The sequence below is a fragment of the Ananas comosus genome, linkage group 24, assembly GCF_001540865.1.
Source record: "Ananas comosus cultivar F153 linkage group 24, ASM154086v1, whole genome shotgun sequence".
NCBI lineage: Eukaryota > Viridiplantae > Streptophyta > Magnoliopsida > Poales > Bromeliaceae > Ananas > Ananas comosus.
In genome coordinates this window covers 6,055,230-6,199,408 of record NC_033644.1, presented here as the reverse complement: position 1 = coordinate 6,199,408, position 144,179 = coordinate 6,055,230, and the positions used below count along the sequence as shown (strand labels likewise).

Sequence of the window (144,179 nt, the reverse complement as noted above, 5' to 3'; positions counted from 1 at the left end):
TTTGTGCTATTAATAATATTCTAGCCTAGTTCCAGCTTTAAATATAATTTTTAATAATTAATATTCTCATTATATATACTTTTATTAGGTTCTTTTACAGTTTGCTTTGAATGCGGATAATATGGGTTATTGATGCTTTTCATATGCACACACATATGTACAAAAAGTTTTAAATGATATATTAGAGGTTATGCAAAACATTGCGATTAATTTACATACATACATGCGTATATAGTCTACCACATCATTTATTTGTGTGTGTGTGACAAAAAATAAAAATAAAATTATGAATCTTTAACGAAGAATCTTTGATTAACACAAAAAGTTAATCTAGTCATCTATATCATTGATATAATTATTCACCAATATACTGTGTTTGCAAGCAAGAGATTTTGGCTGCATCTGTGAGGCTACCCAATAATGACAAAAAAATAATAATAAATAAAGCAGAAATAATAGGATTCATATGTATTTCACATCTGTATAGAACCTAAATTATGATCTATATATTTTGATATAGCTATTTAAACTTTGAAATTTTTAATTTGATTTGAACCCTTTAATGACCATTTTATTTCAAAATTTGAATGCACCATAATATTATATTTATGTGACTAAAAATTAATAAACTAATTGACATATACGCCTAAATTTTGTACATGATGAATTGTCAAATAGTTCGAATAAATTAAAAAATTAGGTAACAAAATAAAAATTTTGAAAAATTAGATTGTCGAATTAATACGGGCAGTAGCTCAGATAAGTTCTATACATTTTCACTAACAAAAAATTTTCAAAACATGTACAAGGCCCCAGAATGAGCAGAATTTAGATGGGACTCCATCTTACTTTAAAGGGTAAACGCCAAATACCAATCCCTGTGGTTTCGCATTTTCTCACTTTCGTACCCTGTAGATTACAGTATATCATTTTAATATAGAGAATAACAGAAAAGAAAATAAAACCGCTGAGTACGCACTATAATGATACAGTTTAAATTATAGGGTACTAAAATGAAAATCATGAAACCATATGGTATTTGAAGTTTTTTTTTATTCTAAATCTCTCTTATTTATTAATTACAATGTTTGTAGATAATGCCCTACCCTAATCATTAAGATAGGACAAAAAGAAAGCGAACTTTAATCAATTTAATAAATGTACATGATTGGTTTTGTATGGTAGTGGAATTAATAAACCACGAAGGTAAGTTTGGGAATAAATATATTAATAAATGGAATCATTGAAGCTAAAGCACGTTTCCTCCACACCTATTAGTGCCAAAAACACTGGTGCTTCCTAATTTGGCTATCTTTTTGATGAAAATAAAAAATATAAAATCATATGTACTTGGATGGTTCTCTTTAATTAACCTCCAAAGTTGATGCAGATCTGTATGATCACTTCCGCACGTTAGAGAAGTACAAATAACTTGTGTCATATATAATAGCTTAGGAAAACCTCTAATAGCCCACCACTAGTTTGGATGGTAATTAATTTAATAAGCCGAAGATTCGATTTTTATTTTTAGCTGGTGTTTCGATTCTTTGTCGATACTCCTACAAAATAGGAGCGTTCGAGCCTCTTTACAGAAAAGTATTTGGAAAGGAAAAAAGGACTTATTCAAATTGTAAAAAGAAAAAGAAAAGAAATAAATAAAACTCTAGTAGCTTTTTTATATCAAAACTCTTTTACTAATCTTATTTGAAGGGATAAATTATGGGTTAGTATTGGGGCCTTTCGTTTATACGGTTTTCTTCCGAATACCTCTCAATTTAGGCATATTAGAGTAAATTTGTTTCATATGATGGGATGCATTAATTATCAATTACAAAATTATTAACGGACAACTCCAATAGTAAAATCAATAACTGCTAGGTTCGCTTACTAATGTAGTGCAGATCAAATGATCTCCACGATCAATCACTACGATTTTCTAGCAAATCCATTTTCATGAAATAATATTTCTACTCTACATTCTTTTGAAAAATGTTTGGAGCATTGGCCTTTGCTCATATGTGACACTTTAGAATTTGCCAATCGGCATGTCACGCCCCAGATTACCACATTTTTTCTGGCACGCCAACAGACCCGCCATACACAAAGAAAATTTTCTTGTATACAAAACGATAGATGTACCTGTAAATCAAAAATAAGCTACAACCATAAGGTAAGAGCTGCTAAACTGAAAAGTAATAGATAAAACCTCGAGGGATTCCAATACATACAAAATGTCTACAACATAACTCGCTCCAGCGAGTATCCCGCGACAACATCACAGTATGTACAAGGAAAGCCCAAAACTACCTCTGGAAGGTATTCCTCTAGCACTGCAGCAAGGCTGAAAGGGATCGAGCTCGCGACTCCCTTTCCACGATCAGAATCAGCAACAGCAGCAACCGCGAATAAAGGCTCTGCAAAAATGGGTAAACAACTGGGTGTGAGAACTACTGCAAAAAGGAGTACTTCTCAGTGGGTACCGCTACCGACCTCAACGGCTCTCCCACTAAGTCTACAGAAATTATGCACAAGAATAGTAAAAGAAGCTGGTAAAACTCTACAGCCACATGCCACTGTACTATCGCTAATCACTATTTTGTAGATATAAAAATATAATCTCTGACCTAATATCACTAGGGAGTGTGAATACACCCGTCCTGTCACGCCCCGAGCCCGCCTATTTGGTCGGTTTCGGACACTCCGACAGACCGCCGAACGGACAGGGTTTTTCCTGTACCGCGGACAGAGTCTCCCCTATACATTCAAGGCGTCGCAATCAATACAATGTACAAAGTTCCAACCAGGAACACATTTCAATCAAGGATTGCATAAGGAAGTATCAAAAACATAATCTACTTGCTATTACAAGGATTCACATTCACTAGATACATTTTACATCACAATTACTTATTACATTTAACTTCCAAATACAATCTAGCTTTTATTACAAATTATTACAACTTGATTCTTTTCATTTTCTTACATCTCTAAGTAAAGGCCGACTCAGGGTACCGCTATCTCTGGTCTCGGTGGTAGGGCGCTAACTATGGAGATACGCCCTCGCCTCGCGCCGCCGGGCCGCTCACGTGTGAACCTGTAATACCCCAAAACCATGTGGGGCGAGAACCAATTCCATGGTTCTCAGTGGGTACGGCCACCCAAGGGAAAAGCTCGACCAATAGGTCCAAGGGAGGCAACTGCAAGTTAGTTCAATAAACAGATGATTATATCTTGGATTTGCAATCAAATGAAACCATGCATTGCCCTCACGGCAGTGCAGATATGAAGATCATCGCAATGATGCGAGCTAATACAATCACTAGTAATTCAATCGATTACTACTTTATTGACCAACTCTCGCCATTAACGGTTTTCTCTGTCATTTACCCATTTGTAATCATAAAGTCTTCAATCTATCTTTACAAAGTCTACTGCCCGACTCCGTCTGAGTCAATCGTCTGCGGATACACACAAAGTCAAGGCCCGACGGGCAAGGACGTCTCACTTGCACCTCGCTTAATCCTCTCAAACTTAGGACATCCTATAGCTCATGCAAAGTTATTACCTCAATCACTCTGGCTAACCCAAAAAGGTTTCGACCTCAACAAACTCAACACCCAAAATCCCATTAAACCGGGGGATCTCCTAAAACACCGGTGGGACCGTCGCTCTGGGGAGATAACGCTACGAACCCAGATATACTACTCGGAGCACACGCCGAGGGGATCTACCACGACAACATCCAGCAAGGACTAAGTAGTGAGTATGATCAATTGATCAATCCAAAACTCTGAGGATGTTCAAGTTCAACCATTCCTTAACTTTAGGAAGACTATGTCAAGATGATCCCTAACTCTAGGTTAAATGTCATAATATTTCCATCATTCTTTTCTTTTGCATTCTTTACTTTCACTTGTGTCATATACACCTAACTATTATTTCTTGGACTCATGCCACAACTTATTTTCTAAGTGTTCACATACCATAAGTGCTTCCACTATATACATCATCATGTCCACTCGATTAATATATATAGATTTGTTTTTCATACATATCATAGTTCATATCCATTGTTTTCAATGTCGAGTTCTCTAATTACCTAGAGTTTATCGAACCATGTTCAACATCATGTTCATTTAACATAATCCACAATAGCAATATACATTCATCTAGTATATTCTACAATGAATCAATCGTGCACTCATTCATCATATTCCACAATATGTCTACATATATATGCCAACCATTCATATGACATCCAACATGTTCCATAATTTATCAACATGCATATTATCTCTAACATATTACTATAACATTATTTTCATGCATTCATGTAACAATTAACTCATGCATTCATCTAGCATTATGTAACTTGCATCATATCATTACGCATTTCTACTTGGTATTTACATTAACATGCATCATTTTCATGCTTCATTTACATCTATATGCATCAACATGGATTCTTAATTTGCTTAGACATATAGGCGACCTAATCGCTTCGATATGCACAACCCACCTTAACTCGCGTTCCGATTGCTTGCAGTCACTTGCAATCAGCCTCCCGCGGCACCCGTGACCCGGTTTGGCCCAAACTCTTGTGCGACCACCCGAACAGCCACCAATCCGCGATCCGTCTGTTCGGGAGTTTATTCCCCGTTACCACGATGCTCCAGATCCATTTTCATGATTTTTGGGCGTCTATCCCGCGTGCTGCGGCTATCTGTACCAAAACAGATCGTTTCGTCAATAACTTCACGTACACTCGTCGGATTGTCGAACCGAGCGCACCAACGCGTTCGTTATACCCCCAATTAGGTTTCTGCAAGGTTAATTTACCTCGAAAACACCCGCAGGCAAAAGCCCCAAATTTGGTGTCCTAACAATGCCATAATGAGATTTCTTGGGATTGATCTTGTTGCTAAGCATAATCAAGTTTAGAACCACCCAAGAAGCTCTCTAATATCATCTCCAACCTAATTGGACCAACCCTAAGGCATCTAACACAAACCCTAGGTGATCACCATGAGAGCACTCTAAGCTTCCATAGATTTTCATGGAGCTCAAGCCTCTAGAGAGGTTCTAATCTTACAAGAAGTCCAAAACACTAAATCTTAGGATATAAATCTAAACCCTAAAAGTATTCTTGCGAAATAACTCACCTTAACCTAAGCTCTTCCAAGTCCACCATGAAGGAGAGCTTCTTGATCCTCCAAAACCCTCAAAATCCACCTTCAAGACCTTCTTCTTCTTCTCTTTAAGCTTTGGTGGAGAGCTTTTAGAGAGAGAAAGGGAGAAGAAATAAGAGAGAGACGTGTTTGCTGCTGTGAAGGGGTGTTTGGGAACATATGGAGTGTGCCACAATTACAAATAAGCCCCCCAACTATTTTTATTTGCAGTAGACTTCATTGTGCTGTCGGGTCCCGCGCGTACCGGTACACTGACTGGTGTCACCAGTACACGACTCGCGCAACAGCCAAACCCGAGGGCCATCTTCTCGGATTTTACACTGCGTACCGGTACACGAAATGCTGTCACCAATACACAGCCCTTTTTTCAGGACTTAGCCAATTTTTCAACATTTTCACCGTTTTTGCTCCGTTTTCGTTCGTTTGACATCCGATTCGTTTCAAATCGAACCGAAACTCTCCAAATATATTTTCAAGCATGTTTTCATCATCTTTTCATCCACGCTAATGCTGGATTTAGTCCATGGTCCAACATAGCCTTTCGGGTTCCGTTTTCGCACCTACGCGCACCGAAACGCCCGATTGCTCCAGAACTTTACCGAACTCCTCCGGGACGATTAAAATTGCTTTTCAACCAAATGTACACCGTAACTTAAAAGTTTTAGAAGTTCGGTATGTTACACATCCTGCCTGTTGAATCTACACCGAACACCACCCCAAGGGCTGCCGGTGCAGAGCAAGTCAAAACCGAACAACAACGACATCAACACAAAACAAAAAGCCAGACTCCAGAGCGGCACTCGTGGGCGCGACCCAACCGAGTATGCAAGCGTGTCTCTGCCGAACTGAATCAGACTCTCACAGACTGTAGTCAATGCAAAAAGGGTCTAACTGGTCTATCAACCAAAGCTCACGTGCTCTTGGCACAATCTGAGGCAAAATACAGAAATCTGGGTCTACTGTCAACCGCGACGGCACCCGATAGTTCAAAACAGTCTACATACTACTGTAAAGTAATCTCGGTATCCCAGCACGAGCGTAAACTCATCCTACAATAATCTGGATATCCACCACATACGAACAACGGCGATACAAACAAACCACAGGTTCTAAAGCTAAATCTAGTAATTTTCAGAAAAGTAACAATGTAGGGTTCAATAGTTTTCTGCTAAGTCAATTCCCAAGTCTAACATAAATATAATTACTAGCTTAACTCCAAATTCAGATTTTATACTCTAATCCATGAATTCGAGTACTAGCAAGAAAACAAAACCAATAAAACATGTCGACGATACTAGAACTTAAGAGGAATTCTGACGATTTCGGTAAATATTAACCCACCTCTACAAGCTCGTCCAACCATGGCGAGAAGTCGAAAGAAGAGAATCCACGCGCTCGCCCAGCCTCAAACGGCGCAACCGCGACGCCCACCCGCTCTAACGGCTCTTCGACACAACATCCAAGACTAAAGAGAGAGAGGAAGCAGCAACCAAAACTCCTTCTCTATCTCTCTACACATATATAAAGAGGTGGGGTAAGGTTGGGATTAACGATGCCTCAAATGACCAAAACGCCCCTCACCAACTCAGAAATCCAGCTGGAGTACCGGTACCCCACTTGGTTATAGGTACTCGGCCTCTTAACCCGCAAGCTCGCGCACGGGGTACCGGTACTAAGCATTAGATAGGGGCAACCCAAGAGCATTCTATTCTGGAATTACACTGGGGTACCGGTACTCAACACTGAAATCCTGTACTTTACGGATTTCAGCGTCAGAACTCCACTCTCACCTCGCGTCGAGTCCGTTTTGCATCCATTTCGCGCCAAAAAGACTCCAACTTGTCCCGACACTCTCCAGATGTGTCGACAACCCTCAGATGTTGAAATCTCACTGGCAACTAAACACCAGGGATACTACATCCTCCCCCACTATAAAAGTTTCGTCCTCGAAACTTAGAAGCATACCTCAATCCTGAGCCTCAAACAAGTAAGGGTGGGACTCCCGCATCACCGTCTTCGACTCCCAAGTTGCCTCATGCTCCTCGTGATTGCTCCACTGCACTTTTACATAAGGGATGACCCGATTGCGTAATTCTTTCATCTTCCGAGCAAGAGTCCGCACCGGTCGCTCCTCATATCGCAAGTCTTCGCCAAGCTCCAGTGGAGTGAAGTCAATCACGTGCAAGGGGTCAAACACATATCTCCTCAATGACGAGACATGAAATACATCATGAATACCGGACAGTCATAGAGGTAGAGCAATCCTGTAGGCTACTGGTCCGACTCGCTCTAATACCTCGAAAGGGTCTACAAATCGTGGACTGAGCTTTCCACGAACTCCGAATCTCCGTATCCCTCAGGACGGCGAGACTTTCAAAAATGCATAATCTCCAACCTGAAATTCTAAGTCTCGTCTCCTGGTATTGACATAGCTCCTCTGTCGACTCTACACTGTCGTAAGATGTCGTCGTATAACCTTGACCTTCTCCTCTGTCTCAATCAGAATTTCAGGCTCCATAGTCTTCCTTTCACCCACATCACTCCAATACAAAGGTGATCAACACCTGTGTCCATACAATGCTTCAAACGGAGCCATCCGAATGCTCGCTTGATAGCTGTTGTTGTACACAAACTAAACCAGTCTCAAATGTTGATGCCACCCTCATCCAAAGTCCAAGATACATGCTCTCAACATGTCCTCCAGAGTCTAAATGGTCTGCTCTGACTGACCATCTGTCTGTGAGTGAAATGTTGTGCTGAAATGTAACTGTGTACCCAAGGCCGTCTAAAGGCTCCAACAAAAATGTGAGATGAATCTCGGGTCTCTATCCGATACTATCGAGGTAGGCACACCATGCAATCTAACAATCTCATCCAAGTACAACTGAGCGAGTCTCTCTATAGACGAGGTGGTCTGTACTGGTAGGAAATGAGCAGACTTGGTCAGTCTGTCCACTATCACCCAAATAGCATCAAAACCACCCTGTGCTCTCGATGAACCCACGACAAAGTCCATCGTAGTCTCCTCCTATTTCCACTCGGGCACTGGTAGATTCTGAAGCTTGCCAGCAGGTAGCTGATGCTCTGCTTTCACCTGTTGGCAAGTCAGACATTGAGCCATATATCTGCCGATGTCTTGCTTCATTCCATTCCACCAGAAGTGTGCCTTCAAATCCTTATACATCTTGGTTCCACCGGGGTAAACCGTACAAGGTGAGTAATGAGCCTCTCTCAAAATCTCCTCACGGATCTCTGAATTCATAAGCACACACAGTCGGTCCCTGTACCGCAGTACTCTCGAACTGTCCACAGAAAAGGCCTCCGCCTGTCCCCTCTTTAACTGCTCTCGAATTCTCAATAAATGAGTCTCCACTCTATTTCTCCCTGATCCTGTCCAACATAGTAGGCTGCAAGACCATAGAAATCAGTCTCACAGTAGACACAGGGGACACTATCTCAAGTCTCAACCGCTGCAACTCCTCGAGTAACGGTCTCTGCTGAGTAATCAATATGCTCAAACTCTACACTGACTTCCTGCTCAACGCATCTGCCACCACATTCGCCTTGCCGGGGTAATACTGAATGCTGATATCATAATTCATCAATAACTCCAACCACTAGCGTTGCCTCAAGTTCAACTCCTTTTGGGTTAACAGATACTTGAGACTTTTATGATCTGTAAAAATCTCGCAGTGCTCACCATACAAGTAATGCTGCCACAACTTTAAGGCAAAAATCAACGCAGCAAGATCCAAGTCATGTGTAGGGTAATTCTTCTCGTAATCTTTCAATTGCCAGAAAGCATAAACAATTACCCTACCATGCTGCATCAGAACACAACCCAACCCGCTGTGCGATGCATCACTATAGATCACAAATCCTTCCCTCATAACTAGATGGACAAGGATAGGAGCTGACATCAACCTCTGTCTCAACTCATCAAAGCTCCTCTGACAATCCTCACTCCAGATGAACGTAATTTCTTTCCAAGTCAATCGAGTGAGAAGTGTGGAAAGCTTCGCAAATCCTTTCCACAAAACGACGGTAATACCTAGCCAATCCAAGGAAGCTCCTCACCTCGGTAACCGTCGTCGGTCTGGGGCAATCCCAAATAGCATCAATCTTCTTCGGGTCAACTGCCATTCCTGCTGCAGAAATCACATGGTCCAAAAAAGAAACCTCCCGAAATCAAAACTCGCAGTTCTTCAACTTAGCATACAACTTCTTCTCCTTCAAAAGCTGTAACACTATCCTCAAGTACTCCTCATGCTCAACATTACTCCGGTAGTATATCAGAATATCATCAATAAATACAACCACGAATCTATCTAAGTACGGCTTAAACACTCGATTCATTAAATCCACAAATACGGCAGGGGCATTCGTCAATCCAAAAGGCATCACTGTGAACTCATAATGCCCGTACCGAGTCCGAAAAGCCGTCTTGGGAACATTCTCGGCCCTCACCCTCAACTGGTGGTAACCTCACTGGAGATCAATTTTCAAAAAGACACAATATCCTTATAGCTCATCAAACAGATCATCGAAGCGCGGCAAAAGATACTTGTTCTTCATGGTCACTTTATTCAGTTTTCGGTAATCCACACACAGTCTAAGTGAACCATCCTTCTTCTTCACGAACAACATCGGCGCTCTCCAAGGCGATACACTGGGTCTCAATACCCCTTATCCATCAGGCTCTAAAGCTACGCCTTCAGCTCTCTCAGCTCTGTCGGTGCCATCTGGTAGGGTGCCTTCGAGATTGGCGCAGTTGCAGGAACTGCGTCAATCGCAAACTCAATCTCTCTATCTGGTGGCATAGTCGTCAACTCCGGGGGAAAAACATCCGAAAACTCACGAACTATAGGGATATTCTCGAGTCCCAGCGCCGCCGTAGGCACCTTTACTACAGTCGCCAAGGAAACGATGCATCCTCTACTCATCAGCTGCCTAGCCCTCGCTGAAGAGATCCAAGTGGCCAACAGCATACTCCTGCAACCTCTGAAAGTAAACTCCTCCTGACCTGGCTCGCGGAATGTCATTCTCATCGCTCCACAGTCAATCGTCATATAGTACTGCGCTAGCCAATCCATGTCAAGTACAACATCGAAGTCCTGCAGCTGCCCTATGACCAACAGATCTGCAGGCATAATCCAAGGGCCCAACTGCACTGAACAAGCCCAACAACAATCCACCAAATGCAACACATGATCAGGAATCTGCAACTCTCGTGCATATAACAGCGGCCCTAGCTCTAGACCATGCAATGATGCAAAAGCTCGGCTAACAAAAGAATGTGTTGCACCGGTATCAAATAAGGTACTAGCTCTAATACCAGAAATCAAAATGATACCTGCTACCACCCGGTCCGCTGTTGTAGAGTCCTCCACCTGGTCTGCATACACCCTGTCACTCGAGGCCTGTTGTCGCCGCTCACTCCATCGCGGCACAGACGCTCTGTCATCCTGGCGGTAACTCGGTGATGCTCCATAAAACTGCTGGGGTGCCGGTAGAGCTGACGCCGTCGAAGATGCTGGTGATGCAGCATGGGGAGGGACACGCTGCTCTCATATGTCCGGGCTGTCCACAACTGAAACCTCGACCCTCTCGCTGGTCACACATGTTAGTTGTATGCCCTAGAAGCCTATCAGGATGACGCATTTTATTTTCTATGGGATATATCTTTGTACTTAATCTTTATTATTGGGCCTTTTATTCCATTCATATTAAATGTGTCCGTGAATCGTCCTTTGAATTAATAAGATGATAATATGTATTCTCAAGAGTTGAGAATTTGAGATACATATTATTGGTGATTAATTCATAAATGCTCTCAATCGGAGGATCATCGTGGGGACGATGATTGATCCGATAAGATTGATGTGTGTGCCGCTTCTCTTTTGGGATAACGAATCTCGAGTCATCAGTGTGGGGACACTGGAACGAACATGCAGGTGGTTGTTGGAGAACAAGGGTACTGAGCGTGACCAACTACGAACAGTTACATGGATGTCTACTCATTCGTCAGTAACTGGTTCGATGTTACAGTGGTACAACTGATCCTTAGACCTGCGACACCACGGTCATTCAATATGAGGCTACTGTAGTTTGACTATGCAACAAACTCTGATTCTAGCCATTGGTCTTAGTAATATATGTTGGCTGCAGTCGGTTCATATCAGGAATGGGTGTGTGTTTATAGGGGATCTATCGCTCTCGATAGAGAGATAATTAGTTCTATGCTATTTGTAAGGTAAAGCTCAGAAATCCTCGGCCGGGGTAATATGGTGTATGAAAAGAGTTTTCCAAGAATAACCATAAGAGCTTCTGACCTATCAAATCTGTCATATGACGGGTGAAGGGGTTTGACGAATATTTAATGACCTCCACTCAGTTGGAACTATGCGATAGAAGGATTGTATTGTACGGTAACTGCACCTAGAGGTTCAGTCCGATATTCACTTCTGACTGAATTGCCACTACATACTGCTAGGTGTCACTGGTGGATTGTGAGAACCAATAGAAATAATTATAGATAATTAATTATTCTATAAGGGTGGAATCAAAAGAGTTTGAGCCATCAAAAAAAGTTTCGATGATGATGTGAATGGAGATCACATCATATCCCACTACCAGACAGAATTGAACCTATTAGGTCACACACATAAGAAATCGCGCATGATCGATATTTAAGATACGATAAAAGAAGTTTATCGGATGGATTAATTACAATTATAATATAGTTAAATACTAAAGTTTACTAATTTATTAGTAAAAGGACTAATTTGCAATTGTTGTAAATTAGAGGTATTTATGTGTAAAAGTTGCATGGTGTATTTACTAATCGTTAGTAAATAATATGAGGACTTATGTGTAAATGTTACACACGAATCGAATTAGAAATAGGATTCAGAATTAGGTTAATATCATAACCAACTTCTGGGTTAATGGATAATCTAATCGGAATAGGATTTCGATTAGGATTAGGATTACGTTAGGGTTTTCTCATTATAAATATATGTCATATGACATATTAAAATTAATGGAAATTAATACAAGAGAAATATAAAACCCTAGCCGTCAATCCTCTTTCTTCCTCAAGTTCTCCATAATTAATCCATCGGTTTCGATCTTCAAAAGTTGCTAGCACATCTAGAAGATTGATTCATCTTCCTCACGTCGACGCAAAGGTTAATCCGTGATCGGATCACGGATCGAAGCGGTCGTCAAATTCGATCAAGAGTGTGATTTCGTGTGGACGCGAGTAGAGGTCGGGCGTGTGCACTGCTAACCGAGGACGAACAATTTTAACGATTGTCGACTTCGCGGTGATCTCGACCCGCGCGAGGTAAAATATAATAAAATATAGATCCTATTTGATTAGATCAATTAGATCTATTATTAATGATCTAAAACGAAACACGATGTGATCTTTGGTTTTCAAGAAAATTTTAATTGTGTTATTTTCTTCCGCTGCGTACACATGATTTTCTTACAACACGTCCGAGGCTAATGCGGTCCCCCACAAATCACACACTGCGGAGTCTCCTGTGACTGTCTCTGCTGACGTGGTCCCCCAGAATGCTGTCGCCCCGAAGACCCACGACCCTAAGAGCGTGATCGTGGAGGCCTCGGTGGACGCCTGCTACTGAACTATTCTCCGTCATCTGGAATCGGGCGCTTTCTATTCTGACTCTGCCCCGGCACCTGAGCTCGCTCACTGACCGATACATCTCCTCTCTCAACGCGCAATGCCTGCTCAATCGACGCGTCCAAGGTTCTCAACCTCTGCGCCTGTACCAACCGAAAGATCTCTGGCCTCAAGCCCCCCTCATACAGATACACCTTGTGGGCTTCATCCCTGGCTACAAACCGCACACAATTCAGAAGCCGAGTAAACTTACGAGTGTACTCCTGAACAGATCGCTCCCCTTGCTGTAGCTTCTTCAAGTCCTCCTCGAGTTTTTGCTTCACGCTGTTTTGGGAAATAGCCCCCATACAGCAATCCACAAAACTCGTCTCACTTCATCTGTACCGCCACCAACCCTCGAGTCTGCCTCATCCTCCTCCACTAGGAGTGCACATCACCTGCCAAACAGTGCACTCCCAGATGTACCTGCTCCTGCTCTGGTATAAACAAGTTCTCGAATAACTTCTCCATCGCGCTCACCCAGCCCTCTACAACCCAGTGCTCCCTACAACTACCATCAAAGCGCGGCGAATCAAACCGAAGAAAACGAGCGAGCCTCTCTGTCATCCGCTACTGCTCAGCCTCGGACATCTGCGACGCCTCTCTAGAGAATGTAACTTGTGCCGTAGGAACTGTCACTAGTGGGGGTACATCTGTGGCTGGTGCAGCCATAGGAGTAGTCGATGGTGGTGCTGGCTGCTCTGGTGCTCTGGGTGCTGTGCTCGGTGGCTGAGTAAATGTCTCGCACATCCTCTATAACAATGCCCCCTACTGCATGGTCGCCTCCGTCAGGGCAGCCAACTGCTATCTCAGATCGGGGGATGCACTCGGTCCTGCCTGCTCCGACATCTTCGCTGGTGCGGAACAGTCCCGCGTCGACGGTCGACCTCGAAATCGATACATGGCTACCTGAAACCAAAACAAGGGTCAAATACAAAACACAATCACTCACAACCCAATCAAGCGAAAGTCTAGAAGACCGCCCCTGTTTCTCCTCAAAACTATGCTGTCTGCAGCCGACATAATTTTCTTGGTCGAAATAGACACTTCTTCAGTCACTCACTCCACTCTAGGCTGAGTTAAAATAATTCAATCACTGACTTTCGCTATAAATTACGCCTCTCGCGTCCAGACTTCCTAAGGTTTACCAAACTTAGGGTTTCTAGGTCCTAACGACCTAATGCTAATCTCTGATACCAACTTAATCTGTCACGCCCTGAATTACCACGTTTTTTTGGGGCACGCCAACAGACAAACTAAGATGTTATACTTGTGATAGCCCTGATCATTTTGCTAATACCTGCCCAAAACGTCAAAATAGGAAAGACCGAAATGCATTATTAGTTGAAGATACACAGGAAAACCTATTAGCAATAGACTAGTGCGTATCAGATACTGAAACTATTTACTCCATCCTAAGTTTTGATGCCTCTAACTTGTACACAAAGGAATTTCTCTTGTAGACGAAGCGATAGCTGTACCTATAAACCAAAAATAAGCTACAACCACAAGATAAGAGCTGCTAAACTGAAAAGTAATATATAAAATATCAAGGGGTTCCAGTACATACAAATGTCTACAACACAACTCGCTCCAACGAGTATCTCGACAACATCACAGTATGTACAAGGAAAGACCAAAACTATCTCCGAAAGGTACTTCTCTAGCACTACAGCAAGGCAGGAATGGATCTAACTCGTGACTCCCTTTCCACTATCAGAATCAGCAACAACAGCAGCCACAGACGAAGGCTCTGCAAAAAAGGGTCAACAACTGGGTGTGAGAACTACTGCAAAAAGGAGTAGTCCTCAGTGGGAATTGTTACCGACCTCAACGGCTCACCCACTAAGTCTACAGAAATTATGCACAAGGATAGTAAAGAAAGCAGGTAAAACTCTACAGCCACATGCTACTATACTATCGCTAACCACTATTCTGTAGATATAGAAATGTAATCTCTAACCCAATCTCACTAGGGACTATGAATACACTCGTCCCGCCTGTCGAAGCTACACCGAACACCACCCCAAGGGCTGCCGATGGAGAGCAAGTCAAAACCGGACAATAACGACATCAACGCAAAGCAAAAGGCCAGACTCCGGAGCGGCACTCGTGGGCGCGACCCAACCGAGTATGTAAGTATGTCTCTGCCGAACTCAATCAGGCTCTCACAGGCTATAATCAATGCAAAAAGGGTCTAACTGGTTTATCAACCAAAACTCACGTGCCCTTAGCACAATCTGAGGCAAAATACAGAAATTTGTGTCCATCGTCAACCGCGACCGTATCCGACGGTCCGAAACAGTCTACACACTACTGTAAAGTAAGCTCGACATCCCAGCACGAGCGTAAACTCATCCTACAATAATCTGGATATCCACCGCATACGAACAGCGGTGATACAAACAAACCACAGCTCCTAAAGCTAAATTTGGTAATTTTCAAAAAAGTAACAGTGTAGGGTTCAATAGTTTTCTCCTAAGTCAATTCCCAAGTCCAACATGAATATAATTACTAGCTTAACTCCAAATTCAGATTTTATACTCTAATCCATGAATTCGAGTACTAGCAAGAAAATAAAACCAATGAAACATGTCGACGATACTAGAACTTAGAAGGAATTTCAACGATTTCGGTAAACATTAACCCACCTCTACAAGCTCGTCCAACCACGGCGAGAAGTCGAAAGAAGGGAATCCACGCGCTCGCCCGGCCTCCAACGGTGCAACCGCAACACCCATGCGCTCTAACGGCTCTCCGACGCAACGTCAAAGTCTACCCGAGCTCAAGCCGCGACTCCACCACGAGCGACGTCCAAGACTAGAGAAAGAGAGGAAGCAACAACCAAAACTCCTTCTCTGTCTCTCTACACATATATAAAGAGGTGGGATAAGGTTGGGATTAACGATGCCTCAAATGACCGAAAGGCCCCTCACCAATTCAGAAATCCAGCTGGAGTACCGGTACCCAACTTGGTTACCGGTACTTGGCTTCTCAACCCGCAAGCTCGCGCACAGGGTACCGGTACCAGCCCGATGCCGTACCGATACTCAGCATCAGATAGGTGCAACCCGAGAGCATTCTGTTCTGGAATTACACTGGGGTACCGGTACTCCCCTGCCTGGTATCGATACTCAACACTGAAATCCTGCACTTTGAGGATTTCAGCGTCAGAACTCCACTCTTGCCTCGCGTCGAGTCCGTTCTGCATTCTATTCACGCCAAAACGACTCCGACTTGTCCCGACACTTTCCAGATGTGTCGATAAGCCTCAAATGCTAAAATCTCACTGGCAACTAAATACCAGGGACGATACTACACCGCATAGGCCATGGATCTTAAACTTTGTGATTGCCACATATCCAACCGGATCAATATTTTTATTCAGAACTTCTACAGAAATAATCGAATCAATATCTACAGCTTTTGGTAGCTTGTTTACCACATGAAGCCAAACCAATATATTTGCACATGCAGAAAGCCTCTTTTTTAAAATTCAATTGTGTATAAATCTACAGAGAAAAAAATAAAAAAGGTAAGGATTCAAGTGCAGTAAGAGAGCAGAACAAAAAAAAAAGAGGAGAAAATAAATAAAAAAAAAAAAAACTATTTCTGAATAAAAATTCACATACCGGCAACAGATTTTTCAAAGAATATTCTTTTTTAATATCCAACATTTCTTCTATTTGTTTTTCCACTGTTGTTAAATATATTCATAATTTCCATGATGGTGTTTAGTATATTTGTCCTCAGTTTTCTGTAGTTTATTCCGCTCTCTATCACTCCTTCCTTCGTCCTCTTATTTACAACTTTTGTTTTCTTATTACCCTTTTCGGGTAGTGGTGATAATAGGAACAAAATTGCAGAGTTGGATAGCCTATTCCTATATAGGGAACCATCTGCTTAAGTTTGTTTTGGACAGCTAAGGCTACATTCGGTGTGCCTAACTCTTCTACTATTTTGTTTTCCATATAAGATTAGATTATAATAGACCGTGCAATTTAATTTGCAGTTTTGATGAAGCTGCTCCCTCAAATGAAGACGACAATTGAAGAGTTCCGGTTGATGCAGCACGCTGAAGTTAAATTTATAATTTATGTTACATTACTTCATGCTTAATTTTAAAGACAAGCTTATTTAAATTTAATGCAATCTGTGAAGGATTAAATTAATTAAATTTATCACAATCTTCTTCTATAAAGATTATAATTAATGCAATATGCCCGGTTATTATTACTAAGGTAGTCCTTTTATATACCCAATGACAACCCCATTTCGACCCATTTTCAAACTCCATACCTATCTAATGTGGAACTATTGAGGTGTCACATACTCCCCCGTTTAGACCCGACGTCCTCGTCAGCCCTAAAGACACACAGTCCAAGAAAAAATTGCATACGGTAAAAACGCAGCGGAAAAAGAAATCAAACAAATTTGATTTTGAAAACTATCGAGATTCAATCTCAAAAACCACATAATTAGGATCCCTCGTGTTCTTTAAGATTAAAGGAGAAAAGCAAGATCGAATCTTTATCTTTTTCGCAGATAAATCTTCGCCTCAATTTGATGATCGTGGAATCAGGTTCTCTTGAAGCCACACACGCATCCGGCCTCTATAGGTATCCACAGGAGGTTCTTGATTTGATCGATGTCCTCACCGGGGTGCTAGCTCCCTTGCAAAAGGACGTCTTTCTTGCTAGAATATAGAAGAAAGAGGAGAAGAGAGATGAAGGCTAGGATTTTCTAAAAACTCCCGTATTATTATATAGAGGAATATAATCTTTTTTTAATAATATAATAACCATTAAGGATAAGTACAAATCTTGATTTAAATTTATCCTTTTCTTAATTAGTTAGATCGATCAAATCCTAATTTGATTCGATTTGAACTTCATATTAATTTGATTATTAAAGACTCATCTCACACTTCCGACTGGTCAACTCACCCAGCCTACTAGCAATAATAACTCGTTGGACCAAAACCACCGACCCAAAATACTTAAACCCAATTATTATTACTAAGATGACATTCTTTTATATACCCAATGACAATCCTATTCTCATCATATGTAAGAATATTAAAATGTCACATTAAATTTATTTTTATTATATTTATTTAATCATTATTAAATTAGTTTTATTTAAATTTATTTAATTAATACTTGACTGATAAAATAATATAAAAATATAGAAATATTAATTAAAATTTATTATTAAAATACTTTATACCCGCAACATTGCACGGGTGCTTCTAGGGGTGGAAACGAGCCGAGCTCGAGCGAGCTTATGTCAGCTCAAATTCGGCTTGAAATTAATTTCGAGCCTAAATCTAGGCTCAAGCTCGGCTTGAAATTAATTCGAGCCGAGCTCGAGCGAGCCTAATTTCGAGTCGAGCCGAGCTCGAGCTCTAAACGAGCCGATTGAAATTCTCGACATTATATAATCAATAGTTTAATTTTTATAGAACATTACCTATAATTTGATGCAACATGTTCAATAGTTCAAAATACAAAATAATTGTAAGAAATGTGAGCTAGGGTGACTGCTTGACTGGGTGAGGGTCAGAGAGAGAGAGAGAGAGGGAAAAAAATTAGGGATTTGGGAATTTGAATATTATCATGTTTTAGGGTTATGTGCAACAGTGAAAGTCTGAAAGAGAGAGTGTGTTATGTAAATTTAGAGTTGGGCTCAATTGCACGGTTGTACTTGTTGGGTTTATTTTATGGGCCAACAATAATGGCCCAAATTAAATTAAAACCTATATATATAATTAAAATACATTATATATATATATATATATATATATATATTCGAGCTTTTCGAACTTTTCGAGCCTAATTCGAACGAGCGGAGTAATACTCAAGCTCGGCTTGAAATGAATTTCGAGCCTTTTATTTTGTTCAAGCTCGGCTCATTTAATTTCGAGTCGAGCTCGAGCGAGCCGAATATCGAGCCGAACACGAGTCGAACGCGAGCTGGCTCGCTCGTTTGCCAGCCCTAGGTGCTTCTCGGCTATATAACCAAGGGATACAAGATGATGCGAGGTAATTTAAAGCTTTCCTGGTCTATACATTCGAACCATCTATACAGTTAGATCTTCATAGTCTAAATAAGAAGAAAAATTGAAAACAATTAACTATGTACATTGTCTCTGGGGTTCCAAGAAGAGATCTGCACTTTTCTCAAATATTCACTAGTACATTAACATTGCCTAATCTATTCTTGAATTACAGATACATATTGATAAATAACTTGTCAGATCCTATGTAGTCCCATATATAAAATATAATATCGCTAAAACTTTTAACCCGGCTATAACATTTTGTGCAGTAGTTATGCTCAAAAGATTAAGGAAGTTAAGCATATTAGGGCTAGAGTAGTCCTTGAATGGACAACCCCCTGGAAAGTGCGGGCATCACATAACCATTGCTTGTTCATCGTATTGTTTTCCGAGAAGATAATGTTATTTGGTCATAGCACTTTCCTTTCCCTCCTCTGCAGCAGCTCATGGAATTGAAGCTCACAAAATTCACAACTCTGATATATAGCTATTTCAAAGTCAAGAGTTTTCTGCAACTCTCAAGGTCGTAAAAGAAGATAATTGATACCGGCAACGGCTTTTATCAAGCAAGTAAGCTTCACTTTGCACCAGTTTCATTTCTACTTGCAGGGTATCTCTGCAAACAGAAGAGGATGCACCAATGAGGAAAGAATATTGATAATATATTAATAAGAATGCAAGCGAATTCAATCCTAAATACCTTTTGTTCGTTATCGAAGTTAACTGCATCTACAATGTGGATATCTGTGAACTCCATTTTGACATGGTGATGATTTGACGGCGACGAGGATCAGTGTCACTATTTTCGTCATTTGGAGCTTTATTGCAAAAACCCCTTTTAGAATGTAAGAAATCCTACACTTTTACAAGGAGATTATGCAGCCTCACAAAGTCGTCCAAGGAAAGGTCTCCTGGTCTGGACTGAATGCAGAACAGAAAATATAAGAGGTAAATTTACTGGTCAAAGTTTTAAAGAGAATGGCAGTGAATATTATCATATAACTAAGGGATACAAGACTATGCAAAATAAAGTCCACCCTAGTCATTTTTCACAATTCCCATCTTTTTCAGAGTTTTTCCCAACTTGGGTGAAAGTATCTTTTCATGGACTAGAATGCACCTGGCCAACATTGTGATGAATATTCGCACTACATATCCCAGCCAGTGAAATTTTGGTCCATGAAAATATATTTTAGCTGAAAGCATTCAAAAATGAAAATTTGGACTAAAATCACACAATCAACCAAAAACCTTGGCCTATAACTTACAGTAACTGGAAGACCAATGTTCGTTAGAGCTGCCTCAATCTCAATAGATGGGCATATATGCTGAAGTGATTTTCGAAGCATTTTACGCTTCCCATTGAAGGCAGAATTTATCTGAAATAAAGGAACAGTTGCCAAATTATGCTGTAGCACTGGATTTTCAATCCAAATAAGCAAAGGAAAAAAAAGGAACAATATCAGAACGAAGAAACCCTTTATGTTCCTAATTTGATGATTAAGCAAATGTTTTTTTTCCTTATAACAAAGACATCACTTGGCTAACTCTCAAGTATTGCTCGTTCAACAATACTCGCCCTATGCGAGACACGGGAGATGCTACGACTCGAACTGAGCGACTCGGCAGCATCAAAAAAATGAAAACACAGACACAACAGGAACATGGCAATAAAATATAACATTTTTAATAAAATTAATTTCAAGAAAGCAATTAAAAAATTTTGAGATTTCATATTTGATTAAAATTAACAATCTAAAAAAAATATAACCATCATTCAAAGAAATTATCCATGAAAGAGAGAGAGTACCTTTGAAAACAAGAGGTCGGGTAAGAGAGAGAGAGGCTCCATTGGGGACAACCGGACAAGAAAGAACTATGATGAGAGAATAGATATCTTTTTTATTTTTATTAATTTTCATATAAGCTTTTTCTTTTTCCTCATCTTAAATGGGCCTCGGCCTAGGCCCGATGCATCGCGATTCTCACAAGGCGTTAGGTTCCTTTTTTTTCCCTAGTGGATGCGCATCAGTGTCTGATTTTTTTTTTAATTGGACGCGGCATGGACGCATGTCAATTGCACGCCCGTCGCACATCCGTGTTAGATACGAGTCCGACGCAGATGCATGGGGTTTTCTCCCTCATCCATGACTCAATAGTACTCACTAGTTTCTCTCTTACACTTATTTACAAGTTCCAAGAAACAGTTAAATATTGATGTCCTCAATTTTTTTAATAAAGTAACCGCCTATTATTTATCAATATCCTAAAAGAAAGGAGCATGTGTCAACATCTTCGACCAAATATTTTTGGACCATAGGTCAGGTTGGACACATACTCAGGGTTGGTCCTGAAAGAAATTAGCTTCTGGGTGAGTGGAACACTAAACCCGCCCAATGACCCTGACCTAGCCAAATAAAATACACTTTGCAGAACAAAATATCAAAAGAAAGATTGATTCTGAGAAATCTAGCCTGTAAAAGTAGTGATTCTGGCTATATATTAACTACGCTATTGGTTTCAGTCAGGACAATGTCAATTCAAAGAAGACCTGGAGAGATTTGCCCAATTGATATTATGAATGAGCGTCTTCAAAGTAAAAGGCAAGACAAATGTCCCATAGAAGATCATTTTCGTCATAAATTATCATATGCTTTGGACAGGTCAAGAAAGTCATAGGGTGCATCACTAGAATATTTCATTCAAGTAGGAGGCGCCTTGAGAGAGAGGAAAACTAATGCTATTAGTTCGGGTTGAAGGCTTAGACGTTGTTGGAATATATGTAAAAGAATTAAAGCACGCGATAATCTGGATAATTTACTAAATAGACACCCCAAGAAATATACAATAAAGCTTATTCATGATTGTTCTATTTTTCACTAGAATCAGTAAAACATGTGATGGACAATAGCTCCAAGAAAATGATATAATAAAGAACAGTCATCCAAAAGAACAACTTGAACTGTAGCTGATCATTTTTGGCTGACCTCTAACCTAGTAAGCAATTTCTACTTTATCCATCTTATCTATTGAGGCTATTGGGCCTCTTTGGCCAGGCTATTGAATATAGTGCTATTGAAAAAGTGCAGTGAAAAGTAGTGTTGTACTACAGAGAAAAGTTGTAGAACGTTTGACTGATTCTGTTAAAAAGTGCTATTTTTGGAAAAAAAATGTTTGACAAAGTTTTTATTAAAATGTTGTTAACTGTTGTAAATTGCATGAAAAAACCTAAAATTTGAATTGACACCCCCTTTAACTTTAAATTTTTAGAATCAAGTGATTTTAGTCAAAAACATGAAGATATTCTCAAACTGATTGATAATTTTATCAAAGTCAATAACTTTAATTATTTTTTAATTATAAGAACAATAATTACTAAACTGGCTAAGTATAAAAATTCAAATAAAAAATATTTAGAATGTTGGAATTCAAATAAATATTCAAATAAAAAATTCAAATAAATATTCACCTACATTGAATTAATTTTTAACCTAATAATGTTTAACTTTTGCAGGATGTTGAAATTAAAAAATACCAATCATCCTGATTTCGCAAAAGAAAAATTTTAAAAATAGATATATAATAAGAAAACCAATTTACAAATAAATAGTATGTAATTTCCTGTTTTACTTTTATTTCTTAAAAGTTTAATACATTTGGTAGTAGGGTGCACCAAACAAAAAGAAAAATAATTACCAACACCAAGTGTATTCTTGCATTTTATTCTCCACAGTAAATAATTGATAATTAATCTTAAAATTTTAATTTTAATTCAATGTATGTGATCTACGGCATGTAAAAGTCTACATAGAAAAAATAGTAAGTTTTGAAAATTTATTAAATAGTCGAGTCTGGCTAAAGTGTTTCTAATAGAACCAAGTATTTGGTGCTACCAATTTTTCCACCGTTAGATTTACCCTTTTGACTTTTTCCATCCGTTAGATCATACTATTTAACCAACCACCCGCTCAACCCTAGGGACCACTATCATCTTAACCACACATCCTTTCATCCAAAGACTGAAAACATAATAGCACCAGTGACTTGGTGCTATTAGAACCATTCTAGCTTAATTCTTAAATAGTCTTCAAAATCAATAGTACNATATATATATATATATATATATATATATATATATATATATATATATATATATATATATGAGTTTATTGGTGGAACACAGAGAGGGTTGGTTTCGTCGCAAATCGGCGACCAAATCGGACGAAACAAAATGGTAGATTCGATGCCCCAGCCGTGCTGAACGCACTGGCGCAATCCGATCGGAAATCCGACAGACGGATATTCAGAAATCGCGAAAAGTCCGCTGAGAGGTCGAATTTGGCAAAATGAAAAAATTGGGAAAAACCTAATATTTTATGCGCCGTTTTGCGTGAATTCGAACGTCGAGGGGCTTATGTGCATAATACACGTACTGACAGGGACTGAGCTGAAATTAATCAGCTTGGGAGGATTAATTTGCACTTTTGCCAACTAATATAAAAGCTGAAGCTAGGGTTTCCACGCAAACCCTAACCCTTTGCTACCCAAGTCCACCCAACTAACCCTAGCCGTCCGAGCTGAGCCTTGCCCTACCCATGCACACGCCCCGGCGGCCGGCGGGCACCCCCGGCCGCCGGAAAAGCCACCCCGACCTCCCTCTCAACTCCTCCCTCCGCCATGTCTCCACCACTTCGGCCGTGAATCTCAGGAAAACACCCTCTTGGGTCGAGCCTGCGTTCTCTGGCCGAGACTCCCCCACCGGCGTCATCCCCGCCGGCACGCGCTGCCTGAGCTTGCTGCGGCCAACCCGGTTCCTGTTGGGCCGAGCTCGGGCCGAGCCTAGCTTGGTTCGTGGCCGCGAGCTTCTGCCGCCCTCCGACGACCTCCGGCAACCCTCCTTTCGCCGTCCCGTCGTCCCGGAGCGCCGTCGGCCGCCGCCCGTGCTCCCTGCGACCGCCCAGACTCAAAACGGGCCGAGGCCGAGTCACCTTGGCCACCGCGCGTCGCCGCCGTCCACTGCCGGTCGCACCGCCCTCCCTCAGCCTCCGGCGATCGACCGCCTTCGCCCCGAGGCTCATCCGGCCGCCGCCTCGCTGCCGCTGTTTCCTTGAACCGAGCCTGGTTGTGCGGGCTTGATCTCCTCCGCCGCGCCACCGGCTGCCTCCCGCCGCCGGCCAGCATGTGCCCCGGCCCCCACTGATCGACCGCACCCGTCCCCTACCGGAGCGCCCGCCGCCCGGCCGCCGTCGACCAGCTGTGGACCCCATAGGTCCCGTAAGCTGCATTTACTATTTTCTGCACACTGTTTAGGGTTCCGGTCACTGTTCCGGCGACCCGGAGACACCCCGACATCCCCGGAAGTGAGCACGATGATCTCTGCTCTGTGCCGAACATCGTGCTCACCTCCACTTAGATCAGCGAAGCCCCAGTGTGCGTATTAAATGCGGTTTAGACACCACGCTGTTTCACTGAATTTCGCGTCGCTCGTGCGCTTGCCAGTGGCCGGCAGTGCTCTGAAGTGTGAGCATGGCCTCCGGCACATCGAGACCTGTAAGCGAGTGTCTCAGCTTAGCTTGAATACTCTCGATTTGTGCGATCGAGCCGTAAAAACCCCAAAAATCACATAAAATAATGTGATTTTATGTAGTCGCAGGGGTTTTTATGCAATTGTACGTTTTGTGGTTGCTGTTGGCAGCGTGTGCGGGCAGCAGGTAACCTCTGGACTGGTTGTCCAAGGCCCCAAGCCTTTCCGGAAATCAAATGTTGATTTCCGGTGCGTTTTTCGGCGAAATCCGCCGACGGAACGCGTTCGGTTCGGAATTCTTCCGACGGTGCCTCGTGAGATATTGTTATGTCGCTGAGCTTTGTTGGCTGGTCACCCGCGTTGTTTCGAGGGTTCTAAAACAACGGGTGAGCTACGGTGGGTTCCAGTGTCGAAATTGACACTTCCGAAAACTCGGATCGAAATGATTATCCGACGACAATCGTTTCGATGTGAGGCGGTGTATTTGCTACCAAGTCACCCGAATATATGTGTTTAGTGGCAACGGGTGACTCGTAGCACAAGTCGGTGAGTTCCGGGATAGTTCATGGGTCCCGGCGGAGTCCCGATGGGATTTTCTAGACTTCCGGCGAGTTCGGCAATCGATTTTGGGAAACCGATTCCCGTAGGGTTATTGGTGGGGTTTGTGAGTTAGTGACTCGTGTTGTGGGTTGGACGCTAACCCAGTGGACCCTTCGTAGGTCCGGTCGTTACTTCCTCCGCAGTTGGAAGGCCAATACCATATTTGTACAGGTAGGTACTTCGATCCGAAGTCGGCACAGTGGTGCACGCTCGGTGATATCTTCTTACCCTTGTTCTCCCGTTATTACTCGACATGCATATATTGAGCCTAACACCTATACCATGTTTCCTTGTTGTTCTACTTAGTTGTTTTACATATCTTGTATCATATTTAGAGTAGAGCGGTTTCGTGATTATTTGTGATATCTGTGACCTGGTTGGACGGTTCTTGTATCTCGTATCTGTGACCTATTGGGTCGGCTTATTGCATTGCTATCGTAACCTACTTGGTCTGTTGGACTATTTGGTGACCTATACGGTCGGTACGCCCTGAGGGGCAGGATTGTCGGCTAGTTGCCGACGATTGGCTATTGAGCATATCAGCATTGATCGCCCGAGACTCGTACGCATTTCACGAACACCAACGGTCTGATCCACCGCAAGAGAATGTTCTTTTCCGGAAAAGTGGCCGGGTGTGCCAACCCGTGAGCCCAGCGGCCTAGACTGGGTCATATGCAGGTAGAGTGGCAGTGGCATAGGCCTGAGGTCTAGGGACCGATAGGGCAGGTTTAGATTGGGTATTTTTGGACTGTCGTCCGGTTGATGCATACATACAGTAGCGGTAGTTGTACATTTATACATCCTGTTCATTTATTATCGTTGCTACTGTATTACACTTATCCATACCTTTGTTTATCCTCCTTGACTGGTGAGTACCCCTCGCCCTAGTCGGCTTGCGATACCCAATGGGAGGGAAGACATGTTTACATATTCTCACCCCCCACCCCCATTACAGATGACGTCGCTGGTCCTAATGGGACAGTTCGTGAGAAGCGCAGTTAGCGATCGATAGAGCCACTATCCCGCCATTTTAGTTTATTTCCTTAACTCTGTTTACTTCAATAATTAGCTTAGACAACAAATTATGGTTCAGTATTTTATTACATTTGAATATTTGGAATTTCATGAATGTAATAAAGGATTCGCGATTCTTGTAAACTAAAAATGGTTTTCTACCCCTCGTGGTAGCGCATTTAAAAAAAAAAAAAGGTTTCCGTATGGGAAACAGTTTTTCTAAAACGGTTTTCTCGGTTTTCGTGATTTAGTGTTTTAAAACGAGTTTCCGGATAGGCAACGTTTTTAACTAATAGTTCTGGATTAATGAATAACTCTAATTGTGAATGTGATTGTGAATGGTGTATGATTATGTGTAGGCACATACGTGTGGTTGTATCCTGTATAATGAATCTTGTATCTTGTACTTGTGTGACGCCGTGTAAATACAGGGGAGACTCTGTCCGTGTGAACAGTGAACTCTGTGTTTGTGGTGAATCCGGCATATCCTGGGGGTCAGGATTTTCAAAAAAAAAAAAAATTGGCACTTCCGCTTTACTTCTAAATAAAAAATGGGACCCCGGGGCGTGACAGATTATCATCCTGATTTCACAAAAGAAAAATTTTAAAAATAGATATATAATAAGAAAACCTATTTACAAAGAAATAGTATGTAATTTCCTGTTTTACTTTTATTTCTTAAAAGTTTAATACTCGCAATGTCATTTGGTAGTAGGGTGCACCAAACAAAAAGAAAAATAATTACCAGCACCAAGTGTATTCTTGCATTTTATTCTCCACAGTAAATAATTGATAATTAATCTTAAAATTTTAATTTTAATTCAATGTATGTGATCTACGGCATGTAAAGTCCACATAGAAAAAATAGTAAGTTTTGAAAATAGTCGAGTCTAGCTGGAGTGTTTCTAATAGCACCAAGCATTTGGTGCTACCAAGTTTTCCACCGTTAGATTTACCCTTTTGACTTTTTCCATCTGTTAGATCATACTATTTAACCAACCACCTGCTCAACCCTAGGGACCACCATCATCTTAACCGCACATCCCTTCATCCAAAGACTGAAAACATAATAGCACCAGTGACTTGGTGCTATTAGAAGCATTCTAGCTTAATTCTTAAAGAGTCTTCAAAATCAACAGTACATAAAAAAGATATTGTTTGCTTATGTGAAATAGTTGTTTAAAATCAATATTTTTTAGCATATAAATCTTTCGAATGTTATAAAATACATCTAAAAAATACATTTTTATTTTAAGGATAATAATAGGATACTAGAGGGGTGGTGCACCATGAACCGGGTGCACACAATAATTTCTAAGAAAAAATGGATTGGTGACGAATCAGGGGCAAAGATGGTATATGTCTACTGTTGTGGCATTGGGGAGGGAAATTCCAACACAAAGCTTCGATTATCCAGCTTCTGCGTTTTTCTCCTAAACCACAATTATTTTGTCAGCAGAAAGTAATGTGGCCAAATGGTTGTGTGCCAAACAGTTTGAAGGAGACCAAAAGTGCAGCTCGCTTCAGCTGAAGACGGGCCGAATACCGAAATTGTTGCACACCAAAATGGCCTAAATCTGATATTTTCTATCTATACGCATTAATGTAATTAAAAGATAAAAATGATTAATTAAAACTCCATAAAAGTAAAATATGTCAAAAGAATTTATCCTAACCATTGAAAAGAAGCTTTTGGGGGAAGTGACTGGTGGATATTCTGCAACTTGCTTCAGTTTAAATCTAATGATAGCTGCATCAACCTGCCAATGAACAAACATCACAGTGGACCAGCAACATTAAAGACCGTGATGTTCTCAAAGTAACAATCCATAAACAGTCACAATATTTAGCAGTTGAGCCAAGTCAAGGGCGTAACATCATATTAGCAGCATATTGACAATTACATACGACTTACAAAAGTATCATTCCTACAAAGATTAATTTAAAGGACATTCTCTCAACGTGGTAACTCTTATCTTACAAATCTCTTTTTTAAACGGTCACATCTTACCATTCTCAAAGTAAGAATCCAAAAAAAAAGCCACAATAATTAGTAGCTCAGCTAAATTATAAATAAATGCTTTTGTTGGCAACAACACATTACTTGTATTTTGACAATTACATGCAGCTTCCAATTGCACAAAGGATCATTCTTAAAAATTTTAGTTTCTTTTGTAAATATGTAGATAATTATACGAAGGACTTTCTCTCAAAATAGTAACTCTCATATTATCAGAAATAATAGTCAAATAAAAGGTCAATTTTAACATAATAATGATCATTTTTCCACCTTCATAGTTCTAATCTACAGGCTTTTGAAACTTGAGTTATGTATGCATACTTGTTCAGAACAAGTAGTAGAATAGCATGCTGTGAAAGCATAAGAAAGAACTTACATTTGGTTGAGGGAAAAAGTTTGTTCTTTCAACTTTGAACTTGTATTGGGGATCTACAGAAGAATAAAACAAAGCAAATACAATAGATTATTCAGGTACCATGAGATGCACTGCAACATCTTAACTGAAACACTATTACTGCATCACTGTGATTTTTCTCTGGCAGAAACAATTACAGCATCCATTTGCTGTCAAAGAGTTTAGCCTATGTCAATGCAACTCAATATGTAGCTCAACAAACTATTTTGCAATAACTTTTGCTCTGAAACAGATTATTGAAACTTACAATTCAGATGTTTGTAGGCATACCGTCTACAGAAATACCCATGTTAATGAAAGAACATGTTCAGTCGCATTATTGGAAAAATATTTAGGACTCATGTTGTTCTCTTTGAATAAAAAAGTCATTTGTTATTGCAGAATGCTATAATAAAATCGTGTTGGACTCTTGCAATATTACCAAGCATTCAAAACAAAAGAATCAGGAAAGCGTTAGCTTTGTGAATATAAAATTTAATCACTCACCACAATTATCTCCCTACGTATGCTAGCTCTCTATTTGATGAATAAGTTCTAATATTAGGGGGTCTGGACAAATCAATCAGGATGATTCCATGAATAAACTAAACCAAAATCCAAAAAGCTAATTCAAAATCCCGAATTTATGAATATGGGTTGATGCAGACTCAGATTTGGATAGGGTTTGGTCAAGTCATCTTTTATTTATTTAAGTCAATATTTGTACTAGGTTTGATTGAGTCAATTAGATTTTCTTTTTCTAATTTCAGAATTATTATTTTTATTAATTTATTTTAGAGGTTTTTTAAAAAAAATTTTAGAATTCATCATGTGGAATAGATTTCAAAACAATTAGGGATATTGTTTAGGATTTTTTTAGATATGTTTGAACTAGAAAAAGATCCCTAAAATTGTGGAATTTGATTTACATTATATTTTAACCGCTATAAATATAACCTATGCCTTGTATTTTAGAGATGAGTGATGATGAAATAATATTTGGTTTTTTATGTTTTAACTACGGTCATGGTGTTATCTTCTTCTTCTTTTCGCCATGTGCGCCGGCATTTATCTATTGTTCTTAGGATTTTTTCTTCATCCGTTCCTTCTTTTCTATTTGTTTCTTATTATTCTTCTAACCTTTATTCCCTAATCTTTTAAAATTACTCTAAAATTTTCTTAAAAAATTTCTAAAATTCAGTTTTTTATAAATCTAGGCTCATCACTAGCAAGATAAATTAGTGTTTTCTTGATTTGTCCAGCATCAATTTTGATATCAGAGCAAAATTCGATCTTAAATCATTTCAGAATCATTTTTTGAATTTTTTGATCATGAATAATATTCCTATTACTTCTTATTTTCGAACTTCTAAGCAAGGATTTAAGTACCGTGGCACGGGGTCGTGCCGGAAACTTGCTGGCACGGTGCGTACCGAGCCGTACCGATGCGTGCCGGTCAAAAAAATTATTGTGTGCCGACCATAGTTAGTTAATTCGGATTCGGCAAAAATTCGGTACGAGTATAATTCGGATAAAATTCGTCTTTTAATTTTTAAATTCGTTAAAAATACGGCTAAAAAACGGATTCGATAATTATTCGGATACGTGATTTATACGGATATTATACGTTCACCAATTAAAAATTCAGAATAAAAAATTCGGCTATATAATAAATATATAATAATCAATATACTATATATATTATTATTATAATTTTTATATATAGATTAAATATATTCATATATTAATAATAAACCTTATTAATAATACATAAAATTTATATATTTAAAAATATTAATAAATAATTACAAATTTATAAATAAAATATTATATAAATATTTCTATATAAAAATAAAATAATATATATAATAAATGAATATATATTTATAAATAAAATTTTTTATATACACATTACACACACATACACGAGAGGGAGGTCCACTGTGGACCTCCCCCTCATGCGGTCCACGAGGCTGAAATAGCCTCGTGGACCGTGTGCATCTATTTCTCCCAAAAGCCCCGATGCTATTACTGTTCATCTTCTTCTTTTCTGCGGACGACCTCGGGTGAGGAGATGGGATCCGCCGCAGCGGCCCTTGCTCTCGGCGCTGGCGAGGGCTGCGGAGGACGATGACGACGCGAGCGGCGACGACGCGAGCGGCGGTGACGAGAGCGGCGACGGTGCGAGTGGCGACGAGATCGGCGACGAATCGACCCTCGGCCGCGAGTCACTGTCGCCGATTTTTTGGGCGAATTATTCGCGAATCGCGAATAATTCGCGAATAACCATTTTTACTGAAAAAATCGCGATTTTTCCCGTATTTTTTGGAAAAATACGAAAATCGGTGTTTAATTCGTATGTTAAAAAATACGCGAATAATTCGCGTATTAAACGCGAATTAGCTAACTAAGGTGCCGACACATAATAGTATGAAATATTTATTTTCTTTAGCAACAAAATATTCTAACTATTTATTGTCTTTTTATCACATCTTTTGAACTTTATTGAGGAAATTATTTACTAATTTAAAGAATAGAGGGTTTTGAGCTGTGTCATCGGCACGGGAGTCTATATCATGCCGATATTTTGTTGGCACGGTACGGCACGGTGGATACGGCCCGTGCCGACGGGCACTTAAAACCTTGCTTATAAGGGTATCGTTTGGTTCAGGGACAAGCAAAAAGTAAGTATTCCAGGAATAGATATAAATTGAGGTATAAGCAAAAAGTAGGTATTCCAAGGATAAGCAAAAAGATAAATTAGTGTTTTCTTGATTTGTCCTGCATCAATTTTGATATCAGAGCAAATTCGATCTTAAATCATTTCAAAATCATTCTTTGAATTTTTTGATCATGAATTCTATTCCTATTACTTCTTATTTTCGAACTTCTAAGGTATCATTTGGTTCAGGGATAAGCAAAAAGTAGGTATTCCAGGGATAGGTATAAATTGAGGTATAAACAGGGATTCGATCAATTTTGCGTTTGGATGAAAATTGGGTTATTCCTGAGAATAAGAAAAATAACATTTGGCTAGGTAAGATGGAATAAGAATTAAAGTGGGTAGTAATAAATAAAAAATAATGATATCATCCCTTTCTTTACATTAGAATTTGAATTTTTATATTTTATATTTATATTTTAAAATTTAAAATATAAACTTTTAAATTTTAAAAATCAAAATTTAATTTTAAAATTTAAAAATCTCAAATTTACAATTTAAAAAATTTAAATTTTAAATTTTAAACTTTAAATTTAAGATGAAATTTTAATTTAAAAATACAAAATATCAAATTCTAAATAAAAAAAATTTTAAAATATCAAAATTTAATATTTAAAATTAAAAATTCAAAATTTAAATTTTTAATTTTGTAATTTTAAAAATTATAAATTTTAATTTTTGAACTTACGAAATTTAAATTTTTTAATAAATTAAAAATTCTCTCTCTCTCTCTCTCTTTCTCTTCACGGGTGGAATAAGCTGAGTTATCCCAGCTTGTTCCACCTTGGGGTGGGAACATTAAAACCCACCCCTTAACGGACTATTCTAGAATAGCCCGTTAAGGTGAGAATTAGTGTCCCACCAATTTTTTTTGATGTTTGGGGGATAAAGGTGGAATAAACTCTTTATTTCACCCTTAACCCCCCAACCAAACAGGGCCTAAGAGATTTGATGGAGTTCCTTGTCGAGTATAAATTGATCATCAGTTTTCTCATGATCTCATTCCAAAAAATTCGTGAAAAAAATAGTTACTATTCTGTACAATTGTTTTTGTCCTTTTCTTGTGTATTATGATGACATTATTATCGAATCCAAGTACATCAAATCTGGCATGCTCACAATGCAAGATGAATGCAAAGACGAAATTGTATTTGTCAGAGTTGATATGGAGATATGTGACATAATACTTGCATGCCCATGGCATAATGTAAAAAATATTTTTCTAGTCATAGAGAAATAGATATATCTTTGATGACAATAGCATCCGATATGCTATTTTTTCAAGGGTCAGGAAACCGAAGTTAACGCAACCAACTCCACTTGTTTCTGATTCTTCTCCACCTCCATCATGTCCATCGATTCAAGAGCTATCTCACCAGATTATTGAGATGCATGTTATCTCACCTTCATTACCACCACCGAAGGAGCCTCTTCTATCACAAATTGAGCTTCAAACAACAATGGGTTATTTTCTTCTACCAGCACCCGATCTTTTGATTTAACGTCACAAATTCATCAATGTTTCAATCAAAGAAGTTCATATGCTGAAATCTCAAGATGCTGATCGTCCTTTCTACGTGGTGTCGTGGTCGTAATTGAGATGTTGCTAATGAAGATTATTCGACATTCAGGCGTCGAACTCTATCATCATATCTGTATAATGGTTCGGTACTACTAGTTTCTTCTCCTGATCATGTTGATCTCAAGGATGAGATCCTGGGCAGCGTAAGTGAATGATGCAAAGTAGGATTCAGATAGGGTTTGATCGAGCCATCTTATTTGAGTCCATTTTTGTATTAGTTTTTTTTTTTGAGTCGTTTAAGATTTTATTTTATTTTTTTAGTTAAAAAGTGCAAACTTCGAACTATGGACAATTTTGAGCTGGCTATCCAACCTTTCAAAATTTTGATTTTACTACCCAATCTTTCAATTTGTTTGATTTGAGACAGTCAAAACACTTTGACCTCAAAATTTGAATGCATTGTTTATCTTTACTGGTTTAGTATATTTCATACAGTTCCAGCTATTATGAATTTATTAAAATAAGTAATTAGCTTAACTTTTGATGTCAAAGTACCGTTGACTAACTCAAATCAAACAAATTTTTGCGTGAGCCGTCAGCAAATATCTATTGTTGTTAAGTTTTTTTTCTTCTCTTTTCTTCATATGTTCCTTCTTTTTTATTTATTTCTTATTCTTCTTCTAACCCTTACTCTCTAGTCTTTTAAAATTATTCTGAAATTTTCTAAAAATTCTAGAATTCAGTTTTTTCTAAATCTGGGCTAAATCACTAGCAAAGTAGTAAAGGTTTTCCTGATTTGTCCTACATGGGTTTTCCTGATTTGTTGTACATCATGGGTCCTTCTATATATTATATGTATATATGTTATCTCTGGATCAAATTCAATGGACAAAAGCAATTTGATAAATGATACAGTACCATTCTTTGCAACCAAAGCCCAATATATGACTTGGTCAAGAGAGGTCTTCAAGATCCATTGCTGCCATTACTTATAAAGCCATAAAGTGTTATAAGACAAATTATATATTTATGATTATAGATACAACAATGGCAAAACCATACTAAATATTCAGGGTTGGTTACATCAATAATTTCTCTCTTACTCGATGCTTGGTAATGTGGTCGGATTGTCAAATCTTTTTCTCTCTGTTCCCAACTACTTCTAATCTTCCTCTCTATCTTATGAGCTTTCCATCTGAATTTAATTATTTTCATCATTGGCATACTATATGGCCTCCTTTGGACATGTAGGAACAATTTAATGACGGTTCCACATCTTATCTCCAACATCCAGAGCTCAAACTTTTGGTTACTATATTACTAAACAAAATGCTTAGTTGTTGTTTGAAAAAACAAACAAAGATTACTCTGTTACTCTTAAATGTGTAGATGATTTGCAACTAGAAGCAAGTGCGAGCATAATCTTACTATATGGGAGGAATAAGAGCTTTTTTTTTTTCCGAAAACTTGCCAGGTTAGTCATAATCCTCAATATCAAGCTGAACCCAGTATAACTGATTTGAGCAAGCAATTCACACTTACCAAAGCTGTTCATTATTCTGTATGAATGGTCTATCCTTAACAAACAGTTATTAATAACCTTATCCAGCTCTATGAATGAGTAAATAAACAAGTTTAGCTAAGTCTCCAGAAATTTAACTGCATGATATAGCAAAGTGCTAACCTGAGTAGAAGTTCACGAATATGTTGATAGGTCGGCATTCTGACGATCGTAAGGAAACATCAGACAAGCGTATTGCTGTTTCATCCTGGAAATATACAACTAATTTAGAAATCAATCAATCATTAGATGTTAGGACCTCTAACTAATTGTAGATAGAGGACTTAGCAGTACAGTCAGTAGTAATTGAGGTTTGATACTTTGATTCAACATTTACACACACACACACACACAGAGCGAAAATGGAATAAAGTAAAATAATTTCAATGAAAGAAAACAGTCAAAGAAGATAAAATATAACGATTGAAAGGTTAAATGATTAAACCGTTATAATAACAAATGGGGAAAATGAAAAGAGGTGTAAGAGTTATTTTAAGAGCTTCTCTCAATACTAACATCAGCTACTTAATAGAAGAACTAAATTATAGGGTTGAGAAATGTTTGTAAATTTAATTTCTAGAAAAATTACTTTCAAACAGATGAAAAATAGTGAAGCATTAGAAGAAAGCAATTGAAAATTAGCAAATAAACAGATAAGATGAACCAATTAGCTCTGAAACGAACCAACAATTTTTGTGGAAATTGCGCTACGAGTCCTTGAACATCTAGTCAGGTTTCATTTTGGTCCTTGGACTAAGTTCAACATTCAAGACCATAAACTTTTAGAATTGCTTCAATTTAATACTCACCTTTATATATATAGATATAACCCACTAGAGTGCTTTTAGAAGCACATGAATAGTGCTACAAAGTTTTAACCATTGGATGCTTTAGGTAGTGTTTGGTTCGGGAACAAGGGGGGGAATAAGCCCTTGTTCCCCCCTTTGTTCCCAAACGCAATATTTGGTTTCCGGGAACAGTAGTTCCCGGGAATTTGGAACTAGCTGGTATAAGGCTGGAACTGCTGTTCCACCCGTTTTCTGAAACAAGCTTGTTCCTTGATGAGAACAAGATTAATTAAAATCTAAATTTAATTTTAATAGCAATAAATTATTAATTAATCTAATTAATATATTTAAATCATTATTTACTACTTTAATAATTTAATAATTGAAATAATTTATTATTTATAATTAAATATTAATAATTAGATAATTATTATTATTAATTTATTATTTATAATTAATTATAAATAATTAATAATATTCATTATTTTTTTATTAATAATTATTAATAATTATTATTCTTAATGACAATCGATATTATTATTAATTTATTATTTATAATTAATTATTAATAATTAATAATTATTATTATTTATTAATAATTATTAATAATTTTTATTCTTAATAATTAGATAATCGATATTATTATTAATTTATTATTTATAATTAATAATTAATAATTAATAATAATTATTATTTATTAATAATTAATTAATAATTCTTATTCTTAATAATTAGATAATGGATATTATTATTAATTTATTATTTATAATTAAATAATAATAATTATTATTATTTATTAATAAATATTAATATTAATTATTATTAATAATTAGATAATCAATATTATTATTAATTTATTATTTATAATTAATTAATAAGAATAATTAATAATTATTATTATTTATTAATAATTAATAATAATTATTATTATTATTAATTAGATCATCCATATTATTAATTTATTATTTATAATTAATTATTAATAATTAATTTCTTATTTATTTTTAAGTAATATTTTTATTACTATTAATTATATAATATAATTTTAATTTCAAATTATTATAACTCTTATTCCTCTTGTTCCAATCTAACCATCCAAACACTATTTACTTTATTCCTAGGAACAACCCAATTTTCATCCAAACGCAAAATTGGTCTAGTTCCTGCTTATACCTGAATTTGTACCTATTCCTAGAACTAGCAGTTCTTACTTATACCCAAACCAAACGCAGCCTTAGGGTTTAGTAGGGATAGGTGGAATAGTATTTGATCAAATGGCTAAAAAGTTGGAAGCATGCACTATCCATGTTCTTCCAAAAGCACACGCAAGCTAGACTCTCTCTCTCTCTCTATATATAATATATGTATATATACATACTCAGTCCACAAATCCAACAACCCACTGTTCATCTCATTTTCTTCAATCTCCGCAGTCTAATTTTTAAATAGATAAAGGCCGCAACTTAATGGATGGTAGGATGAAATATGATGGGTTCAAGGACTGATAGAAGCATGGCACATGAATGTACACACAACAATGTAGGCTATAATTTTTCCTCTGGTGGTAAATGAGGGCAGACCAAAATAGAACAATTTCAAGAGTATAGGATATTAAATGTCAAACTTGAAAGTTTGAGGATTAAAATGAAACATGGCCAAAAGTTCAAGGACTAGTGTTGTTACTACAAATATTTTTCACAAAAGCATTGTAAATATTGCGCATCACTAGGAAGAACTAAACAATTTGTCTTTAGCAAATTGTCCTGGGTATATATATATATATATATATATAGTTGTGCTTCTATACTATCAATAGTATAGATGCTCCTATACTATAGTGTTTTAAACCGTTGGATCCTCTTTGAGATCCGTGCACAGGTTTGGGAGATTACAGTGGGATGCAGCCAGTAACACCGTTAACAGAAAAATAATTGAGGAGAGAGAATCCCACTTCAAACTCCTCTCTCTCTCTCTCTCTCCGTTAACAGAGAAATTAAAGAGGAGAGAGAATCCCACTTCAAACCCCTCTCTCTCTCTGTCTTTCTCTCTCTCCCCCCNCCCCCCCCCCCACATCTCTCTCTCTTTTTACAATTATAGAAAATAATTATTTTATTTTATTTTTTCTAATAATTTTTTATTGAATTAAAATTTTATATTTTAATATAATTTTTTGAAAATTATAAAAAAAAGGAGTCATGAGCTATGGATCTTTTAAGAAAATACAAGATACTTGTATTTTCTTTTTTTTCCCTATGTATTTTTTTTTATTTTTTTATTAAAAAATTCTACAATATTGGTACTAAAAAAATTTTTATTTTTACTGCAAAAAAATATTTAAATACACGATTCTTGGTACAATTTTATATTCTTTAACTGATTTTTATAAAAAATTAAAAATTATGTAAAAAAAAAAAAAAACAAGATTTGTGGTAAAATTTTTAATTTTTTCTGATTTTTAAAGAAAAATTTATCAATGTTTGTATGTATCCTTAAAAATAAATTTATTATAACTAAAGAGAGAAAGAGAGAGGTTTGAAGTGGGATTCTCTCTTCTCTTTAATTTCTCTGTTAACGGAGAGAGAGAGAGAGAGGGGTTTGAAGTGGGATTCTCTCTCCTCAATTATTTCTCTGTTAACGGTGTTACTAGCTGCATCCCACTTTAATCCCCCAAACCTGTGCTCGGATCTCAAAGAGGATCCAACGGTTTAAAACACTATAGTATAAGAGCATCTATACTATTGATAGTATAGAAGCACAACTCTATATATATATATATATATATATATATAGAGAGAGAGAGAGAGAGAGAGAGAGAGAGTATAGTTGAGTATGGTAGCTGCTGTACTCATAAGTTTTTAGCCATCAGATCTGCTTCAAGGTTTGTGCAGATCTGAGGGGCTAATCAATCTATATTAACGCCTTTTAACTATTTTTATCCTCTTCTTTTTTCCCACACCCCCACCTACCCTTCTCCTCCTCTTATCCCGACGGATGCCATTGGCACCCCAACCACCCACCCTCCCATGCCGTCGCCGCTTCAGATCCGCACCACCCGCTCCCTTGACAACACCACACACCACAACCCCCTTGTCCTCCTTTTTATAGGTTCAGGAATCCAGGGAATCTAAGATGGCTAGAGCATCATTACACACACGAGAGAAGGAGGGTCGCCACAGGTCGGTGGAGGCGTTGGGGGGTACAGGAAGGGAGGAGATCTAAGGCGGCATCAGTGGGGGCAGCCGGGGATGAGGAAGTCTGAGGCGCCGACGACCTCGGGTGAGGGTGCGGCCATGCCGTAGGTGGAGGACAAGAGTGGTGCGGCTGGAGGAGGTTGGGCTGTTGGATAAGTTAATTAGAGGGTTAATTTAGGGTGGAGTTAATTGGCGGTAGATTGATTAGCCATCAGATTTGCATAGATCCTGAAGTAGATCTGATGGCTAAAAACATTATGAGTACAACAGCTACTGTACTCTTGTACTCATAAGAGTATAGTAGCTGCACTCTCTCTCTCTCTCTCTCTCTCTCTCTCTCTCTCTATATATATATATATATATATATATTCCAATTTGCTAAATTCTTGTCATAAGAATCACATTCATTCTGATCCCATGAGCTCTCAAAACTTCCCTAGCCATCTCGATTGAATGCCACATACCATTCACTTTAAAAGTTCCCTATGCTTCTTGTCAAAATGAAATATGCTTTTATTCATCATTCTAGGGTTGAAATTTAGGCTATTGTATACGAAATGAATATGCTGATGATATGTAGACAAATCATATCGAAATATGCTTGTTGTCAAAATGAAAGCTACAACCATGAAATGTTCAATATTCTGGCTTTAGACAAATTGTATCGAACTACTTTGCATGATGATACATAGACATGCTCTTGTACTTCACTACTTCCATTTGATATAGATAAGAATATACAAAATCTAGATTTTCAAAATAAAAAAAAAGCATAAGAATTCAAGATTTAATTAATCACTACAACTCGAGAGAATCTGAATAATATTTACATCTAGAGATTTCATCAACAAAATATGACGGAGGGAAGAAGCGCTTATTGCTAGATCTGAGTGAGCATTCTCAAGATAGCAACAGTCATGGCGATAGAAATATAGCTAATCCAAGAGATAGGTTTACCCAGTCAATTTAAAGCCAACTGTTCAAACCTGAAGCAAAAGAGCCACATCGGAGAAGACGTCACCCAATGGAAGAAGTTTCTTTACAACCTCAGTACTGATATTAAAAGGAATATTTGACACTACCTGCAAAATAGAAATCAAAAGTGCATCACTCGGGAAGCATGCTTACCATGCATAATTCTTCTTATGGGAATGATCAAGGTCCAAACATTTTAAATGCATTTATTGAGAGAATTATGCAGTCTTCATTTTTACAAGTATCCATCATCACATTTATATACTCTATTTATGTTAATAAATGCATAAGAGAATATTCTAAAGACTTGATTTCTCTTACGAAATTGATTGTTCTTCTAGTTTCTGGATGATCAGTCATGTTAAGCAATAAGAATAGGAAATCGGGAAGGCTTGCTTAATTTCGTAGAAGCTAATAGCCTAATACAAATCCCACTCATGTTTATAAGTTTATAGCTCAATATTTTACTCATAATGGCAAAAGGTAAGTTCAAACCAGTTCATGGGTGTTGTTTTTCTCCCCTATTTTGGATTACTAATGCCATGAAAAGTAATGTGGGCATATTGTGTTCAATACCCAACCATTGTCAAGAGTAATATTTGCAGACACTTAAGAAAGAAAGCAAAATCATTAAAGATGACTCTTCTCATTATGCGGGCATATCTAACAGTTATGCAGTTCTATTAAAGTTGACTCACCTGCACATGCTTCATAACAACCAAAAAAAAAAAAAAATCAAACTGTACAGACCTTTGCATATTTTGGTTCTGCTCCACTAGAATTCTTTTTTTCCAGCAAAGAAATAATATGGGAACGAATGTGGCATTTTGTGAAGTCTTCTTTCAAAACCTGCTAGTTTTGTGGAAACCATTAGGCATGGCATCAATAGCTAAGCTAAATAAGGCTAAAACTTCCTCAATTCTCCTCATCAAATCAATTATTGAAGAGATGGTACGCAACTAAATATATAGCAAATTATAATATAATCCTATTGGCTCACATTTTAATTTTTATGTTTAGGGGCAATTAACTACAAACAAACAATCCAACCAAGATGATCAACTAACAGGTTTTAAGTTTTGTCACCTAATTGATATTGTTTATGATCTTATTTGACCTTTATCATTGTTCGAGTTCTCTAAACTAGCAAATTATATCAAAAGGTTAGCATAATAGACAAAGAAATGGCATATGTTACTAGCAAAATAATATGAGTTGACTTCGGCTCAAGGTCTAGGATCATGCCATAGCTTGAATTTGGCTCAAGGTCAAGAACTAAGGTCCTAGCCAACCACAGCCCGAAACACATTCACATACCATGATAAGCACCGAGGAACTTCTATATACATTAAAACTGAAACGAAAGGGGAGAAAGATGCTTAAACAGATGAATTACGTATATAATATACCAATAATCAGGAGATCCAATTGGACATGGTTGCTTTTCAAACAGAATAGAACTATATTGTGGTCTGCACAATCAACTGTTAGGGAACCACCAAATTAATGTAAATGCTCATAAATTTAATCACAACAGCAATTAAAATGATAGATAATCATAAAACAAGCCAGATAACGGGGTTTCCCAGCAGTAAGGCATAAGAAGAAGACAGGTAAGCGGTGCAGGTCCAAGCTGAAGTTGGGTGGACTTAGGATACGGACTATTGAGGTCCAAATATATTGACTCTCGACAAAATTATGCAAAAAACATAATAAAATAAGAATCTAAATATCTAACAAGATATTAAAGAATCTTACCGTTAATCGATCTGTACTCGCAAATCTATCTTTGACAAGCATTGCCATCTGTGGATCCTGAAAAAGAGAAGAAACATAGGTTGATATATGCAAAGAAATGAAAACTCAAAAGTTATTAACAGCTATTCAAAACATCAGAGATCCAACAAATCTGCGGCGTAAACCCTAGAACTACCAAGGAGTTATCCTAAGAGGCTTTTGGTCTGCCTAAAATGATCTGGTCGCAGGCGCACACACGGCATATGAGGATGTTTAGTATTATCAGTAATAAAAACTGACTTCTTTACAGCTTGATGGCGAAATCAACTTGGACGCACATCAAGACGCAGCAGCCTGCATTAGAGGCGTTCCACATTATCACCTCAATATTGCACACCAAGTTCCGCTTTATTCGAACATGCACAATTGCACATGGATTATTTGTTGCAATGCCCCAAATGAAATGAGAAAAAGATAAAAAGGATCGTAGCAGATATATAAACAAGTACTAGGTATCATTCCTGAATCCTGAATCACATTCCAAATATCAAAATATACCGAACAAGTAAAGACGCTAATAATAGCTAGTACCCCTCATCTGATCTTTCGACACCAAAATTGTCTAACAACTTAACAAGTAGTCCGAGAGCAAGAAAAAAAGTTGTGTCTTTCATACAAAAGGAAAGCTAACCCATTAGAATATAACGTGAGAATGTTACTGATCAATATAAATGCTGACCTTTCGCAATGTGATACCATGCTACCTAAAAGAACAATCTAATAAGAAACGCCCCAGAAATATATATATATATATATATATATATATATATATATATATATAACATAATGAATTTAAAAGAAAGGGACTGCCACATTTTGCGAAATCAACAGCATCAAAGCAGGAAATTCCGAACCTTCTCGACCGCAATCACGGTGGCGCCGGCGTTAATCAGGGCGTTGGTCAACGAGCCCGTGCCGGGGCCGATCTCCAGCACCACATCGCCCTCCTCGACTCCGGCGACGCCGGCGAGGGCGTCGTTGATGCCCGAATTCAACATATAATGCTGGAAAAACAGAGCAGGAAAGAAAAAAAAAAAAAGAAGAAGAAGGTTGGATTCAAGATTGGAGGAGACAGAGAAATCTCTACGGAGGAGGAGGAGGAGGAGGAGGAGGGGGTGGATGGGGAAACCTGGCCGAGGGATTTCCTTGGGGCGTGGCGGCGGCCATTGGCGTTGAGGGTTCGGATGGTGGCGTGGTAGTCGTCTTCCGCTCCTCTTTTGGCGGCGAGGAGGAGAAGCCGCCGTGGAGGCGGGGATTGGAGGAGAAAGGGAGGAGGGAGAGGTCGTGGGGTGAGAGACAGCATTTCGTATCCTTCCGGGGCGTGTTTTTGATCGGCTGCGAGCCCGCGATTAAGGATAGCGGATTTGGCTCACAGCTACACCCTTCAGCTTTTGTACTTCATAAACCGCGATGAAACATCAAAAATGTCATCATCGGCAGTATTTTTTTTTTTCCAAATAAATGTTATTAGTGTAGAGACCCGCGCGATGCAGCGGGTAGATAATAAAAATAAATTTTTAATATTTTAATAAAATTTATATTTACAGCTTATAGGAAGCTATATCATGTTAATTACAGTCAATTTGCATGACTAAATTCAGTTGTTAAAAAAATAAAATAATAGCTAGAAGCATATGAAATACATAAATAATAACTTAACGTATCTGGCTTAAGAAAATTTTGGTTGGCATCTCAGGCTCCAATCTCCGCATCATACTTTTTAATCTACTAAAGAAATTTTGCCCACAACAGTGTCTGCTCAAAAAAATGATCATAATATGAAAATAAAACAAAAAACATCAATCTTAAAAAAATTAATATTTTTTGGAGCACTTCTCTTACTCATCCAAATCTCATACATCTTCTTAATCTTCAGCTGGTAGTTGCTCCGCGCGCCGAGTCATTTCTGGATTTCTATTGTAACCTATGAACAAACACCTCATCTGCATCACCAAACTGCGATATCTAAACCGATACAACCTTGTCATCACATCAACCACAGAAATTCTTATTCTTAAACAATTTGATTTACCAAGAAGTTCCTGCGATTCTTAAGAAGCGAGCTCCCGCGCAACGTTGCCGCGAAGAGGAGGCTAGGACGGCGCTCCCCTCGGCCTAGTTGCGGGCGCGTGCGAGCCGTGTGAGGAGGCAACCGAGGCGGCGACGGTTCACGGCGAGCGACGGCTCCGGTGCAGACCAGCCCAGAAAGCACTTATATGGGCCGCGGCTGGACTTTACAGGACGATATTTTTTGAAGGAGACAACGTTCTTCGCATGTTCTTCTTCTTTATCATCCTCATAATCTTTGGTAACACAATGAGATAGAGAGAAGGAGATGAGTGTGGGGTGAGAGATTAGATGATAATGTTTCTTTTTGCATGAAAAATAACATGTCATGCAAGAAAGAAAGGGTGAGGGGATTAATGGTGGAGGGGAGTAGATTGGTGTTACAAAGCTTACTAATTGATGAAATATAATGCATGTAATTAAATGTGGAGAGGTGAAGGGTTGAGCATTTAGAAGTGGAGATTAATGGTGGAGGGGAGTGGATTAGAATTACAAAGCTCACTAATTGATAGAATATGATCCATGCAATTAAATGTGGAGAGATGAAGGGTTTAGCATAGCATTTAGAAGTGAGGATTAATAGTGGAGGGGAGTGGATTGGAGTTACAAAGCTCACTAATTGGTGAAATATAATGCATGTAAGTAAATATGGAGAGGTGAAGGGTTACGCATTTAGAAGTTGAGAAGAAACGTAAATTTTATATTGAGGATTCATATAAGAGATAGATATTATCTATTAACCTAAGAATGAAGGGTTTCTTGCCATGCGGCAAGAAACATTGTGAATTCATTATGTTTAATAGATAATATAATAATAATAAATTAAGTACCGCAACACGAATAAGTTAAAATTTATTTATAGTACTACCAAACTTCTAATTAATGCATCTAAATGGTCCCACTGTCATCTACAATTCTCATATCTCTATCTCCGATTAATTCATCATGACCCTTTCCCGTTCCTTCACCAGACTTCCAGTTAATGTATCCAAACAATCCGTTGCTATCTACAATCCTCATTTCTCTATCTCCAATTAATTCATCAATTCTCTCTCCCTCATTTTTTTCCTATGCATCATTGCCTCCCTCTCTCTTACTAATGCACGCCCACCTCCCCTCTCTGCCGTGGCCGAATGGATCATCATCGTTGTCGCTATCACCATTGCCGGAGAAGGCGTCGTCGAGCCCATCCCTGCCGCCAACAGTGAGGGACCTTTGGTGGATATGGTAAGTAAGGTACACAAAAATATACTTGATATTCTTTTATTATTATGGGGCAATTGTCTATATACCCCTGAAAAGTTCTCGGTTTTCTTATTTACCCCTCTTAGATGGCTAATATTGAAAATACCCTTCTTATGTTCCAACTTCTTTCTAATATACCCCTGGAGTTAAATTCTGTTAGTGAGCGTTGCCGTTATCTATGAAAAATTACCATTTTGCCCATCCAATATACCCTTGTACCGTAACTAATTTTTCTTATATACCCTTCATATAGCAAATACTTTTCTTATTTACCCTTCAAATATCAATTAATTAATTAATTAAGCACGTCGAGAGCGAGCAGATGAACTAATGAGATCGATCACAGCTAAACCAACCTTGGTGGCTAGAGGCATAGTTAGTTAATTCGGATTCGGCAAAAATTCGGTACGGATATAATTCGGATAAAATTTATCTTTTAATTTTTAAATTCGTTGAAAAATACAGCTAAAAAATGGATTCGGCAATTATTCGAATACGTGATTTATACGGGTATTATACGTTCACCAATTAAAAATTCGGGATCAAAAATTCGGCTATATAATAAATATATAATAATTAATATATTATACATATTATTATTATAATTTATATATATAGATTAAATATATTTAAAATTATAATAATATATATTAATAATATATAAGAGTTATATATTTAAAAATATTAATAAATAATTACAAATTTATAAATAAAATATTATATAATAATATTTCTATATATAAATAAAATACTATATAAATATATATTTATAAATAAAATTATATTTATTTATTCATTTATTTATTTAATCCCTCTCATCCGGTCCGGTGGGGTTGCCGCACTCCGGCGTTCACAAGGGCGAGAGCGCGCCGCGATCGGGCNAGCAGCAGCAGGAGGAGGAGACTGGAGAGGGATGAGTTGAGGGTACGGGTACGGGTGGGGCTGCCGCGGGCGTGCGAGGCGGACGCGGACCGGTTCCGGCTCCAGCGGACGGAGTACGTGCTCTCGTGGCTGCGGCGGCTGCGGTGGGCGTTCTAGTACCTGGAGACGCAGCGGGCGTTGGTCGTGGGGAGGGGGTGGTGCGGGCTGGCGCGGTGCGGGTGCGGGAACGCCTGCGGCCTCACGCCGGGCGAGAGCGGGAGCGCCTGCGGGCTAACGCCGCGCGAGAGCGGGAACACTTGCGGCCTCGCGCCGTTGGCCTGGCCTACCGATTCAACAAATCCATAGGTTCCCGGTGCCGGCCAGGGCGGCAGAGGAGGAGGACGACGACGACGACGACGATTCAACAAATCCATAGGTTCCCAGTGCTGGCCAAGGCGGCAGAGGAGGACGACGGCGACGGGAGCGGCGGAGGAGGAGGACGATGAGAACGGTCAGAGGGGTGATGGGATAATTTAAGATATTAGTATAATAAGGTAGGGGCAAAATAGGTATTTTATTTAGGTTTTAACTCTAGTATACACTTAACCAATGTTTAACCCGAGTTAAGCTAACAGGGGATAACTGCGGGGGCATTTTGGAATAACGGTAGAACATATGAGGGACATTTTAGAAAGAAAAAAAAAGTAGGGGTAGATCGGATATTTCCAGACGCATGAGGGGTATATAGGCAATTATCCCTATTATTAATTACTCCTACAATTTCTATCCATTGCGAAACGCAAGCACCTTCACTAGTTTCTATATTAAAGGAGAGTTAGGATAACCTAGGGTCCGCCAGGTATTTTTTTTTCCTGTTCAACATATTAGATTTCATACTGAATTTTGGGCATATTCGATTTTATTCAAGATTTGGAGTGTATTAAAGGGCATTAATTTTGATAAGATATATGATATTAAATAGATGTGTCATAAAGCAAAACTCTTCCGAAACACTTGATTTTGCTCAACATGATAGGAGATGGCAGTCAACACCTAGTCCATCATATTTATTATGAAAATTTTGAAAAAGAGTCTTATTATATCTATTTGTTCACAAACAAAATGATGAACTCCATTCATAGAAAAATTGTCTCTATTCATTCCCTCTTTCTACTATTATCCTCCACCGCATTGTCTTCTTCATCCCAAAAAATTTTGCCCTCTCTCTCCAGATTGCCGGCAAAATTCTCTTTCGTTTTCCCCCTCTCCCCCATCCCCTCTGCATGTCATGATGTCTTATAGTTCTCAATACTCTCCACCTCTTTCGCACACACAATGATGCACCTTTTGGATGAAAGTTGCCCCATTTGCTCTTTCCTTCTTTGTTTCACATTTGCTGAAAATCTTTTGGAGGCTAACCTTATTGGAAGCCACGGTAATGATAATTTATTTTGGTTTAGTTTCTTTGTCACTATTCTACTACTATATTGATCTCTCTCTATTAGGTTGGATGGTGTTTCAAAATTGTTCAAGTTTGTATAAAAGGAAAATTGGTAATTAGCTTTATTTCTTAGAAATTTATATTTCCGTCACTTTTTTGCATTGCAAATATGCTATTTTTATTAGGTAAAAATGCATGGAGATCCCCCTATACTTTATGTAATTCTAAAACATACCCAATAACTATTTTTTTTTTTATTTAGACCTCTCGAATAATTCATCGCTAGCACTCAACCCCTTTCGTCAAAATATTGGGGATTACATTAGGATTTAAGCGCCCACATGTGCACCACGTGCCAGAAAGAGCCATCTTCGGCCATTGCCTAGTGTCCATCCTCCTATGACACATCCAGCATCCGTCGATGGGGTCCAAAACTCCAACTCCTCAGTTCACCACTTCCGGGAACCCTAAACAAGACCCGGGGGCGCCCTAAACAAGATTTCGGTGTCCAAAAAGGCACCAAAAATATAGATTTAGCTGAGTTTCCATTTTCGAGCTCGTTTTCACGTTCATTTTACTCTAAAAAGGTTCCAATTCAGTCCAGCCCTTTGCGGACGTGCTGACCAACAACTCACATTACAACCTTGTCTATTTACCAAGGTCCAATACACTACATCAAATCTCAGCCAAGAACCGCCTCTACATAACCACATTAAGAAAACCTACTCCAACACTATCAATACTAAAAAAACCATCCTTAATAAATATTCCAAGAACATCAAATCTCACATTTACTATGCTCTAGATGGATAGAGCACACGAGGGATTCCTCCAAAAGCTCTCCTTATTCCACAACTCAAACCCCAACCTTAGAGAGATTTAAAAGCTATTAGAATGAAGTAGAACCCAAAATAGAGTAAAGATAATATAGAGTGACCCGGTGAGAGAGATGAAGGAGAAGGAGAAAGAAAAGAGAAACCTAGAGTTCTCAGCTGGAAATAGGTAGAAGAGGTAGTCGAAGGTGAGAGTTATCCTATAGAGTTAAAATAATTGCATTTAACTCCTCAAACCTGAAGAAATAGCAATATAACATCCCTCAGCTCACAGTAGGTTTTGGGTGCTCGAAATATATTTCAAGTGTCCAAAACCTCATAATCGGCTTAGTTGCTCACCACTTTCAGATGCATGTATGCTTATTCATACAGTTCCGAGCGCCCACAACGGATTCCAAGCGCATGAATATTTAAGATGAACAGTGACCTGAGCTCTTGGGTTAAGAGTCTAAATCCACTTTCGGGCGTCAAAATCTGTGTCAAAAAATTTTCGAGCGTCCATAGGGTAATTCGGATCATCTGGAAGAGCGACTGCATGTGACACCCCTGCAATTTGGAATAGTCATATATATATATATATATATATATATATATAGAGAGAGAGAGAGAGAGAGAGAGAGAGAGTAGGGCTACTATACTCTTATGAGTATAGACCCTTTTATACTCATAAATTTTCAGCCGTTTGATGAAGGGATGTGCGGTTAGGATGATAGTAGTCCCCGATTAGGATAATAGTGGTCCTCTAGGTTTGAGTGGGTGGTTGGTTGAATAGTATGATCTAACGGATGGAAATGGTCAAAGAGGTAGATCTAACGGCCGAAAACTTATGAGTACGAAGGGATCTATACTCATAAAAACATAGTAGCCGGACTCTACACACCCACACCCACACACACACACACACACACACACACACACACATATATATATATATATATATATATGGCTATAACATTTTAGGAGGTGGCTAGGCCCAAAAGATTAAGAAGGTTAAGCATACTAGGGCTACAGTAGTCTTAGGATGGGTAACCCATTGGGAAGTAGGATATCACAAATGGTTTTAGAGCCAAACACCAGCCGAAAATATAAGATAAGTCTCGGCTAAACCAAGATTATACTGTCACGCCCCGGGCCCCAGCGGAAGCCCACCGGGCGCGTGCACAAACCCACCGTACACACCAAACACCCTCGGTGCATACAAGGCATCTACAACAAATCATAGAGAGAAGTACGAATCATTCCTAAACTTGGTAATCAGAGCAAGAAGTAAATCTACTACAAGTCTACAACATCAACATCTACAAAATATACAATAAGTATATACAACTGAATTCATAAGAAAACTAGTAGATCTCTAAACAAATACATAATACATCTTTCCACTAAAGACAAAAGAAAGATAATAATAGGTCCGTCTACGATAACTCCGCAGAGGCTCTAGCTAGACGCTAACCCCTTGCCACGATCCCTAGCCTCTCCCGCTGCGGAAGGCTCTGAAACAAAAACAAATAACCAATGGGTGTGAGAACTATTAAACAATAGTTTTCAGTGGGTAAGCTGCCGAAAGTGGCGAAATACACCACTAGGTCAACTGAGGCATGATAAATTACATTAGGTAAGCAACAAGGATAACAAGTAAATTTAACAAATTCATTTCTAAATCATGCCTCTACTTAGAAAAGTTAACCAACAAGTATGTGATGTTCTAATGCCACATGTTCAGCTATATGCTTATGTAGATTTACATGCATGTTCAACTTTACTATAATACCGCGAAGAGAAAATTTTACATTTCATTTTCGTCATAGCTATGCATCAATACACTCTACCTGGTTGTAGGTTTACTTTTTTTTTTTTTGGAAATGGACTTTTATTAAAAGTTAAGCAAGCACAGGATGCGTAACAATACAGTTTGGTGCATCTAGTAACAAAAGCTTTTGCAGTTCTAGAGGATGACTATCCTCCCAAAAGGTACAGCAGTTAGCATATCTACCAAAATGCGCAAACCAATCAACTGCCTGATTAGCTTCGCGAGGGATGTGACTAATACGAAATGAACGAAATGAGTGCAAAAGTGAGAAACAATCAGTAAAGATAGATCTTTGCTTCCAAGGGATCTCCGTTTTTCTCGTTAAGATGTTTGCCAGAAGCATCGAGTCAGTCTCCAAAATTACATTGTCCAACTGCCGCTCAACAGCCTTAGGAAGAGCATGCCAAGTGGCTTTGGCTTCGACTTCAAGAACTGAATTACAGCAAAGTCTCCTAGCACCTGCAAGATAAATTGACCATTAGAATTACGAAAAATAAAGGCAGCTCCTCCAATACCATCTGTAGGATTATAAGAACCATCAGAATTAATCTTAGTCCAACTGCTGGGAGGCGGATGCCATTCAATGGTTCGGATAATCTTAGATTGCCTTGGAGGAGTAGACTTAAAATATTCGACAGTTCTAGACAAAGTACGATGAGCCAAGACTTGATTGGAGTCTCTTATTCTCTCAAAGAGAAAGCCGTTTCTATGCTTCCAGAGGGTCCAGAAGCCATTTAAAATAATAGAGTGAAGGAATCTTCTTCCATCACTATCGAGCAAAAGGCCTTCATTTAACCAGGAACCCTCGCACCAAAGGTTGAAGTGCTGTGGATGAAAGCTCACCAAATTGCATAGGCAATTCCATAAATTTTGGGCTATAGGACAATGAGCGAGGATGTGGGAAATAGTTTCATTCTCTTGATTGCATAGGGGGCAAGTAGGATCACTATCTGGATAGAGTATGTGCAACCAGGATTTAGTTGGGAGCTTAACCCACATAGCTTTCCAAGTGAAGATTTTAACTTTGGAGGGAATAGGTAGCTCCCAAATAGTCCTCCAACCAGGCCAATAATGAAGGTCGTTAGAAGGGCCAGGTGAGAGATATCTATAAACGGAACTTGAGGAAATTTTACCATTGGGTCTAGGGGTCCAGATCCAAGAGTCAGGGGATATAGATGTAGAGAGGGGAATAGTAATAATCCATTGGATAAGGAGCTCCCCAAAGCAGGCATTTAGACGATTGAGATTCCAGGAATGACGATGAATGAGCCATTTGACTTTCTTGTTACCAAAAGGAAAGTCCATATTAATATAGGTAGCCTTCCAAGCAAGAGGAATATGATCAATCCAAGGATCAAGCAAAATCAGAGTAGAAGAGCCATTGCCAATGGACTTGATGATGCCACCCCTGAGATCATGGATAGAGTTGGATATAGCAGCATAATAAGGAGAATGTTTAGTCCGAGGTTTAGCAATAGTCCAAGGGTGGATAGAACCATACTTTCTGTTAATAAACTGAGACAGGGCAGTATCTCTGTTAGCAAAAAGGTGAAAGGCTTTAACTCCAAGAAAGGTAGTTCTAGATCTCCTAAGATCTCTCATGCCAAGGCCACCATTGATTTTTTTGGAAGTGACAGTGTGCCAAGTGATAAGATGAAGACCCTGACTAGCATTGTTCCTTTCCCACAAAAAGGAGCGAGAAATTTTAGAAATTTGGTCAACAACACCAAGAGGAAGGATAGTGTTGGTCAATGCATAGGAAGGCATAGCAGAGATAGAAGAGTTAATTAAGGTGCTTCATCCAGCTTGTGAGAGAGAGTTGCGCTTCCAACCAGCAAGTTTGGAGCTAGTCTTGTCAATGATGTCTTTAAAGTGACTAATACGGAGTTTAAAGGGGGAAAGCGGAATGCCGAGGTAGCGAAAAGGGAAGGATCCATGCCTAAAGCCAAGAGTTTGACGGATCGAATTGATAATAGCTTGGGGGGGCCAAGTAGGTAGGAAAAATTCAGATTTGGTAGCATTAATCTTCTGATTAGTGAGGGAATGATAGGTACCAAAGATGTTAAGGACTTTTTGACAATTAGCAACAGTGGCTCTGGTAATAATGATAATGTCATCGGCAAACATTAGGTGGCAGATAGGATCACTGCCGCACACCAAGAAGCCATCCAAAGCATTATCACGCATAGCAATGTTTAGAAGGGCCGAAAGAATATTGGCACACATGATGAAATGGTAAGGGGATAAAGGGTCACCTTGGCGAATGCCACAGTAGGGATTGAACCAATCTGTACTCGACCTATTAAGTAAGAAAGAAAATGAAGGGCTGGTGATGCAAGCCTTAATCCAATTAATCCATAACAGAGGAAAATTTATAAGAGAAAGAACTTTAAGGATAGCCGCCCAACTCAAGCGGTCGAAGGCCTTTTCCATGTCAATTTTGATAAGCATGTAAGGAGTATCGGTTTTCTTAGTCTGAAACGTGTGGATGATTTCCTGAGCCATCCAAGTATTAGTAGAAATAGACCTGCCAGAAACGAAAGCCGACTGCTCAGGGCTAATGAGATTGGGAGTAAGGGTTTCATGCGGTTGACTAAAAGCTTGGCAAGAAGGCGGTAGCAAACATTACAAAGAGATATGGGCCTAAAATCTGAAACACGGGAAGGGTTAGGCTTCTTAGGTATAAGCGTGATGAATGATTGGCCCCATGGTTGCGGCAAGCTACTCTCAGATTGAAAATATCTCAAAGCCAAGCATAGGTCATGACATAGAATATCCCAATACTTGATATAAAATTCGGTGTGAAAACCATCAAGCCCATAGAAGAAGGGTGGAATGAATCTCCTCATCAGTGAAAGTTTTAAGAAGCTCATCATGGTGCCCGAAAGAGAGACTGGGAAGAGCAGGCCAACAAAACTGGGCAGTATTGATAGATGAAGGACGCGACCACAAGTCAGAATAAAAATTAATAAAGGCGTTAGAGATCTGATCATAGGAATCCACCTTGATGCCATTTTCATTAATCACAGAGTCAATACTATTTCTTCGACACCTAAGCAGGGCAGTAAGATGAAAAAAGCGGGTGTTTCTATCTCCGTCATTCACCCAATTAATGCGACTTTTAGAACACCATTTAGTATCGAGTTGGCAAAGAAGGGCCTGATGTTCCTTATAGGCAATAGAGAGGTTGACAGAATCCTCAGGACTTAAAGAACGCTCGCAATCCTTAGCCTCAAGGATGTGAATACGGTCACGAACACAATCAATACGGTTCTCTAGTTTGCCAAGGCTATGTCTATTCCACAAGGAAACATTACATCTAATCACAGTAAGATTGCGATGGAAATTGGATAAAGAGTTAGGGTAACTATATGGGGTCCAGGAGTTAGCAACAATAGAGGTGACTTCGTCATAATCAAACCAGAAATGTTCAAATCTAAAAAGCTTCTTCCCTATATAGTGCGGGCGAGTTAAAGAGGTAAGTAGGGGTGAGTGGTCGGAGCCCGTGCGCGGCAAATGTCTAACGAGACAATCAGGGTAGAGAAGCACCCAAGGGTGGTTTCCCAGAGCACGGTCAATGCGAGCCCAAACGCGCCCGAGCCCCTGTCTATTATTGCACCAAGAAAAGGGAGGCCCGGAGAAGCCCAAATCTGCATAGGAAAGTTGGTCCACAAAATTTCAAAAATCACGAATACCAGGATTAATAGCAAATGGCTTGCCCCCAAGCTTATCTTCTTTACTGAGAGTGACATTGAGATCACCCACAATAAAATGAGGCGCATTAATACTAGCAAGAGAAGCAAGCTCGGTCCAAAGAGATTTACGAATAAGGTAAGAAGTACTAGCATACACACCAGATAAGATCCAGGGAAAAAACCCATCAATGGAAATAACTGCATGTATTACCTGTCTCGAGTGGATAAAAGTAGTAACTTGCACCTTGTTAGAGTTCCAAAGCAGTAGAATCCCACCTGAGAAGCCCAAGCTCGGAATTTCGGAGGATCGCCAATGATAGCCCAATCTGCGAGCAAAATTAGGACCAGAGATAATGCTTGATCTAGTCTCAAAAAGAAGGATAAGAAAAGAGTTATGATTACGAATAAACTCCCTGCATCTATCCATGGTGGAGTTCTTGGATAGTCCACGGCAATTCCAAGCGATCAAATACATTAAGAAGTTGTAGAGCATGAGGGAGGCTCGGCATCAGCCGCAGCAGTAGTTGGCTCAATTAAATCCCTAGCATCATTGGCCTTTCTAGAAGCCGAGACTTTGGGTCGAAGATTAGATTTAGCAGCAAGTGAAGAGCGTGAAAGCTCGTCGGCAAGCTTAACCCGCCTTCCAGAGTTGCACCTTCGCAACAGTGAAGGAGTAGGAAGGTCTGGATCATCTTGTAAGATTTCCTGGCTTCGCAAGTCTTGCGTTCCTTCCGTAGAGCTAGCAGGCGAAGAGAGAACTTGCTCAATTTGGGCTGCTAGGTTAGTATGGGTGGTTTGAGGGGAGGGAAGAGGAAAAAAGAAAGGTTTAGGAAGATTTGTAGTTGGGTTATCTGATGGGTTTGAAGGATTGGGTATATGTAACATATCAATGTCATTGTTCGGGGCATTTAAACTAAGTGGAGAGCTAGTAACACCAGCAACAGGGTTGGTAAGGGTTTCATCCATCATCATATCATGATCTGATGGTAAAAGAGTGTCTTGTGGGGCAAGCAAAAGATGGGTAGAACAGGGAAGGCTTTTCTTAGAGGTTGAGCCATCACATGGGCTGGGATTGCAACTTTGCACAGTGTTTGAAGCCATAATGGCCTGAGAAGGGATTGTCCCAGACAGATTAGACAGAAGGGCCTCACTCTTGCTTCTGGACCGTTGGTTGGCTAGTCGAGGAGCAACGGCTTGATGTCGAAGGTCGACTGGGTTGGCGTCGGGCCCGGCGGAAGGCGTCGTCGGCGATCTATCAAGTGAGCCACTAACCCTGTGGGTTGGAATTGCACGCCGGCGACTGCGGCGGCGTTCAACGCGAATCCATGGTCCAAATAATGGAGTATCAGCATCCGAAGGGTGCACTTGTGCATAAGGGGGTTGACTGGTTTTAGAATTGGAGTGAGTAGTGAAATTGCCTTCATCAGTAATGGTTGTTGGCGGAAGAGGGCAATCACCAAGGCGGTGCCCGATTTTCCCACAGCGGAAACACACTGCCGGAAGGTTTTTATAGGCAACGAATTGATAGTAGCGCCCTTCGGTAGTTTTCACCCAGGTGCCCTGTTTCAGCAGTTGGTTAAGATCAAGCTCAACGTAGGCACGCACCTAGCGCCCTCTTTCCCTATTTAAGATGCATTCATCAATCTTGAGAGGTTTACCAAAATGGGAAGCAATCTGAATCAAGATATCTCTATCCCAGTACTCGTTCGAGACTCCTAAGAGGTGGATCCAGACAGGGGCAAAGCTAATCTCCTCTTTGAGAGGTTGAAAGTTGGGGCGCCAATGAATGAGATTAAGGGGAAGGGCTCTAATTGACCACGGACCGCCAGTGATCACCTTCATCATGTCCTCCTCCTCTGAGAACTTGAAGACAAAAAATCCAGCAGCTATATCAACCACCTGAAGGGCACCTTTTGGGTTCCATTTAAGGGCGACGTCTCGCCGAAGGCTCATGAGTGGAGGTGGTTTGCCGAGAAACTTGCCAATTAGGCTGAAGCTCCATTCCGAGCGGCTTTTCGATAGTAGTTCAGGGGAAATGAAAACTTCATCGGACGTAGAGGATTGGATACGTTGCAACTGATGTAAGGAGCAGGGTGAAGTTGAAGTATTTTGTCTGCTGAATAGTTGAGCGCAGGAGGTTGGGTTTGATCGCTGAGATTCACTTGAATCTGGTGGCTTAGCAGGTGGGATGGGAGGATGGGAGGGGAAAGGAGGTGGATCGTTAGAGGATGAAGCCATTTTCTTTCTCTAGAATTAAGAATTTTTTAGATTGTTGAAGCACTACTCTTAGGAGCTGCTTTTTGCTTCAGGGAGGAGCCAGCTTTTTACCCTCACGAGGACTCACGTACATTACCGCACTTTTTTTTGTGTCCTCAAAAGTCTACGTAGGTTTACTACTACTACAAGGGTTGTTGATGCTGATAAAGACTAGCATGAAAGTCCATTTTCTATAATGCCACTACTAGTGCAATGAGCTAGTAACACACTAACATAACCATCTACTATATATGCATCAAATGCTGGTGATGTACTATGTCAAGTTTGATTACATCTACCCAATTAACGAGGGATTTACACGTAATAACGTCCCGGCTCGTACCGTGCCTAATGGTCCCGTGGTAGTCAACACTCCCCACAGCAATCCACTGCGACGCCCAATCCCGCACGGGCGATTTGTTGTCGCAAGGCTACTCCGGAGTGCCGGCTTGTAGGGACTGACCCTCATAAGCTTGTACGAATGAGCACAATGGCAAGCGAGTGTGATCAATAGCATAGGGTCCACAAATCGAATACTCAATCATTATGTCTAAAACATGGAATCACGACATCGACTCAAAGGTCGGATACTGTTTTATTGGTGTCATGTCTCGTTCTCAAATACTTTGGTGGTACGACCCTACCAACACATAATATGCCTCAAGCAAGTATGAATACACATCTCATTATCCTATCTAGGATAGTTTACTATTTTAACCAAGACGCAAAAGAGGTTTCATAACCATACCATTCCCGCTATAGGCAAGGGAATCATTTACTAATGCCATATGCAAATGAGGTACAAAGATGTCCCCAAGAATCATAATGCATGTAATGCATATGCTTTACTACCAAAGCCTTCACTACATGGAGTAAAAGGGTTGTCATGCAATCAACTTCATTCAACTAGTATTATATGCAATTGTCCCTTTTATAGATCGCCCAAAGGCGTCGTAATCTCATTCATCATGTCTAAAACATGAAATTTTCACTAACGATCTCTAGATCAAATACTATGTCATAATGTCAAGTTCTAGTTGTTCAACTAGGTTAAATACACCATGCTTAGTTTCATATTTGCCCCTATCATGCACTATGTCACCATTACCTTATCTAAAACAAGTATATTGTTCATTATGCAAGTTAACCACTTTTTCTATATCATTCACTATGTTTATTCCATAGGATAAACCATTATTCATCTCTGACATGCTTTCTAATGTTGCGTAAGAGGAAATACAAATATATACCTTTAGGATGCAAGTCCACATTATATACCTCTACTACATAGAGTATAAATTTTCTACATGTAACTCATATGTATCATGTATTCTAAAATTCTATCATGTTATATTTAGCATGAATATGCACCAAATCATGTCTTATAATAATAAAGAAAATATAGAGAAAGTTCATCCATTTCGGTGAGGTCAAACCCATCGGATACCCGTCGAACTCTTTCGTTTCATCGAACGAAGTTGGCCACCAAGCTTCTAGTACCCTAAGAGAATTTCTAAAAGGGTTACAAGCTTCTAACAAACTTCATACAAAAATACCTAAAAATCAAGTCTAAAATAGGTGGAAAATACTTTTATCCAAGGAGAACTTGTCTAAGGTCCAAATCGAAGCTACAAAGCTTCAAATCCTACCTAAAAGAGAATTCTACACTCATCAATTAGGTTCCAAAAGCCTCACAACAAGAAACCCTAATTAAACCCTAGTTTTCCAAAAACTAGGTTAAACTCCAAAAATCCTCCCAAAAGCACAATCCAAGAGAGCAATAATGTTACTAACCTTCTTTAGAGCTCCAAACCAAGCTAAGATGAAGCTAGGGTTGGAGATAATTCCTCAACAAAGCTCTATTCTTCCGTTTCAAGCCTCTTTCAAGGTCCAAGAAGCTAGCCACCATGAAGAGGAAGAAGAAAAGATATCAAAACCCAAATCAAAAAGTGTTTGGGAAAGAAATCTAGAGAGAGAAAGGGAGAAAAAAACCTACCTTCATCTCTCTCTAAGCTCAGCACAAAAAGGGGCATGTGGGAGAAAGGGGGTGTTATAAATATGTTGTAACAATTTTCTCAAAATCCCTAAAACCCGCAAAAATTACAAACTGCACGAATTGCAATTTTTTGCACTGCGTACCGGTACTCGAAAAGTAGTACCGGTACCAGGCACCAAAACCCGCAAAACCCAAGCCTCTGCCAATCGGGTTAGCTACGATGTACCGGTACCAACTCGATGCAGTACCGGTACCCGGCCCTAGTACCGGTACCCGACCAAGTCTATACTGATACTCAAAACCCCTCAGCTCAAACCCGAGAGCAACCCTCTCGGTCACGCGTCGGGGTATCGATACCCCACTGTGGTACCGGTATTCAGCACTCCAAAACCTGAATTTCTAAATTTTGGCGCTAAGTACTCCCTCTCACGTTCTCAAAACACAAGTAATAGGTCGGTACATAGTCAACGATCCTCAAAACATCCAGAATAGTTTAAAATACTATTCTTATGCTAGAACCTTGCAATTTGCTAAAGTTCAATGTGCTACATATACAGCGGGAAGAGCGCGACTCCCCTGCTGATAACTGTTGTGGGTGGTTACGGCTACCCACAAGGTCGGCCAAGGCTAGCGAGACGAGTCTCATATCGCCTGATGGTTATGAATGTGCTTGAGTCTGACAAGGACGCTAGACTTACAGGGGCGGGAGGAATGTGACACCTCTATGATTTGGAATAGTCATATATGATATAATAAGGCTAAATTTCTTAACCCAATTATAACATTTTGGGCGGTGATTAGGCTCGAGAGGTTAAGAAGGTTAAGCATGCTAGGCCTAGAGTAGTCCTAGGATGGGTGATCCTCTGGAAAGTGGGGCATCACACTGCATGCACTTTTGATGATCTAGAAATGCACAAAAACTCTAGTTTCTACCGAAAGTGATTTTGGACTACGTTTCAAGCCACTTTTGTGCCACAACTAACCGATCTCACCAGAAAACCTTAGAAGCCTCTAAATAGTATCAAATACTATTTCACACTGCAACCTTGCTAATTTGCAAAGGTTTTAGGACTCTACAATCAGGAGCTGATTGATAATGTTCTGTTATCTTTCCACTCACCTCTCGATGTGTGGAGCATGAAAGGGGCCCAATTCTCATCCGGAAGCTCATAAGACGTCACATGGCTGATGCTCTCCACATTAACTAATATATGCTGGACAAGGCCGAACTGTCGTAGAACTCGATCTAGTATGTGTAACTCTATAATATAGAAATAGATCAACATAGTCCTAAATCGCCAAACTTACCTCTACGTAAAATGGTGGTAATCCAGCTATAATGGCGTTTAGTGTACTACCTCTATACAATCTGTAAATCAGCTGAAAATAAAATTAGCTAAATATAAGGCTTATTGCACATATATGTTAATAAAATATTAAAGAAAATATACACGTATCTAAAACTCCCTCTACTGATCTAACGCATCTATATAGAACTCTATGTTAGTCGCCCTCACGTTATACTTGGAACGGCAATCCACCATTCATCTAAAATTAAAAATACATGTACCGGTTGTAAATAATTTTGAAATATAATAATTATCTCATTAACTAAGACAAGTAGAGGGTGGGAGCCCTTGGATGAGCAGAATATAAGATGTATTCCAAGTCTAGGGATGTGCCGCTAGCATAGCTTATTTATTTTTAGCAGGCAGGCCATTCCAGGGCGAGCAAATTTAATCCAGCTTGAAACCTCACCCATCCGGGCCTTTGCTCAGTTCAAACTTGGCTAGCTTGCCGATGGTGCAGTGGAATCTAATTTTCGATGCCAATTCAGAGCTGGTAATTTTTTAGATGATTTACACCAACTCAAAGATGGCACCGAAACAAGATCAATTTAACAAAGAAGAACAATTTTCAAGTTACAAAGCTAAAAGACCAAGTCTAAAACAGAAGAAACAAACATATTTTACTCGAGTGTTAGTGCTTTTAGATGTTACAAAATAGTCTTCAGCTGTTCATACAACACCCAAATAACAAGGCCAATTACTGTATCCCTAACTAAACCCTTTATCGCACCACTGATCCAACCGTCGGAGCTCTCGCCTGATGCCCTGCCAACAAGATCACGAAATCGCAGGTCTCCTTGATCAGATATCAGTGCATGGACCACACCATTCATGTGGCCCTTTCCGATCACGCCGACGACTATCTTACCGTTGTTCACAGCTTTGCTCCTCTTTAGAGACCATGCGAGATACTGAAATGTGCACAATCAAAAATTAAAAAAGTAAAAAAATAGAAACATCAAGTTGGTTGCAAAAAAGTGATATTGGAGAAAGTATTCATATAGTAGAAAAAGTATCTCTATTGCACCAGGAACTTCAAAACATCTAGCACCATAATATACATGGCTTTTACATTTTTATTCTTACAAAGACTTAATTACATTCTACAATATCAAACTTCAGGTTTTTTTTTTTTTTGTTTACAACACTGTACTATTTTATTTTATTTTTAAAAGACTATTGGACTTTCTCTCAGAAAAGAGAATCGATTGAACTATCATTTTCTTATCAATCTCTTTTCTTTTTTTCCAAAGACTATTGAACTTTCTCTAGAAAAAAGACTTGAACTATCATTTTCTTATCAATCTCTATATTGTGCCTTAAGATTTATTTTCATTTGTTACCTTATACTATTTATATTTCTCAACGACATCACTAAACTATCGTTTTTCTCACTGATCTCTACATTATTTTCAGCAAATTTATTATTTAGGCAGAAATAAACAACTCTATTATAAGTACAGGACTTGTTTGGTTCACCTATTTTAAACTCTAGAATCAATTTCGATAGTTGTTTTTTGTTTAACAAGAATTGGATTCCAATTCCTCTTCCACTTGGGAATGAGAGTGACTTAATCCATTTATAACTCAATCCGGCTTTGAATCCTGGATTGACCCCATTCCGGAGTAAACCACTCAAAACCTCTCTTACAAACACCTTCCCTTCTCTCTCTTCATTGCTTTCCTCTCCTGTAACCAAAACCATCTCTTAAAATTCTAAGGGTCCTATTTGTTCATTCCAATTTCTATGCCAATAATGAATCAAATATTTTTGGATGGTTCATCATGCCATTTCCGATTCCAATACAATCCAATTTCATTTTCCATTCCCATTCCAACCATGAACAAAACATGCCCTAAGTTTCTGAAGAAAATTCAGATTTTGCATGTAATACGCACAGTGGATGTTCTAGCAAGAAAATTCAGATTTTCCGGTTCCAACATCATATCCCTGCATTTAAATATAGGTTAACAAACAATTTATAACAAGTTTGTCCATAATCGTAGATTTAGCTAGCAGAAGCTTTCAGTTGGATTAAAAAGGGGTACCGTATCACGCTCATGTATAAGAGGCTCAAGAAGCGATGGATAAGATATGCTCAGCTGCTCGTACAGCTTAAATGGGCTGCCCTCCATTTTCTCATCCTACATTAGGAAAAGATTATATAGCAAACTTAAGTACTTTATTCACATGGGACATAATGTATGCTCCGGGATAGCATTACACATATATTGCATCAAATGAGTGCTTTAACAAATATCATGTTTTTTCTGTAACAAGTGAAGTGATGTAGTACCCCTTTTCACATAATATTCATCCATAAAAATGTATCATGGAGTATTATATAAAAAATCAGAAAAGTTACATGTGAAATCCACCTGAAGAAAAAGAAAGATCAACAAGACAAAATTTGTTCTATAAGAATCAATTATTTTTCCACAAAAAAAATTGTTGAAGAACTAGTAGCTCCACACAATTTGAATCTACTAGCTGTCCCTGTAAAGAATGGAGAAGGTAATTCAGCCCAGCCATGGAAAGTTACAATAACAAATCCCTATTGTAACTTACTTCCAATCCATCATAGCTAGCATTTCTTTTTTCACATACAAGCAGAGGCAATAATATGAAACATGTAAGAACTAATGTATTATGAGGCAATCTTTGAGATATGCTATAGAAAGTAATGTATAGCAAGGCCAACAAACAAAACCATTCCGTAGCTCCAGAGGAGGAAAAGTTTAAACATTTGATCTTTAAATGTGCTTTATAGATTGATAGTAAACCCCTCGCCAGTGTTTGAAAAGGCGCGAGGTGCAGAGAGGCGCAAGACTCTCTTGGAGCCTAGGTGCGAGGCACACTGCGAGGCGCGCACCTCAAGAAGGCGAGGTGCACATTTACTAAGCCTAGTTTAATTTGATGTTCTACATTAAAAAACCCAAAAATAACCATCAAAAAGTAAAGAAAACACATGCATATAGTTTAATTTGATGTTCTTTCTGACGCTGCTGCTGCTTCTTGTTTTCCTGCTGCCGATGCTGTTAGTTGTTTGTTCTGGCCACCTTTGGTTTGCTGTCGCTGCTTCCTGCTGCTAGCACAACTGCTGCTGGATGCTCGACAGGGAGAGAATGTGGGAGAATAAGAGAATGAGATGAGGGGGCGAGCGGCTGATTTTTTTAGAGTTTTTGGGTTTCTTTCAAGATTTTTTAAGTATCTTATCGGGTTTAAAGTATAAGATGCAAATTCAAAACCCAACAATCTGAAAACTTCAATTTTTTTGGATTTTTTTTAAGATTTTTTAAGTATCTTATCGGGTTAAAGTATAAGATACAAATTCAAAACCTGACAATTGGAAAACTTGAACAAAAAATCTTTGTAAATTTAAATATTGCGAGCCGCGCGCCTCAAGCGCGCCTCACGCCTCGCCCGAGGTGCGCGCCTCAAGCCCGAGGCGCGTGCCTCGGCAATAGCACTGCGACTCGCTATTGCTAAGGTGCTGAGGCCGGCGCATCGCGCCTAGGCGCCGAGGCGCATGCCTCTTTTCAAACTGTGCTTCTCGCTATGCAATTTAGTTAGTTTATGAAGCTTCCCTATCTTATAAATCATATCAGGTATTTTCACTTTGTTATATTGGGTAGTTTAACCAAACGAAAGCATTGGAACATGCAGAAAAATATATAGCTGGTGGGGTCAAAACTTTTTAGCCATTTCCAGTTACATGGCATACGAGCAGTTCATAGGAGTTCACACTCCCGAAAATCTGATTAGTCAATCGAACTTACACAGGGCGATCGCTGCTCAATTTGCGTTCGGCCTAGTTTAACTTTTGTACTGGTAATAAATATGCCAATGATTTATGGGATTAAGCTAGGTAGCAAATTGGCTTCTGATATGGATGGCCTGATGTCATTATCATGCAAACTGATATGGATGGCCTGATGTCATTATCATAGGAATATGCCTGAATTAATACCCTTACCCTTCCATAGGAAGGATGATGGAATTCAAAGTTAGGGCTAGGCCAATTATCAATGAAGAAGGAAGCAATAGTGGCATCGATTTTTATTGAAAAAAAAGTTTTGGTTGAGAAAAGGAAAAGGGCTTGGAGATTTTTATGCGGAGCTTGTTGACTGGAGCAAAGTAGAAAGGCTTTTTGACTTCTTTTTTTAACATGGTCGTTGAATACACTTCCACGACAGTGCCTCTTTTCAAAGCTAGAGCCTTTGTTGTGCAACAAATCCGTTTGTTCCACAATGTTCTCAATCGGAGAAGCCTCGCACCCAAGATTCTATGGGGTACCAGTTTACAAATACGGGAAGGAAGGATGGGTGCTATGCTGTCCCACTCGCTTTGGGAAATGATGTGTGCTACACTGCTAGCCTTCTTCCATACGGCCATCGGAATATCAGCTTACCAAGCCCACCCCTAAGAGCAAAGTTGGAAGAATCTCTGTTGACATATCCGATGATGCTAGCGCAGCCAGAAGATTCCTACATGAAAAGATTTTATGCCAGTCTTACTCCTAGGCCTGAAGAAGGACAGGCCTTTTGACATACCTCTTTAATAGCATCATCGGCTTCCTCTCGTCTCAAGAATCTAAGCCACACCTAACCATAAGATCTTTTATACAATGGACCTTTTTAAGAGACGAGCTTTCACCCAAGAAAGATAGAAAATCGTTCGGTAGACTAAAAGGGTGAATTGCCTTATTTTAGAACTGAAAAGTGAGGGAATTTTGCTTCATTAAGGAAAGCATAGTTGCTAACTTCAACCACACAGTATCAAAAAAGGTCTCATTCGTGCTAGCTCAATCAGACCTTGCACTCCAATCAGAAGAAGCATTTTTGGAAGCTAGACAAAATAGACTACTTAAAAAGATAAGAAGATGGGGATTTGGACGATCGGGAGCGCAGCTTAAATTACTTTTTTCTGTGCATGTTCTCGTCTTTTTGCCTTTTCTGATAATCTCGTAAATATCAATTTGTAACCTTGTATCTTTTCATCAAAAAATGACATATTATTTCTTATGTGTAGCTCCATTTCAACTTTGTTTTTGTATTTGTCTATGCCAGGATTTGCCTATTTCTTTCTGCTCTGCCCGTTTTAAGCGGATTATTACACTGTGTTGAACACACACAGAGTTCAGTGCTTTGGTCCGTATCTACGGATTGACTATGAAGGGGATGGGATCCCATGAAAATCATGGCATTCATAAAGGTGACTCATTTATTCAATGAGAGTTGGTTCGAATTTTCCCAATCAGGTTAATCATTTTGGCAATTCATGCTTATGTTATACTGAAGATCAATTAACGCTATCATATAACCAACCAAAACACTGGGTATGCCATTGCCGATCAGAAAGTGATCCCGGTGTATGAGGCAGCTCTGAGGAGTTAGGAGTTAGGAGTTAGGAGTTAGGAGTTAGGAGTGAGGATTTCGTATCAGAAATCTCTTAGATGAAACCTAATTGAAAGTCTACGATCTTGGTTTTCGTTGAAGAGAAGGTTTCTTTCTAGTTTGAGAGTAGAGAAGACCTACCACAGTTCAATCAAGAGCAACAGAGCAAGAAGTCGGAATTGTACGACCACGCAATCAACGTCATTGGAGACGAGGTTAGGAACCCTTCTCAACCTAGATGAACGTGCAGTCTGCACGGAAGGAGAAATCAGGGACAAAACTATAACCCAAAATACCAGAGCACCAAGGACGGAGTCAAAAAAGAGAAGGATCAAGAAGAGTACTACTACTGATTAGGTCAATAAATGACAGTCAACTACTATAGCTCAAAGACCCACGACCACAGGTAATCGTCAAGAGAATAATTATGAAAGGAGACCTCGAACTAGTATGTCCGCCTTGTCACCACGACGATAGATCGTCCTTCGGTGAAATCTTGGGATAATTCTAAGGAATAGTTACTTCAAAGTGAATCTTCCCTAAATACAAAAATTTGATTACGATCTATTTTGCGAAAATATGAATCGTCCAAAAGATGAAAATTTGTCTTTTTTTATTTTCTTTAGTATTGTCTTTCTATGAGAATTAGAAAAATAAAAATAAAAGGTGAGGTAAAACCTCACAAATGAAAATGAAATTGGTTTGGGATCTTTTTCATTGTTTTGGGGCTTTCGGTCTCTGTCCCATTGAAACTGATAGGTTTGTTTGGATATTTCTTTCTTAACTGACGCTATTAGTGAATGGAGTGAGCATGGGGCACAAGCGCTTAATAAAAGTCTTCACTTGCGAACAAAAGGACCAATAGGAGGATTTTGCACAAGAGAGTACTCTTTCTCTTGGTAGATAGGGCACTCTCTTTTCTTAGCGCAGGATCTCCTTTCTTCCCGGAACACTAAGACAATCGCCCTTCCTTGAAAAAGGAGAAGAGTGAGTGAGAGAAAGAGCGCTTCGGTCAGAAGCAGATACCACACACTCAAGCCAATGAAGAAGCACATAAGCAAGACAAATACTCTTCATGGCTTGGAGGTTCCCACATTTCATGCCAAGGTCCCTCCACCATTTGATAAAATCGAGGGCTAATTCATCTCCTTATTGTTTAGTGTCAAAGAGGTCAGCCAAAGAGACTCTTCTTTCTGCAATATGGAACTTCTCTTTAAATTTTCTCTGCATGTCTCTCTAGTCTGCTATAGAACCAAGCTCAACTTGGCGTACTCAGCAAGAGCAAGGAGAACAATCCTCCATTTGAGATGCATCCGTAGGGTGAGCTGGCTTCACTACTGCCAGTGAAAAAAAATAAACAAAAAGGGATCTTGGTTAGTCCTTTAGATCTTGGAAAGGAAAGGCTTATAAATTATATCAGGAATTTTCCCTTGTATATTGGGTACTGTAACCAGATGAAAGCATTTGAACGTGCAGAAAAATATATAGCTGGAGATGATTACTGTTGGTGAAAAACTCAAAATTTTAAATTTGAATTTATTTTATTTGAATTTTAAATTTATTTATTTAATATTTATTATTATTTATTAATTATTATTTTTATTATTTTATTTATTTATTTATTTTATTCTCTTTCTTGGTGCAAAAGAAACTCAACGGAATCCCTCCGTCCCATTTCTTGTGCCAAACGGAATCTCGTTCCGTTTCTTCCGCCGGTTCCGCTTCTTTCTCATAACGAGAAAGAACGTGGACTCCCTCTTTCCTATATACCCTTCCTCTTTTCCTCCTCTATTTTAGACAGAGTAGGTGGAAAGATATTAAGATAAAATATTAATCATCATCAATTCATTCTTTTATCTTTTATCATTTTCATATTCTTTTTATCCACTGGGTGTTGAAAGAATTTCCGTCAACATCTTCACAATCGTGCTCACAGGAAGAAGAATTCCGGTCATACCTTGGTTGTTTTTCCTAGTTAATCCCGCATGAAGGACAGGAATACGCCTTAGGGCAGTGTTATGCATGTTTCCAGATAGATCAAATCTCTTATTTGAATTTTTGCGCTTATCTGTAAGTTCAATTTTATCTTTGTAACTAAATTAGTTAGATTTTGATTACAATTAGATATATATATATATATATATATATATATATATATATATTTTCCCCAACAATTACAATGTCTTAAAGAAAGTTGAACATGAAAGAAACAAATAATAGTAACACTTATGATGAAACTAACTATAGTAAGAGCTACAGCTCTCTTATTCCCTACCAACTTCAGCTACAATAATATATCAATTAAGTGAAGAGAGTTGCAAGCTAGCCTAGTTGACCAAAATTACTAGCTTCTACTAATATGAGGAAATCACAAATCCTTGCATTAAACATAACAAGCAAGATTGGAAAGGTTGTGGGCAAAGACCACTAAATGTAAAACCTAATATCAGAGGCGGAAGATGTTTTCTTCTTTGTTTTTTTCTTGTTCTTCTTGAGAGAGAGAGAGGGAGAAAGAAAGCAAGAGAAACTATCCAACTTAGCTTCGCTGTTTGGCTTAGTCCTTCCTAACCTTTATGCGCCACGAAAGTGGAGTATAAAGTACGCCAAACCAAAGACACTAACCCAAATACCCATATGGACAACTGCTCTTACAACTCCCACAGTTCAAATTAGCAAAATTCCAAAATTAATGTAGAGATATTCTCATCAAATTTTAGAGGTGGCTAAAAACATTTTAATCTACAGGGCAAAGAAATACTAGTAAACAGCCAAGACATAAAATACCTCCACATTACTTTCTGGCACTCCAATTGAAGGCGAAGTTATGCCACGAAAAAGTGAGATTATCAATCTCAATTTCTCGTTCCACTTTAGAGATTTCCAAGCTCTTTCAAGCTGAAATGGACAGTTGACATATCAAAAATCAGATCCATCACAATAAAAATTGAAATGTACAGTAATATAGAAAGATACACACAGTTATTTCAATTGGGCGATCTCCCAGGACAAGCTGAGCCCCAATCTCTTCAGAGACTTTCCGAGCTGCACGAAACTGCAAATAATATCCACACAAGAGCAATGAGAAAGTCATAAGAAATAGTGTATGTTTACGATGAATTATATCGAGAGCACAAACTATACAAAATAGAGTTCTTTTATAGACAAACTACCTCGTCCCCAAAAGATTGATTTGCGCCCGAAGAAATTTTTGAAGAGAAAACAGCAAGGAGCAGACGTAAAGCAAGAGCACTTTGTCCACCTAACATCGCAACAAGCATCATTATGAGCATTTTCAAAGTATGTTAGGGGTTGTTTGGTTCCTCAGAAAAGTGTAGAAAAAAATTTCCAAGTAAAAAGTTTTCCATGAAAAATCATTTTTTTTCAAATTTTCCGTCCGTTTGATTCTAAGAAAAATAAGTTTTCATGAAAAACTTTTTTCTATATTTTATGGAAATCTAGTGTTTTCATTTTCCTAAAAAAATCCGGAAAATAAAAATGCTAGTTTTTTATGAAATATGAAAAAAAACATTCCAAAAATACTTGTTTTCCTTCAAACCAAATAGGCGAAAAATTGAAAAAGGAGTTTTTTATGAAAAATTGTTTTCTTGGAAAAAAAATTTCCACACTTTTCCGAGGAACCAAATAGCCCTTATCCACTGCAATCTTGTATCTCATTGCCAAGCTATTAAAACTTCTACACTAGAACTAGTTACCCAAATTTATGCTGCGATTGACGGCTCCAAAAAAGTTAGCCCCAGTTAACGAAAACATGTTTGATCCTAAAAGCGGGGCATCCTGCGCATCCGTGGATGCATACATAATTCCAGCTCTGAAAATGAACTCTGCAAACATACCAATTAGCTAAAATACATGTTTTGGTGTAAGAAGAAAGAGATGGATCCCTACAACTATCCAAAATCTTAATGCCATGACAGAAGAAGTAATTCATGTTCAAATATTACGCAAATCAAGTTCTCCGTAGCAGGCATGCTTGAAATTTAGGACCAAAGTTAGTCACTGTTGGTTCTAAAAGAAAATATACTAGTATCTATAAACTCTACGATCTTTTAGAATTCATCTAAAGACAGATGTCTGTATGTGCTTCTAATTATTAATACCAAAGGCTAAGCTAATATTAAGACCGAAAATGTAGAGACTTGCACAACGGCAATAAATATGTTGTTTGGAAGTTGACATCTTATCAGAAATGGTCAGGAGTTTCCCAACCTGAAAAGTTTAAAATTGCTTGTAGCTCACAATTCGTACATGAAATTGATTTTCTTTTACTACAATGAGAATAGCTGATACAACTACAAGACCAAGCAAAATCACGGGTTCAACACATTTAAAAGTATCAATCCTACCATTCCTTGTCAGTGGCGGAGTTGGGGGTGGGCCCTAGTCGGCACATGCCCACCCGTGATTGGCTTTACTTCTAATTTTTTCTCTATAAAACTAGTATATGCAGTATGCACTAATTGCATAGATAAAAATTGTGCACCACTATCCTTTTCTCCCCCATAAAGTATAGAGATTTAAGTATAAAATAAATAAATTTTATTTTTTTATATATTTAGATATTTATAATCATAGTTTTTTTAATTATAATGTTATTATTCAGTGAAACGTACTTATCTAGTTATCTGTTGTGCCCCGTCTATATTTCTTTTCTAGCTCAACCACTGTCCCTTGTAATTGAGAGCAAACCAAAAGTTCCAAACCCCAATTAGTACCCATCATCCCCAGCAATAAACTTAACCTAATTTAATATTTGTGAAACAACTATTCTTTTCTAAGACATTGTTTCGTTTGGGAATATCTTAGGAACAACTGGTTTATTCCCCAACTCATACCCAAACAAATATCTCGGTTTGAGAATAATGGATTATCCTGGCCAAACCAGATAATTCGGGAATAAGCAATTTTGAGATGTTTCGACATATACACCTAGAACAGCATCATTCACTAGTTTATCCCCAACTTGTTGTGAGGCATTTTATGGACAAAAGGTAAGAACGCTTCTTCTTTACAACGCCTTTTTGCTCTAACCCGGCTCTCTAGACTCGACTCATCTCCCTCCATTAATGCTGCTCTATCTTGTTCGCCTTCCCTCCATTAATCTCCTTTCTTCAACATGCTTTCTTTTTCTTCCCTACAATAGATATGGAAGTCATATTCACAGTGGCATTAGAAAGCATGATGTCACGGCCTTAGCGTTTTTGTTCGCAAAGCCCATGCGGCGTCTGCCTTCCTGCTCAAAGATGAACAAACCTAACTCCTTATTGCTAGCCTGGACCTCCGCCCCCTACGACTAAGTATGCAAAAAGGAGAGAAGAGAGAGAGGCAGATGTTCCCAAAAAACTAAGTACTCCACTACTTAGAAAAATAGGATTACAGTACACAACTCCTCTTGTGTCTCTACCTTTTTTCCTCTCTACTTTGATCTTAGCCAACCCTCCTACTTGTAAGCTCCTAAATACAATGAATCTAGCCTACACTAACTCACCACTAAACACACATTAAAGCATACATTAACTCACCCACTATCACATAGTAATGAGCCCTCATGAATGCCTAATGAATGCAAGGTGATCCCAAGGGTTGCCCATGACTCTTGGGTTTCTGCTGGCGGTTTCGGAGCCATTAAATCCAGCAGTTACTTGACCCCTTTGTCTCCCACAATAGCTACTGGTTTTGGGCCTCCTTTACAGCCCACTCTGCTAGGAAGTTAGGGTAGGGACTCAGATTGCACAGCAATTTCGCTAAGTCCCTGACAGTGAGGTGGCTTATTCTTCACCATATTTTGACACTTGTCCAAAGTAAAGGACTAGGCATCAATGTGCATCCATTAAGCTTATCAATTCATACATGATGACACTTCTTAAGCCACATGTTATGAGTTATGACAGTTTAACCATACACATTAATACTTCACCCTTTACATTGGACAATTATTAAAATATGGCAAAAAATACAACACCTTATACTTACTAACGCCATTGTAAATATACTTGCCCTTATTCCTCTCCTTATGCTTGGGAAAGGCAAACTAATTGGACTAAAACCCTGTTATTTTGCTAAAACCCTGCTATTTCTAGGATATTCAAAAAGTCAAGCAGTAATCTTTTTCCTGCCTAAAACCCTCTTCTTACTCAATGCTGTTCAAAAATTGTGCATATGAGGCGGAAACATTCTGAATGAAAAACCTTTATTTCATCTTAAAATCTAAGTTCTTCACCTTTAAGCTATTTAATTGTTCTAATTCGGTGATTTAGCTTGATTTTGATTTTGGCCCTTATTGAATCAGCTTGTAGCTATTTTCCAGCTTATGCAAAACAATGCCTATGACAACAATGAACTCTGACCTATAATAAGCATGCTAGCCCAAGATGATGCATAGTTCAAGCCCTAATAGTAGTGGCAAGGAGTAGTAGTGGCAAGGAGGTCGGGGATCATTCCATGCAACTGCCATTTACTTGCGTGGGAACCCCAGGTCAGAGCCATTTAAAACCTCTGCAGCCATGTAAAGATATCTATTTTTGCTCAGATTTGCTATCTATTTCATAGATAAGTGTTAGTTTGCTCTATCTATTCGCCTATCTAATTTTTTGCAATGATGAACAGAGTCATGAGAGCAATTCTGATTAATGCTTTTTTTTTTGTGCTTATCTTTTTATATAGTCTATTGATTTTAGGTCTATTTGCCTATCCTGCTCAATTTAGTACTGCACATTTTGATTATCTTGACTAATATTTGCTGCCTATTTTGCTCTGCATTTTGCATATGCTGGTGTTTATTTTGCTATATATTTAGTTTAATTCAAAAGCTTATACTCTATACTTGGCTAATTTTGCTTGACCATACACAGAAGGGTAAAATTGACATATAATGAGGATATTCAAGTACTTCATCTACTGTCGTGAATCTATTCATCCAAATAGTATTGGGAAATCCTCTGAGAATAATGAAATATCATCCAAACACAAAACAAAACTTGTTTTCGCTTGTTCAGTGATATCCTTTACTTCCTAGGATATCGCCTTGAATAGAATTTTGTTCCAAAACCAAACACTAGCTAAAAGTTTAAGCTACCAGAGAATGGTATTTTAATATTTTATATTTGACACTCTCTCACACATCTTTTTGATAAGCGAAAGACGTAAACTTGAATTAAGGGAAAGGAAATTAAATAAGACCAAAAGCCCGGTGGGATTCGAACTGAATACCTCCTACTTTGATATCAGCACAACTGTCATGCTGGTGTCACAAGGCATGCCGCTATGCCATCGATCCAGCACGACACGCCCCGTGCCAATGACGACATAGGACTCCATGCCAATGGCACGCAAATGGCATGCTGGTACGGACTAGCACAGATTATTTCATCAGTTTTTCTTGAAAAAATAGTTTTATAAAATGTTTAAATGTTACTAATGCCTTTTAAAATGGTCCAGGTATTGATGTTTCATAAAGCTTAGGAAGAATAGAATTAAAGACATCTTAATAACTCAAGAATGCCATTTTAACACGTCTCCAGAGCAAATTCTTGATGATGAAATTAAAGTCATAATTGGATACAAATTTATTGGAGACACTATCATATTTAAATTCACTAGATCAAACAAACAATAATAGAAACTGGAAAAGTCTTCAAATTTGTTTTTCTTTTCTTTACCACAATTTGGTCATGCAATGAGACACTATTTTCTCCAAAAGTTGTTAGATCTACAAGATCTATACATCCTAAGTTAAAAAAAAAAAACAGTTTATAGCCTTCTCTTCTCAAAAAACTCAACTAGAATCCAAAATTCAAAAGAACGAGGACGTGTTTTCAATATCGCTCGACATGACCTTATCCCACATGCTGGCACAGCCTCGACACGATGCAGCACGGATGACACTGGCAACTCTTGATATCATGTGAAATAACTGTTATTATCAAAAAGCTTAAGTTGTCAGAAAACGGTGATTTACTATTTTTAGATTCAGTAGCATTCTTGATTACAAAAGAAACTCACTTTTAGAAGTTAAAGGGCTAGTCTTAGGTTTTACAAAACGACCTCTTCTCTAGAATAAGTTCTATATTTTAAAGGGTTCGAACCAACACAAAAGCTAAGCTAATAGGTAGAGACGTCCTTACACATTACAGATAAGGTGGGATTCTCCTTCCTTTGCAATGTGGAGACCATTATTACTCTATGCATATTATTGATAGGCCAAGATTCTTAGTTTTATCTAATATAGACAATAACCACCCTCCCCAACCCTGGGTCACGTCTAACGCATCCTAAAATAGTACCAACACATGCCACAGACTCATTGGTTATACCATAACCAACATTCTAAATGCTACCAGCATGTTACACTAATTGAAAGCCACTTAATATGTTCTGTCTGTTGGTGGGCTATAAACTAAATTAAAGGAACTATAAAATATTTTAAACCAGAACAACCAAATTTATTTAAGTACGACTGAACTCAAGTACACATGAACTTAGTACAATTACAATATGATTGAACCACATAACACAACAAATCACATGCCCTCTTCTATAGAGAATGAAACGATACAACACTTCACGAAAACAAACATTCCTACACTCAAAGACATATCTCTAAACTAAAAGACACAACCTTACAAAGGGACATATCGTTTAATAAGGTACACATCCATTCAACAAAAAAAAATAAAATAATAAAATAATAAACAAGCTTATAATCTAACATCCCCCCTTACGCTTGTTTATACATAACTTTCATCATCCTCTTCGACTGGGTCTTCATAATCTTGGAGTTTTTCTTGTAATGCCATCTTTTCTGAAATTATAGTTCTATCTTGTATGCCTTCATTGACTGCATTCTTCAAGAATTTGTTCTCCATAATCAATGCCATAATTTTCCCCTCCAAGGAAATATTTGCATTCTCTAATATCTTTGCAAGTTTCTCTAAATAAATATTCTTTTGATCAAGAGAGAGCATACCCGTAGTACTCATGAAAGCAAAATGCGACACATCCTGTTCCGCTTCCTTTTTAGTCTCTCTTTTATCTCCTATGTAATTTGACTTTCCGAGTTCAATAAACAAATAAAATACCAGACTATGAATAGGTCCCTTTTGATAAGTGCGAAATTGTGGTAGAGGTAACTTCATCTTTTGACAGTATTCTTGAAGTAGATTTTTGTAGGACACCCTTACTATTACCTTATTCTCCATTTTTCTTCTCTCCTTTTTTTTTTGTCAACTTTTTAACATAAATTTATAATACAAATTTAACTCTCCATAGAATGTATATATATAATCAAGAAAGGACTTCTCTTTTCACATCAAAAGGCACCTGTAACCAAGAGACACACTTTTCAATTTTAAAGTGCCCTTTTTCACCAAGAGACACATGTAACTACTTGTAGAGAAACTATTAATTTAAAAATGCACCTATCAACTACTTTTATATGCAGTGCACTGGTCAACATCTTTATATGCACCGATCAACGCCTCCAAGAATGCACCGCTCAACACCACCACTTGACTACTTTCACTTGCACTTTTAACTTGCACTGATCAACACAGAAAAATAATTACAAAGGTCAATACAATTAAAGCATCTTCTGGCCATTATTTTTAATATGTTCATTTTTTTGAACCATTATAATTTTACCGCTTCGAATTCCAAGTTTTTCTCTAAATTTTTGAAAAACTTCTGATTGCAATGGCTTAGTGAAAATATCTGCTATCTGATCCTCAGAGTTGCAATGAATAATTCAACTTGTCCTTTTTTTACTTCTTCACGAAGAAAATTATATCTTGTATCTATATGTTTACTTCTGCTATGATGCACTAGATTTTTAGATAACTCAATTGTTGATTTACTGTCGATAAATATCGGGGTAGGAGAATTTTGAGTATAACTGAATTCTTCTAATACATTTCTTAACCACATTGCCTCACAAACACCAGATGCCACCGCAACATATTCTATTTCACATGTTGATAAGGCTACAATTTGCTATTTCTTTGAGCTCCATGTAAAAAGCTGTAGAACCCATAAAGAACACGTATCCCGAAGTATTTTTTTTCTTACGTCTTGATCTCCGGCCCAATCACTGTCCTTGGGAATTTGTGCAATACGCAATGCATCCGAATATCTTGAGATGTTTGACTCTAGATTTATATCCACTCCAACCTTCTTCCGGTGTCATACTCTTTAGACTCTTTGGACTCCTATTAATTAAATATGCTGCGCATACAACTGCTTCTGCCCAAAATGACTTTGGTAAAGTTTTCTCTTTGAGCATACTTCTTGTCATATCTAGAATGGTTCTATTTTTTACTTGGCTATACCATTCTGTTGTGGACTATATGTGTCACGCCCCGGATTACTCGTTTCCCTGGGCTCGTTAACAGACCCGCCGTATACATAGGTATTTTTCCTATATACGAAGTGAAAAAGTAGAAGTACCTGTAATCATACAATACTACAAACAGTAGTATAGAGCAGCTAGGAAAATAAACCATATATATAAACTGTGGTTCAATACATACATGTCATCCAGGGTATACAAATACTCGCTCTGGCGAGCTACAACAACTATATGTAAAGACCAAAAAACTACAACTACCTGTAGCTGGTGCTCCTCTAGCTCTGCAACTCGTCTGGAAGGGCTCTAACTCGCAACGCCCTTGCCACGATCAAGGTCAGCAGCAGCAGCAGCCGAAGGCGACAGCTCTGCAAAAACAGTGGTAACAACTGGGCGTGAGAACTACTACAAAAAGGAGCAGTCCTCAATGGGTACCGCCCTCGAACTCATCGGTCCACCCACTAAGTCTACAGGGATAAGCAGGAATAGTAAAGGAATCTGGAACAAATCTATAGCTATATGCCACTATACTATCATACTCTAAAACTAACCATCTGTAGAACAGTGTCAACTCAGACCCAATCTCAAATAAGGACTGTAATCATACCCGTCCCTGGGACTGTGAACACACCCGTCCCGCCCGGTTGCGACTATAACCTCCACACTAACCAATCCGTGGAGAGCAAGTCCAACCTACACGAACGACATCAACGCAAAAGCACAGCGGCCATCTCCGGAGTGGCACTCGTGGGAGCTACCCAACCGAGTATGCAGCGTATCTCTATCGAGCTCAATCAGGCTCTAACAAGCCAAAGTCAAGTAGCTAGGGTCAAAACAGGTCTAGAAACCAAACCCACGTGCTCTCGGCACAATCTGAGATCAAAAACAGAAATCTGGGTCCACCGTCCACCCCAAGGGCACCCGACAACCTGAAACAGCCTAGACTCTGCTGTAAAAATAAGCTCGTCCTCCCAGCACGAGCGTAAATGCATTCTACACTATCCCAGGTATCCACCGCGCTGAAACAACAGTGATACAATCAAACCACGGCTCCTAGAGCTAAATCAGGTAGTAGAATCATATGACAGGTCGAATCGCTGGTTTTCTTCTAAGTCAAATTCTCAGTCCAACATGTATAATTTATCTAATTACTACAGCATGCTCCAAATTCAGATTTCAACAACAAGCTAATCATGAATTTGAGCTAAACTTGATATACCAAAACTGAAATTATACATGTCTACTATGCATTATACTTAGGAGGCAAAACCGATGATAAACCCACCTCTAGCGCAATTCCCTGGCAGCAAGAAGGTCACAAATGCTGGAAGCCTCAGCCGAGATCACCCACAACCAGCAACAAAGCTACTCGAAGGATCTACACCCAAAATCCATCAAAATCCTGATATTCACCAAATTTCAGCACTTAAGCTTAATTTGTCTCAACTCCAATGTCAAAACTCACCTAATAATCTCCAATTCAGGTAAGGCAAGTTCCAAATCCAGTGAATAATGATGGAGTATCAATCTCAAGTCCAAAATCCTGCTCCTTCCAAGAATTGCATTGAAAAACAATCAAAAACTCGAATTCAGCTTCAAAGAAACAGCAGTCCAAAAAAACATGGAATCGACCAAGCTAACCTCAACCAAAATCTGCAACTCTGGGCTTCGTGGATTCCTCTGGAAGTCTAGATTCCAGCAAACCAAGTTTCACCGCAATCCGACCTTCCTACGTCGCACACGAGCCAAAACACCGAAGGTCGTCGCTGGAAAACTGCAGAATCAGCACTCCTCAAGCTGAATTTATGGACCTTTGATGCAATTTGAGAAGATTTGGAGGATTAAGATGCAATTTGAGGCTTCTCTGTGAAGAACAGGTGAAAAGAGCCCACTGTGGTCGAACACCACCTATTTATAGTGTGTTAGAACGGTCCAATAAGCCTCAGGAACAACAGCTGCAAACCTGCAATTCTGCAGAAACGGGCACTTTCGGGGGCCCAAAACCCTTTTCTGGGCGTCCGAAGCCTGCAGGCTACACATTTGCTCACCTTCGGGTCCTCCGCCAGCGGTGTGCTGTGCCTATAACCGGCTCCGGCGGACCTCACCTACCACCAGCCACGTGTCGGCGCAAACGATACTCACGAGGTGAACTTTCAAACCCACATCCGGGCGCCCAAAACATGGACCCGAATTGGCTTCCAGCTCTGCTCAGTTCTGCACTCAACTTCTGGGCGACTCAAATCTAGTTCTGGGCGCCCGAATCTGGCAAAACTTCAGTTTTGCTTATTTGAGTGCGCCAAGTCCATTTCCGTCTCCATTTCGTGCAGAAACGACTCCAACTCAGTCCGACACTCTCCAGACGTGTCGACCAGTCACTAAAACTGTAGCCAATCCTATCCAAACCTCAGGAACACTACAATATGTCGTCGTAAATTGCTATTGAATACGTTCTTTGCTACAGTAATCTTTAGATTCACTTGAGGTGTATTCTCCTCCTCTATCGAATCTCAATATTTTTATTTTGTTTCCACTTGCCCTTTCTACCATAGCTTTATATTTTTTGAAAGTAGAAAATACGACAAATTTTTCTTTGATAAAATAAATCCATATCTTTCTAGCGCAATCATCAATAAAAGTAATAAAATACTTATTTTCTCCACGAAACTTAGGAAAAGGACCAAAAATGTCTGTATGAACTAAATTTAGAGGTATCATAGCAAACTTTATTTTGCTACTAATAAAAGAAAGTCCAGTTTATTTTCCAATTACACAGCCTTCACATACTTCTTTTGAGTGTTTGATGACGGAGAAACCATGCACCATTCTTTTAGACTGCATTTGGTTGGAGGGATATCCCAAAACAAAGCGGGATATCCCCCGATCAATACCCAAACAAAAAAAAAACGGAGGGGGATTCTTTGTTCCAAGCTTAACGGTTTGTTCCAAGAACAACCCGTTAAGCCCGTTCTCCTCAGGTAGGAAAACTGGGCGGAACAACTTGGGGTCCTCTCTAAGCTTCCCATTTTGCCCTTTAAATCCTTCGCCTCAAACAAACGCAAAAAAAAAAAATTAATAAAATAAAAGAAATAGATTGAATGATTAATTTAATTTAATTTATAAGAGCCATACTATTTGGATTTATTAATATTTAATTTAATAAAATAAAAGAAATAGATTGAATGATTAATTTAATTTAATTTATAAGAGCCATACTATTTGGATTTATTAATATTTAATTTAATAAAATAAAAGAAATAGATTGAATGATTAATTTAATTTAATTTATAAGAGCCATACTATTTGGATTTATTAATATTTAATTTAATAAAATAAAAGAAATAGATTGAATGATTAATTTAATTTAATAAGTATTACTCCATTTTCAATATTTATATTTTTAAATTAATTTTGAATAAATTTAAATAAATGTTTAAATTGAATACTACTAAATTAATATTTTCAAAATAATGTACAAATATACTTAATTTGTAAATTAATTTATTCTAATCCTTAATTTATTAAAGAACTAGGCTGGAATACTATTAATAGCACCAATGACTTTGTGCTATTAAGTTTTCTACCCTTGGATTAAAAGATGTGTGGTTAGGATGATGTGGGCCCCCTAGGGTTGAGTGGGTGGTTGGTTGAATAGTATAGTCGAACGGATGAAAATGATAAAAGAGGTAAATCTAACGGTAGAAAACTTGATAGCACCAAATGCTTTGTGCTATCGATAGTATCCCAGCCAGACTCTTTATTAAATCATATTTAATTATTATATTCAAGGGCAAATTTGTCATTCTATTTAATTTTTTTCTTTCCAACACCTTATTCAAACATAAACATCCAGACACTATCAGGAATATTCTCTAGAAACAAATAAACAACATCCAAACGTAATTTACAACTTGTTCTAGCTTATACCGATATATCCCCGGTTCTCGAGAACAACAAAAGTTGTTCTCCAAAATTTAGTTCTCAAACCAAACGCAGCCTTAGAGATAACACCATACCTCAAATGCCATAGTCTTGATTCTTCTTTAAATTCTGAGTGATAGCACCTTTCAATTTTTGACTCTGTATTGATAGGAAACATCCTGTTCTTTGACATATATACTTTTGCAATCATTTTTGCATTCTTATCCTTCAAAGTCAGAGTAGAGCCCTCCATATGAACAATGTATCCTTTCTCCAATAGTTGTTCAATACTCGGTATGTTGCTCTTTAATTCTGGCACATAATATACATTCGAGATGGATTCTTCTTCACCACTCTTCAATCTAAACATAATTTTTCCCCTACCTATAGGTACTTTTGATGAATCACCAAATTTCACATTGCCATCAACAATTTGTCCATTTCAATGAATAGTTCCTTCCTTCCACACATATGATTTGAAGCACCGGAATTCAGAAACCATACGTATTGTGGATCTTTATCTTCGTCTTGGCATGCAAGCAGTAGTGAAGTTTCTGCAACTTCTTCTAAAGCACCATCGATGTAGTGATTCATCAATATTTTTACACTAGAATCTTTGCTGAAATGACCATACTTTTTGCAATTATAACATTAGATGTTCAATCTTGCTCCGCCATAAGAACCCGGGCGATTGTTATTGCGTCACCTCTTTTTCGGCCATTTCCGTGTCATAAATCACGACCACTGTTGTTGCTATTCTGTCAGCCATTATTATAATTATTTTCTCTTTTGATTCTTATATTTATTATAATTATTTTCTCCATAATTTTTGCCCTTTCTATTGTCAAGTTTCAACTTTGACTTGAGGGCTTGTTCAGTCAACTTGGTTTTAGACAATTTTTGTAGTATTTGCTCATGTACTTGGAGGGATCCTGTCAATTGGTCGATGGAGAGAGTACTGACATCTTTTGACTCCTCTATGGCAACAACAATATGCTCAAATTTCGGTGTGAGGGAACGAAGAACCTTTTCTACAACTCCTGCATCATCGAGTTGTTCTTCATTTCACTTTATTTGGTTTACAATTACCAAAATGTGAGAAGCATAGTCCGCAACACTTTTGGACTCCTTCACGCAGATTGCTTCGAATTTTGCTCGAAGCTTCTATAGACGAATCCGCTTCACTTTATCGTCTCCTTTAAAGACAGTGCAAAAACATCCCATGCCGCTTTGCTCAAAGTTGCTTCGGCAATTTTCTCGAACGCCAACTCCTCTACTCTTGGTAAAGATAGAAGAGGGACTTTTTGTCCTTCTTTCTTGTATCTTTCAACTCGTTTCGTCGAGCTGCAGTTAATGCAAGTTCTTTTTGCTCTTTGCATTTTTAGTACCCAGTTTTAACTAATTCCCAACGATCTTGAGAACCAAGAAGTGGTTTCATTTGAATGCGTCAATTCTCGTAATTATCTTTTAACAGTTTTGGTCAAGGATTAAAGTGCCGTCCCGTGCCGTACCGTACCCCAATATGGGGGCACAGTACAGGGAGGGTCTCGCAGTACCCCCCTAGGCCGTGATACCTGCTGGGGTATTGCACGAAACAGCACGATACCCCAACAAGTATTGCTTGGCACGTATCTTGTTGTTTCTTTTTTTTTGCTGTTGTGGGATTTTTTCCCCCTTTTTGCACACTTTCCACCCCGCAAGAGACCCGCTCCGTCGGATTATCAGCCCGAGCCCGCAGCTCACCACTGACATCTATTTTTTCTTCACATTATTTTTTTAAAATTTATCGCATCGCAAAACTTTCGGCAAATCAGGGCACAAAATCGAACTCGATAATCAAATTTCAATACACATCTAACATAAAATTCTATTTTTGGAGTTAGAAGATTGAAAATGCCGATAAAATTAAAAGTTAAATTAAATCAATTGATATTTAAATTTATTTAATTTATTTGTTATATAATTTATTGCTAAATTTGTATAGATATATAGGGGTGTAATGTAGGCCATGCCGGTTCATCTGTCTAACCGGTACGACCTACTCACCCGAGTCGAACCGGGCCAGAGGTCAACCCGGCACGGCGCAAATAAAATCCGGTGTCGGGCCGAATTTCATAGATGCCTGGCCCAGCACGGCCCTCTGGCCCAGATGGCACGAGCCGTGCCGGGTCGAGCTCCATGCCAGCCCTTTAATTTTTTAATATTTTAACAATATTTAAAATATTTTTAAAATAAAAAATTAAATGGTTCTCTTTCGTCTAATATATTAGATAAAAAAATAAATTTATTAAAATATGTATAAATTAATAAATTTTTAAAATAATTTTAAAATTTTATAAAGCTTTGAAATTTTTCAAAAGATCTCTTTTTTCAAGGGTTCTGTAAACCCTTCAGGATATAGGCCTATCTCCCAAGAAAGGCCTAAGGCAAGGCCCTAGGCCTTTCTTTTCATATCCCTTGGGAGTTGGGGAGCCAGGTTGGCTCCTCCAGTCCCAAGGTTTTGGGGAGTTGGGCTCAGGAGCAACTCCCCAACTCCCCAGGGATCTTTAGGCCGGGTCATGCTTGCTCGGCAAGCACGGCCCATGCGGGCCATGCCGTGCCGTGCCGTGCCGAGCCACAAGCCAAACTGTCGGCCCAGCACGACCCAGGCTCGTAACGGGCTGTGCCGTGCCAAGCCAACAGGCATAGCTGGACTGGCCCAACACGGCCTATGTTGCCGGATCGGGCAAGCCCGACACAGGTTCTACAATACCTGTGCCGTGCCTAGGCCCACCCCGTAATCGTGTCGGGCCGCCCACGGGCCGCCCGGCACTTTTTACATCCCTATAGATAGATCTAACAAATTTTAATGATCCACCGCGACGATCTATGTGGAATTAAGTAGTCATCTCTTATAAAAATATAAATTTATATAATTATTGTACTTGTGAATTTTATTATTATATTTTAATTTCTATTTTCTAGGTATAGTTGTACTTTATATATAAAAAACTTACCAATATATTAACTGGTGAGTATAGTAAGCTATACATAGCCAATATTCATAATTATTTGACTAAATCTTTCAAAATAACATTATAAGAGTTTATTAGGACAAAAAAAAACTAAAATAAGCTCATGCCAAAATGTGCCATTAGAAAGTTATACGTATCCATCGGCACACAAGCATGCCACGTGTCGGCACGGAAGCGTGCCTGTGCCGTATCGTGCCAGGCAAACAATGACACGCCCCCGTGCCACAGCACTTGAATCCTTGGTTTTGAGATTTGGGTTTGGAGAAGTTGATTGGCCATTTTTTGACAAAGTTTCTTTTTAGCAACCTAGCTCTAATACCAAATGTTGGTGGGCTATAAACTATATTAAAGGAACTATAAAATATTTTAAACTAGAACAACCAATGTATTTAAGTACGATTGAACTCAAGTACAAATGAACTTAGTACAATTATAATACAATTGGATCCACAACACAACACAACAAATCAATGCCCTCTTACATTGAGCATGAAACGATACAACACTTCACAAAAACAAACATTTCGACACTAAAAGACATATTCCCAGATTAAAAGACACAACCTTACAAAGGGACATATCCTTTCACAAGCTACACATCCTTTCAACAAAAAGAAATAAAATAATAAAAGAATAAGCAAGCTTATAATCTAACACTGTCGGCAGCATGTGCACAAAACCAATGGGCCAGAAACAGGGAAGGACACACAAAATTATAATACCATACTAAATGGACTAGCACTAATTCTAACACTGTACGCTGAGAAACTGCAGCGAAAAGTTTGGCAAATAAAAAGTTCATTAGATATTTGGACCCAAAAGCAGGAACAACAATTTAGGCGAAATTTTTGAATAGTTCTATTCAGACAGCAGTAATGTCTAGAAAAGCTGTACTTCACACTTGCCTGCTCCTGCAGAGCTCGACGACGACGTTGTCTGGGCGCAGGGCCCGCACGACGCGCTCGACGTCGGCGGACGACTGCCGGGACAGGTGGTGGGTGCCGACGAGCCAGATGGCGTCGGGTTCGACGAACTCGCGCCGCCAGCTCGGGACGGGGCCGAAGCGGCGCTTCTCGACGAGCGCCAGCGCGCCGCCCTCCACCAGGCCCATCAGCTCCGGGTGCCCCGCCGCCGCGGCGGAGCGCGTGTCATCCAGCACGGCCGACTTGTAGTCGAACCCCGGAGGCGGGGGCCGGATGGCGACCTTGCGATTGATGCTCCGCCGCTGCCGAGGGGATTGAGGAGGAGGTGACGAAGAGGAGGAGCTCAGCCATGGGAGCTGGGGGAGGTTGCTAGGGTTTGAAATTGATAGAGTGGTGCCAGGGAACGGGAAACGGAGGGTTTCCATCTGTTGGGTTGGAGCAACGATCGCCAACCGACGGGTACGAATTTGGACGGCGGTGGCATGAGATGAGAGGCTCCCGGTGCGTTCGGATAAGGCGACGTTCGAAGTCCTCAATTTAACAAGGTGTTTTTTTTTTTTTTTTTTTTTTTTTTTTTTTTTTTTTTTTTTTTTTTTTAAGAAAAAAAAAAGAAAGTATGTTATCCGCGGTTCGTTTCACCAAATTCTTTGCCACTTGTATTAGGGAGGAAGTGGTGGCATGTGAAGCACTCGATGGCAACAAAGCAACCGGCACGATCCTACGAAGGAGGACAGTCTTATTTACAAAATTATGTACTCCAAATTGTCGCTGAGATGAAAGCAGAAGTAGAAATAAATAGAAAAAGAAGAGAAAGATGCATGTTGCACTATTGTTACTTGTGTGTTGCATTATTTAGAAGTATGTTGTACTTTTACGCTTTCAATATAGTAACTTGTACAGATTTTGAAAAAATTAAGTGGCTCTTGCGACACGAAAATCTACGTACAAATAGAGAGATGTACTATACATACTTCACATGTATTTCCAACAAAATGGCATTTTGATCACATTTCTAAAATCTGGACCGAATATGTATACTCCGAAAAAAGGGCCAAGTTTTGCAAAATTACAAGGCCAGTGGATTTTTATGCCCAAAAGCCAAATATCAGCCCAATTAAGTTCATATGAACCGTGTGGTCTATCATTTTCAGAAGTGGGCCACTCCACATCCGTGGACCTTTCATCCGTCAATCCAACAAACATCTAATTCATCTCATATGAATTTTCAATTATTCGTTGTTTAAGCCATTAAATCAGCCATTAGATAATCAACCGAGTCACTCCTAATGAACAAGAAGCCCAGAAATTTAAAAATATAAACATCAGTATTATCTGCAAATCTATATGTTCTCAGCTCCAATATATATTATAAAGAACTAATTCAGTGGCTCGACACTTTTTGAAAACACAGTTATCTTTTCCTTTCCCTTTTTTCTGCTTTTAGTTCGATAAGAATAGCTACAATGGTGTGGCTGATCCTATTTGTTTCCGCTCTTCGAATAGGAATCGCGTAGAGTAACAGTTCGGTTGAAGACGAGCTTTCCAGGTGTGGAGTCCGTATCAACGGCAAAGTAACCTGAGATAACAGAAAGGGGGGAATTTGGTAAGCTAAGTAGATCCCGGAAGCACGCGAATGAATGAAATGTAGAATAATTAGAATCCTCAGATCGATATTGCATGGAAAGTTTACTAAGAACCAAAAACTTGCAAAACGTTAAAAGTCTGTTCAGGATTTCGAGTTAATACAACTGCCATTCACAGTTGCCAAATCTGTTCAGGATTTCGAGTTAATACAACGGCCATTCACAGTTGCCAAAATATTTAATTCTTAAGAGTCACCTATTATAAATAAAGACGAGCTTGGAAAATCAAATATTATTGAATCAATTGGGAAAAACGCTGTAAGAATCAAACTAATTCTCCCTAGGAATCAGTCCTCAGAAAGGGAGCATCAACCACCTATTGCTCTATATTCTTTGTGAAAAAGAAGGCCAAAGAAAATAAATTGAAAAAGATTTATCTCAATAGAAACTCTAAGATGAAGTTGCCACCAAGGCCAGCTTTAGAAGTTATTGTTAAAATTGAAACTCTTAGTCTTACGAACAAATCTGAAAAAGCAGTGAAACACTGGGGACTCAATTTGCTAGCCCTATCAACAACAACAATCATTGAGAAAGTGCAAGTTTCATTGGACTGCAATAAAAGAAAAAACAAACAACTGAAGAAAAGCAAGAGAGTACCAAGTCTTTCGAATTGAAATTTGTCGCCCAACACCGCACTAGCAAGCGCTGGCACAGCTAATGCGTCAGGTATCACCTCCTTCGATTGAGGGTTAAGATCAGATAGCCAATCCTCTAGCTCAGCTGGATTCTGATGAGCAATTATGACAATTTAGTACCAAACTATGCATAATTATTAGCAAAACAAAACAGATAGTCAAGTAATGGTAACACTAACCTCTGAAAGAAATAATTTCTCAAATAATCTGACTTCTACCTTGAGAGGATCAACACCAGGTGAAGGTTGAGCCACCCAATGAAGAACACCCTTCATAATTAAGAGTTGAAGCAGTTAGCAAAATAGTAGTATCTTCAATTTGGAGTATATCTTAACAACCAATCCTTGGTAAAACAGAGTAAAACTAGTACCTTTGGTTTTGTCTTCTTCAACGGATCATACTCAGCCCGGATTTCAACTACAGTATCTGAGTTATCACCGTAAACAACATCTGTGCATTTTATGGGAAAAGCATATCTGCAAATTTAAAAAAAGAGTAAACCCCACATTAAAAATTTGTAGATATTAAGTTCTAATAATTTGTTTCTGCAAGCTATGAACATCATTCTTCGAAATCACTTACCTGAGGAGAACAGATTTACCAGGGGCAAGCCCATAATAATCTTTCGAATCCTTCAGGCGAAAGTCCGTGCGTTCAATGTAGACAACATTTGTGAAAGGAACCTGGAGACAAAAAATCTTAAGACACTGATTGAGATAACCGTTAAAATTTGGAGCACAGCCATTTCTCATTTCTGTTACCAATCATGCATTCAGATAATTGTGTTGAGTTTCTATGATTACTGTACGATGCAGAGCATAACAGGGAAAAAAAAAATTTCTGGAAATAGAAATATCTTAAGTTGCTTCAAAAACAAAGCAGAATAGCTTTCAACAAAAAAATTTAAGATTTCCAACTAACTGGGAATTTGGAGGGAAGTTTTCAACATCATCTTATTCTTAGCCATGTTAGAGTAGATCAAAACAGCAGTTAAGGGATGTAGCTAAATAAGCAAGTTAAGGGATATGCCTTATAGTAGGAAGAAGCATCATCTGAAGGAGCATCAGGCCACATTTTTGCATCAAGATCTATTATTGATCCACTTTCAAGATTTGTGATAACAACCTGAAAAGACAGATGAAATCAATTGAAAACAGTAGATACAAACATCAAATTATAACACAAATGAAGTGTTATCTAAAACTCGGTATACCTTTAAAGGATTCAGCACAACCATCGTTCGACATGCCGTTTTGTTAAGCTCTTCTCTAATGTGATACTCCAGGCGATCAATGCGTATCAAGCTATTATCACTGCATGATAAGAAAAAATAAGCAACTACAGTGAGCCAAAACAAGACCAAATAGCAAAATATCTAACTACTAACGTAGAACATTGGAACAATGATAATAAATAAAGACAATCATCTGAATTAGATACCCCAGTCATTACAAACATAAAATAGCAAATTTCTACAACTCCAAACGAAACCACATGAGACATTTGTTTTACAAATAATAACTAGACAGGTGAGCGCTGTGGAATCATAAGCAAAGCTACAGTTAAGGTGGAATTCAGCCAAATTCATTAATGAGAATTTGACTGTAGTTCAAAAAAAAAAAAAAAAAAAAAAAAAAAAAAAAAAAAAAAAAAAAAAAAAAAAAAAACCTGTCCTCATAAAAATTCACATGTCAATTGCACTTAGGAAAAACAGCAGGAAGATATGACTTGAGAAAATGCAATACCAACCTTCTTGTTATACCAATTCCTCGAATAAAAGAATTAATTGCAGTCGAAGAGACTCCTCGACGTCTCAATCCAGCAAGTGTCAATAGACGGGGATCGTCCCACCCATCAACCCACTTCTCAGTCACTAAACGGTTCAACTGCAGTCCAACAAGGGTGTACAAATGATTAAAGATAGATCATGCAACTCATTGTATCTCAATACAGGACATGTAGGAAATATACCTTACGCTTAGACATTACAGTGTTTGATATATTAAGCCGTGAGTACTCCCAAACATAAGGTTGGTAAAGGCCCAGTGCTGCTAATAACCAGTAGTATGATGGTCGGCGTATCTCAAATTCAAGCGTGCATAGCTTCACAATGGAGAAACAAATATATAACAAGCCAAGCATACTAAAATCCAAGATGATTTTATTTGCATATCTATAAGATAGAAACAATACAAGCAATTACAAGAATATGAGTGATATCTAAAAAATAAACAAACAGAAGAAACCAATAGAAGTACAGCAGAATAATAATAAGGGATGCTATTGGACTCGAACAAATGTGAAGGAAACAAAATAAACAGATTCATTTCAACCCATGAGTCAAGCCATATGATCACAAGATTGTTTTTGTAGTAGGAATCAAATAATACAAACTTTTAAGATTGAAAAGAAAGGATGATGGAGAACTTACAGAATGGGTAATATTTTCAAGGGAATCCACTATGCAATGAGCATAATCATAACTTGGATATATGCACCACTTGTCACCAGCATGCGGATGTGGAGTAAACTGTCAAATACATTAAGGAACACGTTATGTTTAACTTACATAACCTGTACATAACCTATATATCAGAAGGCTTACAACGTGACTTTTTACCTTTATACGATATGCTATCAAATCATACATATTTTTATTCTCGCTCTGCATATCTTGTTTCATCCTAAGCGTTGCCTTCCCTTCGTCGATCAACCCCCTTTTCATATCATCAAACAACTTCAATGACTCTGCAATCGGCCTATCCCTCCATGGACTATTCATCTGCTTCTCTCTGTATTCCTTTATTTCTTCTGGGGTCTAACAAAGATAAGAAAGGAAAAAAGTTTAAACCTGCTCTTAACGAACCAACGACACAGCAGGAACACTTGAGTACCAACAAGAATACCGGCCGCAGAATGCTGAATAACTTGCATATCATGAATACACACCTGGTGATCAACATATGCCAGACCCTTTCTTATCAGCTCAACAGCCAGATTATATAGATCCTGGAAATAGTCGCTGGTATAGGTAACCTGTAAGGCTAAATCACTGTAATATAATTCTTTATAAGTATGAATTGCAAGCTGAATAAATGTATACCTTAAATGGCTTCCAACCCATCCATTCGACAATTTCCATGATGTGATCTATGTATTCTTGTTTCTCAGCTTCAGGGTTGGTATCATCAAACCTAACAGTGGAAAGAAGAACTTGAAGAATTTCAATTGAGAATAACTGGTATCCAAACAAGCAACAAAACCAAATGCGCCTTATGGTATCAGATAAAAAACTAAGGGAATCCCTATAACTCGAGAAAACGAACTATGGAGCCTGCTAGGCTAGATAAATAGAGCAAACCAAAAACTAGTGAATATGCACCCCAGGAGAATATGAACTCGATTATTTCAGATGAGGATCATTTTAAATAGAGGAGAAAATTATGCCAACCTTAGATAACAATTACCATCTCGCTCCTTTGCAAGACCAAAATCAATAAACATAGCCTGCATTAAACCCAGATGTAAGAATATTACTTTTCCCAAGTAAATATGGTGCTGAGCAAAGCTATGTCAGTATAAGACCATCACTACCTTAGCATGGCCAATATGCAAATACCCATTAGGCTCAGGGGGGAAGCGAGTAAAAACTTTCCCTCCGGTTGCCTTAAGATGCCTTTCTAGTATCTCCTTAGTGTTGTGAGCTCTCCAAATTGATCCATCACTGAAAAATATCTCTGTGTGGACCTAAGACATTGCAAAAGAAGAATCTTACTATAGAAGGAAAAATGATAATACATAATTATACCTGCCGACAAGGAACTGGCAAATAAAGAAATGAAATGCCTGAATGATTAATGAAGAATAGCAATATAGCACTGATTGCATCAAATAACAATTATACTCCTAAATGTTTTATAAATTCACATTTTGCAGGTAAGAAAAGTTTAATATGGTTGTCCAATGCGACAAAAGATTATGTTCAGATTTCCGATTTGGCAAAAGATTATGTTCAGATTGCAAAGAATTATCTGTTGTCAACGATTATTTAACATGTTACAACATGACATTTTACATTTAAAAGTGCAAAAGCATAATAGAGGAAGATCAATCATATTACAATTCTTCAAGTATATAAAGAGAATGTGAATGAGTATTTAACATGTTTCAACATGATATTTTACATTTAAAATAGCAAAAGCATAACAGAGGGAGAAGGGTGGGAAGATTAATCATATTACTATTCTTCAAGTATATAAAGAGAATATGATGTCTCATTCACCAGGACAAAGTGATTCTATTTAAAGGCTAATCAAAAGTCAGTAGTCGCAGGCAAGTAAATAACACCTTCAAAGCATATTTATAGAAGAGAATATAGAATTCTGGAGGAAAAGATAAAAACATAAATCACTAGTGTACTAAGTCAAAATAGAAAACCAAAAGGCAAATTAACTGAGCGTAGCCCTTGTTAGAAGTACCTTGAAGTTTTCCTCTGGTTGTGGAAATATAGAATATGGATTCACTTCCTCTTCAGACGGTGGAGCAGAAGCAACAACAACATTCTTTTGATCCTAGAAATTGTAGGTTATGTAATAAAATGGTGAGAAGAACCAATAAACTAATTCATGACAAAAATATCTGCAGATAAGCAACCTCGAGTTTTGCGGGCTTTTCCTTCTTCTTTTTTAATGGCTTTTTATCATCAGCTTCTGTCTTTTCGCCCAGTATCCCGAAAAGTTTCTCGTCAATTACTTCCTGCCAGAGAAGGAAAAAGTAAATATAAAACCCAAAAAATTATTTGAAAAACTTTTGCGAACTATTCCTTTCACAGTTTTTTTTCCTTCTTGGCACCTTCACAATTTTTGCATCAGCCCATGGGTGCCGCTTTCTAACCTGTCCACACAAGTTGCCAACTGGAGGGAAAAAAAAAAGAAAGGGTGAGAAATAAGCATCAGCATTACAAAACTAGACATAATACTAAACAAGAAATAAGTTGACCATTTATATGGTAACGCTGCTCCAATATTGCATTCATATTCTCCTCTAGGACTGCAGTAACTGTTGATTGAATTTCTTCAACAGAAACATCGACACCTGCAAGCATAAAAAATTATCTGCCTACCGAACTTTGAACAACATAAACAAATCCAAAATTTCCAACCGTACAAGGATTACAACAGAAAAGCATGGCGATTCCAATTTCAAATATTAATAAGTTTATGGATGTTTGGGTGCCACACATCGAAAATGCAAAAGGTGTGAGAATTTGTAACAAATAAGCATACCGACACCACAAGCTTCATCGAATTTCTCCACAGAAAAAGATTCTGGGCCTACATTAGAAAGAAATGAGAGAGCAGCATCTAACTGTGCTGAGTTCTTAATCTGCAAATCACATGTAAAAATTATATTAAAAGAAAACAAAAGGTCAGCACTGAAGAGAAATCAGAGCATCTCATGAATTCCTAGTGGTTGAAATTTCTCTCTACAGCTGCAATTTCTATATATATATATATATATATATATATATATATATATATAGGCCATGGCTACTATACTATTATGAGTATTGGAGCCCTCGTACTCATAAGTTGTTTTCAATGATGGAGCTTCCGAATCGATGATCCACTCCGTTAAATATGATCTAGAGTATTTGAAACTTCTAGAAAATAAATTTCGTAAATTTTTGAAATCATAATAAAGTCCATCAAGTGGGCATAAAATGAACGGTCAAAATCGAACGACGTCCTAAAAAAGGATGATCGGATCCTTCAATTCAAGATTGGAGTTATTGATCTTTATCTATGTAGTGAATATAATTTTCTATCAAAAATTCAACAAATTCCGATTCTTTTACACTGTTAAACTAGCAAGTATTCCATACCGGCCGTTAAAAATTGTCAAATTTGTGATCTCTTGATCGTAAGGTAAATGATGTCGAAAAGTTATAAAATTTGATTTCTAGAAATTTTAAATATTGTAAATAACGTTTAACGGTGTGGATCGTCGATTCGGAAGCTCTATCATCGAAAATAACTTATGAGTACGAGGGCGATGGTACTTATAATAGTATAGTAGCCGGACCCTATATATATATATATATATATGTTCTAGCTTAATCGAGCTTTTCTTAGCTTAATTCTTGAGGAGCTGCTTCATACTTGCATATCTTGAGCTTTGCAAATGAATTTCGATCCTTTTGTTTTGTTCAAGTTGCTGTGGTGATGTTACTTTTGAGTCGAGCTACGTAGTGAGCTGAATATGGAGCCGATGGACGAGTCGCATTCGAGCCGGGTCGCTTTTTTGCTAGCTCTAGCTAGATTCATGCTGTGGTTTTGGGTTTTTCTTTCTCTCTCCTCTCTTTCTTAAAATGAGACAGCAAATATATCTTTTGCTCTGTTATCATTCTTCTTCTTTTGCTATTGTCGTTATTTTTTTGTTTCGTCTTTTTTCTTCTAATAACTTCGTTATTATTGTTGTTCTTGCTGGTTCTTCTTCTTGGTTCTTCTTCTTTAGCTTCTTTTTTTATTTTTTTATATTTTTACTGCTACTATAAATATATTTATTATTCTTATGTTTGTGTCTTTATTCTTTTTTCATTTCTTTTTATGCTTTTGTTCTTATATTTTATTGCACCACCTGTTGCTGCTGCTGCTTCTTCTTCAACTATTACTTTTTTCTAATTCTTTAGTTTCTTTAAATTTTTTTATGTTCTTATTGTTTTTTTCCTTCGGTTTTTTTCTTATTTATTTGTCTCCACATAACTGACTTCCCGCAACGCGCCGGTGTCTTCACTAGTTTTACAATACCAGCCCAAGAACAACTTTTATAACTTGAGCTCTCTATATTACTCTTCAGATTTGCTATAATTCAACTCTTTAAGAGCAGACAATTTAGCATGCCATCAAAATATCTAGTTTAATGATCCGCGTTTTGTCGATGTCATAGATTTCTTTGCATAAATACATGCTTAATCTGAAAGCCATAACTGAATCAAACGATTTAGTAATCCATCATTCCCAATTTAAAGAAACCAAAGTTGATAAATCTAGTGGATTAGAATGGATTGTCAAACACGGCCTTCAAATAATTAGCTGCAATAGTTAGGAAATGCGCGATAAGATTGGCAAAGCACAAAACAAACAGCAAGCGATTTTGTATCCACTAAACTCCTCTAAAGCTGATCTAGCTATTATGTCCAGATGATACAATTTGGAACTCAGAATATGGCGGGTAAAAACAGTTTTCCTAGGGTAATAAGGTTAACATGCAATGGCTAGTATAATTCAATTCTTAATTCTTCACTTAACAACTTGGGACTAACTAATTTCTTACAATGTCATCCTTAAGCAGGAAGAATTTGTCCAGGTCTAAATCAACAAACCAGAATTTAGACCGTGCGCATTTCAATTTCCGCAACTTGGACCATTTGTGAACGACAGAGTCGTGCGCTAACATGTTTGCTTCACATTATCAGTTGTTTGGTCGAGATCTCAGCTGGAAAGTGCATCTATAAAGATAGCACAGAGAGACATTGGGTAGGCCAACAAAATCTGCTTAACTGAAAATTTGGAGGGCAAAGTAAATATCTACCAAACATGAAGTGATTACCCCCTATTCTTTCTAATTCATAGTACAATTCAGACATGAGATCTCTTATTTCTTGCAACAGCTAAAGCCTATTTCTGCCAAATATAAAACTGCAGTACAGTTTGGCCCAAATATCTCTTTCAATTGCCAAAAAATCAACAAAGATTAACACTGTAAGTCATAAAATTGTTAGATTACCTCAAACTTGGAATGCATTTGGTTCTGAACGACAATCTATTAGCGGCAAAGCATCAATGGTAAAGCAGCAACCAGGAGAAGAACAGAATTATAAATGACACCTTAAGATTCTAGAATTCGCAAACCATGTACCTTGAAATTAAACTGAACCATCATCAAAGACCAGAAGCAACTCCATCTACGAGAAATAAACCTTCCAAATTGCCCTACCGTTCAAACCTTTATATATGGATTGGATCGAAGAACAGGGAATAAAAATGCAGAGTTTCCAAGATCCACATTTAATTAACTGTTTGTTTAGCATGACCATTTTCTCTATTGCAAGAAGCAAACAACAGCATTTGAAACAGGAAAAGCCCTCGTCTTTTTCTATGGCAGCAAACTGAAATAAAATTTCATTGACTTGTCTGTCTCCAAGAACTAAGTAGGATTTATTTCTCACAAATATAAAGGCAAACAAGCAAACTCAATATATTGTTATATTTCAACTGCCTTTCAGACAAATACCAGTCAAAAATTAGTAGAAGCCAATACCACTTAGAATATAAGGGCAACATATTTGCATAAGGTATGTGTTTTACACTACAAAGTTTTGTATCTCACACCGAACCCTACAAGTAGATAAATTTGACTCTTCACGAGAGCACCAACAAACTCCCATATTCAGGAAAAGTAGCATCTTTTATTTGTTAAAGCAAAGATAAGAAGATAAAATGCTACAATATAACTTGTTAAAGCCTCCAAAGTACTAACATCAATAACTAAGAACTTAAAATAAAGAAAAACCAGCAATCAAAATATATATATATATATATATATATATATATATATTTCCCACCATTATGCACGACCAAACAGCACCTGAATGGCGAAGCAGCCTGGTGTAGAGCATGACATTCGGCCTACAAAGCAAATAAGGAAACATCTAGTTGTGTTATTGCAAAGAGACAGAAAATTTAAACAAACAAGTATTGCTAATTATATTTCATTAATTAGCATAATCATATAAAGATAACATGGAGCATGTTATCCAACACTTTATTAGGAATACTCTCAGGAAGCATTAGAAACTATTCTGCAACAATTGATATGCAAGAAATAATTAGCATCTCTTCCTGAATCTTATGAGAATCAGTAAAAGATATAGTCCTCCTAACAATTCAAAAGCCTCATCCAAATTCCTAATTTTACAAGTCCAAGAAGTTACCAATTTGGACAAATATATAGCTAGCTAATGTCGTAGCTGAAATTTTTTTTCATTAAAAAAATTAGCACAATGAGGAAAAAATAAAAACTTAACATAAAACAAAGTTGAACATTGATGTAACTAAGCATTGGAAGTAGAAATACAAGACGAACAGAATAAATAATTTTAGCATAGGAAACNTACAACCTATGTAAAAGTGTGCACACTGAATAGGGCTATTTGAATGAATACTAATAGTAAGTAGTAAACACTTTGGCTAAAAAAAACCACTGACAACTTCCCCTCGCAACATTTCATAGCATTAATTTCGGCTTTAGCTTCAAATTGAAGATTCTATGTTTGGGAGAGCAAATCAAACTCCTGCTTTTCACAGTAGGAAAAGCCTCCTCTATTGTCAAAGCGATCCGATAACTTAGCCGCGAGAAGAGGAGAGTTTTTTTTTTTTTGAGAGAGATAGGTAACACACTACCCCCGTCGTTTATTTCATTTAGAAATAAACTTAGCTGGAAATGTAAATCGACTAAGATTCGAATTTGGGACCTCGGGTATCAACCACCAAGTCCTTTGTCACTTGCTCTAGGGACTGTCGGTGTCAGAAGAGGAGAGTTATTTTAGGAAATCCTACAATGATTGAATGATTGACTACATTGGGCTTTTCGACAAAGCCAGCCGTCTAACCAAGCCTCCCAATGTGAGATTGGTTGAAGTAGAAGCTAAGAAACTTTCCGTACTGCACTAGAAGTGAAGCGACTTGATAGTGGCCTCAACATTGTTTCTCTCAACGCCTCTTTTGGCGCAGGTAGGATTTGCTGGTGCATGAAACGAGAGAAATCATGGAGCTCTCACTTCCGTATACAGTTAGTGGATTGGTGATACTTAGGAACGAATTCAAACCAATAATAGTAATCGTTATAGAGCCTATCACTTTCATCCGGATATTCCCCATCCAGGCTTATTTACGCTCCATAAACTGAAGCGTGTCCTGTGACGTCTCGCACCCGTCACCATTCTTACCTTTAAATATTATTTTATGTACCGACCGTCTCTAACACAAGTGGCAAAGAGTTTGGTGATTGGTATCCGAGATCTTAAGTTCGAATCCTAATTGATTCACATTTTCAGCTAAATTTATTTCTACATGAAATAAATAAAACAGATAGTATGCTATCTAAAAAATATTGTCCTGTGTTAATCGTTCTATGGTCCTTAGTTCTGATATCGAAGGCAAAAATTTATTTCTTTCAACTGTGAATTTTTTTTAAAAAAATGAGCGCCCACCGTGGGGCTCGAACCCACGACCACAAGGTTAAGAGCCTTGCGCTCTACCAACTGAGCTAGACGGGCTGTCTCAAGTGCAGTAAATTATTTTCACATACATGGTATCTTGTTCCAATAGCATTTGAAACAAATATAAAAAAAATATTTACTATGTATTTTTTAGTTCTTACATGACTAAACTTTAGTGGTGGCAAGTAAAGTAGTTTAGATTTAAGGGTTAGAAAATTAATAATATATATTAGTTATTAAATGTCAATAATATTTCGGGTAAACTCATTTCATTCGACTCTTTTTATACAAATCCACTGCAGGAAACAGAACCTAAATTACTTCCTTGGTATAGAGTACTACTCGGTATTGATCCAAACAATCAAGTTAACCTGATAAATTTTATACTCCCGATTAATCAAATTTGCACAATTTTGTGCTCAGCTGCAGTGCACATGTGAGTTTCAATTTGGCACAAAAACAGCACCTTAACTGAAATACTTTACCCAATATCGTTCAAGGTAGATCTCTGCTTTTACAAGAATACCTTATCTAGAAATTCTCTTTAGTGATGGCATCTTGCCTCCTCTTTTCTTCACTACATTTGAAATACCATTCAATAACATCTCTAATCAGGAAACAGAAATAATAATTAGCAGCACGAAACTATTTGCTGTAGCAAATGAAATCTTACAAACAAGTGAGAATCAAGTAAAGAAGCCATCTGTTTAGCTCACATGGCAATAACTGTATTACATTTCGGGTTACCCAACAATAAGAAACTCTGGTTATATCATTATGTGCTAACAAAAAAAGTTCTAAATATATTTCGCCCGAATTGAGACATGCAAGATCCAGTAAATGAGTTGTGACCGATAGATGAAAGAAAGATGAAGAACAAACAAAAAGAAAAGCCAAAACCACATATGTTAAGAGATTGAGAAATAAAATGAGCTTTCTCAGCTCAGAATGCAACAAGCAGCTTTACCTCGAGAAGCCCTGCACCATTTACCCCAGCATGAAAAGGTAAATATGCCACAATTCTCTATCATTTGATCCAATCACACAAGACTTGAATAACTTTCCTTCTTTTTTTTTTCTGCTGTTCTATATTTTGGCTGTTTGAATTAAATTGCCAAATGATCGAAATGGTTGAGGCATGATCGAAATGGTTGAGGCCGCTTGGTTGAAAAAAATGCAATGTACACATGCACTTGTCCCTCCGTATATTGTTGTCTAGTAGCTTTATCAAACACTGTTAATCCTTCTTTGAAGCTCCTCAACAAAGGTTTTCCTGGGGACCTCCTCTTCTTGGTTTGCTTCGATGTTCTTCAACTTGACGATGCCTTTTTCGAGTTCGGATTCACCAACCAGCACCATCCAAGGAATGCTGGACTGCTTGGCATAGGTAATGTGGTTCATCACCCTCTTGGTGAGCTTGAATTCGGCATTTATTTTGGCTTTCCACAACTCACTCACGAGCTCGGCAGCTAGAGTAAGGTCTTTTCCAAGAATAGCCACCAGAACTTGCGTCTCAGTTGCGCGAATAACCTATGATACAGTTAACAGAACTAATTCATCAATTTCCAAAGTATTCTAATGCGCAATGAAAAAGATAGCATATGTTGAAAAACCACATATCGTTTCCAATATGATATAAGCCACCTAAATATAGGAGAGCGTGATGGAACCTTCTTACTTTTGGCGCTTAACTCTGATTGTATTTGTAGAGAGAAACCATGACATATATTTTGGGTAGTAAAGGTAGGACTTGAATAGAAAAAAAGGAAGAAATTACAGCGTGTTGAAACATGGGATCAAACAATCGTATCTTCCTGCAGACTTGTTTTTTGAGAAATGGAGTACGATCTATGAAGGCACAGGTTTCCGGGGAATGGCATAGAAGAGTGGAAATAACCAACCCATTTAAAAATGGAAATGCACTTAAGAGTGACAAGCAGAAGGATTTTACTGCATTTGAGAAAGTTGGCGAGTGCCAATTGGAAAGACGGTGAACAATACCTGGTTCCTGTCCTTTTCCAGCTGTTCCATAATTGTAAAGACTCTTTCAATTCCAAGGCTGACACCAACTGCAGGGACCTGTTTTCCGCTGAACATTCCTACCAAGTTATCATAGCGACCCCCTGCTGCAATGGAACCAACCTAAGGATTGAAAATAAGGAGTAAATCTCATACCCCGTAGTACTCAAAATAAAAGGAGAGAATTTGAAATTATGGGTTTGGTTATCTGTAAATGATGCAAGAAATAACTCATTGTGGCAAAGGTGAGGTGCTGTGCTGTATAAAAAATCAGTAAAGTAATGAAATATGCAAATAGCAAGGGCTCAACCTCAAAATCGTCATAGTACAAACATTTCAGTTGTTCAACATAAAGTCCAATACAGTCGCACTGGATTTAAATAGCATAGCAAGATTATATATCATCATGACATAAGCATGCGTGCATGGAAAAAAAAGAATACAGATACCTAGAAGAACACCAAAAAAGGCAGATTGTTAAGACAACGATAATCCAAAGAGTTTAAAGGCACTTATGAACAATATAAAAACTCTTTCAATTTTGCTCTATAGAAACATAATATGAATCTAGGTGGTTTGACACTAGGGACAGTTGCCTTGCTACTATATGCTGCGACAATCATGAAGCACAAAAAGAAGATTCATATCTCTGTATATGCAATTAGAAACAGTATGTCTCACCTGCGTAGCACCCTTGAAGACTGCCTCATATATTACTCCAGTATAGTAATCAAGGCCTCTAGCCAGACTCAAGTCAAAGACCACTTTGTCTAGACATTTTGACTTTTCAAGCGCTTTAAATAATATATCTAGCTCATTCAACGCAACAACAGAGCCACTGTTCTCCATAAACTGACTACCCTCTTTATTCAATTCAGAAAGGATTTCAAGTGGTGGCCCTCGTTTTTCCACAAATGTGCCGATTTTCTCTGCTGTTTCAATAGCTAACCCTTTCTCTTCCACCTAGTGAAGATATAATCAACAAAGAGAATATTAAGTTAATTTCGTAGCTACATAGAATGCAATATCTATTTCTTTTTTTCTTTTCTCTGTTACTAATTGTACAGTTGAAGCAATTTCTTACCAGTTCCTTCTTTATCTGCTCAAATGTTTGCTTGTCTAACTTATCTATACTCGAGCAAACTGTCCTAAACTTTTCAGGAGGCACACCACAAATCTCCAACATTCCATCCAATAGTTTCCGATGATTTAGCTTTATCTGCAAATGATAGAAAATAGTCCAAGTGCAATATTTTAGACATTCAAGGCTCAGCAAATCACCTATCATTAAAATGTATAGGTGGTCCTTATACTATCCTGATACTGCAACTTAGTCCCAGAACTTTGCACTTGAACACTTTAATGCCTGAAGTTTCTAATATATGGCAATTGCATCCCTGGTTGTAGAAAAAAAATAATAATAATAAAAGAAAACCTGTAATGACAATTTTCCCCTTCAGTCAAATGAAGATCTTGTTTCAGTGCACTTGAAGCAAGATTAGAAGGAGAATTTTCAGGAAAAGATAATCATGTGGTTTCTGATATTTTCAACGGCCAGGGATGAATTGCAGTATACAAGAAAGTTTAAAGACTAAATTGTTTTTAGGTGAAAAGTTCAGGGAGTAGATCAATATCACAACAGTACAGGGACAATGCACATATTTTACCTATACATTTTACCTATACAATATTCAATTATGCGGTGAATCGTAGTTCTACACATCATTAACACCACCCTCTTCTCAGACAAGATGAGTTTAATAGTATATACCCAATATTAGACTAAAAAGAAAATCAAGTAAACAAACAACCAAAAGTACCTCATAGGTGCCAATGTCAAGTCGATCCAGCAATTCTGTTAATACTTTAATGACCTCAAAGTCAGGTTCCATTGGCTCATACTGGCCAGCTATATCAAAGTCACATTGATAGAACTCACGATACCTTCCCTTTGATGGATTATCCCTCCTATACACTTTTGCTATTTGGTACCTTTTCAATGCGCTGATGTTATTCATGGCCACGTATCGGGCAAAAGGAACAGTTAGATCATATCTTAAAGAACAAAGTTCGCCACCCTGCCAAAACAAAATATACAAGCTGCTTTACGAGGCAGTTAATACAGATTTATAAGGATGAACAAATTAATAGCATATTTGATATTCAGAATGAAAAAAAAAATGCAAATACCAAATTAGGAATAACTCCTTGATGACCTTAAGCCATGAAGTCAAGTAAAGCGGTATTTACAGGTATAAATGCTACAAATACACATGCAACGAAGATTGCCCAAATACACACTGCTCGGAGCCTGCTGCAGTAAATGACTCTTTTTTACGGTAAAACAAGAGTTACACCAAAAGTAATTCCACAAAATACCAAAATGTTGTTAGCTGTCTTCAAAACTTTACCTGATCAGCAAGGTCATATATCAACTTCGAATCTTCCCCATATTTCCCCATGAGAGTCTCTCTCAGCTCAAATACAGGAGTATCAAGGCCCACTGCTCCGTGCATCTTGAAAACACTGGTAATAATCGAAAATGCACGTTCTCTTATGGCCATTTGTTCTTTCCCAAAATCACGGGTACCCTAAAAGAGAAATTGACCAAACATGTCTAAGTATAAGCGATTTTGGGAAATTATAAGCACTTAAGGACTGTAGGCACACATTAATTTAGTACGTGTTTCTCACCTTGGGAATTTTAGGAAGTCTCCTGACTTCATTGCTCTCAACAATTTCTTTCACTTTTTCTATCAATGTATCAAGCCCTTTGTCCTTCGGATCAAAATAAAAGGAAAGGTCACGAGCCCAATTAACAAGTGCTGTGACATGTTCACTTGTTATCTCCTTTCCATTCATTACTCGGTTTCTAAGAAGTTGCATTACAGCAGAAGTCCCTTTTCCTAAAGTCTTCTTCTTTTTCTTCTCGCTCTTCTTGTCACCTTTCACAGTTTCTCCATTTGGCTTGGCATTCGTCGAAGAACTCCCCTGGATTTTCTCGATCGAATCATCGATCTCAATTGTGAACAAAGCCAACACAGCCTCCCAAGCAAGAATGTTCCTAAATTTGACCAAAAGATCATAAACACCACTCAAAATCAATACATAATCTGATCCGACAGCAGCATTTTGCGTTACTGAATCGAATTGGTCCTTCAATCTGTCAAAGCCCAGACACCCATCTCGAAATAATTCAGAAACCGTAGACTTGATACCAACATCTCGGATCGATTCAACAATCAATTTGGCTCGCCCCAGACTAATCTCACTCATGGACCGAATCGCCATAGCCAGAGGGAGCGCAGACGCCACCAAAGCTTTCTCCTTTCCTTGATTACTGAGACCTGTACTCTTCTTCCTGACCTTAATGGAAGAGTTCAGCTCGACACGGGTCCTCCCATGGAGTGTTCTCACAGCCTCCCTGAAGCTCCCATGGACGGTGGGGATCTCCGTGAAAGAGTCGGCATAATTCTGCCCTACGAGCTTCGAACCGAAGAGCATCACCTTCATGTCTCCGGCTACATCCGTCTCATCCTTGATCGAGAAGCCGTCTCCCGAGACCGGCAAATCAAAGGCCCCCACGTCAGCCCTAGAGGCCTCGCAGGAGAGCGCCGCCACTGCGTCCGACACCCTCACCAGTGCCGAGGAGCAGCAGTCCAAGATCGCGCAGATCGCGGTCGGAGCAGCGGCAGAGGCTTCGAAAACCCCGATTTCATCGCCGGAAACCTTAATCTCCTCCACCTTTCTCCCATTCAACCGGCATATGGACTCGAGGAACCGTAATGGGGATCTGAAATCTAGTGTTTCGTGACCCGACGGAAGGGACAGGACCTCCTCGATCAGGGTGGGTAGTGCGGGATGCACGGAGGCGTCCGCGACGAGAAGCTTGTTGAGGAGGACGGCAAGGGTGGCTCGGGACTCCTCAAGGGTTAAGAATCTAGGATTTTGGATAGCATCGGAGAGTGGCGGAGGAGGGGAAGAGCTCTTGGACTGAGCGAGCTTCTCGAGGGCGGAGGAGTCGAGCCGTACGCCGGAGAGGCCACCGGCGACGGCGTACACGGCGGCGGGGGTGAGGGAGGAGCCCTTGCCGCCGAGGGAGACGGCGGAGGAGCGTGGCGGTGTCGCCATGGCAGGAGCTTCGAGGTAGGGGATAGAGACGAAGTGGTGCGCTTCAAAAACCCTAGACGAGAGAGAGAAAGAGAGAGAGAGTAGGGTTATGAATTGGACCTGGGTCCTACGTTACTGAACCCGGGGCCGTTATGTGAACCATAGTTAGTTAATTCAGATTCGCCAAAAATTCGGTACGGATATAATTCGGATAAAATTCGTTTTTTAATTTTTAAATTCGTTAAAAAAAAGCTAAAAAACGGATTCGCCAATCATTCGGATACGTAATTTATACAGATATTATACGTTCACTAATTAAAAATTCGGGATCAAAAATTCGGCTATTAAATTAAGTTTTTTTTCTCTCAAGATTTACGCTATTAGCATAAATACTTATATTTTTTAAGAATATAAGAATAAAGAGCTAGAAAATTAAACTAATTAAGTAAAAAATAGTAAACTATATTATGGTTCAAAATAAAGAAATAATTAAGCAAATAAGAGATCAAGATAGTCCATATTTAAATATAAAAGCTTCCAACTTTTGCTTTGAAGAATGAAAACTCAAATAGTACCTGGTCCCAAAGTTATGTTTCAAAAATTAAGTAGAAACCCCAGTGAGTCAATGGTCCATGAAAGACCACAACAAAATTTTCCTTTTGCAAGAGTCGACAAAGATCATGAAATTGATTAGGTATAATACAAGAGTTCCTGGTCCCAAAGTTAATTAAGATTATTTATTTAGCACTATGTTTGGGTCTTCTTTGTGCATAACAGAGAATGGACACATTCAATTAAGAACTCAGCCACTTGTGTATAAAACAAGTATCCATCAGATGACTAAAACCTTCCAACTTTTTCTTTGAAGAATGAAAAAAACTCAAATCGTACCTACCTGGGTTTGTAAAGAACCACCCGGTTACTGATCTATCGTTGGATAGCGGAAGCGGGAGAGGAAGCGGAAGCGGAAGCGGAAGAGGAAGAGGCGACGAGGAGGGTTTCGATTTCTGAAGAGTGAAGAACCCGATCTTCGATCTTCGATTTCTGAAGAGGAGGGCTTCCGATGGCGTTCGGCGAGCGGCGAATTAACTAACTATGATCACCACTGGAATTGGGCCGAACGCTCAAACCCTAGAATGGGGATGTGGGAAGAAAAATGGTGGGACCCACGTGACGAGTAAAATGTGGAGAAGGGGACACTTGGGGTTTTGACCGTAGGATCGTAACGGCCCAGATGAGTTTGGAACTTGTTCCGCACGTGAGCTTGCGGGAGGTTTTTACAATGTTAGAATCATGGGTTTTGCGTGCGTGTTGTATCGAGAGAGATGCTTATGATAACTACGCACGTATATCACATCATCATCTTTGTGACGAGGTCCTTGTTGACCCCTTCGTGTCGGTATATATGGTTTGCTAAGTTAGTATTTATATCTTTTGGGTGACTTATTCAAATGAAGCTGTGGTATCTCATATACCAATTTGGTTTCTAAATTTTTATTTCTACGCACAAGTCTATATAAGCTTTTTTTTGTATTTCAATTTGCGCTTACTGTTGAAAAAAATTCTAACTTATGATCATATTAACCAATATAATCATATTGAAATGAAAGATTGTGTTACACGAAAAAGAATAAAATAGTTATTTTAGAAAAAACAACAAAAAATTTTCTATTAAACAAGCACGTACTATATAATAATTTTACGATACTATTAATAATATCCATACATTTTTATTCAATTTTTAAATATAACTCATGAAATTCACATTGGATATATACTGAGCACCTGTAGTTAATGTCGGTGAATAGAACAACATTCTGTCTATGCGACAAATATTGGATTGGATCAAATCACAATTGAGATCTATAGGCATTGTGTCTGTAACTTTAAGATAAATTAGTTGTTATTTTTTTAATAGCTTGAACCTTTAAAATCTAGTAAATACATAAGTGCTGAGTTTACTATGCATGACGTGTCCATTTCTCAGTTTTTTAGATATTGTTTGCTCTCTTGCCTGATTATGGGGATCCACCTGTCACCCTCCCTTTCCAATCTGTGTTGGGAACCCCTATCTCTCTCTATGATCCTTAGAGATTGGAAGATCTGCCGTGATCCCCGTGGTCACAACGCTCGCAATCTCAGAGATCCCATTGATCGTACCCACGAGTCCTACACCCACCGCCGCAAATCCCACTTTTCCACACCGTAACCGCTTCGCCGATCGCCGGTGTAGATCCAAATCAGAGATATTGATCTTGTAGTAAATAGTATAAAGAATTTTCTATCAAAATTTCATATGATTTGAATACTTTTATATCGTTAAACTTGCAAACGATATATATCAACCATTAAAAATTATTGATTTTGAACCCTTTCGATCGCTAGGTAAATGATATCGAAAAATCACAAAATTTATTTTCTCGATACTTCAAATACGCTAGATCAAGTTTAACGGAGCCAATCGTCGATTCGGAAGCTCCATCATCGAAAACGGCTTAGGAGCACGGCGTGCTCCTAATAGCACACAAGACCTACTCTCTCTCTCTATATATATAGTTCTACCAAAATCCACTATAATTAGCTGAAAACTTGACGACTGCTTCAGAATTGCATGTATTGAGCTTCGCAAACAAGGATTATTGGTTGTAAAGTAGCTGTGGAGATGTAACCTTTGAGGAGACTACATAATCAACTAAAAATGGGCGATGGACGAGTGCATTAGCCGGGTGCTTTGTTGCTACCTATAGCAAGATTCAAAAAGGATAAAATATCAGAAACAACATAAGGAATACACTCCTCTGATAGTTTTTGCTCATGATAGCAATAGAGAGTACTGTGTAAAGAAGGTTACCAATTGCCTTGCTACACCCGTTAACACCAGCTTGTTTAAAATTAAACCCAAAAAAACTTCTCAAAAGGGGGTAAATGATTGATTGTAAATTCCCAAAAAAATGAGAAGTTTTGGAATCGCAGACCAAATCAATTAGAAGAAGAGAAAGATAATGAAAGCGAAATTTCCCTCATAAAAGCCGCATCAATACAAGTATGGAACTCCACTAAACAAGCAAGTTCCAAATCAAAGCAGTTGAAACCAGGAAATAAGCAGAGTAGAAACCCTAAATCCACTTCAATCATCGAGAATCTCACACAATGAGAATCCCGAATCGGGAGGATCTAGGAAATCACTCGAGAAAGAAATGGAAGCGTAAGAAAACATTAGCGGGGATTGATCGGGAGACTACCTCTTTGATAACGGCGGTGAGGTTGGCGGTGACCTTGTTATTGACGAGGGCGTTCTCCGCCGTGCGCTTATCCAACCCTATGGAGAGGAACAGCTCCAGCTCTGGCGGCGGCGACGGCGGCGGCGCCGCGTCGTCGCCTCCCTCCACCACCATCTCCGTGTAACAACCCGGAAGAATAAGTAGTAGTAGTTAGTAGAGGAAGGAAGTAAAGACAGTAGCTTCACGAGGTAGGGATGAAATAAATGGCAGCAGCAGGTTGGTGGGGGAGCGAGCCCGGCAGGGTGAACCGGCGGCAGGGGCGTCAGGCGGAACTCCGGCGGGCGACGGGAGAGAGAGAGAGAGAGAGAGAGAGAGAGAGGCTTCGTTCGTTTTGTTCTGTGTTGTTTCTAATCGGTTTGCGCCGGTTTTCAACGCATGTAGAAATATCACCAATATCACCACTGGAATTGGGCCGAACGCTCAAACCCTAGAATGGGGATGTGGGAAGAAAAATGGTGGGACCCACGTGACGAGTAAAATGTGGAGAAGGGGACTCTTGGGTTTTGACCGTAGGATCGTAACGGCCCAAATGAGTTTGGAACTTGGTCCGCACGTAAGCTTGCGAGAGGTTTTTACAATGTTAGAATCATGGGTTTTGCGCGCGTGTTGTATCGAGAGAGATGCTTATGATTACTACGCACGTATATCACATCATCATCCCTATGACGAGGTCCTTGTTGACCCCATCGTGTCGGTATATATGGTTTGCTAAGTTAGTATTTATATCTTTTGGGTGACTTATTCAAATGAAGCTGTGGTATCTGTTAAGGATTTTATAAGTTGGCGGATTTCGTGAAGGGTTTGGATAGAGTCTCGAAGAATTAGAAGATGAAGATTGACGAAAAGAATTGAAGTTTTGTGATCAAAGACCCTTGAGAACTCAGGTATGATTAGAAACAATTTGTGGTGAAGTTTTCATTATTAAAAGATGTTTAGAAGACTTGTTTTTCTTTTCATTTATTCAAAAGTTTTCTGAAGAAAATCAGGGGTCGGGGACCGGTCCTTGATCAGAGGGACCGGACCCATCAAGCTTCTCTGCGTAGAAGTTTTGGGAGACCGGTCTCTGGTCTTGAGGACCGGTCCCCGTAAGTGGTTTTCCTTGTTGTGCAGGGAGGGACCGGTCTCTAAATTGAGGACCGGTTCCCGTACGCATATTTTGACATCTACGCAGCGTAAGACCGGACCTCACCTTGGAGGACCGGTCCCCCAAGGACCGGTCTCCTCGAGAGGACCGGACCCTGAGACCGTCGTCTGTTTTTAAATTTGAGTTTTTGGAATCCTAGTCTATCTAGAAGTCTTCTAAACCTATAAATATGATATGAGGATCTCCATATGACCTGAGTTGAGCAAGATAATCTTTTAGAAACCCTAACGGCTTGATTTGAGTTTTTGATCCATGATTCTCAAGATCAAGTTTTAGATCACCGGTTTGATTCTTCAGTTTTTGATTCAAACTTTCTTAAGGATCAAATTGGTGATGTTTTGATTTGGATTTCTCCTCATATCATATGTGCTTTCAAAGAGTTTAAATCACCATAAATTGTTAAATCTCTACGAGCTTCGGATGGAGCGTTAGCGCGTGGATCTCGCGTGAAGACCGTGGATTCGGTGGGCGTTTCGTGGAATCGAGGCGTGTGTGGCTGCAAGGATTTGCAGTGTGATCGGTTGGAGGATTTCAAGCGATCGAGGACTGGCAAAGATATTCTACAACGAGAATTGGGTATTTCGAGTCTTGTATTTTTGATAAATCACTTGTACTCATGTTTTCTTAGTGGATTTCTTTGTGTGGTCGGTCCCGTGGGTTTTTTCTCTCCGGTTTGGAGTTTTCCCACGTTAATTCTCGGTGTGCTGATTTTATTTTTCCGCATTCTATTTTAAATTTGCATCGAGTTTCGAGATTGTTGCCGTTTACACCTATTCACCCCCCTCTAGGTGTCTTTTACCTTTTAGATCCTAGGGATTCATATCTTACAGTATCTCATATACCAATTTGGTTTCCAAATTTTTATTTCTACGCACAAGTCTATATAAACTTTTTTTTGTATTTCAATTAGCGCTTAGTGTTGAAAAAAATTCTAACTTATGATCATATTAGCCAATATAATTATATTGAAATGAAAGATTGTGTTACACGAAAAAGGATAAAATAGTTATTTTAGAAGAAAACAACAAAAAATTTTCTATTAAACAAGCACGTACTATATAATAATTTTATGATACTATTAATAATATCCATATATTTTTATTCAATTTTTAAATATAACTCATGAAATTCACATTGGATACATACCGAGCACCTGTAGTTAATGTCGGTGAATAGAACAACATTCTGTCTACGCGACGAAGATTGGATTGGATCAAATCACAATTGAGATCTATAGGCATTGTGTCTGTAACTTTAAGATAAATTAGTTGTTATTTTTTTAATAGCTTGAACCTTTAAAATCTAATAAATTCATAAGTGCTGAGTTTACTGTGCACGATGTGTCCATTTCTCAATTTTTCAGATATTGTTTGCTCTATTTGCTCTCTTGCCTGATTACGGGGATCCGCCTGTCACCCTCCCTCTCCAATCTGTGTTGGGAACCCCTATCTCTCTCTATGATCCTTAGAGATTGGAAGATCTGCCGTGATCCCCGCAGTCACAACGCTCACAATCTCGGAGATCCCATTGATCGTACCCATGGGTCCTGCACCCGCCGCCGCAAATCCCACTTTTCCACACCGTAACCGCTTCGCCGATCGCCAGTGTAGATCCAGATCAGAGATATTGATCTTGTAGTAAATAGTATAAAGAATTTTCTATCAAAATTTCATATGATTTGAATACTTTTACACAGTTAAACTTGCAAACGATATATATCAACCATTAAAAATTGTTGATTTTGAACCCTTTCGATCGCTAGGTAAATGATATCGAAAAATCACAAAATTTATTTTCTCGTTACTTCAAATATGCTAGATCAAGTTTAATGGAGCCAATTGTCGATTCGGAAGCTCCATCATCGAAAATGGCTTAGGTGCACGGAATCCTCCGTGCTCTTAATAGCACACAAGACCTACTCTCTCTCTCTATATATATAGTTCTACCAAAATCTACTATAATTAGCTGAAAACTTGACGACTGCTTCAGAATTAATTGCATATATTGAGCTTTGCAAACAAGGATTATTGGTTGTAAAGTAGCTGTGGAGATGTAACCTTTGAGGAGACTACATAATCAACTAAAAATGGGCGATGGACGAGTGCATTAGCCGGGTGCTTTGTTGCTGCCTATAGCAAGAGTAAAAAAGGATAAAATATCATAAACAACATAACAAATGCACTTTGATAGTTTTTGCTCGTGATAGCAAAAGAGAGTACCGTGTAAAGAAGGTTACCAATTGCCTTGCTACAACCGTTAACACCAGCCTGTTTAAAATTAAACCCAAAAAAATGCTCAAAAGAGGGTAAATGATTGATATTAAGTTCCCAAAAAAATGAAAAGTTTTGGAATCCCGGACCAAATCAATTAGAAGAAGAGAAAATGAAATCAAAATTTTCTTCATAAAAGCCGCATCAATACAAGTATGGAACTCCGCTAAAAGAGCAAGTTCCAAATCAAAGCAGTTCAAACCAGGAAATAAGCAGAGTAGAAACCCTAAATCCACTTCAATCATCGAGAATCTCACACAATAAGAATCCCGAATTGGGAGGATCTAGGAAATCACTCAAGAAAGAAATGGAAGTGTAAGAAAACATTAGCACGGATTGATCGGGAGAATACCTCTTTGATAACAGCGGTGACGTTGGCAGTGACCTTGTTATTGACGAGGGCGTTCTCCGCCGTGCGCTTATCCAACCCTATGGAGAGGAACAGCTCCAGCTCTGGCGGCGGCGACTCCCCCACCACCATCTCCGCTGCTTCGCTCCGATCCGAAACCCTAGGGCAGAGCGAGGGGAGAGAGAGAGAGAGAGAATGAGAGAGTGAAGCTTCGTTTGTTTTGTTCTGTGTTGTTTCTAATCGGTTTGCGCCGGTTTTCAACGCGTGTAGAAATATCACCACCGGAATTGGGCCGAACACCGGCTATGCTTAACCCTAGAATGGGGATGTGGGGAGAAAAATGGTGGGACCCACATGATGAGTAATATGTGGAGAAGGGGTCTCTTGGGTTTTGATCGTAGAATCCCAAATGAGTTTGGAACTTGGTCCGCACGTAAGCTTGCGAGAGGTTTTTACAAGGTTAGAATCATGGGTTTTGCATGTGCGTTGTACTGAGAGAGATGCTTACGATAACTACGCACGTATATCACATCATCATCTCTGTGACGAGGTCCTTGTGGACCCCATCGTGTCGGTATATATGAAAGGAATGGAAGTAGTGCATCCTATCACGCCCGGGCCCCAGCGGAAGCTTGCCCAGAGCGTGCCCAGACCCGCCATATGCCAAAAACATATAAGGCGTCTACAACAACAAGATAAAATCATAGAAGAATAAATATACCTCTAGCATGATATCAGAGTATGAATATAAGCTACTCTCTAATAACAAGTATAGGGAAATAAAATAACTAAACAACAATAATCTTCCAAATACATACATAAGGGAAACTATATAAGTAAGAGCTAAATATACAAAAATAGTAGTCTCTATACATCCGGTACAATACGTCTCTCCAACTAAAACAAAAAGAGAGGTGACCACTAGCAGAATCTCCGAGCTAGTCTAACTAGACGCGACCCCCTTGCCGTGGTCCATAGTCTTTCCCGGTGTGGATGGCTCTGTAAACAAAGACAACAACAAAATGGGAATGAGAACTATTAGTTAATAGTTCTTAGTAGGTAAGCCGCCGATATCTGCGAAATACACCACTAGGTCACCGAGGCCTAAGTAATAAATGAGCATAAAAGCTATCATGACTAATGAGCAAGTAATAAATTATTAAGCTACTATGCCTCCAATTAACATGATGTTCAACATCTAATAAAGCTATTCTAGTATGAATGAGCATGTCCAACTAGTATGCACTATCGAGTAGTGATGTCACATTACACATTTGAATGTCATTATATAATGTCATTGTTCAATTCAACTAGAGCCTACACAAGTGTAGTCCGCTTGCGCCATGCTTAATGGCCTCGTGGTAGTCAACATCCCCCTTCTAGGAATGAGCATCCTCCACGGGATCCCATTTCGGCGCCCAATCCCACACGAGCGAGCATGTGTCGCGTAGACTAACTCCGGAGTGCCGGCTTGTAGGGAACGACTCTCACAAGCTTGTGCGAATGAGCACAATGGTAAGCAAGCATGATCATCCATATCAAGTCCTCAGTCATCATGTCTAAAACATAGTACAAGTACTAGCGACCCAACAGTCGGATTCTATGTCACTTTATAGAGGTTTAGTCACTTAACTAAGTCAAATGCCACTATATGAAGTTCATTTCAACTATGTCATGTATAATTCATTTGTCCATAAGCATGTAAGACTTGTCATTTCACTAATCATAATATGATTTCTAACATGGCATGCAGGATATCTTTTCACATATAATTTTAGTATACAACTCTCACTCTACTATATAGAGGATATAATCTTGACATGTAACATGTATATCTTAAGCATTCAAAAATTCATTTAGGCTACAACTAGCATGAATATGCATGATTTCTCATTTTACAACATAGAAAATGACATAGGAGGAGTTCACCCATTTCGTTGAGGCCAAACCCACTGGATACCCCTCGAAACTCCTTCGTTTGCACGAACGGAGTTGTCCACTAGCCTTCTAGCACCCTAACAAAAATTCTAAAGGAGTTAAGGGTTTCGAACGAACACCCCACAAAATTCCTCAAAAATCAAGCCATAAATAGGTAGAAAATACCTTAAATGAGAAAAAACTCTTCCAAAATCCCAATGGATGTTAGAATGCTTCAAATCCAACCTAAAAGGAAGCTTTGGAACCATCAATTAAGCCCCAAAGGCTCTACCAAGAGAAATCCAAAGCAAAACCCTAGTTTTCCATACTACGTTTAACTCCCAAAAATCCTTTCAAAATACAAACCAAGAGAGCAATAATGCTACTAACCTTTTTTAGAGCTCCAAACCAAGCTAAGATGAAGTTAGGGTAGGAGATAATTCCTCAATAAAGCTCTATTCTCTAAGTCCAAGGGTTCTCCAAGGTTCATGAACCATCACCATGCAAAAAGGAGAAAATAGAGGAGATCAATCCACAAGTTAAAGCAAAAAAATCTGGAGAGAGGAGGAGGAGGAACAAACCTAGCTCTTTCTCTGGTTCCTAGCACAAGGGACCCTTCATGGGGGTGTTAGGTTATTTATAACCATGTAACAATCCCCAAAAAGCCCCTCAAAATATCCAAAATAGCAAACTGCACGAAATACAGTTTTCTACACTGCGCACCGGTACTCGAAGGGGAGTACTGGTACCCGGCAACCAACCGGCAAAACCAGAGCCTCTGTCAAGCGGGTAATCTACTGTGTATTGGTACCAGCTCAATGCAGTACCGGTACCTAGCCAAGTCAGTACCGGTACTCAGCACCCCTCAGCTCAAACCCGAGAGCAGCTCTCTTGGTCACGCGTCGGAGTACCAGTACTCGGCATCCCAAAAACTGCAATTTGCAGAATTTGGTGCTAAGTACTCACTCTCGTTTCATAAAATGCGTGTAATAGGTCGGTACACAGTCAACGACACTCAAACATACAAAGAATAGTACCAAATACTATTCGGACACTGTAACCTTGTAATTTGCTAAAGTTCAGTGTGCTACACATCGTGTACCCCAAAGTGTACCCAGGTGTTTGCTAAGTTATTATTTATATCTTTTGGGTGACTTATTCGAATGAAGCTGTGGTATCTCATATAGTAATTTGGTTTCCAAACTTTTATTTCTACGCACAAGTCTATATAAACTTTTTTTTGTATTTCAATTAGCGCTTACTCTTGAAAAAAAATCTAACTTTGTATATGATCATATTAACCAATATAATCACACTGAAATGAAAGATTGTGTTACACGAAAAAGAATAAAATAGTTATTTTAGAAGAAAACAACAGAAAATTTTCTATTAAACAAGCACGTACTATATAATAATTTTAGGATACTATTAATAATATCCATACATTTTTATTCAATTTTTAAATATAACTCATTAAACTCACATTGGATACATACTGAGCACCTGTAGTTAATGTCGGTGAATAGACCAACATTCTGTCTACACGACAAAGATTGGATTGGATCAAATCACAATTGAGATCTATTGGCATTGTGCTTGTACCTTTAAGATAAATTAGTTGTTATTTTTTTAATAGCTTGAACCGGGTAAATTGCATTGTTACCCCCTAAAATTTTGGCGAAGTTTCACTTTACCCCTCGAACTCATGAAATGAACATCTAACACTCTAAACTCTAATATTTCATTCATATTACGCGTTCCATCAGTTTTTCGTCAATTTCCGTTAACCGAAAATTGACGGAATGGGTAAACGAATGAAATATTAGAGTTTAGGGTGTTAGATGTCTATTTTAGGAGTTTGGGGGGTTAAGTGAAACTCGCCAAAAGTTCAGGAGGTACCGGTACAATTTACCCTGTAGGACTCTGGACTATAAATTATTTTATTACAATATGTTACTTATAGATTGACTACGAACTCTCAAGTTAGTGACATGCTTGATTTTGAATTTATATATATATATTTTTATCCTAAAATAAATCATACCATAATTTATCCTACATTTTATTGTAATAAAATAAAAGCAAAAGAAATGAATTAGAGTGACTTAAATATAAGAAAAGAGCGATACTAACTACCTACGATGCTCGAACACTCTACTGTCCTGGTGTACTCGCTAATATGGTTGATTTACAATAGTTGTCATCACTAAGATATAGAGATTTTAATTTTGAGTTAATTTTCTATAGTACTCATTTGTCTTTTTTATCTTTAGAAGTATTGTTATACAAAATGCAATTATTTTCTATGAAACTTTGCATTGTAGTTTTATTGTAGCCTAAAATAAAATTTTTGTGCTTCATTTCAGCCAATTAAAAATTTTTAATATAAAATTATAAAATAATATTTTTTTAGAAAATGTATTTATTTCCTATGAAACTATGCAATGTAATTTTATTGTAGCCTAAAATAAATTTCTGTACTTCATTTCGGCCAATTAAAAATTTTTAATATGAAAATATAAAATAATATTTTATAATGCTTTAGAACAATACTTCTAAAGATAAAAGAGACAAATGAGTACTATAGAAAATTAACTGAGAATTAAAATCTCTATATCCGAGTGAGGACACCTATTGTAAATTAACCATATTAGCGAGTACACTAAAACAGTAGAGTGTTCGAGCATCGTAGGTTTTTTTTTTTTTGGACGAAAAGGTAGCATGCTACCAGCTTCATTCATTGGGAAAGTGAACTAAGCTACATGGGTGAGGCAACACAGGCCTCAAAAGGGGCGGAGACGAAAAAAAAAAAGAAAACCATCGGAAACTAATTAATTTTTCAGATGTCTAGAAAAACATTCCACCCATTGAGATGATAGCTGATTGATCTTACGGATTCCAAGAAAAGGGTTAGCCTTAGTCATTCTGAAAATCACACCATTTCTAATTTCCCAAGTGACCCACCAGCAGGCAATTAAGCCTATTATCCCAGAGCTTGAGGAAAGTGAGCTTTTCCTACTCGTCCATTTATCCCAAACCGAAGTCACATCATGTGCCAAATCTGTTGACTGTAAATTCTCCAAGGCCAAAGCCATTAGGAATCTGGTAAACACACACTGAGTAAATAGGTGATCCACAATTTCTTCTGTCGTCCCACATAGTACACAGGTCGTGTTTCCAGTCCATCCTCTCTTAAGGAGATTATCTGCAGTTAGGGGCCTTTTTTTAGAACTAGCCAGCAGAAGACTTTCACTTTTAAGGGTATAAGGAGTCGCCACACCTTAGTTGCACGAGCGTCCCTTATGCCCCCGTCACATAACGCCATGTAGGTTGACTTCACTGAGAAACGTCCGGTCGGATTCCAACGCCAGTACACACTGTCAGGGCCTTGGTCAATTCGGATGTTGCCGATCCTTGCCTTAAGTGCTGCAATACTAGAAGTTAATCTATGGTCGTTAATATTGACACCCCCAAGAATCTTGCGCCAGTTCCATTCGCTATTTCTCGGACAATCGCTGATTTTTAAATTTTTTTGTATCGAAACGTGGTACATCTCCGGAAATGACGATTGTAATGTAGTTTCCTCGCTCCAGCGATCTGACCAGAAATCAATATTACTACCATTTCCTAACTTGTGATATGTTCCCCATTTAAAGATCTTCTTTTGGCTTAGGATTCCCCTCCACCAAAAAGATAGAGGTTTAAAAAATCTTCATTCCTTCAATGGTTTCCTCTTTTGATAAAACAAAGCGTGAATTATTTTGTTCCACCGCAATTGTGGCAAAGTGAAGAATTTCCACCACCATTTGACAAGAAGAGCTTGGTTCATCATGCTTATATCCAGGATGCCGAGTCCCCCCTCTTTCTTGTTCCAACAAATGCTTTTCCAAGATATTAAACAACCCTTACCCGGTGAGTTGTGACCTCCATTCCAGAAGAAGTGTCTCCGCAGTGCCTCAATACGATTAACGACCCATTTAGGTGCCTTAAACACCGAGAGGAAGTAAATGGGGAGGTTAGTAAGTACTGCGTTCACTAGTATGAGTCTGCCCCCTCTTGACAGGAGTTTCGGTTGCCGTCCATCGATTTTACTTTGTATTTTACGGATGATCCCTCACCAATCCTTCTTCGAAGGAGGTTTGGTAGACAGCGGCAAGCCCAAGTACCTGGTTGGAAAACTGCCAACCCTACAACCAAGGGTAGATGCCAACCTTTCCGCTTTCCCCTCGATCCGGCTGATGTAATAAAGCTCTGTCTTTTCCCTATTGATCCTCATTCCGGACGCCCACTCAAAAAGTTGCCACACGAATTTCAGGTTTTTCATGTATCTCTCTTTGGCCTTCAAGAAAAAAAAAGTATCATCAGCAAATTGGATAAGAGATATCCTGGATGCATCATTAGGCCAAGGCCTTTTAAGAGATTTTTCGAGGTTGTCTCATTCATCAGTCGAGCAAGGCATTCTGCTACCAAGAGGAAAAGAAACGGGGACAGTGGATCCCCTTGTCTTATCCCCCTCTTCGTCTTAATCCAATTAGTTGCCTCACCATTAGATAATACAACAACTTTGGCATAACAGACGCATAACTTGATCCAATTATACCACTTGTCATTGAAGCCCCACCATTCTAAAACACGAAAAAGGAAAGGCCAATAGATTCTATCATATGCCTTTTCAAAGTCCACCTTGACCCCAACTCCTTCAATAAAATGCCTATTTCCCCAACTAATCAGTTCGCGTACAGCTACATAAGCATAAGTGATGTTCCTTCCTTTAAGGAAAGCCGATCGGGAGGGAGATATCAGATCACTCATAATACACTCCAGCCTATTAGCTAAAACCTTTGAGATGATCTTTTGTATTCCGTTCAGGAGACTTATCGGTCGGAAGTCATCCGCCCGTTTTGGACCGTCCTTTTTTCGGTAATAAACAGATGAATGCATAGTCAATAGGACTGGAAGACAGCTTGCCAACCTCCATCTCCTGGAATAAATTCAAGATATCTTCTTTAAGAATGTCCCAGAATGTTTGGTAGAAACTTAAGGGAAAGCCATCGGAACCCGGAGCCTTATCACTCCCTAATTGGAAGACCGCCCGTTTTATTTCATCTAATCGAAAAGGACTCGTGACATGCGCTAATTTGATAGGGTCCACACGGTTCGAAGTGAAGAGCCTGCTCCAGTCCCCAAAGGAAGTTGGGGCCGACTAGTCCGGTGTGAAGAGGTCCCTAAATTTTCGATAAAGGTAGTTCTTTTTGTCCTCTTCGGATCGATGCACAATATCACCCTCTTCTAATAAGTCGATCCTATCGGTTCTCCTTCTACCGTTAGCAATAGAATGGAAAAATTTAGTATTACCATCACCCTCTCGTAACCAATGTTGCTTTGCCCTAGTTTTCCATAACACTTTTTCGTCTTTCAGCACTTTATGTAGTTTACCTTGCAACTCCTCTCTCTTATTAAGGACTTCCTGCTCTAGGTCCCTCATCCCTTCATCCCTATCGATCTCATGTATTTCCTCCATAAGTTTGTTCTTTACAAATCTAATACTATAGAACTCATTCGCACACCACTCTTTAATTCTCTTTCGACAATGTCTCAGTTTAGCTGTAAATGTTAGAACAGCCGTATTTTTCTTTCCCACTTCCTACCACCAGCCAGGCAGTTTGGAGATAAGATCCTCGTGATTAAGCCAGGCATTTTCGAACCGAAAGATCTTCTTTAGTCTAGGTATATTTCTCTCTACGGAAAGAAGGATAGGACGATGATCCGATGTTACTCTAGCCAAGCATTCAACCTTAGAAAACGGAAATTCTTGATCCCATTCGGTCGAAACGAGAAATCTGTCGAGCCTAGCAAGAGTCGGGTTCCTCTGCAAATTAGACCAAGTGAAGTATTGGTTAATCATGGGCAAATCGAGCAATGCTAGGTCCTTAATAAGAGTGTTAAACAGATCTGTCGCTCTGGCACTCCACGTCTTCCCCCTTCGCTCCTCTTGGCATCTAGTGCTGTTGAAATCTCCACACACTATCCACTTGCCCTTACAGCTATCCCTCAGCTGAAACAACTCTAAATAAAAATCTTCCTTGCCGTCCCAGGTAGCCGGCCCGTAGACATTAGTAACATAGAACCGTGATCCGCTATTGACGAGAGAAAGGAGAACAGTGATGGAAAAACGTCGTACGATGACCTCGTGACAGAGAAAAATGCGAGACTCCAACAACTAGTCAAACCCCCTGAAGCTCCTACAGATTCATTAAAGACACATTTGTCTAGAAAAAAACCGCCGAAACTACGAAGGAAGGACCCTGAAATACTGTGAACTTTTGTTTCCTGTATACATACCACTACATTACGTAACTTAGAGATTACATCCCGAACGACAAAACGTTTAGTAGGGTCATTAAGCCCCCTAACATTCCAACTACAGACTTGAAACATCACAAACGAAGTGACACCATCCCCAAAAAGTCGCCAAAAGGTGTCCCCCCTCCCAAGCACCCATCCGGCAGTCGCTCATAACTTCGCAAACTCGGCGAATTTCTTCGCCTCGGCACCCTCCAGTAACACCCCACAGCGTCGACTCTTACGAATGATCCTCTTTAAAGTGGACTCGTTCGGGATACCGTTTCCACCTTCACGCTGTAGCACCTTCCTGGACATAGCTTTGCTTAAGATAGAGACCTTTGAGCTCTTGGTGGCACACGCAAGGCGCACACTGACACGTAGAGGAGAAGCAGTTGTAGTCGGTTGCGGCCCGAACGTTGTCATCAATGGAATGCCCCCTATCTCATCCCCTTCATCAATTACCGCACCAACAGCCTTTTCAAGTGTGGAAAGAGAAGATTCTTCGATCAAAAGGCCCGGATGCGGCCCACAACCATCCGGTTCCCATCTGTCCACGCTGCATCTGGCTCGCGTAGCCACGTGGTCACTATAATAGCCCGCGAAACCTCCTCTGAACTCCACGAGTTGAGCCCCAAACCCGAAGAAGTACTCTTGGAGGCCCGGCCCGTCACCCATCTGTCCGCAGAATGCCTTAACTCCGAAAGATCCAAGTCTAAAATTCTAGGCCCAATTCCAAGCCCAATAACCATTGTCCACCTCGAGACCATTCACAAAAAATAACCTTTCCCCACACCCATTTAGTATCAGGTGGTCCCCCTGAGCAGTCAATAAATGCCTAAAATACAGCATTAAATGCGGCAGCATGTGGGATCCGTACAAAAGGCCTACACTTTTCGATTCCTCTTGAAAAACTGAAGCATGGATAAGGAAACCCAGCTCTCTCGATCTCTCCCCTGGCGGCATGCAACGTTGGGCTCCTTTGTACAGGGAAAGAGCCTTATCGTTCTCCAATACATCCTTCGATACCACTTCCAAATCCATGCAAACCTTGGGACTCACCATCGTCTCCTCGGTCCTAAGCTCCCGGCGTCGCACCCAACGCATCGTAGCCTCGAGTTTCGTGCCCCCCTTGGCCGTAGAGAAAATAAACCGCCGTTCGTACACCGATCTGGGTCACTTTTCCGGTGAAGTGTACGTAGCCGTCGCGTTTGGTGGCGTCCTATTCACAGCACGATCGGATCTGACCTTGTTCAGCTCCAATGCATGCATCCTCGCCCAACACCTCGTCGGCAGTCGCCTGATTTCCATCTCCCTGTGTGTTATCTTCTCGGCCCTGCGGTACTTCGTTGTCGTTGTCGAGGCCATCGTGTGGCGGTGCTGGAGGATCTGCACCACCCTCGTCGCCAAGCCGCACCCAACTTTCCAGGTGGATCGTAACAGAAAAGATCTCCTCCCCAAACACGAAGGAAAGATTCTGCGGAATATCTCCGAGGCAATCGAGAGAAATCTGGCAACGGAAAGCTCTGAGATCTGTCATCGCCTTGGTTGTTTTATCTGCCTTCACGAATCTCCCGAACCTGCACACCAAAGCGGCCACTCATGCGACCGTCCAATATTCGAACAGGAGATTGATAAGGCGGATCCATGCTGAGTAGGAAACTCTATGAGGGCGAGCATTCCTATACTGCCCCCACGTATAACAACGGATCCAAAATCCGTTGAGCGTGAGTACCTCCCTTCTCGCCAAAACCTCTGCAGAAACCCATTCCGGGAGAAAGATCACATAGCCTCTATCCCTATAGCGCGCAACAGCGAAGTCTTCGGTATACCCCCCGAAACGCCGGGCCATCGCAAACGCAATGGTTTGAAGTGGGTCCGTACCGAGATTCGCCGGTGGGATCACGTCCGCCAACACCGCATTACGTCGCAGCTCCCTCCTTCGCAGATATTCCTCCGTATACGGTATGTATACCCTCGGCGTGCGCTCCTGTTGGCGATAAACTCTATTCATCCTGCCCCAAGTCTTACGCTCTTCTTCCTTGCAAAAGTGTGCTCTATGACCTGATTTTTGGTACCGAAGACACCTCACAGGATCGCGGCAGTCGGCTACCTTGTGGCCCGAAGCGAGACAGCGAAAACACCTCCCTGCTAGACGCCAACTCGCAGCAGACTCAAGTTTCAGTGGAGCTTTAGGAAAATGAGGTTTGAGATTGGCCGCACACGACCGAGATCTTGGCCCCCTCAGGAGCACCTCCTTATAAGAACATGGCACTGGTCTGATGGAATTAATGATGTGTTCTTCAGTTCTGACAGGACCCAGCGGCTCGCTTCTAATAGAAGCGTCCAACCCCTTCCCCCTTCGCGTAGCAACAATAACACCGCCATCACGAACTTGATTCTGGTTAATTTCACAACCAGGTAATATCGAATCACCACTTTTATGATCTCCCTTGATTGCAATCAAATCCCCACCAACCTCATCTGCCCATCTAACTCTTTTTACTATCTTCTTCCTTTTATTAATATTCCTGCTGCTGCTGCCCCTCTCCATCTCTTTTTTAGCACTGATCATCAGTGTTATCGTAGGTAGTTAGTATCACTTTTTTCTTATCTTTAAGCTATTCTAATTCATTTCTTTCGCTTTTATTTTATTACAATAAAATATAGGATAAATTATTGTATGATTTATTTTAAGATAAAAAATATATATAAATTCAAAATCAAGTATGATCACTAACTTGAGGGTTAGTAGTCAATCCATAAGTAACATATTATAATAAAATAATTTACAGTCAAGAGTCCTGGAGGTAAATTGCACTGCTACCTCCTAAACTTTTGGCGAGTTTCACTTAACCCTCCAAACTCCTAAAATAGACATGTAACATCCTAAACTCTAATATTTCATTCGTTTTACCCCTTCCGTCTGTTTCCAGTTAACGGAGTTTGACTGAAAACTGACGGAAGGAGTAACACGAATGACATATTAGAGTTTAGGGGGTTAGATGTCCATTTTAGGAGTTCGAAGGGTAAAGTGAAACTTCGCCAAAAGTTCAGGGGGTAACAATGCAATTTACCCAGCTTGAACCTTTAAAATCTAATAAATACATAAGTGCTGAGTTTACTGTGCATGACGTGTCCATTTCTTAGTTTTTCAGATATTGTTTGCTCTGTTTGCTCTCTTGCCTGATTACGAGGATCCGCCTATCACCCTCCCTCTCCAATCTGTGGTGGGAACCCCTCTCTCTCTCTATGAACCTTAGAGATTCAGAGATCTGTCATGATCCCCGCGGTCACAATGCACGCAATCTCGGAGATCCCATTGATTGTACCCACGGATCCTGCACCCGCCGCCGCAAATCCCACTTTTCCACACCGTCACCACTTCGCCAATCGTCGGTGTAGATCCGGATCTTCCGAAGGTCTATAAAGGAAGAAGGTGTATAAAAGGAGTGGAGCCGGCAGAAGGACGCGAACCTTCACAAAACCCACAATCATACTATGATGCCCCAACTTCCCAAGGGGTCACCTTTCTTAGGACTATTTCTATTCTAGCACGCTTAACTCTCTTAACCTCTTGAGTCTAACCATCACCCAAAATACTTAATTAAGCAGGGTTAAGAGTTCTAGTCCTATTATATCTTATATATAGGATTATCTGGGGTCTCACATTCTCCTCCCTTTAAGCCCCAACGTTCTCGTCAGGCTCAGTCTCAGACTCACAAGTATCAGGTGATGTGAGACTCGTCTTGTTAGCCTTGTCATTCCGACCCTAGCTCAGCCGAGACACATCTTACACTTTCGACTGGTAATTGGCTCTAAAACCAACTGTGACGCCCAACTTCCCAGGAAGTCACCCATCCTAGGATTACTCATGTTCTAGCACGCTTAACTGCCTTAATCTCTTGAGCCTAGCCACCACCCAAAATGGTTAAGCCGGATTAAGAGTTTTAACTCTATTTTATCTTATATATGAGATTATCTGGGGTCTCACACATATGCCACCCGAAACCCACTACCACACACGCTAGATCCCCCCTGGCCCCGCTTCCTAAAAAAAAAACCAAGGTAGAGAGAAGAAGAAGAAAAAGGAGAATGATGAATAGGGGAGAAGAGCGGGCTCGATCTTTCTTATATTTTGTGTCTAGTGCCGCCGTCGCTGCACCAATGTTTGACGTCGATCAAACATGCCTCCATCTCCTTGAGAGCACAAGGAAAAAAAAAAGTTAACCAACAATAGAATGGAGGAGGCAGCGATGGTGGAGGCGGCGGTGGAAGCGGCAATGGTGGAGGCGACGCCGGAGGCTTCGAGAGAGTGTGTTTTTTTTTTTCTTTTTTTTATATACAAAAAGAGTAAAAGAAGGTAAAGGGAAAAGAAGCTTTTGAATAAGAAAAAAGTGAGAGAGAGAAAAGAGGCAGAGGGGATCTGAACAAGTGGTGGGTTGCTTGAGTGAGAAAATGGGGATTGAAAGTTTAAACTAAAGAAGATTTTGTTTTAATGTGGCACTGAGCCTGGAAGACCCTCGAATATGCTTTCCCCATATGGCATGTTTATTATTAAAGAACTGAAAGATTCATCGGTATGTATTTAATTTTCTTCTTATTTTTTTACATACCTAGCTATAAAGATCTATCAATTAGTATCAGAGTAAGATTTGATAATATTAATGTTGTATGCACGTTTTATTGGATCGTTTTACTGTTTGAATTTTACAATGTTTATCAAGACAGTTTTTTATTCACGTAATGAAATTTCATAACGATCACGTATTTTTTCCATGATTGTATGAATAATTATTTCATCTTCTGTTTCTTGGCTATGGCCGTGTATTAGCGACTTGTCGGTTTTAATTAATTCGGCCGCATATGTTGAGCAGGGCTAGGAAAATCTTTATTCATCTGAATCCTTAGAACCCAAATCAACATTTAATTGAGAAGCTTCACTCGGATCGTTGCCACCTCATATGTCGTGGCCATGGCTAGTGTACTAATTATGTTGTGCAGTATGCTTTTAGGTCTTGATGCAGCCTAATTATTTGCTAATTATGGCCTAATTATTTACTTGTTGATTAATGTTAATTCGATTCATAAAATCATTTTTTATGTTTAATAGTGTGATGTGAACATAAAGAATTCGTTTACAAATAAAGTTTTAATCTTGCATACAATATTAATTTATCATAAAGTTTTTATCTTATGCTTGTGGTCAAATTAGAATATATAAAGTTTAAATTTGATTGTAATATTATGTTTTAGATTATCGCATCTATATTCTTATTTTGATCGGATAAACATGAAAATTAAATAATCATAATTATTTTTCGATTATTTAATGTTTGGTGTTAAGTTGAATTAATTTATTATTTCGATTAGTTGGGTGCAAGCCAAGGCAGCGCTAATTAAAAGAAATAATGATTTAATTTAATTTAAAGCAGCGCTTCCGGATAATTTTTATGTTAATCATGCAGCATTTAGTCAGGTTAGTTTATTACTTTAACTGTTCGGGTGCAAGCCAAAGCGGCCCCGACCAGAAGAAAAGATAAATTAATTGCTTAAAAGAAGTGCATGCTGAAATTACACCATAATATTATGTTTAGTCTGCTCCCAAAGGAGGTATAGACATGAAGATACATGGGCGATATAGGATAGTAATTTTTTTGGAACTTATTTGGAGAAATATGTCTGGCCAAAGCTAACAATTTTTTTATAGGGGCAATTGCCTATATATCCCTGAAAAGTTTCCGGTTTTCTTATTTACCCCTCTTAGAAGGCTAATATTGAAAATACCCTTCTTATGTTCCAAGTCTTTCTAATATACCCCTGTAGTTAAATTCCGTCGGTGAGCTGCCGTTATCTCTGAAAAATTATCATTTTGCCCATTTCAATATACCCTTGTACCGTAACTAACTTTTCTTATATACCCTTCATATAGCAAATACTTTTCTAATTTGCCCTTCAAATATCAATTAATTAATAAAGCACATCGGGAGCGAGCAGATGAACAGATGAGATCGATCGCAGCTAAACCAACCTTGGTGGTTAGAGGTATAGTTAGTTAATTCGGATTCGGTGAAAATTCGGTACAGATATAATTCGTCTTTTAATTTTTAAATTAGTTGAAAAATACGGCTAAAAAACGAATTCGGCAATTATTTCAGATACGTGATTTATACGNCCTCTCCGCGACGATGGGGTTGGGGTCGGGGTTGGGGACGACGATAGGGGGAGGAGGAAGAAGGAGAATGACGAAGAGGATGAGGAGGATAACTTAAGGAATTAGTATAATATGGTAGGGACAAAATAGGTATTTTATTTAGATTTTAACTCTAGTATACATTTAACCCATGGTTAACCCGAGTTAAGCTAACAGAGGATAACTGCAGGGATATTTTAGAATAACGGTGGAACATATGAAGGGCATTTTAGAAAGAAAAAAAAAAGCAGGGGTAGATCGGATATATCCGAGCGTATAAGGGGTATATATGCAATTATCCCTTTTTTATATGAAAAACTTGAAATTAACACGACCTACAGAAAGTTTAAATTAATCTCTGATAAAGAGATTGTATATTTATGGTCATAACTCTGCTCCCAAAGGAGGGTTATGATGTCATATAAAGCATATGCATAAAGAATGAAAAATACTTATGCTTATAATTCTGCTCCCAAAGGAGGTATTGTGATGTCATATAAAGTGTATTTTCAAATTTTTGTGTGGCAATTTTTGGATGTGGTATTTTATTGATAAAACATGCATTTTATTTTACATTTCAGCTATGACTTCATCCTTTGTTCCTATTGGTGATTCTGTTCCTGCGCTTAATGGCTCTAATTACTCGGAGTGGAAAGAACAGATCATGCTTACATTAGGGTGTATGGACCTTGATTTGGCTTTAAGAGAGAATAAACTTGCTCCTCTTACAGATAAAAGTACGCCAACCCAAACAGCATTTTCAGAAAAGTAGGAGTGCTCTAATTAGCTTAGTTTAATGCTGATGAAAGCGCGTGCCAGTAAAAACATTCGGAATTCAATTCCAGAATGTAAGACAGCCCGCAATTTCTTGAATTCTGTGGAGCAACAGTTTGTACGCTTCAGTAAAGCTTGGGCGAGCACCCTAATGAATAAACTGTTTTCCATGAAGCACTCTGGAAATGGCTCGATTCGCGAGCATATTATGGAAATACTAGATATTGCAGCTTAGCTCATTGTACTTGAAGTAACCATCTGTAATTCATTCTTAGTGCACTATATTTTGAACTCTTTGCAATCTGAATATGGACCATTTCAGATATCTTATAACACACATAAAGATAAATGGTCAATTAATGAATTGTTGATCATGTGTATGCAAGAGGAAGGCAGATTAATGCAAGAGAAACAAAATACAGTTAATTTTGTTTCTCAAAAGAGACAAATAAAGCGTGCTAAGAATGGTAAGGGCAAGAATGACTCAAAAGGAAAGAATAAGGAAGTTCCATCTAGTTCACAAGGTCAATTAAGTAATTGGACTCCCAAGTGCTTCTTTTGTAAGAAAAAGGGCCATATAAAAAAAGACTGCATCAGAAATGGCTCCAGAAGAAGAGTAAGTTTTTTGTTTTGATGCATAAGTTGCATTTAGTTACTGTTCCATCTAATACTTGGTGGATTGACTCTGGTGCCACATGCCACGTGGCAAATTCTGTGCAGGAATTTCGGAACCGCAGAAAACCCAGTAAAGATGAAGCCACATCTATACAGCTGAAGAAAATCCAACTAAAGTAGAATTTATAGGAACATTTAGATTAGTTCTTTCTACTGGTCATATTTTGGATTTAGAAGATACATTTTATGTTCCAAATTTTTCCAAGAATTTAATTTCTATTTCGAAACTTATTGGTTTGGGATATAGTTTCAGTTTTGATAATAAAGATTTTTCTTTATCCTATAAATCTCAGATAGTTGGCTATGGTGTTTTGAAAAATAATCTATATAAAGTATCTTTAGATCATTCATATAGTGAAATCCTTCTTACCATGCATGAAATTGTTGAATCAAAATATGGCATTAATAATGAAAGGTTATCCATATTATGGCATAAGAGGTTGGGACACATCTCGAAATAGAGAATCCAAAGGTTAATTAGAGAAGACATTTTAGATAATCTCTACTTCTCTGACTTTGGAACGTGTGTGGACTGCATAAAGGAAAAGCAGACCAAAACCTTCTCTAAAGGTGTTAAAAGATGTGATGGAATATTAGAGTTGATTCGTACCAATATATGCGGATCTCTTTCTCTCTCAATTACTGGCCATAAATATTTTATCACATTTACTGATGACTACTCTCGATAGGCTATCTCTATTAGCTTAAAGAAAAATCTGAAGTATTAGATGCCTTTAAGGCATATAAGGCTGAAGTAGAGAATCAACTCAAGAAAAGGATAAAAGTAATCAGATCAGATAGGAGTGATGGATATTTTGGTAGACAAATAGATAAAGGCCAAATTCTTGGGCCTTTTGCTAAGTTTCTGGAGCAGTGCGGAATTGTTCCATAGTACATTATGCGAGGGACACCTTATCAGAATGATGTTGCTGAAAGAAAGAACCGCACATTAATTGATATGCTCAGGAGCATGATCAGTAATTTTACCCTTCCGATATCATTGTGGGGTGAGGCACTCAAAACTGTCCTATATATACTTAATTGGGTTCCTACTAAAGCTGTCACTAAGACTCCTTTTGAGCTTTGGGCAGGTAGAAAACCCAGTTTAAAATATTTTCACACATAGGATTGTTAAGCTGAGGCCAAATTATATGATCCAGAAATAAAAAAATTTGATTCTGGAATCATATCAAGATATTTTATTGGTTATTCAGAAAGGTCCAAAGGGTATAAGTTTTACTGTCCATCGCTTCCTATAAAGATTGCAGAAATTAGAATAGCATGGTTTATTGAGGATGATACAATTAGTGGGAGTTCTGAACCTTGATTCATTGAATTTGAGGAAATTCAAGAGCATTCAGATTCTGTACATGACAAACCCACTATTGTCCCTCACGATTTGATGGTTCCTGTTCTAGTAGAACAACAAGTTGTTTTGGAACCACAAAACGATTGTGAACCTATCATTGATAATTCATATTAAGATGTACAAGTGGATAATTCACATCAAGATGTACAAGTGGATAATCCACATCAAAGTATATAAGTGAATAATCAGATAGATTTAAGAAGATCCTCAAGACAGAGAAGACCAGCTGTATCCAGTGATTGTATTATCTATCTTTATGAGAATGGCCAAAACCTAGATGATCCTTTTAGTTTTTCCCAAGCCATAAATAGTAGAAATTCTACGGAATGGTATAATGTCATGAAAGATGAGATTGAATCCATAAACCACAATAAAGTATGGGATCTTGTTGAGTTACCTATAGGAGTTAAACCTATAGGTTGCAAATAGGTTTATAAAACTAAATGAGACTCTAAAGGTAACATAAAGAGATATAAGTCTCGTTTTGTGGCAAAAGAATTTATTCAGAAAAAAGACAGTGACTATAAAGAGACTTTCTCTCTGGTATCCAGAAATGAATCTTTTCATATTATTATGGCTCTAGTTGCTCATTTCGATCACGAGCTACACCATATGGATATTAAAATAGCTTTTGTAAATGGGGATCTCTATGAAGAGGTGTATATGAATCAGCATGAAGGATTCTCACAAAAGGGAAAGAAGCACTTGGTATGTAAATTAAAGAAATCAATACATGGGCTAAAGCAGGCCTCCCGGCAATAGTATTTAAAGTTTAAACAAATCATTTTGACCTTTGGTTTTATGAAAAATATTGTTAATCAATGTATTTATCTAAAGGTTAGTGGAAGTAAAATAATTTTCTTAGTCCTTCATGTTGATGATATTTTGCTTGCCAGTAATGATCTTAGATTATTGCATAACACTAAAGAATTTCTTTTTCAAAATTTTGAAATGAAAGATTTAGGTGATGCCTCATATATTCTTGGTATTGAAATCAAAAGGGATAGTTATAAAGATTTACTCGGTCTATCTCAAGAGGCCTACATTAAGAAAGTTTTGAAAAATTTTGAAATGTATAATTATAAGCCCAATATTGCTCCTATCCAGAAGGGGGATAAGCTTAATGCTTTTTAGTGTCCCAAGAACCAATTAGAAATTGAACATATGAAAAACATATACTATGCCTCTTAAGTTGGTAGTCTTATGTATGCACAGACGTGCACATGTCTGAATATTGCTTTTGCCGTTGGATTACTTGGTAGGGAGTATTGGAAGGCTGCTAAGAAGGTTATGAGGTATTTGAAGGGAACTTTGAATCATATGCTGATATACAAGAGATCAAATCACTTGGAGCTGATCGGGTACTCGGACTCCGATTTTACTGGATGCCCAGATACTAGAAAGTCTACGACTGGGTATATTTTTCTACTTGCTGGTGGAGCGATATCATAAAAGAGCAGCAAACAAAGTGTTACTACTTCTTCGACCATGGCTGCTGAGTACATTGCATGTTACAAAACCACATCACAGGCTATTTGACTTAGGAATTTTATCACAGACTTAAGAATTGTGGACTCCATTGCTCGTCCAATAAAGATTTTCTTGATAGTTTAGCTGTCACGCCCCGAGACGCACCACTTTGGTTGGATTCGGACACGTCGACAAACCGTTGAACGGACACAGTCTCCCCTATACGTCCTAGGCGTCGCAAACAGTACAATTCAAGTGGTTCCAAACAGGAACAGAATTCATACACTGATTGCATAAGGAAGGCATCAAACATAAATTACTAAGCTACTACAAGCATTCACATTACATTGCATTCATTTTGCTTCCAAATACAGTCAACTTTAGTACAATTTGTTTCATTCTTTTCTACACCCTAAGCTATGCCGACTCAGGGTACTTCTATCTCTGGTCTCAAGTGGTAAGGTACTATCTACCGAGCTACACCCTTTCATCGCGTCGCCGCGCCGCTTACGTGAGGACCTGTAAAAATGGGGGTGAGAACTATAAACATAATTTCCAGTGGGTACGGCCAATCAAGGGAAGAGCTCAACCCACCAGGTCCAAAGGAGGCATCATAAGCAAGTTAGTTCAATAATTAAACATATAATTTTTATGCAGATAATAAAATCATGCTTATGCCTCACAAATGCAATAATGCAACCAATGCAAGTAGAGCTACCATTTCTACTTTCTATTTCGCTATTCATATCGTTTACAATCCACTTGTAAGGTTCATTTATTTTAGCCAAACTATACCACTCGACTCGTTCTTGAGTCAATTACCAGCGGACTACCGCTCATTGTCCAGGCTTGAGGTGAAGGACGTCTCACATACGCCTTAGCTTTAAATCCACTTGACTATAGATTATCCGTCGGGCGAGAAAAAACCAACATACCCTTGACCATAAGTCGCCTATCGGGCGAGGAGAACCACACATACCCGTTGGATCACTGCCGGGTGAGAAGAACCATACATACCCGCAGTTATGATTCACTTGCCGGGCGAGGAGAACCACACATACCCACAAGTATAATCCGCTGCTGAGCGAGGAGAACAACACATACTCGTAGCCACCAATCCTAGGGATTCCGGAATCCACTTCCCAAGTCTCAAGGGTTCATTACATACCCTATGTTGTCAACCTTTCTAGGTTCAAGTCATTTGTATCCTAGTGGTCATCCTACCACTATGTTTTATAACCTAAACTCTACAACACTAGATCCAATGTCCCTTCCTACCTAGGTTTATTTGACTCTAAGTTCAATGTCCAACCTATGTTCAATGACACTAGTTCAATGTCCAACCTATGTTCAATGACACTAGGTTCAATGTCCAATCATGTTGTTTTCTATAAAAAAAAAAAAAAAAAAAAAAAAAAAAAAAAAAAACCTCAGTTGAACTCCACGTAGAGGCAGGTAGGTAAAACCTCAGTTGTTTTCTATAAAAAAATCATGTTGTTTTCTATAAAAAAAAAACTCAGTTGAGTTCATCGACCTGTGTTTAACAACCATACCTAGGCATACACATATATCCTATATGTTCCACATGCCTATGTTCTTGTCCAATGATAGATTATGTACCCTAAGTAGCATACAATCTATGCCTACTCATTTAACCAATTAATCTATTATTACATGCATGCATCAATAAACCATACTTTACTCTTTTGACATGGAAGCGACCTAGTCACTTCGGTGAAGCACAACCCACCTCACAAGCTTCCTAATTGCTTGTAGACACTTGCAATTAGGCCAACCTCTTGGATCTCCAAGCTTGCTCCCAAGCTTTCATTGCCCTATAAAAGAGGTCTATACATTACCACTTTCGAACCACTAAACGATTTCTACTTTTGAAATCAAGTGGCCTCACATGATTTCATAACCCTCAATTAAGGTTCTAAAGGGTTAAAACAATTTGTAAGCCCTCCACTAACAAACCCCTCTTTCAACCTAGGGTTTTTCCAAAACTAGAGAAGAAATCCAAATCTCATGGTAAATCCCACTATTTGCCGTCTAGATTTACCTAGGGTTTACCAAAATCCTAAATTCAAGGATCAAACACAAAACCCTAATCTCATAATCCGAAAACGAACCTCGAGTCGGAAGCATTCCGAGCCACCAAGCACCCGAGAGTTCGATCTTCCACTCCTCCAAGCTTCCCGAGCTCGATCTCCACCAAGATCGCCGAGTTGGAGAGGAGGAAGAAGAGAGTGAGGGAGATGAACTCCTCTCTCTCTCTAACAGTGTGCGTGTGTGTGTTCGGCTGAGGGTAGGGGTTGGGAACCCCTTAATATAAGCCCCCAGTGAAATTACAATTTTGCCTCTCAAAATCAGCATTCTGGAAGGCTGAGTATCGGTACTAGGGTTCCCGTACCGGTACCCGGCCATCCAATACCGGTACCCCGTCTCAGTACCTCAAAACCCGAGAGCTAATATTCTTAGTTTTCTACTGCGTATCGGTACTCGATTTTTCAGTACCAATACCCAATACAAATCCAGTACCAGTACCCGAGCTCGGTTCCTCAGAACCCGAGAGCTCGAATTCCACATTTTGTATTGCGTACCGATACTCAGAATCCCAGTATCGGTACTCAACACAAATTCTACAACTTAGGCAGATTTCAGCTTTCCAAGTTCGTTTTCGAGTCCATTTTGCGCCGAAAACACTCGAATGCTCTCCAAACATCACTGGAACTTATTTAATAGCTTTTTAAGCTAGTTCCCACCAAAACTTTATAATTGCAGAAGTTCAGTATATTACGGTATAAACACTTAGATACTAAATATCTTGTTGTGTCAGGGAAGATAGAGGAATGTTATATTACAATTGAATACATCAGTACCAAGTGTATGACTGCAGACCCAATGACCAAGGGGCTGGCACCTGGGTCATATGCAAATCATGTTAAAAGTATGGGTTTGATTAGTTCTTTTGATGTATAAGATTATAATATTCTATCTTTTTAATAAAGTTAAAGTTTAATGCAGTTGTGTTGGATTATTTAATAGACATAAAGTTTTGTCTGTTAATAAATGGACATATAGGGCGTGTTTGGTTCGCTTTTTTTTTCACCCTGGAATCGGAATCGGAATGGGTGAATCCGTTTGTGGGTGTTTGGTACGCGGAAGTCCCATTCCGATTCCGATTCCCGAGTGGAATGGGAATCCCCCAATCACCCTTTTTTTCAATCCGGCCTAGGAGGCCGGATTGGAAGTTGAATCCAGACGGAATGGATATTAATTCGGATTAAATTTATTTTTTCAACTTTTTTAATTAAAATATGTGTTTAAATTTAGAAATTAAATTTTAAATTTTAAATTTTAATTTGAACTTGAATTAAAAATTAAAATTTAATCAAGTATTTCGAATCTAACTTATGAATTTGAATTTAAATTAAATTTTAATTTATATAAAGTTTTATTCAAATTTTATTTAAAACTTAAATTAAATTTATGGATTCAAATTAAAATTTAAATTGTAATTTTTAAGTTTGAATTTGAATAAATCGAAATTTAGTTTTATATTTCGAATTATCTACTCAACTTCAAAGTTTAATTTTTTAAAAAGAATAGATTTAAAATTTTGACATCATTTCAAAATTTTGATATAAAATTTTAATATTTAATTTTTAATTTGAATTTAAATTAATATATTATAAAGATAAAGTTAATATATTAATCTGATTACGTTTTTTATATTTACCTGAACCAAACACCGACAATGAGAATAATTTATTCCGATTCCGATTCAGGTGATGAACCAAACAGAATTCTGTAATGAGTCATTTCGATTCCGATTCCAGCTTATTTTGATTCCGATTCCGACTTCGAACCAAACACGCCCATAGTTTTAAGTTCATTTATAAAGTTGTGCCATATAAAGTACTCGGCTAGGAGATGAAAATAATATAGTAATTAGGCTAAATTACAGAAAACCCCCTGTCAAAAAGCGATTTTTCACTTCCCCCCCTGTCATTTAAAAACCTACACTTTGCCCCCTTGTAAAATTCAAAATGTGCACTTTGCCTCCTACCGTTAGTGATTCGTTGAGGTTCAGTTATAAAATATGTTTTTATACCAAAAATACCCCTCCGCCCTCTTTCTTGTTGCTTCGCCTTCCTCCGTCTCGCCGCCTCGCCCTTCTCCACTGCTTCGCCCTCGCCCACATCCCCGTCCGCGCCCACAAACACCTCTTCGCCCTCCTCCGCCGCCTCGCCTACGCCCTCGTTGCCGTTACCCACCTCTCCATCCACCTCTACCTCGATTTCCACACTACTGTTGCCGAAATTGAGGAGCGACGAGGGTGCAGGAGGAGAGGGGAGCAGGTGGAGAAGAAAATGGAGAGAAACCGCAACCGATTGAGGTGTGAACCGCGGCTGATTCAGGCTGCTGTTGAGAAAAATGAGGGAGGAGACGAAAATGGTAAGGGGCAAAATGGTCATTTTATCATCACAGTACACACCGTACCCTTCCTGTGAATATTTTTTATTTTACAAAGGGGCAAAGTGCAGGTTTTTAAATGACAGGGGGGAAAAGTGAAAAATCGGGTTTTGACGGGGGGGTTTTATGTAATTTAGTCTAATTATGGAAGAAAATTTTTAATATGAAAATGTGGACCGCCATAATTCCTATCATTGTAGTCTTTTATTTTGAGCTAAAGATTAAGCGAGTTCTGAGCTATTTGACTATAAAGTTTCAATAATATGTAATAAAGTTTGAAGCATCGAAAATCCATTCATAAAGTATGATTAATATAAGCCAAGCGGGAGATTGTTAGGATTTTCATAAATGTGGTCTAATTAATCATATTCAAATATGGATTTACTATAGATAAAGGTCAATTCTAATAGATATAGAATTATTTGATATAGTATATTTTATCACTATCCCATCTATTTAAATTAAATAGAATTCTCATCAGAGTTTGATGGGAAGTCGATTTGGACTCTATATAAAAGGGTATTGGTCCTTCCACCTTCTCATATGCGCATTCTGGTAAAGAATTACCATCGATTCCACACCATACGAGAGAGTGTCTGAGATAGGAGGAAAAACCAAATTACCCAAGTTCGATTCGTGACTTCCAGATCATAGCCGAACTTCTCGCTTCCGCAGATTAATCGAAGAATTTTTTCTCTTGAGTTATTTTATTTTATTTATGATTATGAATTTTGATATATATTTATTTTTATTGTTATCTTACATATCTATAAAGATCTATCATCTTCTTGTTTAGGCGTTAAGTAATTTTCAAATTGATAATAATTTTTAGTTGAGTTAAAGTCTAGTTTTTGTTTTGTTTTTTTTTTTTTGTTTTTTACCACCACTTATTTGATAAGAAATCAATGACTTCTGAATTGTAATTATTCTACTTTTTTATTTATTTTACTAACAATTTTTACATTATTGCATAAGAGGATAAAAAAGTTATAGTAATTAACTTTTTGCTATTTCTTTTATCTTCTTTTCTCTCTTGTAATTAATTTTGACATCACTTAATTAGGGTGAGGTAAATTACAGTATATTAAAAGCAGAGTTATCTCTTGCACGAATTTTATGCAATAATTTTTATTTTAAAAAAATAAAAATATAGATATTATTGGACATATCTGCTCCTGACTCGCCCGTCCTAGGGGTCTCGAGATAAATACTTTTTTTTTTTTATAGAAAAGGTTGCAAGCTACCTGCTTTATTCATTAGGTAAAATGAACTAGGCATACATGATGAAAGTAGGTAAGGCTTCCGAGAAGAGAAAAAGCAACAAAAGAAAATAAAGGTAAAGTTAAATTAAAAAGTAAAGAAAAAAAATAGAGGCTTACTAATAGATATCAAAAGAGGCTTAGGTGTTCAAAATGAAGATGAATAGGAATATAGGAAACAGAAGAATTTTCTTCACAAAATATATAAAGTTATTAATCAAATTCAGTACAAATTGTAATCATAGACCCCTTATTTAGAGAAATCACGTGAAAAATCTTGAAAAATAGTAGAATATAAAAATTTGAGCAGTATTAACCAAATCATGAGGACTATAAAATTCTAGCCCAACTCTATCTGATTGGTATAAAGTAAAAAAATGAAAGATAACAAAACTTGTCTAAAATAGCAAAATAAATAAAAAAATAAACGGGATTTGGACCCAGAGACAACATCGGATGCCAAAACTATTCCACCGAGGCATCTATAGTAAAAAACTGTTTTGACTGAGGCTACACATTCAAAACAAATATCTATGTAAAAATAATATTGTTTTACTAAACTCATATTCAAATCGCAATAAAATTCTCTCTCGAAAAAAAAAAAAAAAGGATAATTTTCTTTTTCCAAACAAATTTGGCCCAGACCAATTTCTCAAGAACTAAGTTGAGTCCAGTTATTTATGTTCAAGCTTNAAAAAAAAAAAAAAAAAAAAAAAAGACTTAAGCCGATCGAGCCTAAATAACTTGGTTAATTCCAAAGCCCTTTAAAATTGTATATACACCCCTTAACCCCTCTAACTTTTTTTTTAGGTTAACACCTTTAATAACTTTTTTGTTTTTCTATGTATCATTTTTTTCATTGATATCGTCTCAACTTTTAATTATTTTGATTTAAAATTCGTTAAAATTAACGACGCCATTAGTTTTAACCACTAACCAATAACAAAATCCACAATTCTTTTAGCTTTAAGAAAATAGTATTAAAGTTAATAGAATTACCATTGAATTCAACAAATTTTCATGTTAAGGAGCCTATTAAGGATTGATCGCAAGAGCAGCTCTCAACACTTAACCAAAGTTTTATTTTAGCCTATATTTTTGTAAAGTAAGCTTTAAGCTCCCTGAACTGTTATAAAAGTATCAAATTGATCCATTTGATCAAATGATGTAAAGTTCATTGATAGAAAAATGTGGTTCAGACACTTTAAAATATTCTTACAAGAAATTTTGAGCCACGAGGCTCCCATATCCAAAAACAAGAATAGACTCTTAAACTGAGCTTTTTTTTTTGTAGAAAGCAGAAGCACCTAGCTATTAATAAATTTGGGAATCCAATATAGATTATGACTTGGATCAAATCAATTTTATTTAATTAATTTATTCAGAGTTGCACTTTATCCCATATATGAAATAGAGCAAAAATTTTGAACTAGGACACCGACCCTCCCTGGTGCAAGTGGTAAAGAAATTGGCGATTGGTACCCGAGATCTCAAATCTGAAGTCTGATTGCTTCACATTTTCAGTTAAATTTATTTTTAAAAAAAAAATAAACGAAACAGGTAATATGCTACATTTCTCTCTTTCAAAAAAAGATTGAGCTAAGACGTACTTCAATTAAACAAATTTATTCTTAGGAGTTAGTATTTTACACCAGTTCAATATCTTTTTCTTTTTTTTTGAGAGAAAGAGATAGGTAGCACGCTATCCGCTTCGTTTATTTTATTTAGAAATAAATTTAGCTGGAAATGTGAATCAACTAGAATTCGAACTTGGAACCTCGGGTACTAACCACCAAGTCCTTTGCCACTTGCTCTAAGGATGGTCGGTCACCACTTCAATATCTAAACATGATTTCGAGTATGACTATGTACCACTAAAAAAATATTATATTATTATTTTTAGATCATCGAATTCTGGGCGAGCCGTTTGACCCGAGAAATCAGGCAATCAACAGCCAACCGGAATCTCACCCTCGCTTTTAACTCAAAATAAGAGGCGGCCCGAAACCGACTTTTCTCACGCCAGTCCACTTTTTTAAAACCCACCCAGCCGGCCAGCAAATGCCTTCTGGAAACCGTCAAGACAAGATTCCGAGCACGTGCCTGCAGACGGTTGCGAGTTCGTTGGGCGGCCCACTCGCAGGCGCGTCTGTTCCCCAATGGGCGGTGACTGGCGGTTGCTATTTTTTCATTGGCACAAGTGCTGTCCGTACAACTAATTACGGAACGATCCCAGGATTCTCATCCGACCGCTCAAAGAAGGTTCAAAGATAAATTGTCACCTCCACTTTGTGTATCCGTACGATATATGCATCACACATAATATTATTTTATTTTATTTTATTTTATTTTATTTTATTTTGTCCATTAAGGCTGTATAATCAAAATTTAATTTTCTAAGGTATCATTTGATTAGGATATAAACAAAAACTGTTTATTCTAAAAATGGGTATAAATTTAGTTATGAGTAAGAATTAGATAAATTTTACGTTTGAATTAAAATTAAATTATTTTTAAAAATAAGAAAAATAGATAAAATAAAATAAGAAAAATAGTGGGTAATTATAAATAAAAAATAATAATATTAGCCCTCTCATTATATTTGAATTTGAATTTTTAAATTTCAAATTTTAACTTTTAAATTTTAAAATTTAAAATTTAAAATTTTGATTGTTAGGTAAGTGATATCAAAAAATCGTAAAATTTATTTTTTAAATATTTTAAATTCGCTAGATTAATTTTAATGGAGTCGATCGTCTTTTCTTACTTTTCTTTTCTCTAAAATTTGTAAGTATCCCGCTTGAGGAGAATGTTCAAGAATGAAACTCGAAGAAATTTTGAAAGCTTAATCATAAAATACAAATTAAAAGTATGGAGACTTTTATACTCATAATAATCATAATAATACATAAGACTTTCATGCTCCGAACAGCACAGGAGACCTAGGCTAATTTTAGACTTCCGCTGCAACCTTGTGGGTAGAAATTTGAGTGTTCCGTGTAGAATTTGTGCGTCCAGCGGAGAGGAGCAATCATGCGGACCCACTGCTGACGTAATCAAGAGAGTCAAAGTCTGACCAAAACCGCCCGGCCACTCCTCCAGAAGGACAGGAACCGAGTAAGTCAACCACGGAGCCAGAAGTACTGGGGGTGCAGCTCGGAAGCTGACAGGGCGCCGTCCGGACGACCAACTCCATACGCCGCGCCGCATTCCTGGCACAGATTCCCTCCCGCCTCCCTCCAGCTGTTCTCCCTCCCCAACCCCACCGCCATATTTAAACCCCCTAAGATGCATGTCCCCCCATTTCACAACTGAATCTACACTGATCAGTAGTACTCTTCTATATATATATTTCTCTCTCTCTCTCTCTCTCTATATATATATATATATATTCCTCTCTTTGTAATTAATTAAAGTAAAGTCGATCGAAGAAGAAGATCAAAATGAGCGAGACGGGGTCCTACAGGACGGCGTGGTCGGCGCCGCCGCCGAAGCGGCCAGCGGGGCGGACCAAGTTCCGGGAGACGCGGCACCCGGTGTACAAGGGGGTGCGGCGGCGGGGAGCGGATCGGTGGGTCTGCGAGGTGCGGGAGCCCAACAAGAAGTCCAGGATTTGGGTCGGCACCTTCCCCACCCCCGAGATGGCCGCCCGCGCCCACGACGCCGCCGCCCTCGCCCTCCGCGGCGCCTCCGCCCCCCTCAACTTCGCCGATTCCGCCTCTCTAATCCTCCGCTCCCTCCCTTCCTCCTTCTCCGGGCCCCGCGACATCGCCCGCGCCGCAGCCGAGGCTGCTGAGGCCTTTCCCCCGCCGTCGACCGCCGATGCCGCTGCCGCCGCTGCCGCCGATGAGTCCGCGCCGTTGCTGTTGCAGTCGGATCCGGATGCGTTCGGATCGGCGGCGTGCGACGTCGGTGAGTGGACGGACGTGTACTACGCGAGCATGGCGGAGGGGCTGGTAATGGCGCCGCCGACGGTGGCCGGAGGAGGGTACGGCGATTGGGACGATGAGGATGGAGGCGGTGAGGTGTCACTGTGGAGCTACTAAATCTGAAATTATATTGAGATCGCCCCACATATACAGCAGAACTCGTCTTTCTTAATTGGAAATTTTTTATTTTCCTTTGATTATTATTATTATTATTATACCATTAATCGGCTACCGAACTTTAGGCCAACTTTTGTTTCGGTCGCTGAGAATTGTTTCGAGTTTAAAAACTCGATTCAGTTTATGCTAAATATATTTCTGAGACCATTTTCTACTCATTATTAGAAATTCATTCTTAATTTATCCAGCAAAAATCGTTATAAATCGTTGCTGTAAATTTTGTGATAATAAATGACTAAATAATATAATTTGTATTACTATAAAGGCGTAAATTGTTGCAATAAAAATATATTTAATAATAATTTAATTTTTAATGATAATAAATTAATGTAATAGAATAATATTGTTGTGGTGACTAGAGGGATCTTATTGGATAAAGTAATTCTAAGATTCCTTCAATATGTGGGGTCCTTAATTTGATCCCACTTTGTCTCCCTATTTAAAATTTGGAAAGAAAATATTGCTTACACCCGGTGCACACACACACATATATATATATATATATATATATATNGGGTATAAATTTAGTTATGAGTAAGAATTAGATAAATTTTACGTTTGAATTAAAATTAAATTATTTTTAAAAATAAGAAAAATAGATAAAATGAAATAAGAAAAATAATGGGTAATTATAAATAAAAAATAATAATATTAGTCCTCTCATTATATTTGAATTTTAAATTTTAAATTTTAAATTTTAAAATTTAAAATTTAAAATTTTGATTGTTAGGTAAGTGATATCAAAAGATCGCAAAATTTATTTTTTAAATATTTTAAATTTGCTAGATTAATTTTAATGGAGTCGATCGTCTTTTCTTACCTTTTTTTCTCTAAAATTTGTAAGTATTTCGCGTGAGAAGAATGTTTAAGAATGAAACTCGAAGAAATTTTGAAAGCTTAATCAAAAAATACAAATTAAAAATACGAAGACTTTTATACTCATAATAATCATAATAATACATAAGACTTTCATGCTCCGAACAGCACATGAGACCTAGGGTAATTTTAGACTTCCGCTGCAACCTTGTGGGTAGAAATTTGAGTGTTCCGTGTAGAATTTGTGCGTCCAGCGGAGAGGAGCAATCATGCGGGCCTACTGCTGACGTAATCAAGAGAGTCAAAGTCTGACCAAAACCGCCCGGCCACTCCTCCAGAAGGACAGCAACCAAGTACTGGGGGTGCAGCTCGGAAGCTGACAGGGCGCCGTCCGGACGACCAACTCCATACGCCGCGCCGCATTCCTGGCACAGATTCCCTCCCGCCTCCCTCCAGCTGCTCTCTCTCCCCATCCCCACCGCCATATTTAAACCCCCTAAGTAAGATGCATGTCCCCCCATTTCACAACTGAATCTACACTGATCAGTAGTACTCTTCTATATATATATTTCTCTTTCTCTCTCTCTCTCTCTATATATATATATTCCTCTCTTTCTAATTAATTAAAGTAAAGTCGATCGAAGAAGAAGATCAAAATGAGCGAGACGGGGTCCTACAGGACGGCGTGGTCGGCGCCGCCGCCGAAGCGGCCAGCGGGGCGGACCAAGTTCCGGGAGACGCGGCACCCGGTGTACAAGGGGGTGCGGCGGCGGGGAGCGGATCGGTGGGTCTGCGAGGTGCGGGAGCCCAACAAGAAGTCCAGGATTTGGGTCGGCACCTTCCCCACCCCCGAGATGGCCGCCCGCGCCCACGACGCCGCCGCCCTCGCCCTCCGCGGCGCCTCCGCCCCCCTCAACTTCGCCGATTCCGCCTCTCTAATCCTCCGCTCCCTCCCTTCCTCCTTCTCCGGGCCCCGTGACATCGCCCGCGCTGCAGCCGAGGCTGCTGAGGCCTTTCCCCCGCCGTCGACCGCCGATGCCGCCGCCGCCGCTGCCGCCGATGAGTCCGCGCCGTTGCTGTTGCAGTCGGATCCGGATGCGTTCGGATCGGCGGCGTGCGACGTCGGTGAGTGGACGGATGTGTACTACGCGAGCATGGCGGAGGGGCTGGTAATGGCGCCGCCGACGGTGGCCGGAGGAGGGTACGGCGATTGGGACGATGAGGATGGAGGCGGTGAGGTGTCACTGTGGAGCTACTAAATCTGAAATTATATTGAGATCGCCCCATATATACAGCAGAACTCGTCTTTCTTAATTGGAAATTTTTTGTTTTCCTTTGATTATTATTATTATTATTATACCATTAATCGGCTACCGAACTTTAGGCCAGCTTTTAGTTCGGTCGCTGAGAATTGTTTCGAGTTTAAAAACTCGATTCAGTTTATGCTAAATATACTTCCGAGACCATTTTCTACTCATTATTAGAAATTCATTCTTAATTTATCCAGCAAAAATCGTTATAAATCGTTGCTGTAAATTTTGTGATAATAAATGACTAAATAATATAATTTGTATTACTATAAAGGCGCAAATTGTTGCAATAAAAATATATTTAATAATAATTTAATTTTTAATGATAATAAATTGATGTAATAGAATAATATTGTTGTGGTGACTAGAGGGATCTTATTGGATAAAGTAATTCTAAGATTCCTTCAATATGTGGGGTCCTTAATTTGATCCCACTTTGTCTCCCTATTTAAAATTTGGAAAGAAAATATTGCTTACACCCGGTGCATGTNTATTCTTAAAAAATATGAGTATTTATGCTAATAGTATAAATCTTGAGAGGAAAAAAACTTAATTTAATAGCCGAATTTTTGATACCGAATTTTTAATTGGTAAACGTATAATATCCGTATAAATCACGTATCCGAATAATTGGTGAATCCGTTTTTTAGCCGTTTTTTTCAACGAATTTTAAAATTTAAAGACAAATTTTATCCGAATTATACCTGTACCGAATTTTTGCCGAATCCGAATTAACTAACTATGAAGCTAAATGAAGGGAATCCAATTTGAAGCAATAAATTCGCTGCCAAAAAAAATTCTAGTCAAAAGCTTAATGAAAATTCAATTTCAGCTCACATTATTAAATGCGCATATCTTTCGCCCCCGATCATTTATTTTATATTTCAATCAAATTGCCCACTAAGATATTGCCATTTTTTTTTTTTTGATTAAACAGGGAGCCCCTTATTTGAGAGTTGACAAAATACAAGATACAAGGTAATAGGAGAAACGTGGGTAAGCTTCAAACTCCTCCAGTCTCCCTAATCCCTCAGGGTAGAATTCCAAAGGTTAACCGACGATAGCACTTTGTTGCCCACTTCGTCGCTTCCCGCTGCTCGATTTTCGAATATTCGAGAGTTTCTTTCCTTCCAAAGCTCCCAACACGCCGCTGCGAAGAAGTGATCGAGGCGTAACTTTGCCTGACCTGACTGTGAATTCCTTGCTCTGCTCCATCTAATTGGCAGATCCCCCGGTAGATTTAATAAGAGATGTATAGTGGTCGGCATTCCATGTAGCAGGATGCTCCACAGGGACTTTGCATACGTACATTCGAAAAGTAAGTGTTCAAGGTTTTCTCCATTCCTGTGACACAGAGCACAAATCGACGGCCCCTGCCAGCCACGCTTGGACAGAGTGTCCGCCGTTAATACCCTATTCTTTGAGGCTAGCCACGTGAAAATTTTGATTTTGAGAGGAATTTTCAGTTTCCATAGCTGAGAGATCCTTCGATCAATGACACCCCCAAAGATGAGGAAGTTGTAAGCATTGTGGACTGAGAATTTCCTACCGTTGTTCCATCTCCAAGCAATCGAGTCCACATCGCTTGAAAGGGGAAAATCAACTACAAGGTCAGAGAAGCGCTGTATCTCATCCTGACCTTTCTCAATCAGCGGAGACACGAAACCATGATGGAGTTGTAGCGCGTACTTTGCAAGCCAAGTCTTGACCGACGCATGCTTGAGGTGCGCTGCAGCGTATAAATGAGGGAAGCTGGCCTGCAGGGTTGACTCCAAACACCAACGAGCATTCCAGAAAGGTGTATTTTTCCCGTTCGCCGTTAAATAGGAAATAGAAGTGAAGAACGGTGGAGCGGTTTTTAGGAGGTTTTTCCAAAGTGGTGAGCAACCAGCTGGAATTCTGCTGCTCAAGGAGAGCAGAAAGCGCTTGTAGTGTTTTTCTCTTATGAGCTGTACCCAAGGTAGTGCCGATGCAGTATGGAAATTCCAAAGACCCCTCATCAAAAGTGCAGAGTTCATACTTTTTAGGTGTCGCACGCCGATACCGCGTGGAAGTCATCGAACAGTGCCATTATATCATTTTTGAGAAGGTCCCAGTATTTTTGGTAGAACAACATTGGTAATCTGTCCGGCTCAGGTGCTTTTTCCGACGCACTAGAGAAGATCGCCTTCTTAACCTCTAATTCAGTAAAAGTTGCTTGAATATCCTATAGCATTCTCTGGTCATCTCCGTACAGCGTAGAGTAATTGATGCTGTTGCGTGAATCGCTAACAGTTCCCAGCTGGTTATGGAAGAAGTAGATATTGCCATTTTAACACCTAATAATTGGACATTTATTTAGATTAAAAGTATAAAATAAACAAAGTATAGATGAATTTGTGGTGCACATATACACATATAGATAAACAAAGTACTACGTACTAATCTTTATTCTAAACTAAGAGCTTAAGTGATCAGTTCCAAAAACTCAGAATCTCATAAATTTTGATTAAAAGTTTAAGAATCAAAATAACACGAAGTAAAAGTTCGAATACCGATAAGGCAATTTATACTCTTCTATTTTTATGCGAACTAGGCTGTAGCATTTCTTGAATTCAAAGGACGTTAGAAAAGTAGAAAAAAATTCATCGCATTGCAATAATTTTGTTTTAATGAATTTTTCATTATCAATAACTTTGTTAACTGTATAAGAAAATTTGTTATGTTACCATCAGGTAATGTTTGCCGCCTTAGTTTAAATCTCGCTATGAGGTAATTTTTGTATGATCTAATTTAATTTTTGACCATACGAACTTAACTAAAATAATAAAATTATAAATCTAGTTGTGAAAACTTAAAGAAGATTAGAACTAAAATCATAAATTAAAAAAAAACCTAAAGACTAATACTATTGTTGGATTTTATCCAATAATAAATTTTGATGATAACAAATAAATATTGAATTTAATTTGTCATTTAGCAATTTCAGGTTATAGTTGAATTTAAAGTGGCTCAAGTTGAACCGGAATTGATCAAAGGTAATCATTCAATCAAATTGTTCAAATTGGCCCGGGCAATATCAAATTGTACCAAATTGGATGCAAATGCCACAACAATAATTTGGAGGACTTCTTTACAATTTATCGGATTTGAGCCGGCCAACCTAGTCAAGTTAACCAACTTGCGTTTTGGGTTTGATTTGAGCTTAATGTCAAATTAGCCATTATTTTAATATGATATGAAAGTCATTTTATGTATGGTATAAATTCAAACATGATTTTATTATGGTATGAATTTGAAAATGTGAAATATGATATAAATGTATTTTACAAGTTTGGTATTATTTCAAAAGCTTTCACAAATGTGGAATGAATTCAAAAAGTTTTCATTTGTAGTATTAATTTAAAAGGATTTTACAAATTTGGTATAATTTCAAATGAGCTTTTCAATATAGTAATATTTCAAATGAGTTTTGCAAATGTGGTATAAATTCAAATTTATTTTGAAATTAATTCAAATACATTTGCAAATATGGTTAAAATTCAAATTGAAATCAATTATGATTTAATTATGCTTTTGTTCCATTTTTGAAATGATGGCTAGTATATTTAAAGGGAGGCTTGGATGTTGTTTATATACAACTTCAGAAAAATTCTCTAAGTCCTAATTGTTCATTGATTTGTAATTGTGAACTTATTGAGAGATTGTAAAACAAGTTTTGTGTGATTGTAAGTGGCTTTGGTCTTACCCTATTCAAAAGGTCAAGTGATAGTGAAATCGGTATCTCGAGGAGAAGAAGAACCGGACAGGAGTAGGCAGAAGGGCCGAATCAGGATAAATCATCTGTGTTATCTGAGTTTGATTTTCTTCTTTTATTTGGTTGTGCAATTTTTATCTGGATTTAATTTTACTTGAGTTTTTAGTTGTCAACTAATTCACTCCCCCTCTTAGTTGCCATTTGTTCCTTCAAGTATAACTAACTCCAAGAAAAAGGGGCTAAAATATCCAGCCTAATGCACATAATGATGCGCTTGGTTCATGTTATGAAAAATTACCAATGGTAAAAGAATTTCTAAGGATTGGATTTCTACTCATTCAATTATTAATAATACGAAATTTTATTATTTGGTTCGCACCGCCATATATATTTGTGGCATAAAGGGGTTAGCACCATGCCCTATGGTAGGAGGCTGAGTTGGGTCGAGTCACATTTAAAATAGCAGAAGATCAGGTGGGGCAGAGTTACGTTCAAAGTGGTGAGAGGCCGACCGATTAGACCAAATCATAATCAAAACCTGTGGGGGCTATTTTTATACACATTAAATAAATTTATTATATTTTTCTAACAGTTCGAACTTTTAGAATTAATGATTAGTGCGAACAATCCGACAAGAGGTATCAGAGCTAGTGGTTACGAGTTCGATTATACATCTTACAAATATGTGTATGTGCTGGTAAAGAGATTGTTGGCTTCAATGAACAAGCATCCCATCCTTATCTTTCTCTCTCTAAACTTAAATTCTTTTTTTCTCTCTACACTAATCTCTCTCTCCCGCTCTCTTTTTGAAACCTCAACTCTCTCACTCCCACTAATCTCGACTCTATCTCTCTCCCTATTCCTTTAATTATGCTCTCTCTCTACCTCTCTCGCTAAAATCTCAACTCCGTCACTCTCTAACCTCAAATCTCTCTCTTTAAGCTAAGATCTTCCCTTTTTTAAAAAAATCTTTTCACATATTTAACCTAGAAAACTATTTTTCTAATCTCAACTCTCTCTTGGTTTAACCTCAAATCTCTCTCTCTCTCTCTCTCTCTCTCTCTCTCTCTCTCTCTCTCTCTCTCTCTCTCTCTCTCAGTTAAGCTCTCTCAATTTATCTAAATATATATTCTTCATTATGGTTGAAAAGAAAAAAATATATTAGCTGACTATTTTGTTTATTAATATTTGATCATCATTATCTTATTTGTTTTTTCTAAAAAAATGTTGAAACTTCTAATAGCATTATCTGAAATTAATTAACAAAATAAATATATTAATTGTATATTTTTTTATAATTTTAAATAATATGACCATGTGAACCAAACACCAAAATGTCACATTGCTAGTAATAGAATATTAAGTAGGAATAAGATTTCTGGGCATCTTTTTATTTTTAATAATCTTTCATAGTGAAAACCAAATGCGCTCTTATTATAGTTACGTAAATTGCATAAAATATATTAACTAAATTCATTAAGGTAAATGATACATTCAAAATTTGAAGTTAAAGAATTATTAATTGGCCAAAATCAAATAAATTAAAAGATCAGCTAGTAAAATTAAAATTTTTAAAAATTAAATATTTGAATCCAAACGAATAATAATTGAGATAAGTTTTATACATTTTTACTTTATATTTATAGAGGTACTTATAAAATTTGAAAAGTTCAAGCGGCTTTGACAATATTTCAGAGCTTTGCCTAGGGTGAAATCAGCCCCATCAAGAAGATCAGCCAAGTAATGAAAAGGCCAAGCACACTGTGCCCCTAGTACATCTCTAATACCGC

At 38.5% G+C, this 144,179-nt stretch overlaps 6 protein-coding genes, 1 long non-coding RNA gene and 1 other non-coding gene across 14 annotated transcripts; 2 read left to right on the top strand and 6 right to left on the bottom strand.

Moving 5' to 3' along the window:
* On the bottom strand, positions 18,981-42,406 carry LOC109728838 (ribosomal RNA small subunit methyltransferase, chloroplastic). The gene is made up of 11 exons (XM_020259372.1): positions 42,178-42,406; positions 41,903-42,052; positions 41,010-41,066; positions 40,002-40,100; positions 39,263-39,358; positions 34,421-34,505; positions 28,475-28,527; positions 27,755-27,838; positions 20,209-20,319; positions 19,641-19,861; positions 18,981-19,556 (listed from the first exon to the last, which is right to left on the bottom strand). The coding sequence occupies exons 1-10, from the start codon at positions 42,349-42,351 to the stop codon at positions 19,796-19,798; spliced, it is 975 nt and encodes a 324-aa protein (XP_020114961.1). The 5' UTR covers positions 42,352-42,406; the 3' UTR covers positions 18,981-19,556; positions 19,641-19,795.
* Positions 59,198-82,771, bottom strand: LOC109728551 (traB domain-containing protein). 3 transcript variants are annotated; one of them, XM_020258978.1, is made up of 8 exons: positions 82,193-82,771; positions 67,712-67,827; positions 67,169-67,257; positions 66,976-67,050; positions 66,783-66,893; positions 60,651-60,746; positions 60,501-60,552; positions 59,374-59,512 (listed from the first exon to the last, which is right to left on the bottom strand). In XM_020258978.1, exons 1-7 carry the CDS (start codon positions 82,633-82,635, stop codon positions 60,511-60,513), a joined length of 972 nt encoding a protein of 323 aa, XP_020114567.1. In that variant the 5' UTR covers positions 82,636-82,771; the 3' UTR covers positions 59,374-59,512; positions 60,501-60,510. The 3 variants fall into 3 exon arrangements, with proteins under 3 accessions (XP_020114565.1, XP_020114566.1, XP_020114567.1); XM_020258976.1 differs by lacking the exon at positions 60,501-60,552 and having other exon boundaries at positions 59,198-59,512; positions 82,193-82,764; XM_020258977.1 differs by lacking the exons at positions 60,501-60,552; positions 60,651-60,746 and having other exon boundaries at positions 59,198-59,512; positions 82,193-82,769.
* Positions 74,488-76,038, bottom strand: LOC109728552. Its single transcript, XR_002220993.1, has 4 exons — positions 75,997-76,038; positions 75,821-75,898; positions 75,641-75,733; positions 74,488-74,723 (listed from the first exon to the last, which is right to left on the bottom strand). It is a non-coding gene; the product is annotated as an uncharacterized LOC109728552 (long non-coding RNA).
* On the bottom strand, positions 83,431-107,610 carry LOC109728550 (glutamine--tRNA ligase). 5 transcript variants are annotated; one of them, XM_020258970.1, is made up of 24 exons: positions 104,142-104,555; positions 103,734-103,781; positions 103,569-103,640; positions 89,774-89,873; positions 89,487-89,582; positions 89,340-89,401; positions 89,142-89,243; positions 88,967-89,059; positions 88,083-88,235; positions 87,940-87,995; positions 87,592-87,682; positions 87,438-87,524; positions 87,109-87,306; positions 86,920-87,018; positions 86,460-86,591; positions 86,238-86,374; positions 85,702-85,801; positions 85,518-85,613; positions 85,071-85,171; positions 84,859-84,964; positions 84,668-84,757; positions 84,451-84,580; positions 84,231-84,318; positions 83,431-83,786 (listed from the first exon to the last, which is right to left on the bottom strand). In XM_020258970.1, exons 1-24 carry the CDS (start codon positions 104,292-104,294, stop codon positions 83,771-83,773), a joined length of 2,406 nt encoding a protein of 801 aa, XP_020114559.1. In that variant the 5' UTR covers positions 104,295-104,555; the 3' UTR covers positions 83,431-83,770. The 5 variants fall into 5 exon arrangements, with proteins under 5 accessions (XP_020114559.1, XP_020114564.1, XP_020114562.1 ...); XM_020258975.1 differs by having other exon boundaries at positions 103,751-103,781; positions 104,142-104,211; XM_020258973.1 differs by lacking the exons at positions 103,569-103,640; positions 103,734-103,781; positions 104,142-104,555 and adding exons at positions 107,382-107,453; positions 107,544-107,610.
* Positions 94,755-94,827, bottom strand: TRNAK-CUU. The gene has a single exon. It is a non-coding gene; the product is annotated as a tRNA-Lys (tRNA).
* LOC109728549 (histidine--tRNA ligase, cytoplasmic-like) lies at positions 95,392-101,115 on the bottom strand. Its single transcript, XM_020258969.1, has 7 exons — positions 99,484-101,115; positions 99,201-99,380; positions 98,610-98,867; positions 97,874-98,008; positions 97,471-97,752; positions 96,772-96,912; positions 95,392-96,300 (listed from the first exon to the last, which is right to left on the bottom strand). The coding sequence occupies exons 1-7, from the start codon at positions 100,918-100,920 to the stop codon at positions 95,998-96,000; spliced, it is 2,736 nt and encodes a 911-aa protein (XP_020114558.1). The 5' UTR covers positions 100,921-101,115; the 3' UTR covers positions 95,392-95,997.
* Positions 122,979-136,467, top strand: LOC109728665. Its single transcript, XM_020259136.1, has 5 exons — positions 122,979-123,132; positions 125,797-125,921; positions 126,429-126,628; positions 135,577-135,715; positions 135,853-136,467. The coding sequence occupies exons 1-5, from the start codon at positions 122,979-122,981 to the stop codon at positions 136,465-136,467; spliced, it is 1,233 nt and encodes a 410-aa protein (XP_020114725.1).
* Positions 137,515-138,602, top strand: LOC109728664 (dehydration-responsive element-binding protein 1C-like). The gene is made up of 2 exons (XM_020259134.1): positions 137,515-137,526; positions 137,988-138,602. The coding sequence occupies exons 1-2, from the start codon at positions 137,515-137,517 to the stop codon at positions 138,600-138,602; spliced, it is 627 nt and encodes a 208-aa protein (XP_020114723.1).

Coding starts and splice junctions, on each gene's coding strand:
- LOC109728550 (XM_020258970.1), bottom strand. CDS start 104,294: ATGGTGGTGGAGGGAGGCGACGACGCGGCGCCGCCGCCGTCGCCGCCG. Junction 87,996..88,082: donor TGCATATTGGCCATGCTAAG/GTAGTGATGGTC, acceptor GGTTTAATGCAG/GCTATGTTTATTGATTTTGG. Junction 84,581..84,667: donor AGAAATTATTTCTTTCAGAG/GTTAGTGTTACC, acceptor ATTGCTCATCAG/AATCCAGCTGAGCTAGAGGA.
- LOC109728549 (XM_020258969.1), bottom strand. CDS start 100,920: ATGGCGACACCGCCACGCTCCTCCGCCGTCTCCCTCGGCGGCAAGGGC. Junction 98,868..99,200: donor TATATGACCTTGCTGATCAG/GTAAAGTTTTGA, acceptor TTGTTTTGGCAG/GGTGGCGAACTTTGTTCTTT. Junction 97,753..97,873: donor AGCAGATAAAGAAGGAACTG/GTAAGAAATTGC, acceptor TATCTTCACTAG/GTGGAAGAGAAAGGGTTAGC.
- LOC109728838 (XM_020259372.1), bottom strand. CDS start 42,351: ATGCTGTCTCTCACCCCACGACCTCTCCCTCCTCCCTTTCTCCTCCAA. Junction 27,839..28,474: donor ACTTTTTCCCTCAACCAAAT/GTAAGTTCTTTC, acceptor GTTCATTGGCAG/GTTGATGCAGCTATCATTAG. Junction 19,862..20,208: donor ACATTGGTCTTCCAGTTACT/GTAAGTTATAGG, acceptor TTCTGCATTCAG/TCCAGACCAGGAGACCTTTC.
- LOC109728551 (XM_020258976.1), bottom strand. CDS start 82,635: ATGGAAACCCTCCGTTTCCCGTTCCCTGGCACCACTCTATCAATTTCA. Junction 67,828..82,192: donor GTCGAGCTCTGCAGGAGCAG/GCAAGTGTGAAG, acceptor GTTCATTTTCAG/AGCTGGAATTATGTATGCAT. Junction 67,051..67,168: donor ATCAATCTTTTGGGGACGAG/GTAGTTTGTCTA, acceptor TATTATTTGCAG/TTTCGTGCAGCTCGGAAAGT.
- LOC109728665 (XM_020259136.1), top strand. CDS start 122,979: ATGACTTCATCCTTTGTTCCTATTGGTGATTCTGTTCCTGCGCTTAAT. Junction 126,629..135,576: donor ACTAGAAAGTCTACGACTGG/GTATATTTTTCT, acceptor CTGGGGGTGCAG/CTCGGAAGCTGACAGGGCGC. Junction 135,716..135,852: donor TTAAACCCCCTAAGATGCAT/GTCCCCCCATTT, acceptor AGTCGATCGAAG/AAGAAGATCAAAATGAGCGA.